At 42.3% G+C, this 144,179-nt stretch overlaps 1 protein-coding gene across 1 annotated transcript; it reads right to left on the minus strand.

Moving 5' to 3' along the window:
• Positions 1-50,892: 50,892 nt before the first annotated feature.
• Positions 50,893-108,478, minus strand: LRIG2 (leucine rich repeats and immunoglobulin like domains 2). Its single transcript, XM_049765667.1, has 18 exons — positions 108,271-108,478; positions 90,670-90,735; positions 87,450-87,524; positions 87,154-87,288; positions 85,750-85,893; positions 85,519-85,662; positions 84,694-84,837; positions 84,095-84,238; positions 81,255-81,335; positions 80,342-80,413; positions 80,140-80,208; positions 71,507-71,670; positions 67,081-67,401; positions 64,812-65,093; positions 57,745-58,194; positions 56,076-56,225; positions 53,325-53,615; positions 50,893-51,155 (listed from the first exon to the last, which is right to left on the minus strand). The coding sequence occupies exons 1-18, from the start codon at positions 108,471-108,473 to the stop codon at positions 50,929-50,931; spliced, it is 3,162 nt and encodes a 1,053-aa protein (XP_049621624.1). The 5' UTR covers positions 108,474-108,478; the 3' UTR covers positions 50,893-50,928.
• Positions 108,479-144,179: the final 35,701 nt, after the last annotated feature.

Consider the following 144,179-nt stretch of genomic DNA (forward strand, 5'->3'; position numbering starts at 1 on the left):
GGCAAAACAAAACATATAAAAGTGGATTTATGGGAATGTAAGAAATTAACCTGGGGCCGGAGATATAACATGGAGGTAAGGCATTTGCCTTTCATGCAGAAGGTCATTGGTTTGAATCCTGGCGTCCCATATGGTCCCCTGAGCATGCTAGGAGCGATTTCTGAGTGTGGAGCCAGGAGTAACCCCTGAGCACTGCCAGGTGTGACCCAAAAAACAAACAAAAAAAATTAACCTTCATTCAATGGTTGTAGAAATGTTATATGGTTCAATTCCTATGGAAAGTAATACAATACTTTCTCAAATAATTAAGGCTTAATTTCAAATATGACTCAGAAGTTCTTGCTCCAGAGCTCCAGGGCTTCCCCGGGCCACACGCCTGGGCAAGCCGGTGAGTTGGGTCCCTTGGTGGAGCTTGAAGGTACCCTAGGCCTTCCCCCACCATCCATGCGGCTCCTTAGGGAGGGTCCGGGTGGGGCTCTGAGCTTCTGGTCTCCCAGCTTCTTGAAGGATCTCTCCTTCCTGGGAGCCGGGAGTCTAGCAGGAGGAGGTTTGGCAGGCCCCCGCCATGCCGGAGGCCTGCATGGCCAGGCCTAGGGGGGGTGCGGGACTTGGGTAACCCCAGCACCCCTCTGCCGCCTTGCTCCAGAGCTCCAGGGCTTCCCCGGGCCACACGCCTGGGCAAGCCGGTGAGTTGGGTCCCTTGGTGGAGCTTGAAGGTACCCTAGGCCTTCCCCCACCATCCATGCGGCTCCTTAGGGAGGGTCCGGGTGGGGCTCTGAGCTTCTGGTCTCCCAGCTTCTTGAAGGATCTCTCCTTCCTGGGAGCCGGGAGTCTAGCAGGAGGAGGTTTGGCAGGCCCCCGCCATGCCGGAGGCCTGCTTGGCCAGGCCTAGGGGGGGTGCGGGACTTGGGTAACCCCAGCACCCCTCTGCCGCCTTGCTCCAGAGCTCCAGGGCTTCCCCGGGCCACACGCCTGGGCAAGCCGGTGAGTTGGGTCCCTTGGTGGAGCTTGAAGGTACCCTAGGCCTTCCCCCACCATCCATGCGGCTCCTTAGGGAGGGTCCGGGTGGGGCTCTGAACTTCTGGTCTCCCAGCTTCTTGAAGGATCTCTCCTTCCTGGGAGCCGGGAGTCTAGCAGGAGGAGGTTTGGCAGGCCCCCGCCATGCCGGAGGCCTGCTTGGCCAGGCCTAGGGGGGGTGCGGGACTTGGGTAACCCCAGCACCCCTCTGCCACCTTGCTCCAGAGCTCCAGGGCTTCCCCGGGCCACACGCCTGGGCAAGCCGGTGAGTTGGGTCCCTTGGTGGAGCTTGAAGGTACCCTAGGCCTTCCCCCACCATCCATGCGGCTCCTTAGGGAGGGTCCGGGTGGGGCTCTGAACTTCTGTTCTCCCAGCTTCTTGAAGGATCTCTCCTTCCTGGGAGCCAGGAGTCTAGCAGGAGGAGGTTTGGCTGGCACTGGTAATCTCTGTCCAGTCTATATTTTCAAAATCGCGCGGGGGCTATTGCCCCCGCGCGCACAAGAAACATTAATAGTACTCTCACAAGAAACATTAATAGTACTCTCACAAGAAACATTAATAGTACTCTCACAAGAAACATTAATAGTACTCTCACAAGAAACTGTAATAGTACTCTCACAAGAAACTTTAATAGTACTCACTATCATTGAATTATGTTTTTATGTATGCAGAATGTCTATTTTTTACTCTGCCCTTTTGCATACCCCTTCATAAGTTCATATTTCTCTTTAACTTCTTTAACTCCTATCATCATTACTCCTTTTATACCCTTTCTAACTTAAGTACTGTTGAGTCCTAAGTCACAGACCAAAGTGGTGCCCTAGAGTTAACACCCACCCAACTATTTTAAAAGGCATAAAAAGGACACATATTTTCAACATTTTATGGGTGTTTTCTTTGACGGCTATAACTTTTGCTAAATACTTTCTTATACAGTGATGATTCCCCCCCCCCCCATGTTTTTTATCTTCTCTTTGTGAACTGCTCAATATGGAATTTGGTGTGAAAGAATCCCTCAGTTTAATACTTATGTTTGAACCAAGTCATGGGTCTTGTTGGAAATGTTCTAATGCCCCCATATATCTGATAGCACCACGTGGCTTTATATCTTGTTTGCGTAGGCACACTAACATGGAAAAATACTATACATACCAATAAGTTCTTATCTAATAAAAATCTTGTAGTGCAATGAGACCTTACACCCTGAACATTGACATAAAGACCTGGCACAGGCCTCAGAAGAATGGACATTCTCCATTCACCCCTTGATCTACAGAAGACATTTACAAAACATCCAAGGTTGTATATAACATCACCTGGTGGCATTCCTGTACCAGGAAAGACCCTACAGCTGCTCTGACATCTACTCAAAAGAAACACCCCTTAACACTGAGAAGACAACAAGAACAAAGACCTGCTTACTGGACAGGGCTTGCTGTATTGCCCCTTAATTGTGAGGTTTGTCTATAACATCACCTGGAAGCAATCCTCTACCACGGAAGACCCTACCACTGCTCAGACATCGTCCTGCTCAAAAGAGACTTCCCTTAACACTGAGAAGACTTAACAACAACAACCTGCTTACAGGAAAGGGCTCCCTGCATTGCCCTTTCATGGTGAGGTGAAACGAGAAGGCACTCCACATCATGACTTCAATGTAGGACATGCAGATTCCAGAATCTTTAATACAGAAACATGAGACCAACAACAGAGACTGTGTGAAAAGTGTGTTGGCACTACAGACAATGTCTTGGATCGAACGATAACTTTCCTGAGGCCTAGAGCTGGTCTTATGCCAGGAAACTTCAGAGGTAGGATCTCTTTGTATTTAGGCCAAGGTTATTCCTTTCCATGCCTCTCATATTTTGGTGGGCCTATGCAAACAACAATTGCCACTCTAACACCGTTTTTACTGTGCTCCTTTGACTCTAATCCTTAAAACGCACCCACTTAAAATTTGAGGTTAACTTAAGCTAATATGCATGTACATGGAAATGTAAAAAATACTATGCCTCTAATGTTTAAGGAGTTACGTAAGTTGGATGGCTTTAGATTGCCTTGTGTGCTGTTAAGAAATATTATAATGTGCTACAATCTGGAGACTTGAGGGACAAAGTAATTGCACATGGATTCTGTTTCATTTATCTTAACTTTCTTTGGTGAAAGTTCAAAGTTAAGATATCAGCAAGGGGACTTCTTCTGATAATTATGTTATGGGTGATTGTACTTCCACTGTAACTTTACCTTATCCTCTTTCTTTGCATCTTTTGTTCTCATAATTCAAAATAAAAAAATTATAAAAAAAAAAAAGAGTAATCCCTGAACACAATCAAGAATAACCCCCAAACAAAAAAATAACTCCCTCCAAAAGGATATATGCAACTAGAGTACTATCGCCAAGATAGGAAACAACCCAAATGTTCAGCTATGAATAAATAAATCAAGAATTTGTGGTATTTGGGGGCCAGAGTGGTAGAGCTGACCCAAATTAGAGACCTGGCATCCTATATGTTCCCCTGGGCTTGCCAGGAGTAATTTCTAAGTGTGGATAAGTGTGGAGCCAGGAGTAACCCCTGAGAACTGTCGACTGTGCCCCCAAAGAGAAGTTGTGGTGTGTGTGTGTGTGTATACATAAAATATATGGAGAATACTGTACAGCTGTTAACAAAGATAAAATCAAGAAATTTGCTACATATTTTTGGTAGCAAAATGTATACATTGATGAAACTAGAGGGTATCAGACTGAGTGAAGTTAGTCAGAAAGATCTCTCCCATATGAAGGAGCAACAAATGACCAAAGGCAACAGAATTGAAAAGCTAGTCTACAAAATAGAGTTTGGAGAGAGGAATGGGATAGGAGGGACCATTGGGACCTTGGTGGAGGGAGAAGTGGGGTATACAGGTAGTAGGTGTGCTGGAATATGATGTATGCCTGAAACATTAATGTTATTGTACACCACAGTACTTCAATACAGATTTTTAAAAATAAATTTAAAGAATTTCAGAAGGAAGGGAAGAGATGGCAGTTGCATGAAAGGGCAAGTTAGCATGTAAGGTGAGTTCCATAAATCAATGAACATGTGTTGTCAACATATCTATTTCTTATGTCATATTTTGATTTGGGGCTCGGGGAGCACACCCAGCTGTAATCAGGGCTTACTCCTGACTCTGTGCTTTGGGTTCTTCTTGGCAGCATCATACTTGGTGCCTGGAATCAAAACTGTGTCTGTCTGTCCCTATGTCTATTTCTCTTACTGAGTATTTCTTTTGTCTGAGTATTATGGAAGCAATGAAGACAGTGTCTGTGGGCAGAGATGAAAGAACCTTCACAAGGAGTGTTTGAGTTTAGAACTGAGGCTGTACTGAGTTGGGGGGGTGGTAGGGGTTTCTTGCAGACTGAGTAGAACATCCCTGAGAGCCAGGAATAGTGGCAGAAGAGATGAAAGAAAAACAGCTATTTTGATGTAAAAGGTTTCCTTCCAGGGCCATTATATATCTCAAATGTGATATCACTCTGACCCTTTCCTATTTATGCAGAGGCCTTTAGGTGGATTCCAGCAGCTCCCAAGCAGCTTACAGAATGCAAAATTTCTGTCATTGAATTAAACTAGCTAGCCCGGACAGGGCATCTGAGGGCAGGCTTTGAAAAGGGAGGAAAGACTCCCAAAAGGCGCAGAAACTCAAATAGCCTCCTTCATTCCAAGCATGGAGGTCAGTAATAAAAAAGACATTTATCACCAATTAATCCGCAACCTGAATACAAAGGTCAGATGAGGGATAAAAGTAATCCTTGACTATACAGCACGCATGCTTCCATTTTACAATCCTGGCCAAAAAAAAAAAAAAAAACAAGGGACAAATCCCATTTACAAGGACAGCAAAAGCTTAGACTCCTCTCTAACCCAAGTTCTCTCCATGCATCATAAATATTCCCATAATCATAAATATTCCTGATGAGAAATAAGAAGGCTCTTAATTGGCTCCAACTCATTTCATGGTGGAAAAAGCTTGGGGGGGGAGGGGAGAGAATTGCACTAAATAAGAAGAAGACAAGCTGAGGAATGTCCTAGAAGGAAATTAAAATAGAATCTTCTAGCAAAATGCTCCTCCAGCTATGAGCTCACTAAAGAGCCTTTATAAAAAAAATCTTCTAAATACAAATGGCCAAAAGACACATGAAAAAAATGCTCCACATCACTAATCATCAGGGAGATGCTAATCAAAACAACTATGAGGTACCACCTCACACCACAGAGATTGGCACACATCACAAAGAATGAGAACAAACAGTGTTGGTGGGGATGTGGAGAGAAAGGAACTCTGATCCACTGCTGGTGGGAATGCAATCTAGTTCAACCTTTATAGAAAGCGATATGGAGATTCCTCCAAAAACTGGAAATCAAGCTCCCATACGATCCAGCTATACCACTCCTAGGAATATACCCTAGGAACACAAAAATACAATACAAAAATCCCTTCCTTACACCTATATTCATTGCAGCACTATTTACCATAGCAAGACTCTGGAAACAACCAAGGTACCCTTCAACAGACGAATGGCTAAAGAAACTATGGTACATATACACAATGGAATATTATGCAGCTGTCAGGAGAGATGAAGTCATGAAATTTTCCTATACATGGATGTACATGGAAGCTATTATGCTTAGTGAAATAAGTCAGAGAGAGAGAGAAAAATGCAGAATGATCTCACTCATCTATGGGTTTTAAGAAAAATGAAAGACATTCTTGCAATAATAATTTTCAGCACAAAAGAGAGAAGGGCTGGAAGTTACAGCTCACCTCATGAAGCTCATCACAAACAGGGATGAGTTTTGTTAGAGAAATAACTACATTTTGAACTATCCTAATAATGAGAATGTATGAAGGAAATAGAAAGCCTGTCTAGAGTACAGGCGGGGGTTGGGTGGGGAGCAGGGAGACTTGGGACATTGGTGATGGGAATGTTGCACTGGTGATGGGTGGTGTTCTTTACATGACTGAAACCCAAAGAACACAATCATGTATGTAATCAAGGTGTTTAAATAAAAAATATATTTAAAAAAATCATCTTCTCTCACTGACCCAGGACCTTTCTCTGTCAGAGTTGAAGTTTCTTCTGGTTGAGTGGAGGAGGTATCTAATGTCGATGAGCTATCACAGCAAAGAGAAGAGGGACAAGCAACATTTATTTTAAATTAAATACTGGGGAGATAGTGCAGGAAGAAAACAGTGTCATAGTCATTCAATGGAAAACTATTTGCCCATAAAAGTGTTGGGTCAACCAATTACACAAGATCATGCCGATAAACTAATCAACTTTGGGTTCGTTTCCAGAACATTATGCTCCAGGAAAAGAGCGGTTATACAAGGCATAAACTATGTGATTCTATTTATCCAATGTTTGACAATAGCCATCTAGGGTGGGAAAAAGTTCAGCAAATTGATGGCCTCTTTAGGAGATGTGGAAAGAAGAATGAACTAGGAAGGAATATATATGAAGGTACTTCCTGAGATGATGGAAACATATAATATATATCTTATGGGTGGTTGATTACACAGGTGTTGGCATTCGTCAGTGCTCCAAAAATGTCTACTTAAGACCCATGCATTTCCTTGTGTCTAAATTGTATATCACACAAAAAACTAAACAAATATTGAACTCTAGCTAATGATATGCCTGCAGAGTATTTTAGTGGAAAAGTGTACTGCTGTCTGCAATTTCCTTGGAAATACATCAGTAAAATAAAGCAGATTCATGGGTGGATAGAGGGATCGAAATGTGAAACGGCAATTTGAGTGAAATGTTAATGGTAGAATCTGGGTAGTTGGTAGACAGCTGTTCACTGTAAAATTCTACTTTGCTGTGTGTTTGAAATTATTCATAAGAAAATGGAAGAAATAGTGATGTAGTCAGGGATGAGGAAATACCATAATGCTACAATTATTGGGTTCCCATGTGGGTTGAATGCTTTATGCACTTCCCCAATTCTCCTGTTCTCCTGATTTTACAAATCAGAAGTTTACTATTCTGAGGAACACCACTTTCAAGAAGAGATGCTTTGTTGTCATATTATGCTTGCCCTCCTGCTAGGAACACTAGGAGACCCTGGCAGTGGCATGTTCCTGGGCTGGTATTGTAGGTAACAAATGCTTTCTCCCACAGCTGCTTCCTCTCAGTCTCATGTTCAATGCTAGCTTCTGATTAACCTCAAATAAAAGAGGAGTTCTCCATCACCAGTCAACTCCAGAAATATTTATTGAATATTCATCAACCTTGTGTAAGGGTATTCAAAGAAATGACTTTAGAGTCTTAACCTTCCTGAAGTTCCTAGAGTGTTTTACCTAGCTTGGAGAAATGCTCTTGGCACCCATCAGATATGTGACCTTAAGCAAGTTACCTTAGCTCTCAGACTTAGATCTATGAAATAAAGGCCTGAGTATGTGTCAGGTTCCCAGACAGTCTCATGTTTCTGTAACTTTTGAGAACAATTGTCTTAAGGATCAACAGAGGATCCAAAGAATGATGAGGAAAAAAATTCCTCCTGCAAAGGAGAGGTTGTCTCAGGAGATGGTCAGTCCAAGGAGTCCCCCCCCCCAAATAAATGTGTATGTGGTGTGTGAAGAGGCATGTTCTCACTGGAGGAACAACGTGAGTATGTTTTTTGATAGGTAGGTGGGTAGAGGACAGTCAGGAGGGAGTTTGACTTCGAGGGAGGATAGTGTCCAGCAGCAGAAATGACATTAAAACGTATTTAACTTCTGAGAAACAGGATTTCATCAGAAAAATTAATCAGGAGAGGGGATGATGCGAGGCACTTGAGAAAGATTCAACTAGATATTGGCAGTAGTAGAAGAAGACAGTAACACAAAGACTCACCAATGGCAGCATAATTGTAAAGTTGATATGTTAGATTCTAGGAAACCCTTTATCTGTGAGCTTGAAGTCTACTCTTGAGAGCACTGGAAATGGGAGAAAAAAAGTAGGTGACTGAACACCTCTTCTTTTTTGCTTTTTTTTTTTTTTTTTTTTTTTAGTGTTTGGGCACACCAGTGATGCTCAAGGGTTACTCCTGGCTCTGCACTTAGAAATCACTCCTGGCTTGGAAGACCATATGGGATGCCAGGGATCGAACCAGGTCCATCCTGGGTCAGCCACTTGCAAGGCAAACATCCTACCTACCGCTGCGCTATCACTATTCTCTTCTACTCCTGATTTAACTGCCATTGTGTGGTTTTTGTTCTTTAATACAAAGGAGTTCCAGGTCCAATTTATTTGAAACTAAAATCCAAGAGACCTTAATTGAAGAACAAAAATCAACTCCAAAGGAAAAAGTCACCAGTTACATGTATCAAGGGTAAATATTTACTAATAAAAGATTTTCTGGGGGTATTTTCCACCCTGTGTCCTCTCTTGAACATATATTCTTCTCATTTTCTCCCCTTATATCTCTTTCTTGCTCTCTAATTTTCTTTTTCTCTTGTTTTGTTTGCTTGTTTGTTAGTTTGTTTTGAGGCTACCCCAGCAATGGCCAGGGGTTATTCCTGGCTCTGCATTCCAGGGTATATAATTTGTCAGAGAGCAAATTCAGGTTGACCATGTGCAAGAAAAGCACCCTACCCACTGTACTATCTCTTCCGCCCCTCTTTCTCTAAATTTCTTTCAATAAAAACTATTTTTGCCAGGTCAGAGCAATAGCACAGTGGGTAAGGCATTTGCCTTGCATGTGGCCTAGCCAGGTTCTATTACCAGCATCCCACCTGGTCTCCTGAGCCTTCCTGGAGTGATTTCTGAGCACAGAGTCAGGAGTAATCTCCAAGCATAGTTGAGTGTGGCCTAAAAACAAACAAAAATGACTGTTTTGCTTTAAAATGTTTTGTGGGCCTCTATCTCACCCATCTGATTGCCAATACACCATATTTTAACTTGTGAAGTGCTAACCTAACAAAGGCAAAGACTCTTAGGAAGAGGACAGAGTTGGAGGGCAATGTGCTGATAACCAGAAATTTACTGATATGCTTTTATTTCAGGGCCAAGAATCTGGCTCAAGTGGCAAATCACATACCTTCTGCCTTCTGTGTACAAGGCCCTGGCTTTAAGCCCTGAAGAAGTGTGCTTTCTCTCACAGCTCTCCAGTTCAGCACCTAGGTGTGGGCCCCACAGCAATCAAATAAACAAAACTGGGATGCAGGGAGTGACTTTTCCACTTGGAGAAAACAGTGTTCTCTCTTGAGCACCTATTGCTCTCTTTCTCACCCCTTATATTTAACAAAATAAAACTACTTTTTTCATGCACAGTTCTCTATACCAGCACCAGGAATCAAACTCCCCCTGCGGGAGGCCCTAATATCACTCTGGCACCAACGTGACCCAGGGTAGATTCATATGACACCCCGACGAAGAGGAAACAGCAACAACTTGATCTAAAGGCAGGTTGCCCTACTTCGTCACCTAACAGTGAAATGAAAAAAAAAAAAAAAAAAAAAAAGACTTCCATCCTAAGGATTTGTGCAAAAACCAAGACCACTAATTACAGAAGACTGACTACAACAACCGCGACTGAGCAGAACTTTACTTGGGACCATAAAGGAAGACTCTATCTTAGGTTTCTTTCTAGGATCTGTGCAAAAACCAAGATCTCTAATTATAGAGGACTGACTTTGACAACCATGACTGAGCAGAACGTTTCCTGGCACCATAAAGAAAGACCTTGGGGTTTGACAACTAGCATGTCTGGAGCCTGTAGTTGGTCTCATGAGAGTATGCTTCAAGGGTAGAGACACCCTGTATCTCTTAGGACAAGAGGATTTCTTTTCTAATTTTCCCAATGTTTACTACTCCTATGCAAAAGAAAAAAAAAAACCAACTTTCCATATCTGCTGCCCTGTTTTTTTTCCTTCTTTCTTTTTCATTTATTATTCTTTTAATTTTATTTATATTTATCTCTTTTTTTCCTACAGACCATAGTGCATGAATCATCTTGTTCTGCCTAATATTTCTATGTCTTCCTACAAATTGAAAGAAAAAAAAAAGTGGATGGGATCCAGGGGCCAAAATGTCTCAGGAATGCTGAGTGGAAATAAAAATTGGTCAGACCTAAATACCCAAAACAAAGTAAACAACAATAGAATCAAGAGCCCCAAACTCTAACAAGCTCTACACAAAAGGGACCTGTTACACTAGCAGTCCAGGGGGTTAAGGTTGGAGGTATGAGATGCATGCTGGGAACAGTGGTGGAGGGAAGTCAACACTGGTCATGGGAATGATACTAATTCACTGTCACTATATACCTTAAATACAACTGTGAAAGACTTGTTATTAACATTGGTCTCAATAAAAAATAATTAAAAACAAAGGTTGGGGGAAGAGGGAGATGGAGGGCATTGATGGTGGGAATGTTGTACTGGAGAAGAGAGGGTGTTCTTTTTGTGACTGACATCTAACTACGAACATGTTTGTAATTATGGTGCTTAAATAAAGATATTATTATTTAAAAAACTGTTTTGTTCATTAAAAAAAAAGAAAAAGAAGTAGGGTCAGAGAGATAGTACAGCAGGAAAGGTACTTCTTGCCTTGCATGGAGCCAACTGGGGCAGTGATCTCTGACATGGTCTACAGTCCCCCAAGCATTGCCAGGAATAAGCTCTGAGCACCACAAAGCTTCACACACACCCCCAGAAGGGAGAAACTGAAATGTTCCTACTTCATACAACAAGCATAAGCACCTAGTAGAACTTTTAGTGCTAAAGTGCAGTCAGGTTCTCATTTCCCTCAGCAAGTTCCAGGCCTCACCTCCTTCCTCACCTTCTGGAGCTGTCTCAGTCTCTTTCCCCCATACTCCACTTATTTGCTTCCCTAAACAGATATCCAAGCTCTTTGTGCTCTGCAAGACTATATATTTGGCCAATAAACATCAGGAGCCTAGCACTAAAAATAAGGTTCTGAATTCTTGCAGATTTAGACTTATATGACTTTTTGGTGGATCACAGAAACCAATAAAGGGTTAGTTTTCTTGAATGGTCTCTCCTTTCTGATACCCGTAAGGCCTAATCTTGGGCCCCTCCCTGGTGTTCTCAGACCCTCTGATCCATAGGAAAGGGTTTCTCTTTCATGATTTTTTTTCAGTTTCTTTGTACTTTGAACTGAGTACTGATGTCTTATACATCTCCTTATCTAATACTGCCTAACAAAGCCTGTGCCCCCCAAACTAATGATGGGAAAGAATAATCACTGACTAAGCCTCATAATTTTTGTGTTTCCATAATTTGAGAAGAAACTGGCTGGCCAATTATGGCTCAAAATCTCTTACATAAGTAAGACACTCAACCATCCAGAAGGCCAAAGCAGGTAGATCCATCTTAGGGGTGTCTCACCTCAAAGTCACACACACACACACACACACACACACACACACACACACACACACACACACACACACTGTACTTGGCTCTTGCTGGAGGCTGCAGCTCCCAGAGTCCCTTTCCACATCAGTGCATGACTATTCTCTCAACCTGGCAAGTGGCCTTCCCCAGGGCAAAAAAAATCCAAGAGGTCAAGCAGATGCTGCAGTGACATTCATGGCCTGACCTTGACTGGCAGACACTCTTCCTTCTCCTTTCTGGAACTGTCACACAGGGCAAACTCTGATTTGGCATAAAAGAAGACAAACAAAGAGGCAAGGACCCAAATCCTTCGCTGGTGACTGGCCACCACATTAGAAGAAAAGAGGTAAACAAGACTCAAGTGAATAGTTAAGGGCACAAAAAAGTAGGAAGAACTTTGTTTGTGTGTTTGTTTTGGGGGCCCCACTTGGTGATGCTCAAGGGTTACTCCTGGCTTTGCACTCAAGAATCACTCCTGGCAATGCTCAGGTCTGCTGAGGATCAACCCCAGGTTGGCAGTGTGCAAGGAAAGTGACCTACCCTCTATGCTATCTCTCTGACCCCCAAGAAATCTTACCTAACTGTAAAACTAAGAGGATTAGAAAAGGAAAGGTGGGCTGGAGAGATAAAACAGTGATAGGGTGTTTGCCTTGCACACAGCCAATCCAGGACGGATGGTGTTTCTAATTCCCGGCATCCCATATGATCCCCTGAGTCTACCAGGAGCTATTTCTGAGTGCAGAGCCAGGAGTAAGCCCTAAGCACTGCCGTGTGTGACCCAAAAACCAGTTAATTTTAAAATTAAAAGTTAAAAAAAAAAAAAGAAAAGCAAAGGTCACCCTGAATGCAGACTCACAGTTGAGTGAGCAAGAAAGAGCCAGACACTAATATCTTATAATAATAACAGATTTTTGGGGCCGGAGAGATAGCATGGAGGTAGGGCTTTTGTCTTGCATGCAGAAGGACGGTGGTTCGAATCCCAGCATCCCATGTGGTCCCCCAAGACTGCCAGGAGTGATTTCTGAGCATAGAGCCAGGAGTAACCCCTGAGCGCTGCCAGGTATGACCCAAAAACCAATAAAAATAATAATAATAATAATAACAATAACAATAATAACAACCAATTTTCTTTTGTTTTGTTTCTTCATTTTTGGGCCATACCCAGCAGTACTCAGAACTTCCCCCTACCTCTGTGCTCAGAGATCATTACTGGTGGGACTCAAGGGACTATATGAAGTGCCAGGTATCAAATTCAGGTTGGTTGCATGTGTCCTGCCATGTTTTTCTGTCTCTCCAGCCTCAGAATAACAGTTTATTTGTTTGTTTTTGAGAAACCTTCGCCACTGACTGCACCTGAAGTCAAGTCCATATTCATTTACCTTGCCTTGCACAGTATGTCCTGTACTATTCAGCTCACTGAACTTCATTCAAGCCTCCAACTCACTGGCTCTGTCCTCTCTCACAGGGCCTCTGCCCTTCCTGATCTCTAGAATATTCTTCTGTACAGGAAGGAGAATTTCTACAGTCAGTTCATTGCCTTTTTGTGGCCCATTGGCCCATTAAGAATGTTTGTGGTATGAGAACAGAGATGTTAAGTCTTTTTTACTGCTCACATCCAGCCCTGTCAGTGCTTCACAGTAAGAGATTAATAAATATTGGAATGATGTACTTGCTCATTGACTAGGTTGGTTTTGTTGTTTTGGGGTCACACCCGGTGATGTTCAGGGCTTACTCTTGGATCAACTCTCAGGAATCACTCCTCACCATGCTTGGAAGGCCTTATGGGATGCCAGGGATTAAACTCAGGTTGGCCATGTGTAAGGCAAATGCCCTTACCCACTGTGATATCTCTCTGGCACCGTAGGTTTTGTTGTTGTTGTTGTTTTTAATTTTATTTTTAATCAGTCACCATAAAATTGCAAAGTCACTCATAATTGGGTTTCAAGTATACAATATTTCAACACCAATCCCTTCATCAGTGTTCAATCCCTCCTTCAGTACCCCCAACAACCCCATTTACCTCTCACCAGTCTACTTCCACAAGACGTGCTTTTTTTCTTTTTTTGTGGTGGGACACACCTGATGACACTCAGGGGCTACTCCTGGCTTTGTGCTCAGAAATTGCTCCTGGCTTGGGGGGCCATATGAGACACCGGGGTACTGAACCTCATTTTAACCCCTCTTCCCAAGTGGCATGTTTTCTACTATATTCCCATTCTCATGTTCTTTGTTTCCATTGTCTTCAGACATTCACTATTCCACCAGTATGTTTCTGCATATGGGAGAGAACATTCTGTGTCAGTCTCTACCTCTGACTTCACTCGGGGGTCCTTCCATGATACTTTTTGTTTGTTCATTTTGTTTTTTTGGGGGTCACACTCAGTGGGGCTCAGGGATTACTCCTGGCTCTGTGCTCAGAAATCACTCCTGGCAGGTTCACAGAACCATATGGGATGCCAAGATTCGAACCACCTTCTGTTCTGGTTTGGCTGTGTGCAAGGCAAACGTCCTACCATGTGCTATCTCTCTGGCCCCCCATTCCATGGTATTTTTATCATACAAAATCTTCCTTCCAGAATAGTGTTACCCTAAGCTCCATCCTGATAACTTGTCTCTTGAATCACAGACTGTTTTCTGAGCTCTCAGCTTGGATCCCTTGACTCTGCCCAAATCTCATTCAGCTGGTCCATACCAGGCAGACTGTGCCACTTCCTTTTGCCCCCACTTCCACCTACCTTTGCTTTGCTTTCCCTCTCTCCTCTCTGCTGCTCTCCCATTTGCAACTTGCCTGAGATGAACTATGGCCAACAGTTGCTCACGAATGGCCCAGCTTTGTTGATTTTCAGGGGAAACCACCCAACAGACAGATGCCCCCCAGCATATTTATTTGGAAAATATGTTTTTTAATTTGAAAGCAAATGCATGCGGCTCCTCTGCAGGTCATTTTACCTGCTGGGACGAGTGATTAGTGAGACCTTCTCTCTCTGGGAGGTGGTGCCAGCTAATGGACTCATGTTCCCCCTGTTGTGTTTATCTTTGGTTAATTAAAATTTTGCCAAGTCTTCCTCATTGCCCTGATACACAGCAAGCCTGAGCCTTTTGGCTCATGGCACTGATCTGGTTGGCAGGCTGGGAGGAGCGGTCATCCTATTAAATATTAATCAGCCCTGTGTGCTTCCATCCCTCTGCTGCTCCCGCTGGGGTGTCACAAATTGTTATCCGTGCACAGTGCCTATGGCCCCAGTTGCTGGCAGGACCGAGTCAGCATCAGATGCAATTTTTCAGCACTGTTATTTGACAATAAATCTGAGCTGCATTCTGAGAGCATGCTCTTAAAACTGGAATAAATTACATGCACATCTCCCTTGAAAGTAGCTGTTATCCAGGAGGCGCCTTATAAATATGTACAGGCCAATTTTCCATCATTTGTTTTAAAGTTGTGGGTCAGGTACAGAATAGCAAATAAAAAAAGGAGGGGGGCCTGGTGACAGAGTTCAGTGGCTTCACATACCTGCTTTGCAAATTTAAGGTCATGAGTTCAAGCTTGGATGCCCCATTCAAGCTGGACACCATCCTGGTAGCTCTCTTTATGCTGTACCACCAGTGAGTTTTAGTTATACTACAACAAAGAGGTAGAAATGTGGGGGATCCCTGTGAAGAAAAGATATATGAACACCACAGCCAGAACATGTGACCTCTGGCAAGCACATATGTGAGTCACAGAGCCACCCCCAGTGAGCACTAAAATGTGACACACCCCACTAGGATTTTAGGCTACTTTCAGTCATCACAATGCTGCCAACCACAGTGGGAGGATCAAACATTTGTGTTCCATGTTTCATATAATAGTTTTGAGAATCTGCTTCTGCCACAGCTGCAGGAGGAGATTAAGGATTAACTTGACACTCAAGGCCCTGTGGCAGCATAATAGAAAATATGGAAGTGACTTCTACAAGTTGACCTTCCCTCTACCCTCTTCCTTCATCCCAGTTAGTTGTATCTTAACTCTAAAAGTATCTCAGCATAGACATTTATTGACAAGCTATGATGCTAGGGAGAGTATATTGTTGTGGGTTGAACTATACCCACAAAAAGGTTGAACAAAAATCCTAATCCTTGGGGCCTGGGAAAATGATCTGAGTTGTAAATGGGTCTTTAGTCAAGATGAAATTATGCTGAGTTTATGGGTGTGGTGTACCCCAAGACCCGCCCATATCTGGGAGGGGTCTTGGGAACCGGATAGTAGGTGTAACTTTACCTGCAAGCCCCTCCCATTCCTGGGAGGGGTTTGGAAAAAGGTAGATAAGGCTGGGACCAAGGGAATTCGGCCCTTTTGGCTCTTTGGCCTTTTTGCCGTTTCTCTCTTGGCCCGGCTTGGCTTCCTGGCTTTTGGATCTTTGGGCCGCATGGAGCCCAAAGGGAAGATGGCTAACAGGAGATAAGATGCAGGGCTAGCAAAATATAGCTGAATGCTTAAAAGGTTGACATAGGCCACACACCTGTGGTGGCTAGGGCATGAATAAAGATAATTCTTTTTGAAGCCTGCCTGTGAGTGAGTCTTGATTACGCTGACTACCTGGGCCTGGAATCCGCCAGCTGGATGGGGATGAAGCCACGTGGTTGGGGCCTAAGCACAAAGGCCTCCATCCACCGCCATCCAGCCCCATTGTTAATTATTTTATGCAACAAATGGCGCTCCGAACTTTGACCTGAATCCTGGACCCAAGAAAACAGTGATCATGGTAAAATTTCTGCTTTTCAGTTTCATTTTGGCTCTTTTCGGGTGCACTGAGCCCAAAACCCTGGGCCACGTGCAACAATGTTCAAATATGGCCGTAACCCCTTCTAGGAAAAGAAGGGCAAATAAAACAAGAGAGGTGGAAGCTTTCATCACCTCCAGCCCAGGCCCAGGCCCAGAACTGAAACTTTGTTACAAGAAACAAAAACCTCGGCCTGTAGAAAAACTAATTAAAAGTCTAAATTGGAAACGGAGGAGAAAAAAGACTGTATTTAAAGTGGACTGATTTTCTGAAAATGACCTTTGGCTTGAATTTGGATTTCGACTTTGGAAATTTCGAACTGAACTTTTAGTTTAAATCACTTGGAACTCTGAACATCCAAAGTGCTCCCAGAGGGGAAAAAAGGCAGCGGTGAAGCCCCTGCGGCAAAAAGCTCCAAGCGGCAAGCTCCAAGCAGCTCGGCTCGGCTGGAATCTCGGCTGGGATCGGCTTGGCTGGGCTCAGCTTTGCCCGGAAAAGCGAAAAACCTGGAATCCTCGCTCCAGATCACAAACCGGCAGCGGAGCCTGGAACTACGGAAGAAAGCCACGTGGTAAGATCAGCGTGGGACAAACCAACATCTGAACTTTAAAAGTTTACAAAAGCCACGTGGTGAGATCAGCGTGGGACAAATTAATCTAAACTATGGTTTTAGGTGTAGAAAATTAGTGGGTAGTAATATTTTACTCATAGTTGGTGATGGAATAAGTTTTAATTAGTTAGTGGTTAAAAAATAAAAATATAAGGGAGGTAATACAGATTAGCCCATTTTAACATCTAATTTCTAACCACCTGCATCTTTGTCTTAGTCATTTTCTTTATGATTTAAAGGTGTTTTGTTGTCTTTCAAAGTTAATATTTTCAATTGCAAAATGTTTTACTGTGTATTTTAATGTACTTAGCCTGTTTTTAAAATGTATGTTATGCATGTATGCTGAAGTACTTGTGTATAAAAAAGTTATAGGAACAAATAGTTCCCCCAATATAGTTTAAAAGTATAGGAACATGAAAGTTCCAAAATAGTGCTTGGTAAAAAGGCATTAATAGAATTTTAGGTTACAGGTGTAAAGTATATTTTGCAAATGATATGTTTTTGAAAAGGGCTGGTATATTAATTTTCACTTTATTACGTTGGCGCATGAAAATATTTAAAAAAGGGGGAAATGTGGTGTACCCCAAGACCCGCCCATATCTGGGAGGGGTCTTGGGAACCGGATAGTAGGTGTAACTTTACCTGCAAGCCCCTCCCATTCCTGGGAGGGGTTTGGAAAAAGGTAGATAAGGCTGGGACCAAGGGAATTCGGCCCTTTTGGCTCTTTGGCCTTTTTGCCGTTTCTCTCTTGGCCCGGCTTGGCTTCCTGGCTTTTGGATCTTTGGGCCGCATGGAGCCCAAAGGGAAGATGGCTAACAGGAGATAAGATGCAGGGCTAGCAAAATATAGCTGAATGCTTAAAAGGTTGACATAGGCCACACACCTGTGGTGGCTAGGGCATGAATAAAGATAATTCTTTTTGAAGCCTGCCTGTGAGTGAGTCTTGATTACGCTGACTACCTGGGCCTGGAATCCGCCAGCTGGATGGGGATGAAGCCACGTGGTTGGGGCCTAAGCACAAAGGCCTCCATCCACCGCCATCCAGCCCCATTGTTAATTATTTTATGCAACAATGGGACCGAGCAATAGCACAGCAGTAGAGCATTTGCCTTGCATGCGGTTGAACCAGGACGAACCTGGGTTCGATCCTCGAAGTCCCATGTGATCCCCCAAGCCAGAAGCAATTTCTGAATACATAGACAGGAGTAACCCCTGAGTGCCAGTAAATGTGGCCCCAAAACCAAAAAAACAAAACAAAATAAAAAAGAAATTATGCTGAATTTAGTAGACATGCCCTAAGACTAACATCTTCCTAAGAAGAAGCACTAAAATCTTAGTCCTATATTGAATTCCTCCCTGACTGGGGGAGTTTCCTTCCCTTTCACTTCTACTTTCCAGTAAACCTTCCTTTTCAAAAAAAAAAAAAAAAAAGTGGGGGAAGGAAAGGAAAGGAGGTGCTAAAGACATAAAGGAACACCATAGGATTAGAGGCAGAGACTGAAATTGTGTGTCTGTCTGCTAAGGAATGTCAACAATAGCTGGAAATACCGGGAACTGGGACACCATGGAAAAGATCCTTTCTTCAGGCATCTCAAAGTCTAGCCCTGCCACCATCTTGCATCTTGGCATCCAGTCTTCAGAATGGAAAGAAGCTATTTCTTCTGTTAAAATGCCACCCCAGTTGGGGCTTCTTGCTGCAGCAGCCTTAAGAAACACACTCTGCTTTCCACCACACTGCTGACTGCCTTCATAGGCACTCCTTATTGATCATGCTTGGTTTCCCCAGCTCCTTTTCTTCCTGGGATGTCAAACCCAACTTACTAAAAGACTTGGTAAGTAGGAAGTCAAGCAAAGAAGAAAAGCACATTGCCTCTAAAACTTTGCAGAGATTGTTCAGAAACATCTCAGTTCACAAGCTTGTTTAAGCAGAGGGCAGCGAACATAATAAGCTAGCTCTGTAGTAATGAGGATGTTGCTTTGCCTCAGGGGTCATCTGCATAAATTCATATCTCCCAGCATCCCAGATACAGAGAGAATATAAATTTTACTAGCTGTGTTTTTACTGACCCCAACACATACTTCAAACATTGAATTTTGTTTTTGGCTTTCTGAGACACACTTAGCAGTGCTCAGAGGTTACTCCTGGCTCTGGGCTCAGAAATTCCTCCAGGCAGGCTTGGGGGACCATATGGAATGCCCGGGATAGAACCCAGATCAGCTGCATGCAAGGCAAACACCCTACCCACTGTGTTATCACTCTGGTCCCCAAAATGAAAATTTTATGTTCACATTCTTTTGTTTTGTTTTGGGGCCACCCCCGGTGATACTCAGGGGTTACTCCTGGCTATGTGCTCAGAAATCACTCCTGAGTTGGGGGGACCATATGGGACACCGGGGGATCGAACCATGGTCCGTCCTATGTTAGCGCTTGCAAGACAAACTCCCTACTGCTGTGCCACCGCTCTGGACCTAAGCTCATTTCTGTACTGGTCCTGAAACCTGGAATCCACACACAGGCCTGACTCTTTGATGCAATGGCTTCCTCCTATAGGAATCAGGAATATTTGAAGTGGCCTGCAGAAAGCTAATCTTTGAGGTTCAAATACCAAATAGAGTCTGTGTTTATGTCCTCCTGGGAGCTGGTACGGTCTGTCTAAAAGAAAGTGGGATCTTATGGCTGAAGTTCCATTCAAACTGAGAGCAGGTGATTTTTTTGCCTCTCAGAAATGCTTCCACATCTGAAAATGAAAGCAAACATTAAGATCTCCAGGGAAGCTCTAGGACTAACGTAAGAGAATCAAGGTAAAACATCAGACACATCTGGCATCCTCTTCTTTCTCTCCGGAACCGGAGCTTACAGTTGCTTGCTGCTTCTTTAAGCACACAGAGGAAGGAAAAAGCAAAGTCCCCAAATCTACATGCTGTTTAAAGATCTGCTTTGACCTAATTCGACTTCAAAGCACTTCCTTTCTTCTTCCTAACCCCCAAACCCTACCCCGGCTGCCAAGGAGAGAGAAGACCAGAGGACTAAGACCAAGCAGGAACCTGGAATCTGAAAGCCATAGAGGAAACAGATGTTTGTTTGTTCATTTGTCATTGTGTTTGTATTTTCATCCTGTTTGGCTATGAAAAGCCAGCAGGGAGACAGGGAAGAGGAAGAAATAGCAGTTCTGAGATGAAAGATATTATGTTAAGAGGAAAATAACAGAATAGGATTAGAACCCAGGTCTCCTCCCTGATTTCCTTGCCTCTGGCAGTGTGGAGAATTGAATTTAAATCTGGGCACTCAGAAATGTCTCACAAATATCCCTGCCCCTTGAGTGATTTTTCTGTGTGATTTTGACTACTTCGGTTAATACATGTTAGACTACAAGTCACTCTCTGGCTTCTGGAAATTCAGGGATTGGCTGGCTCTAGATTCAATTTATGGCTCTTCTTTTCTCTCTGCTCCTCCCTTTGTTTTTTCCCTCCTCTCGATTTTGGCTTCATTTTCAGGCTGGTTTCCCTTCTGCCAAAATGATTTATTGCTCTCCACACGCCACATCAACATATCACAAGGTCCAGAGGAAAAGAGGGTTTCTCTTCTGAATGAGGAAGATTCTTTCAGAGAAGTCTCAACAAAGAAGCCCCTTGTGGCCCATTTTCTTAAACTGGAATCAATCATGTGGTGGCCATCTGTCGGACGGCTTTCTCTGGCTCTTTTGAACACTCATCCTTTGTGGGGACAAATCTGAGCTAATAAGTCCCACCTCCCCAAGGTCAGAGGCAGGTTTGGCTTTCACAACAGAACTATGGGGATTCTACTCAATATTTCTGCAAGTAGACAAACACTGTCACCATGTCTGCACCTAGCCAGTTCCATAGACTCACTCTGTTCTCTAAAGAGATGTAAACCAAGGTGGGAAAAATTATGGGTACACTGGGGCCACACAGCTGAAAGTTGGCAATCTCAGAAGTAAGATCCAACCCAAGTATCCCCCTGCCAAAGCCATAGCTGTTGGACCAATTACCTACAATCACAATTTTACCAAAAACCTTGGCTCACCACTCCTCTACAGTTCTCTGCAAAGACATCAATCTGGCCCAAACTCCAGGTATGCTGGTATTTGAGCTGATATGACCAAGATTTTTTTTGGAGTGAGTGTGGGTACCCTCCCCCTTGCCTTCTTATACTTCTGGAAGAACTGATAACCAAAAACACACCCCAGAAAATCCTTAGTCTCAGAAATAGTGCTTGGAATTCCTGTACTGCACAGTCACAAATAAAATACCATTTTTGTTTAATGCTTTCATTCCCATGAGAACACACTAATTTAGATAGCAATGTGTACCTGAAGCCACTTAATGTTCAGAAACAAATGAAATAATGGAATGTCAACTAACAATAAGAGCTCACCCAACCTTACAACGACTTAATGACCTCATTGCAAGATATAATTTTCACAGAATTTCTTATTGCTGTGTTCACATTTTCTTTCCTTTCTTTTCTTTTTTCTATTTTAATAATTTCACTCCCATTTACCTAGACACAAATGTATTATGATCAGCTACATAAACAATGTGATACATGCTCTTTGAATTAAGTTTAAAGATTATATCAAATTAAATTTTAAAAATATTACTGCAGGGAAGAGCCAGAGAGATAGCACTGGGGTTATAATGCCTGCCTTGCCTGCAGCTAACCCCAGTTTAATCCCCACCTCTATGTGGTCTCCCCCAGCAATGATGAACTAACAAAAACACAGAGCCAGGAAGACATCCCAACATTTGATGGCCTGTTCCCCACCAAATAAAATTAAATAACAAGAAAAGTAAAATAAATTCTGTAGGTAGACTTCCCCTATTTGCAGGACTTCCAAAGAGAAAAACTAGTGATACAAGAAGAAAATAGCATGGAGGTAGGGTGTTTGCCTTGCATGCAGAAGGATGGTGGTTTGAATCCTGGCATCCCATATGGTCACCTGAGTCTGCCAGGAGTGACTTCTGAGCATAGAGCCAGGAGTAACCCCTGAGTGCTACCGGGTGTGACCCAAAAACAAACAAACAAACAAACAAACAAACAAAAAAAGAAACAAAAGAAGAAGAAGTAGGAGGAGGAGGAGGAAGAGGAGAAAGAAGAAGAAGAAGAAGAAGAAGAAGAAGAAGAAGAAGAAGAAGAAGAAGAAGAAGAAGAAGAAGAAGAAGAAGAAGAAGAAGAAGAAGAAGAAATAGGAGGGCTAGTGAGCTAGGATAGGGTGCTATTTGCCTTGTCTGCAGCTATAAACCTTGAACCAGGTTCAAATCCCCAGCACCACATATGATTCCCTGAGCACTACTAGTGGCCACTCCTGAACACAGAGCCAGGAATAGTCTCTGAGCACTTTGTAATGTGGCTAAATAAAAATAGCAGTGACTAACACCAGCCTGCTTATTAGACTTACTTTACCAAATCTCAGAGGGTTATGAGCCACCATCATGATTCTTATTCTATTAAGAATTATTCTATTAATAATATCTTACTATTCTGCCAGCTTAATGGTTATCTACTTTCAATTTTTTTAACTCTAGCATTGTCATAAACAAAAATAGTCATGAATTCATGAATGTGCTGTTCATTGCAAATATCAAATATTGAATGTATTCAAGATGCGGTAAAGCCAGTGAGAAAATGAAATTGGAGACTGTCATTCTTCCATGCACAGTCCTATTTCCTTCTCATGGAATCTCCAAAGCTCATCTGCAAAGCAGCTCACTGTGCAGAGAACAAGGTCCTTTGTCAACCAATAAGAACGTTTTATCATTGCTTCTCAGGCCTCAGTCTTGCCTGTGGCCCACCTCCACTGGTTTGTTTTTTGCTTTTGGGTCACATCAAGTAGTGTTTAGAGTTTATTCCCAGCTTTGTGATAATTAGACCTCCTTCATTTCTTACTTAAAGATGTTTTTGGTGTGGGTGATTAAGTGAATTCCATTACAACAAATCGACTCTCCCCCTTGGCCACCAGCACTCAGGGAAATGCTTGGCCTAGATCAAATTAGTCCTAATCTTGGGACAGGTGTTCTAGGTCCTTTCCCTCACAGAAAAGAGTTTCAGGAGGAGGTAAAATGGTGAAGCGAGATAGTTTTTATTGAAACTTAATTAGAAAGATGTGAGGACGGGGCCAGAGAGATAGCACAGTGGTAGGGCATTTGCCTTGCATGCAGCTGACCTGGGAGGGACCCAGTTCAATTCCAGCATCCCATATGGTCCCCCAGCCTGCCAGGGGAGATTTCTGAGTGCAAAGCCAGGAGTAACCCCTGAGTGCCACCGGGTGTGCCTCAAAAACCAATCAATCAATAAAGTTTTTTAAAAATTAAATAAATAGAAAGATGTAAGGAGAAAGGGACAGAAGTAGATTTTTGAGAGAGAACATGGTTTTTCCCAGAGTGGAAATAAGCAAGCAAAGAAACTGAGAGATCAGCAAGGGAGGTACATACATATTCAAGGGAGAACATAGGTTTTTTTTTCACGTGACACAGAATTTTTACTTCTAAACAAGTATTAATACACCATATATGGAGAGATAGCACAGCAGTGTTTGCCTTGCAAGCAGCCGATCCAGGATCAAAGGTGGTTGGTTCAAATCCCGGTGTCCCATATGGTTCCCCGTGCCTGCCAGGAGCTATTTCTGAGCAGACAGCCAGGAGTAACCCCTGAGCATTGCCAGGTGTGGCCCAAAAACCAAAAACCAAAAAAAAATACACCATATAATAAGATGTAACGAGTTCTTAAATTCTACCATTTAAGAATTTTACTGAAGAAATACTACAAGCAGGCCAGATGATGCTACTAGAATTTATTGCACTAACCCTTAGCTGGGGAGGGCTGGTTTAAGTCTGGCTGCTGCTTAGTACAGGTAACAACAAAGAACTATTTACTATTTTTTCATTGATAAAGCCCCTGACCATCAAGAAAGCTTTAGGGGAAAAATGTAATCCCTTTCTTAAAAAATTTTTTACTATATCTAAGAAATTCAGTACTAAGACATATATTAATATGTTGCTATTGGGGCCGAGAGATAGTACAGTGATAGGGTGTTTGCCTTAGATGCAGAAGGACGGTGGTTCAAATCCCTGCATCCCATATGGTCACCCAAGCCTGCCAGGAGCGGTTTCTGAATGTAGAGCCAGGAGTAACCCCTGAGTGCTGCCAGGAGTGACCCCAATATATATATAGCATATATATGTTGCTTGAGCTAAAAGGCACAGCAAAGGAAAGTATATTAAATTTCTAAGAAAAATGAGGTAAAAAGATGAAATCTTTGAAAAGCTAAAAGTTTATACAAAGATGAGGTTTGCTATTCTTTCAGAAGAGTGAAGGGACCTACCACCATGTAAATAATTTAATGCCTTTTCACACAGATAGAACTCCAGCTCTACTACAGCATCGTGTCCTGTGAACGCATGCGACAGACACGGAACAGGCCTGGTTTTCTTCTCTGCCTAGTCACCGATGCAACAGTTTTTATGGATCTGTGACTGGATGTCACGCATGAAGGTCAAGAGGTTATCCTTGAACAGGAAGAGTCCCTGTTCTGCTGGAAATAGGTCTGCAGGATGATCATCTTCTCCTGGGTTTCCTTCTCCATTTTGGTGCTGCAGCTGCCATGGGATCGCAAAGCTGCAGCAGCCTAGGCCTTGAAGTCCTTCTCCCTCTTCAGGTGGTACTGTTTGATTTCTGGCAGAAATCTGACATCTTCTCGAAGGCCCTCTTCTTCAGCCTTCAGCAGTTGCTGGATGCCCAGCGACTGGCTGGCCATGGCACACGGGTTTTAAGACAAGCCCAAAAGTTTTTCAGAAAGAGGTGTTAAACAATTTTTCCAAATAGGCTTTCCTGAAGTTTCGAAGTAAATTAATAAATGCAATAATAAATTATTTTAATCTTAATTTTTATCTCAATTATGTTTTAATTATTTCAATAAATTAATAGATTTCATAAGTTAATAAAATAATTCATCCGGATGTGGTCACAGGCAAGCCTTGCATTGTTGATGAACTTCTTCCTAATCTCATCCCTGGCACTGTTGATGATGTCTTCCTAATCTCAGATTCTCTCATAGGTGCTTCTTCTCTAAGGAGCCCTTCTGGTGGGGCCCCAGTTTCTCTTCAAAGTGCTTAGGATCTGTATCTCAAAGAGATTCATGTGGTCTTCATGCCTTTGTCCTGCACTTCAGGGCTTGGGAACTTTCTCTTCAGTTTTATTATTCTCCAGGAGCCGGAGAAATAGCACAACAGTAGGGCATTTGCCTTGCAGGAGAAACCTGGTTTGATTCCTGGCATCCCATAAGATCCCCCAGCCTGCTAGGGGCAATTTCTGAGTGCAGAGGCAGGAGAAACTGGGTGTGGCCCAAAAATCAATCAATAACGTTTAAAAATTATTTTAAAAAAGTTTTATTATTCTCCAAATGAACATCTCCAGGGTCGCCCTACCTATTTGCCTTCACTAGTTGGGAAGCAGAAGAGTATGAAACCAAAAGAGTCTGAGCAACTAACTATGTGCCTCAGAGGTGGGCAGCAAACTGCCGTATACCCATAGAATGATGCAGGCTATGGGTACCTTGAAGTTCCTCCAGGTTTGAATACCCAAAGGCAGGTTGTGGCATTTCATAATTTCAACACTTCCCTCCCATTCTGCAGTGTTTGTCCTTAGAATCATGGAAGAGGGCTGGATAAAGCTTGCAGCAAAATCAGTAAAAGCTACTGACTGAGCTGTAAGGACTGCTTTGCCAGCTTGTTCTGACCTATGAGAAGATGCCAGATGCCATTTCTCTCTATCCCCTTGCTTTAGCTTAGGGGGGTTATTGGAATCCTATTGTCCTGGCTGGACCAGATAGTAGCTTCCATATAGCTAAACCACTGCCTAGTCATCTCTCCTTTTTGTTTGTTTGTTTTGCTTTTTGGGCCACACCTGGTAACGCTCAGGGGTTACTCCTGGCTATGCACTCAGAAATCACTCCTAGCTTGGGGGACCATATGGGACGCCAGAGGATCGAACCGTGGTCAGTCCTAGGTTAGCGTGTGCAAGGCAAACGCCCTACCTCTTGTGTCACTGCTCCGGCCCTGCCATCTCTCCTTTGTTCAGTATTCTCTTTGGACTATTCTCCTATGCCCAACTCTGATCTCACCTTGGCTTCAGGCCACAGTCCTCCCCACCTCCCCATCCAGATCAGTGCCTACACCTGTCATTCGAGGCCTTTCAGAATCTCAACCTACTGCTGTTTTGCTTTTCTGGCTTATTACATTCCATTTGCATAACCTCTCATACCAACACTCTCCTGGGGCTAAAACTATCTTGATTTTTTTCTATTGAGGGAGCAGTCATTTACAGAAGTGTAAATGTTTGGTTTAGGGTTACAATACTACACACTCCCCATCCAAAGTCCAGTCTTCCTCCTCCACTGTTGGACTTTTTTTTTTATCTCTTTCCTATAAAGGATTCCTTAACCAGGAATGCTATGAGTGCCTTCTCTGCCAAGGGCCTGGGTTTTATAAAAAAAAAAAATCCATAGAATAGCTCCTAAGTGATTTGAGGAACTCTGTTGAAGAAATGCTGCTCTTCTGCATCTGCTCTTCTAAAGCTTGACTGCTCTGCAACAGCATCAAATCTCTCCAAAATGACTGGTTTTGGGGCCGGAGTGGTGGTGCTAAGTGGTAAGGCCATGCTAGCCTAGGACAGACCGCAGTTTGACCCCCCCAGCATCCCATATGGTCCCCCAAGCCAGGAGCAATTTCTGAGTGCATAGCCAGAGGTAACCCCAGAGCATCACCGGTGTGGCCCCCAAACCAAAAACAAACAAACAAAAACACCAAAAACCAAAAATGACTGGTTCTGAACACAGCCCAAGTTCTAAAGAGACATGGAACCAGGGCTCTACTCAATCTCCACCTTTTCTTCTTGTCCTTCCTTCTGAAACTAGTACCACCTCTTTCCCAGTTCAACTGCTCAAGGTTGGTCAGGATTTACTTCAAAGAGATTTGGAGAAAGGTGGTGGAATAGAACATGAAGACAGCTCAGGGACCTGGGGCATACATCTTGTATGCACAGAAGAAATCTGAGTTCAATTCCTGGCACCACTCCTTGAGCATTGCTTCGGAGGTTATAAAAAAAGGGGGGGGGCAGAGAGATAGTATAGCAGTTAGAGTCCTTGCCTTGCATGCAGTGGACCGGGGTTCAATCCCTAGCATCTCATATGGTTTCCCCTAACAGAGCCAGCTATAATTACTGAAGGCATAGCCAGGAGTAAACCTTGAGCACCTCAGTATGTATGCCCTAACCCCCACCCCAAGAAAAGAGAAAAGAAAAAAGAAAAAAATAGGGAATCATGGGACATTTCACCATCTTTGTTCTCTATCTTCCAAAGAAAGTTTCTATTCATTTGCAATGATAAATATTGAGCTTTCCTAAACCACTCCCCTCTTCTGCCTCTGGAAAAACACAAAGTGGGGGGATAAGGGGTCATGGGAAGGGGCTAATCACACCACTTGCTCTTTAAGACTCGGATGTGATGGAGATTCAGAACTACCTCAACATAGTTTCCCAGGTGGGTATTAGCCATTCATCAGAGATGGCACGTCAGCTGGGATGGTCCTATTTACCATCAGTTGACCTCGTTGATTAAATAACTCATGTGTGTACTAGAAAAGCTCTGTGGAGTTTCCATTTCAACTCCCTTCTGGAACCTTAAATAAGAGACAGGTCTAGTTACATGATATCTACCCCAAGCCTTTCAGGCTGGAGGATCTGGGTTTATGGGTGAGGCTCTTTTAGGGGTCTGATTTGGCAGAAGAATTAGAGTAAGCTAGTCAAGGTCAGAAAAGGTTTTTTTGTTTTGTTTTGTTTTTTGGGGGGTTACAGCTACCATCACTCAGGGGTTACCTCTGGTTCTGCACTCAAAAATTGCTCCTGGCATGCTCGGGGGACCATATGAGATGCTGGGAATCGAACCAGGGTCTGTCCTGTGTTGGCTGCATAAAAAAGCAAATGCCCTATTGCTGTGCTATCTCTCCAGCCACCAAGATCAGGAAAGTTTTTGCTCAGAACTCTCTTGGGTGAGCTTTGTCCACTTCCATCCCTATTTGTCACCAACGCTTACAGAAGAGTTTGGTGAGCTGGCTCTGCTCTGGCCACAAGAACAACACATGAGAGGCTACCAAAGAAATGCCGAACAGCCTGTAGAAAAGACTCTTCTCTGGGGCAAGTGGTAACTGGAGAGGACTTGAGGGCCCCAGACTGCAGCAGCAAAAGTTTCAGCTTGGCCTGAGTGATGGAACCCCGGGCTGTGGAAAGTCTGGTATCACTCGTCAGATAGTGAGTGGCTTGCTCCAATTTCTTCTTCTCTCCTCTTCCCCCTCCTGCTTCTCAAGCTGATCATATTTCCTTGGCGATTTTCATGCTTAGTCAGTAGGACTTAAAGGATGAGTGTGAATTCCGGAGGGGCCTTGTCTACATGTGCACACCTCGGTGCTGTTGTTATCCACTCTCTAGTCCCTGCTGGCCTGCACTGTGGCCATCCATCAGCCACTACAGAGCCCTCAGAGTGTGGTGAGTGTGGAAAGAGCATTCTTACAGAGCATAAAGCTCCTGAGCCTCATGAGGGAACTAAATCAAGGAGGCAACACTCCTCTGATGAGGAGGAGCATATGCTTCAAGTCCCTTCTCTGCTTTAAATCTCAAAAAATCCTGAGGGGTGGGGCCGGAGCTCTGGCGCAAGCAGTAGGGCATTTGTCTTGCACACACTAACCTAGGGCAGACGCTGTTTGATCCCCTGATATCCCATGCCAGGAGTGATTTCTGAGCGCAGAGCCAGGAGTAACCCCTGAGTATCACCAAGTGTGGCCCAAAAACAACAACAACAAAAAAAAAATCCGGGGGGTGGGGGGGCAATAACATAGCAGGTAGGGCATTTGTCTTGCAAATCAAACCTGGGTTTGATCCCCAGCATCCCATGTGGTTCCCCCAGACCTACCTGGAGTAAGTTCTTTGTGCAAAGCTGGAACTAACACCTGAGCACTGCTGGATGTGGCCCCAAAATAAACAAAAATGCAATAAGGGCTGGAGAGATAGTACAGAGGGTAAGGTGCTCACTTTCCATGTGGCCAACTCCTGTTCAATCTCTGGCACCATATTATTGTTTTCCCAGCTGGGGGATCCCTGAACACAGAGCGAAGAATAATAAGCCCAGAGTACAGTCAGGTGTGGATCCAAAGGAAGCAAATAAAAATATCTGTGACTGAAAAAAAAAAAAAGTAAACAGGCAACTAGAAACAAAAACTCCAGGGAAGTCTATGGAAACTTCAGGAGTCATAGGGTAAACATGGAGAGAGGAACAGAATTACAGAATTCTTCTAAATACCAAAAAAATTCCATGAGCAAAAAAATCATCATCAACACTCAAAATATGAAACCAGGTCAGGGAGACAGTACAGACATTAAAACTCTTGCCTTACATCCAATTAACTCCAAGTGGAAGCCAATATAGTCTTTCAAACACTGCCAGGAATCACTCCTAAGCATATAGTCAGTATTTCCCCTTAAGTGACCCTGGGTTAGTCACCCCCAAAAAAATATTTTAAAAGATTTGTGCCAGCCAGGGGTATGGGAAGGGAGTTGTCTAAAGTTTGAGCCTTTGTAGTCTCTTAGTCTTCTTGCAGAGAAAATAAACGAAGTGCACATTTGGGGATAAGAGTGGATTGGGTGGGTAATTTTTGAATGGAGCTTTAAAACCCAAGACCTTGTTTGAGTGAAATGATGGGTTGGATAGATGGAAACTTGTTAGGGGTGCCACCCCCATACTTAGGAGAAAAACCCCAGGACACCCCCACTTCCCTTATCCAGATCTTCTAATCAAATCCTCAGAGCAGCCCAGCCTCCAGGCCAGGACCAGCAGACAGTTTCCATGTTCTTGAGCAGCTGACATGGAATCAGCTCTGTTGCACTCCCTTTAGGAAGCTAAGGATATTTGGACTGGAAACCTTTAGTGTCTAGTTCCAGGAGCCTGAAGACCTGGCTTCAAGATGATAATACAGTGCCACCTGGATTAGATGTTTGCATCTGCAAATGCTCAGTAAATCATGTTTGAGCCCCTCTTGCAAGCCAAGTGCTATGTGTTAAGGTGAGAAATCACTGAATTGAATCCAATAGCTACTATTCACCCTCACCCCTTCCAATGAACTCTGTTGAAAACTGAAGGACCCAGAAAAGATACCCTCAAAAGGGATCTTAGGACACAGAGTTCTGCATAAGTCCCTGGAGAGTTTGGGAATGTTCCTCCTCCCTGGGTGGGAGGGGAAAGTGCTTCAAAAATATAGAACTTGGAGTGAGAATGAGGTCTAGGGATGGACAGCAGGGTTCTACCTAGCAGCTGGGCGCACCAACAGAAGCCCAAGTGGGTAGTTGGCCAAGCTAAGCACCTGTCCTGGAACCACCTGGACTCAAGGGACTCCAGACCCTGGATGCTCCCTCCTCGGACATATCCAGCCCAAACTTTGCTGCCCTGGACAAGGGCAAGATGAATAATAGGGTGCGTGTAGACCTGTCTTGGGTAGCTTACAACCGTGGCTTTTGCAGATCTGAACCTCCCTCGACCTTTACTGGATCCTAACCCACATGATGATAAAGGCAGGTTCTTTCCTCTACCATGCTGCACTAGAAGCTGGATTGCTACAGTTGCTCTTACATAATGAAATCCCTAAGCTATGGTGGCCCCAGGTGACGCCTGGCAGGGCCATTCTTGGTGCTGAAGTGCCACCTAGAGGCCAGTTCTCATGCAGGTTTGCACAGAACACTTAAAAAAAAAAATATATATATATATATACCTTAATTACAAACATGATTGTAGTCGGGTTTCAGTCATAAAAAGAACACCCTCCCTTCACCAGAGCAACATTCCCATCACCAATGCCCCCCAAATCCCTCTTCCCCCACCCCTGCCTGTATTCGAGACAGGCATTCTACTTTTCTCATTCATTCACATTCTCTAACTGCACTCACCATTCTTTATGGTGAGCTTCATATCTTAAGCCGGTCCTTCCAGCCCTCCTCTCTATTGTCTCTGGGCTTTATTACAATCATGTCTTTTATTTTTCTTAAAACCCATAGATAAATGAGTCTATTCACAATGAACTAGGACAATAGAAGGGAGCCTTCAGAGAATTCGTTAGTTTTCCTCCTCACCAGCCACTCTATTATTTGCTAATGAGATCACTGAGGAACTGCAATGTCCCCCCTCTTCTCACTGGGTTTTGCCCAGATTTGGGAACCTGTGTGAAAGAATGACATTTTCTCACTTCAACTATAATCTAGATCCCCAAAGGCAAGACAACCCTCCAGTTTGTTCTACAGCTCAGAGCCCAACTCTTCTCTCTGTCTAACCCAGCATGGCCTGGTTCTCTTGAGGAGGAGATTTGCCAGTGGCTAATTTGCCTTTGGGAGAGACTTTGTGGCTTCTGAAGTCTAAAACCCCTGCACTGAGCATATGAACATGAATGTGAACACATCTTCATTGCAGGCTGTTGGTTAAGATGTAGTTGAATGAGTACAGAGGCATTGAAGATAAGTCAAGAGAAGAGAGAGAGAGAGAGAGAGAGAGAGAGAGAGAGAGAGAGAGAGAGAGAGAGAGAGAGAGAGAGAGAAGTACAATGGATAGGATGGTCTGCTGTGCACACAACGGCCCAAGTTTCAACCCCTGAAAATATGGGGAACCATATTGTCCCCCAAATACCACTAGGGGTAATTTTGTGTGTGGAACCAGTATTGGAACCTGATCATGCTGAGTGGGCCTCCAAACAAACAAAAACCCAGAAACAACAAGAGTTCAAAATCAGGTGTCTGCCTTGCAAGTGCTAGCCAAGGAAGGACCGCGGTCCCATATGGTCCCTCCAACACCAGGGGCAATTTCTGACTGCTTAGCCAGGAGTAACCCCTGAGCATCAAATGGGTGTGGCCGGAAAAACAAACAAAAAAAGAGTTCAAAATCAACACAGATTACTTTTACCAGAAGGCAATCTAAACCAGATGATAACAGAGTATGAAGAAAAGAAGTCAGGTTCCAATGGTCTGGGACAGGGAGAGTGGCTAGTGGGCCACAGCAGTGGTGCTCAGGGCATAGTCCTGGTTCTGTGCTTAAAGATCCCTCCTGAAGTCATATGGGGTGCCTGAGAGTGAACCCCAGACAGCTGCAAGAAAGGAAGCACCTTTTGAAAAAAAAATCTTATTTCAGAATTTTCTTTTCTTTTAAACCTTATTGATTGATTTGATATATCATTATATATTATAATATCCCAGGGATGCATGTATAAAGTAATATAAACAAGTAATCAACAGAATAATATGATATCAATAAAAGAAAAATAAAAAGCATATGATCATATCAATAGATGCAGAGAAAGCATTTGAAAAGATCCAGTATCCATTCATGATAAAAGAAAAAATACTCTCAACAAGATGAGAATTAAAGGAACTTTCCTCAATATAAAGTCATTTACTATAAGCCCACAGCAAACATTATACTCAGTAGGGGAAAGTTCAAAGCCTTTTCTCCAAGGTCTGGCACAAGCCAAGGTTGTCTACTTTCACTATTTCTACTTAATATAGTATTGGAAGTATTTGTAATAGTAATTAGATAAGAGAAAAACATATCCAGGGCATCCATATAAGAAAGAAAGAAGTCAGACTCTCACTATTTGCAAATAACTTAATACTATATTTAGAAAATCCTAGAGACTATAAAAAAAAAAGCTTATAGAAACAATAGATTTATATAGTAAAGTGGCAGGCTACAAAATAAAAATGCAAAAATCTATGGCTTTTTTATATACAAATAATGAAAGAGAAAACATTAAAAAGCAGTCCCCAACAGAATTACACCCAATCTACAACAAGCTATACAAGAGGGGACCAGTTACACTAGCAGTTTGGGGTGGGGGGCAAAGGAGGGACATATGGGATGCATGCTGGGAACAGGGGTGGAGGGAGTTCAACACTGGTGGTGGGAATGCCCCGAATTCACTGTGATTATGTACCTTAAATATTACTGTGAAAGATTTGTAATTCACTTTGGTCACAATAAAAAGTATATATATACACACACATATATATAGCAGTCCTGTTCAAAATTGTGCTTCAGAAAGTCACACATCTTGGTGCCAGAACAATAGCTTCAGAGGGCCTACCCGAGATGGACCCTGGTTCAATCCCCAACATCCCATATAGTCCCCCGAGCCTGCCAGGAGTAATTTCTGAGTGCAGAACCAAGAGTAATGCCTGAGAGCCACTGGGTGTGCCCCCCCCCCGCCCGCCAGAAAAAGAAAAGAAAATCACTTATTTTGAAATCAACTTAACTGAAGCATAGACAAAGAAAACTACAAAACACTGCATCAAGCAATAAGAGAAGACACAGGAAATGGAAATGCATACCTTGCTCATGGATTGGGAAGGTTAACATCATTAAAAGCATTGTACAGATTTAATGCAATCCCTAAGGATACCCATGATATATTTCAAAGAAATAGATCAAACACTTCTGAATTTTTTTTTCTTTTTTTTTTGTCTTCTTAAATAATATTTTGGGGGACCACATCAGGCGGTGTTCAGGGGTTACTCCCACCTGTATGCTCAGAAATCGCTCCTGGCAGGCTCAGGGGACCATATGGGATTCCGGGATTCGAACCACCGTCCCTCTGCACGCAAGGCCAACGCCCTACTTCCATGCTATCTCAGGCTCCGCTGAATTTCATATGGAACAATAAACCTCCAAGAATAACTAAAGCAATCCTTGGCAAAGAAAATGATAGAAGATATCACTTTTCCCAACTTCAAACTGTACTATAAAATAGCAGTCATTAAGTGGGCTGGAGTGGTGGCGCAAGTGGTAGGACATTTGCCTTGCATGCGCTAACCTAGGATGGACCACAGTTTGATCTCCCAGCATCCCATATGGTCCTCCAAGCCAGGAGCAATTTCTGAGCACATAACCAGGAGTAACCACCAAGTCTCACCGGGTATGGCCCAAAAACCAAAAATAATAAAAAAAAAATAGTAGTCATTAAAACAGCATGATATTTGCAATAAAGACAGATGGATCAATGGAATAGATTTGAATACACTGAGACAAATCCTCAGATATATAATCAACTCATTTTTGATAAAGGAGCAAGAAATACAAAGTAAAGCAAGGAAAGACTTCAAGGGGTTATGAAAAACTGGTCAGCTACAAGCAAAAAAAAAGAACTCATAACTCTTTAACACTGGGCACAAAAGTAAAATTGAAATGAATCAAATATTAGATCTGAAACTATAGTGTACATAGAGAAAAACTTAAGAAGAATATTCCATGACAATGAAGCTAAAGGTATCTTCAAGGGTGAAAATATTACTGACCAAAAAGTGAAAGCAAAGATAAGCATATGGGATTACAATGAAGCTTCAGCACCTCTAAAATAGTGACTAGAATACAAAGACTGTCCATGTTTCAGGAGAAACTATTTACCTGATACCCATCTGTAAGGGGTTTATATCTAAGATATATAAAATAGAACTTAATAAGAAAAAATATCAGCTAACTCCATCAAAAATGGGAAGATGAACAGAAAGTTCCTCAGAGAAGAAATACAGTTGGCCCAAAGGCACATGAAAAAAAATATTCCACATCATTAATCATCAGGGAAATGCAAATCAAAACAACAATGAGATATCATCTCACACCACAGAGACGGTAGACACCTAAAAGAAAATGAACAGCCAGAAAGGGACTCTCATTTACTGCTGGTGGGAATGTCCACTGGTCCAGCCATTTTGGAAAACAATATGGACATTCCTGAAAAAACTAGAAATTGAGCTTCCATATGACCCAGCAATTTTAGTCCTGAGAACATACCCTAGGGATCCAAAAACATAGTGTAGAAAAGGCATCTGTATTCCTATGTTCGTTGCAGTATTTTTCACAATAGCCAGAATCTGGACAAGAACTGGGTTCTGAAAAGAGGTAAAGTGATATTGTAGTAACGATATTGCAAGCCACAGTGTCTAAAAGGGGGAATAAAAGAATAATGGGGAGGGGATAGATGCCATATACAGGCAGGGGGAGGGCAGGAAAGAAACTGGGGACATTGGTAGCAGGAAATGTGCACTGTTGAACGTTGGATGACTGAAATTCAATCATGAACAACTGTAACTATATCTCATGGTATCTTAATTAAAATTTTATTTAAAATAAATAAATAAAAGCTCCAGCCGTTCATGAGGACAAAGCCCTGTAGCACTGACTGGCTAATGGTCTGGCAGAAGAAGAGCCTCATGGGTCATGAGGTCGGCCATGCCCCAAAGAAATAAACACACACAAAGATGCATGCGTTGGTGTCTCCCCAATAGATAGCCTTCACTTTGGTGCTTACTTAATCTTAATCTAAGATCTTGAGGTAAGTGCCACTCTCCTGACTGGAGAAGGAAAGAGATTAGAGAAATTTTTTTCTTCTAGAAATCCTTTCCTGTAGGAGACAGCATTGGAACTTGAGTGCTTTGGCTCATTTTTCCAGTACTATTAGTTCCCTTGGCATAAAACTAGCATCTTAGAAGTGGTTCAGTGCTTCACTGATGGTCGTAAGAATTGGTCCACAACGACAAAGATACAGCTAGTATTTTGTGGGGGATTAGGAATAAATTTCTCATGTAGGAATAAAGGTTAAAGAACAGTGAGTCACAAGACCAACTTTCTGGGAGACTGGTGGAAGAGATAAGGCAGGGATTAAGGCCTTTGCCTTGTATGCTGCCTCCTCTGGTTTCTTCCCTGGATACCATGTGGTCCGTCCCCCCCAGCTCTACTGAGAGTGACTTCCCAAGCACAGAGCTGGGAGTAGTTCCTAGCAAGTTCCCCATCTCTCACTCTTTCCCCCCCACACACAAAAAACAAACAAACAAACAAAAAAACACTCTGGGAGATTTAAAACTTCTGAAACAGATTTCTTTATTTCTTTTCTTCTCTAGTCCCTCCATTGAAGTCAGGCTCTTCCTTTGTCCCCTATGAAATTGCACACAAAAATTGGGTCCATGCAATAGAGCAACAAGTAGGGCACTTGCCTTGCACGTAGTTGACCCAGTTTCAATTCCTAGCAACCCATATGGTCCCCACAAACACTCCTTGGAGTGATTCCTGAGTGCAGGGCCAGGAGTAACACCTGAGCACAACTAGCTATGCCCCCTCCATAAATAAGAGAGAAAGAATCACACACAAACATTTGCTATTATTTTCCCTCAGCTAAAGTAGTTTCTTTTTGTATTAATATTAATATCCTTATTTAAGCATTGTGATTGCAAACATGTTTGTTGTTGGGTCTCAATCATAAAAAAGAACACTCCCCTTCATTAGTGCAACCTTCCCACCACCAATGCCCCATCTCCCTCTTCCCCCACCCCCTGCCTGTATTCGAGACAGGCGTTCTACTTCTCTCACTCACTACCATTGTCATGATAGTTGTTAGTATAGTTATTTCTCTAACCACACTCACTATTCTTTGTGGTAAGCTTCATATTGTCGGCTGGTCCTTCCAGCCTCATCTCTACTGTCTCTGGGTATTACTATAATTTTTCTTAAATCCCATAGATGAGTGAAACTATTGTTTCTCTCTCTTTCTCTCTCTCTCTCTCTGACTTATTTCACTCAGCATAATAGTGTCCATGTCCATTGATGTATAGGAAAATTTCATGACTTGATTTTTCCTGACAGCTGCATAGTATTTCCATTGTGTATATGTACCACTGTTTCTTTAGCCACTCATCTGTTGTTGGGCATCTGGGTTGTTTCCAGATCCTTGCCATTATAAATATGCTGCAATAAATATAGGTGTGCAGAGGGCATTTTTGTATTGTTTTTGTATTCCTAGGGTAGATCCCTAGGAATGGTATAGCTGAATCATATGGGAGCTCAATTTCCAGTTTTTTGAGGAATCTCCATATTGTTTTCCATAAAGGCTGGATTGGACGACATTCCCTAAAGTGGGTTTCCTTCTCAGACAGGTGAGAATCCCTAAACCATTGAATAAAACAGAAACACAACGGGGGGGCGGAGGGGAGGCTAAAGTGGTGGCACTAGAGGTAAGGCGTCTGTCTGCCTTGCAAGCGCTAGCCTAGGACATACCGAGGTTCAATTCCCCAGTGTCCCATCTGGCGCCCCCCCCCCCCCCCAAGCCAGGAGCAGTTTCTGAGCTCATAGTCAGGAGTAACCCTTGAGCGTCACCTGTTGTGGCTGGGGAAAAAACCAAAACCAAAACCAAAACAAAAAACAAAAACACAGCAGGGTGGGAGGTCAGGAGGACTCTTGGGTGGAAAAGCAAAAAACAAAAAAACAAAAAACAAAAAACAAAAACAAAAAAACACTATGTCAGGCTGGAAGAAAACTTTAAGAGAATCTAGTTTTGATAGTGCATGATCCATTTCAGGGCTGAGACCACAAAAGACAGCAATAAAGTGGGTTCCAAAATAACATGGGCCAGTCAGTCTCAGTCCAACGGACTTCTAGTTCTACTTAATTATAATTTTGGGAGATTTGATCTTATTTCTACATAAATTCCAGTTAAGAACCCAAAACTCCTGGTTTGGCCCTGAAAATGCCTCTTTGGGGAAATTGTTGACATTCTGCTTGTGGAAGTGGGGCGGAGGAAAGAAGGGCAGAAAGAACAACATTTCATTCTGAGTACCCTGACCTAATAGCTGCCCAATGGAGGAAGTGCTTGCTAGACTATGCTTAGTACTTCAGGCAATAATGTACACAGGAAGTTGGTTTATTTCCATCTTAAGAGTGTGAAAGAGGGGCTGGAGCGGTGGCGAAGGTGGTGGGGCTTTGCCTTACACGTGATAACCTAGAACAGACCAGGGTTCAATCTCCAGGAGTCCCATATGGTCCCCCAAGCCAGGAGCGATTTCTGAGGGCATAACCAGGAGTAATCCCTGATCGTCACCAGGTGTGGCCCAAAAACAAAACAAAACAAACAAACAAAAAAACTGTGAAAGAGGGACAACAAAGTTGAAGGGACTAACTTCAGCTCTGACAGCTCCTAGAGGCAAGTAGAAACAGATTCCATCTTCCATGTCTTTAGTTTTTCTTTCAATTTTCTATATTTTTTAAATATGTTGTTTTTTGGTCTTCCTAAAAATGTATTATTACCAGTTATGTCAACTATGTAATGCATTTTCTTTAAATAAATTTAAAAAAAAAGAAAAAGACACATATACACACACGAAACGGATTCCAAATCTGTTCATTATTATAATAAAGTCACTTCTCTACACCAGTATTTTCCAACCAGGAGTTAAATGGCCTCTTTGGCCCCCAAGATATTTCAAGGGAGCCAAAGGTAAAAACCAAGTGTGTGTTGAAGGTTTGGGTATGTGTGTGGCATGTGACTAGGGAGCCAATGTGAGGCCTGAGTTGGAAGAGGGGGACTGCAGGTAAAAACAACTTTGAAAAAGAACCAGGTCAGAGAAAGGTTGAGATACGGGCTATACACGACTGACTTGCTAAAATCATGAGACAGAGAAACACAGAGGAAAGTTTTGCTGAACTTGGAGCAGGAAAGAGCAGCCTCCCACCACCACCGCCTCAGCCAAAAAGGGAATTTCCACTGTTCCTGGAAGATTGGGAACTGAAATGATTAAATCCTTGCTTCTTCTGCCCAACTCCTTACTGGGGGACAGGGGAAGAGAAGAAAGTGCAGAAAATATACAGAAAATATTCAGAAGCTGGGGTTTCATGGGACAGAAAAGAAAGCAAAACAGGTCTGTTTCCTAAACCACAGTATTATAATAGCCATATCCTCCTCTGGAGCTGTATCAAAGAAATTCTTTTGTTGTTGTTTTTTGGGCCACACCCGGTGATGCTCAGGGGTTACTCCTGGTTCTGCGCTCAGAAATTGCTCTTGGCTTGGGGGACCATATGGGATGCCGGGGATTGAACCCAGGTCTGCCCTACCCCTGCCCTATCATTCCAGCCCCATCTACTGAAGAAAATTCTATGGCATTCTTTCTTTTTTTTTTTTTAAGATTTATCAAATTAATTTATTGATTAATGGTTCTGTGGCATTCTTAACATCTTCTACTAACCTCAGTAACTAACCATTTCACTGGTGACTCTTTCATCAACTAAAACTTAGAGGCAAGAAAGGACTTCTGGGGGAAATGAGTCAGTTATTCCTGAAAAGTGGTTTTCTCCTCACAGAGCCCTTCTCCTGAGGTGAGGAAAGAAATGAGCACAGCCAGCTCTTCTAAATTCAGCTGCCCAGGAAAGAAAACTGTAGAATCTGAGGAAGTTCCTTTCAGACAATTATGGTTTTTTTTTTGTTTGTTTGTTTGTTTTTTGTGGTTTTTGGGTCACACCCAGCAGTGCTCAGGGCTTATTCCTGGCTCCATGCTCAGAAATTGCTCCTGGCAGGCACGGGGGACCATATGGGACACCGGGATTCGAACTGATGACCTCCTGCATGAAAGGCAAACACCTTACCTCCATGCTATCTCTCCGGGCCCTGAGACAATTAAGTTTTAAAGTATCTTACTTTGGGATACAGGGGTGTGTGAAGATGGGCCACACCTGGTAGTGCTCAGGGGTTACTCCTGGCTCTGAACTCAGGGATCACTCCTGGTAGTGCTTGAAAATCAGGTGTTAAACAAGGGATCAAACTGGGGTAGGCTGCATGCAAGGCAGTCAGTCACCCTACCTGCTGTGCTATCTCTTCAGCCCTTCAAATGTATTCTTTTTATTTTGGTTTTTGGGTCACACCTGGCAGCGCTCAGGGGTCACTCCTGGCTCCACGCTCAGAAATCACTCCTGGCAGGCTCAGGGGACCATATGGGACATCGGGATTCGAACCACCGTCCTTCTGCATGCAAGGCAAATGCCTTACCTCCATGCTATCTCTCCGGCCCTCAAATGTATTCTTAACATCCCTGGGCAGTCCAGGGTTTCTAGTTACTGGCCCCTTCAAAAGAGAATACATATGCGACTGACAGGTCTAGAAAAATCATGAATGATGGTGCTAATGAGAAAGCAGGTTCAGGAAACCAAACACTTGTCAATGTGATGCATCACTTTCCCTCCTCTTCCCCCATCTTTTGTGACTTAGTGCTTCTCTGAAAGTTCTCAGGATAACACACACACACACACACACACACACACACACACACACACAAACTTGCATCTTCTCTTTTAAGTGTATGATTCCCAGAAGCCCCTGCATGCCAGAGCTAGAGGCCGGAGTGATGGCATAGCGGTAAGGCAGTTGCCTTGCATGCAGCTGACACAGGACAAACAGTGGTTCCATTCCCCGGCATCCCATATGGTCCCTCATATGGAGTGATTTCTGAGCACATAGCCTGGAGTAACTCCTCAGTGTCTCCAGGTGTGGCCCAAATATCCAAAATAAATAAATAAATAAAAGGCCTGAGCTAGGAAGCAGTGACTCTCAGGGACCACTCCTGGCTCTATGCTCAGAAATTACTCCTGGCAGACTTGGGGGACCATATGGGATGCCAGGATTTGAACCACCGTCCTTCTGCATACAAGGCAAATGCCCTACCTCCATGCTATCTTTCCGGCCCCTGGATTTTTTGTTTTAGTTTGGCCATACCCAGTAGTGCTCAGGACTTATTCCAGGTTCTGTGCTCAGGGATTACAGCTAACATTGCTCTGGAAAATCTTATGAAGTTCCATGGATCAAAGCCATATCAGCCTCATGGAAGACAAGTACTTTACTCGTACTATCTCGTTGGCCCCTCCATTCACCACCATTCCACACTTGCATTTGTCTATACCTGCTGTATCTGGCATGAAACATATACCTGTGCACTTACTCTGGTGCTTACAAACAATCAATAATTCATTCCAGCCTCCATCAATGCTGACCTTAATCCTGTGCCTTTTGTTTTCCAGACAGAGAAATTCACGTTGGCTTTTTAAAATAAAATCGATTCTTTACTTGAATCAGTGTGGGATTCAGTAACAAAGCTGTTCATGATTGAATTTCAGTGACAGAATGTAGAAGACCCAGGGGCTGGAAAGATAGCATGGAGGTAAGGCGTTTGCCTTACATGCAGAAGGATGGTGGTTCGAATCCTAGCATCCCATATGGTCCCTTGAGCCTGCCAGAAGCGAGCCAGGAGGAACCCCTGAGCTCTAAGAGATGTGACCCAAAAATTAAAAAAAAAAAAAAAAAAGAATGTAGAAGACCCATCAGCACATTTCTTGCCATCAATGTCCCTGTTTTTTTTCCTATCTTCTCTCCTGCCTGCCTCTACTGACAACAATTTTGTCTCTCTCTCTTTCTTCTTTTTTTCTATCATTTGCATTATTATTACTCAAGGGGTATCATGCATATCACTTACCTCCTTTCACAAGCCAAATGCCTGAGAATAGATAAGTGGGTAAAGAAAGTGGGACATCTTCACAATGGAATACTAAGTAGCTATTAGGAAAAAAATGAAATAATAAAATTTGCTTATACATGGATAGATATGGAAAGTATTGTGCTGAGCAAAATGAGTCAGAGGGAAAGGAATAAAGAATGATTGCATTAATTTGTGGGATATTAAAAAAACCCCACAAGATAATATGGTAATAATTTCCAAAGACAATAGAGACGAGGGCCAGGAGGACCAGTCCATGGTAGGAAGCTTTCCACAAATAGCAGGGACGTGCATTTAGGGTAGAGAAAGGACTGCTCTGACAATGACAGTTGGAAATGATCACATTGATCTTAATAGAGTATTTGTAAGGGACACAAAATTAAACAACTTGATCTGGCATCTAACTGCATAGCAGGCAGTCTGGCCATATATGAGATTTTTCCTTAGTGACTTAAAAACTTGGCTTCTCCTTGGGAGAGAGTAAAACCCAAAAAGCATTTACTTGTAAATGTTTCAAATTCCTTGCTTCTCCTTCCCAGATGCACCCAATCTCTAATCATTTTCTCAGTGAACTCGTCAGTTTGCAAACCTTATTTGTGTTTATTTTGGTATTTTGGCAGCTGGCAATGCTCAGGGGTTATTCCTGCCTCTGCACTCAGGAGTCACCCCTGGTAGGCTCAGGGGACCAAATGGGGCATAGGGATGGAACTCTATTCAGCCTGTATTCTCACTCTGTCCCTAGTTCACAAACTTAAGTGCTATTGCTGCCATGTTTAAATTGATTGACTTTTATGCTTGAATTGATTGAATTTTAGTGCTATGGCTGCTATGTTTGAAATACCGGGTGTCTGCAATAGATGCAGCTGTAAGGCTGTAAGCTGGTTTCTGTAAGCATGCTCTCTGGTTTCATGGAAGGAAGCATAGTATCATTAACCCAGGGACTTTCTCAGTGGTGCTTTTCAGTACTTTGTTTTACTTTTTCTTAGGAAGTGGGTGTGAGGGGTAGTCGGGCCATACCCAACAATGCTTTGGGCTTACTCTTGGCTCTACACTCAGGAATCATTCCTTGTGGGATCAAGAGACCATACCCAGTGCCAAGTATCAAATCTGGGTCAGAAATATATCAGGCAAGTGCCTTACCTATTATCTTCCCCCCCACCCTCAGGGGTTACTCCTGGCTATGCGCTCAGAAATTGCTCCTGGCTTGGGGAACCCTATGGGACACAGGGGGATCGAACTGTGGTCTGTCCTAGGTCAGTGCATGCAAGGAAACGCCTTACCGTTTGTGCCACCACTCCGGCCCCCTATTATCTCTTTGGCCCAAAGAAAGCAGACTTGGAAGCTCTGATCTCAGACAACTCATGTTGTCCATTGTACAAGCAAGTTCTACCAAACTGGCTGAGTTACCAGAATGGTTTTTGTTTCCTTAGGCAGCCACAAAATACCCAAGATGGGGTGACTTACAGAATTTTGTTCCAGTTCTGGAGGCTACAAGTTTAAGATCAATGCGTTGGCAGGCTTGGTTTCTCTCATGAGGACTCTTTTCTTGGCTGTTGTATTGGCGTGTCCTCACATGCTCTTGATTTTTCAGCATGGATGTCTGGTGTCGTAAATTTACTGGCCAGTAGTTGGATTGGGGCCCACCCTTAAGACCTCCTTGAAGTTCACTGTCTTGTTACAGACATTGTCTCCAAATACAGTCCTGCAGAGATTTTGTGTGCTTATTTGCCCTATTTGTGTACTACTGTCCTCACACTCCTCCCCAACATACCTGAGGAGGGCAGTGTTGTCCACTTTAAGTAATATCAGGTTAGAGTTTCAACACAGAAATTTGGAACATAGGGGCCAGAATAATAGCAAGCAAGGCCTTTCTGGCCTTGCACGTTCCGACCCAGGTTCAATCCCTGGTATTTCATATGGTCCTCTGAATCCACCAGGAATAATTCTTGAGTGCAGAGCCAGGAGTATGCCCTGAGCACAGAAGGGTATGTTCCAAAAACAGACAAAAAATTGGAACATAAAATTCCAGCCTAGGGGCCAGAGATAGCACAGCGGTAGGGTGTTTGCCTTGCATGCAGCTAATCCAGGACTGATGGTGGTTCGAATCCCTGCATTTCATATGGTCTCCCGAGTCTGCCAGGAGCAATTTCTGAGTGCAGAGCCAGGAGTAGCCCCTGAGCACTGCCATGTGTGCCCCCCCCAAAAAAAATCCAGCCCATTATAAAGACTAAAATGACAAAGTAGGAACTGGGTAAATTCATTTTTCCTTTTAGACTAGGGAATAATATTATGCAAAATCAGGATATAATTTTTATTCCTGGCTCTTGGAAAACAATGTACCTACTAAAAAAACCCAGTAAGTAAAATTCTAAACCAGCAATACTGAAAGGAGATTGAGAAACTAACTGCAAAACCAAAGCAGTTGGATTGAAGGACACCCTCAGAAGTAGTAAAAGCAATTTCCATTAAATAAGCAAGCAGTCAGCAGCATTATTCCAAAAGTACTCTGCGCATCCATGTTGATCTGCAAATTATTAACTACTTTATGACAGGATAGAAATCAAGAGTAAGCTTTTGAAATCTTTTATAGCTTTTTTGAGAGAGTAATTTCATATCCGTTAAATAACTCAGGAGGTAAAGTGATAGTACAGCAGGTAGGGTCTTGCATGCAGGCCACAGGGGTCTGATCCCTAAAATTCCAGTGTCCGTTAAGAGCTTTTTCGTTTTTGTTAAACCCAGTGATGCTTAGGAGTTTCTCCTGGCTATGCCCTCAAGAATTAATTCTGAGTCCAGAGAGATAGCACAGCGGCAGGGCATTTGCCTTGCATGTGGCCGACCCAGGACAATCCTGGATTTGATTCCCAGTATCCCATATGGTCCCCTGAGCCTGCCAATAGTGATTTCTAAGTGCAGAGCCAGGAGTAACCCCTCAGCATGCTGGGTATGGCCCCCCCAAAAAAACAAAAAAAGAGCTTTTACTCAAATGTTTGAGGCTATAGACAGAAAAGGGCCTGTCAGAATTGAAGAGGAAAATTCTTAGACAATCTGGATTCAAAATACTGCCTCAATTAGCTAAAAGTTTTTAGACATTTCGCAAGTAATGGCTTTATCAAATCCATTTTTCCTTCAACTCCTATCTGGGATGGGAATAGCACAGTGGGTAGGGCGTTTGCCTTGCATGCTGCAGGTTCCATCTGACATCCGATAAAGTCTCCTGATCATCACCATGAATGATCCTTGAGTGTAGAACCAGGAGTAACCCTGAACACCACCAGGTGTGACACCCCCCCCCAAAAAAAGTTCTCATCTGCCCAATCTACTATTTTGGAGGAGGGAAGAACACTCCTGGCAGTGCTGGGGGGATTATGTGGTGCCTAACTGGGTTAATCACATGCAAAGCTAGTGCCTTAATCCCTTTCTTCATGTTGAATGTTGCAAGGTTTAAAGTAGTTCTATAAAATGTGCTTCAGAAAGCTAGCACAAGTGTTAAGGCACCTGCCTTGCATGCAGCTGACCCCAGTTCAAATCCTCAGCATCACTCAAGGTGGCAGCGCCCAAGGGAGAAATTAAGCCCAGGTGGGGAACCTAGAGTGGTTAAACCTATGCCAGAAGCATTTTAAAAGGCTGCAGGAGGCAGACCTGGAGGCTTTCTATACCCAGTAGCCATGTTGGTAGTGCCCAAGTGAGAAACTTAAGTAGTGGCTGAAAACCAAGAGCAGCTGAACCTGTGTCAGAGGGAAAAATGCTGCAAGACCTGGAAGCTTTTGGACCCAGAATTCATGTAATATGTTTTCCAGGCTAGTAATCCTTTTCATTAACTAAGTAATGTATACTTTGCTTCATTTGGAAAAAATAAAATACTCAACATCACATATGGCTCCACAAGCATCACCAGAGGTAAAAACCTGGGCAGAGTCAGAAATAGGCCCCGAGAATTGCCAGATATGGTCCCAACAATCCCCCTCCCCCAGGAAAAAAACAATCAAAAGTGCAAATTGTTTCCTGAGCCCAGCATTCAAAGAGTCGCATCTCCAAGAACTGGTGCCTAAAATGATGCAAAAGTGGACCAACATTTCCCAAAGATTTTGTATATCAAAAATCCACCCAATAGGGGCCAGAGCAATAGCACAGCGGTAGGCCATTTGCCTTGCACGCGGCTGACCCAGGACGAACCTGGGTTTGATCCTCGGCGTCCCATATGGTCCCCCAAGCCAGAAGCAATTTCTGAGCACATAGCCAGGAGTAATCCCTGAGCATCACTGGGTGTGGTCCCAAACCAAAATAAATAAATAATAAATAAATAAATAAATAAATCCACTCAGTTGCAAATTCTTCCCTGTGTGCCCAAAGCATTAGTTTCCTAATGAACTTATTTTGGTGCCAGATTTCAAACAACAAGCCTTAAGACATGTAAAGCCTCCGTTTCTACTACAGTCCAATGTAATGAGTGTATTCAATTCCATCCTTCCCAGATAGTGGTGGGGCCTGCTGGGATCAGCAAAGGCTCCAGGCAGCTCTATGGACACACCAGATGCTCAAGAAAAGAAATTTCTTCCTCCTTTGGAGACCTGCAAAGGCCAGTACTTTAGAACACACTTTACTCAGGTATTTTAGGAAAGACCAGAAACTCATCACCGATTTTAGCTTTATTGAAGACATTTTACAGTAGACTCAACAAGTCAATAAACACATGCTCTTATCAAATATACATTCTCATGTGTGATAAAATATAAATAGTTAGGAAAGGGGCCCGGAGAGATAGCACAGCGGTGTTTGCCTTGCAAGCAGCCGATCCAGGACCAAAGGTGGTTGGTTCGAATCCCGGTGTCCCATATGGTCCCCCGTGCCTGCCAGGAGCTATTTCTGAGCAGACAGCCAGGAGTAACCCCTGAGCACCGCTGGGTGTGGCCCAAAAACCAAAAAAAAAAAAAAAAAAAATAGTTAGGAAAGGGCCACGATGGAGAAAGCCAGGGCTTGGAACTATCAAGTTATACTTAGTACCAGGGCTGCACAGACTGACATCTGACACAGGTGGGGAAAGGAGCAGAGGGGAGACTCTTTCTTTGGCGATCAAGAGACAAACTGCAACCAAGAGAAATCCAAGTGATGACCAAATGTCAAGGCAGTTACAGGAAATAAAGATCAAATTAGTCCTAATACCTAAAAATAGGCTCAAATCAAATTGTTTCCTTCCTTTTAACACTACTGCTCAAAAAATTCTACAAATACAACCTGAGCAAGCTAAATAAAACTGTATCTTAGCAGCTTCCTTAAAATGTGCACACATTCTCTCTCTCTCTCTCTCTCTCTCTCTCTCTCTCTCTCTCTCTCTCTCTCTCTCTCTCACACTAGTCACAAAATCTTCAGATGATCTTTGGTTGTTTTATTAAGAGAAGTTCATACTGTATCTTTAAATTCAGAACTATTAGTTGTCAACAAATGAGGCCACTTCCAAAAAATGGATGTAGATTGAGGTTGTTCTCCAAATGTAAAAAACTGCACACTGCAAAGAGGAAGAGGAAAAGCTTCTGCCAATGGCACTGAGAAAGAGACCGTGTAATAGAAAAATTAAACATTACTTGCAGGTTGCCAAAAATCATAGCAACCTTCTAGAGTCCAACTGTTACACAATTACATAACTCTGCGATCCACATCAAGAAGCAAAATAAAAAATGAAGGTTGTAGCGTGAAATGGTAGCAACTTCACCTCTGAGGCTCTATTACCCTTCTGGAATGTCTCTGGACATTAGACAAAGAGAAAAGGGTCACAACACACTTGGGTAAAATACAGGGTCCGAAGCAAAAGTACTATAGAGAGAACGTTTGCTTACACATATGGATTCGATTTCATATGGTCCCTCGAACAAACCTTGAGTGCAGAGCCAGGAGTAACACCTGAGCATAAACAAAAGCAAACAAAAGAAGGCAAAATTGCAGTCCCAGTCCAGAGAAAGTACCACGGATAAAACAAAAATAAATTTTTATTATGGAACATTTATACTAACAATTATAGATATTCCCTAGGACACTAGTCAAGTCCTATTTGTCAAATTTAAGTACATAAATCTTTAGTTTAAAAAGCAGGGTTAAGGTGCTTGCCTTGCATGTAGTAGGCCCTCATTCAATCCCCAGTACCACATATGGTCTACCAAACATGGGCATGGTGTCACTGCTGAGCACAGAGCCAGGAAAAGTTCTCAGCATTGCCAGGTATGGAACAAATGTTTCCCACACAAATAGATTCTTCAGGTTCTCCACTTACGAATACAGAAAGATTCAAAAGGACAAAGTTTTAAGATTGTCAGATTACTTCTGGAAGAGTGATAGTAAATATGAGACCTTAAAATCACTTTGTCCATCCCAGTAATTATTCCCAATGCCATTACACTGGTACTTAGCTTCTGCAAATACTTCCCTATGGCCCATATTAACAACCCTGCAAAATATTCTTAGGGCGTTAGCTTATCTAGAATTATTTAAAAAAAAAAAAAAACTATCTTCTGCACCACTCCTATCTTTACCAACAGTGTTCTTTGGTGTTTTGGGGGGCCACACCCAGCAATGCTCACTGCTCAGATTACTTCTGGCACTTCCCTTAGGGATTATTCCTGGCAGAGAGCAACACCCTTTTGCTGGGGATGGAACCCAGATGAATACGTGCAAGGCAAAGCAAATGCCCTCTCTGCTAAACTAGCACTCCAAGCCCTGCCAAGTATTTTTTTAATAATAGGGTCCACAGGCTGCTGCCAGGCACAGGTGTAGAAAGGCTGAAAAACATTTGGTCTGCCTCTCTGGTTATAAATGCAAGTCTATGAACCCACACGCTGGCCTGCAAGTGTATAAATGTTGAAGAATGCATCTCTACTACAATAAAGAATAAATCTAATTCTCAATAGAACAACTCTTAAGACAGTAGGAAAGCAATAATTTATAGCATGAAAGTTACCTTCCCAAAAATATCTAAGTGGAGAACATACATATTGAAGTTTCCCATTGAAAGCAAGTAGACTCTGGGCTGGATGTCTGTGGCCCCTACTTTGCAGAGAAAGCACTTTGAAGTTACCAAGGGAAAGCAAATAGTGTCATGTCAACCCTAAAGGACTTAAAGAAAAGGCTATTTCTTCTTCTAAGTAGATTTGAGTCAACCTAGGAGAGATACAATAAAATTAAAGAGAATTTACCATATATACAGTAAATATATATATTAACCTCACTTTGCAACAGGCCCACCTTTGGTGGGAATATAAAGTCGTGAGAAGCTTCATGGATTTCTTCCCCTAAGATTAAAGTTGGTCCCCCTTCCTTGACCAGATTTGAGTGCATTTAAACAAACTCCTGACATCTTAAGCATTTGGGCTGACTTAAAGGAGAACTTGGCCAGTTGTAAGACCAAATTCTTCCTGCAAGATGAGTAAATTTTACATTTTACATTTTCCAAAGCCTATTTTCCTGTCTCATCTCATGCGTCAGCTATTGCTCCCTGGAATTTTAGTACCATAATAGCTAGCCTTTTCTACTTGTCTATCAAAATTTGACTGATAGCCCTATGATTAGGGGAGTAGCTGTGAATACCTCAAAAAGGTAAATAACATACTAGTTATGAATTAGCTGTGGCACACATCTCAATGGACTAAAACACTGATATATGGCGACAACATCCAGACAAGCTGTTCTAGAGACTGAAGCAGTGGTCTCTGAATCATCAAGATTTGTTTCTGTTTAGGAGCAAAATATATTTTCTCTTCTGAGCATTTCTTACAGTATCACCCAAGTACAGAGAAAATCAATCTGTTTCAGATTAGAGAGAACAGTATCACTGGTTCTATGCTTAAAAAATTTCATTATGCAAGAAGCTTTTTGTTTAATCAGAGTAGCAAAGTCATCCTTGGTTCTAGCAGAGATCAGATTCATAGTATGTTTCTAGGAACAGCTGGAAGCCTTGTTTTGTAAGTGTGAAAATTCAGCCGAGAAGAAAAGGGAGTTGCCATTTGATTATAAAATGAATACATAGCAGAGTCAGGAATCTAACTAAATCCCTTAAGTCTAAGTCGTTGCCATACAAACAAATTACAGTACCACCAAGTAAGAAGAGGGGAAATGAATGGACAGGATGGAGTGGGCATGACATTTAAGAAATTCAAAGTAAAAATTAACAAAGGCTGAGAATTTAAAAAGGGAAAAGAGAAGGGCCAGGGAAATAGCTCAGCTGCAGAAAACAGCTAATGTCATGCTGCTTACAACTGGGGAAAAAAAAAGTACTGAAAACTTTGATAGTCAACTAATTCTGGTAAATAGGCTAAGAATTTCTGTGTTTAGAAGAAACCTTAAAATGCACAATGACCCAGAAGATGATTTTAAGAGATTGAAATTATTACAAGTAAGAAGACTTAGACTGAGAGGAAAGAATTTGACGAACTATTCAAAAAAACCTACAGAAAAGAACTGAAGTCCATTTCATTCCATTAGGGGAATGAAATTCTTCTAGTTTCATTAAGTCTTGTTTACACAAAGCTTTTCTGCAACCAGAAAGTCAAGAAAATTTTTTGGCTTAATACATAATCGCCTATACATTTACAAAGGATCACTGCAAAGCTTCAGAGTGTATGAATTTTCTTACGCTACTCCCCAAAGCACTCTTCCCTTAAGAATCAGTGTGCATTGGCATAAGAAATGTTATTAAAAATACACATACACAGAAGAGAAAGAAGCGACCTTTGGTTTCCTTGCCAACCAAACACTTGGCTGCAAAGGATCCAAAACAAGCTCTATGCATATAGCGATGACAAGACGGCTGGTCTTTCAAAAGAGCCTTTTTATTCTAGAAATGTAATCACCTGGCACTTGTCAACAGATGGCAAATGACCAGACATAAGAAGGTATGAGGAAAGTGGTTAATGACACCATGACTGCGTTTGTGGGTGCAATCACATAGGTACCCTGACACTATACATAAACTTCTGAACAAATACGCTTTCCAAACTTGAAACGGTTTTTGGATCTCATTCAACACGAGTTATACAAATTCTGTCTGTGGTATGGGAAGTTGCTACCAATATTTCACTCAATATCAGTTATCATCTTGGCATATAAAAATATTTACATTACAACCAACACATATGATCAATGAATACAAAATTCATTTATAAATGTACATGTATTTACAATATAATCCCTGGACAACAGAAATCATTTAAAAATATATTTACAAGAATACAAACCCCCTTGACCGAGTGACAGTTTGGCCAAGCCTGGGATCCATGCCAAAGACCTTGAATATCAAAGCCCCAGTCTCATTTGTCTGCTTAGAACCACTGCACAATCCCAGGTAGATCCAGTTTGCAAAGTTATTCTGGTTTCTTGAAATGCAAAGGAGAACTGATGCTTCTTGGGATTCTTCTGGAGAGATGAAGGTAGAGAGACAACCCAGTAATTCAGCAAGTTCTACAGCGAGGGACTCTTCCCCGAGGACGCAGGAGGCAGCCCTGTCTCAGGGAACACACAGGAAGCACCCCTGCCAGGTTGCTTCCTTAGTGCCAGCACTGCCTGTTTATAGATGTCCCTATTCCTCCAGCTGCGACCTTTCTTCCTCAGGCCCAAGCCCAAATGCCTGAGCCATGGTGGTGTGGTCAGATGTAACAGTAGACAAAGAGTAAAGCAAATGCTGACTTTGGAACTGCTTCTGAACTCTGAGGTAGTAAATGCAAAATGAATTCAGTTGAGTCTTTGGTTTTTGTTTTTTTTTCCTCCTGGAGAGAGTTTCAGGTACCCTCGCTTCCATCTTGCACATTCCTAGTCCTGCTAAAATCAAAAGCATGGTCCTGAAATGTGGGGCAGGGCCTGGGGGAAGCCGAACAGTCTGGGCCATTCTCTGCTGCACCCTCACTTCGATGCAGCATGGGGGACTCGAGGCCTGGTTTGGGTGCAAAGGGAGAGGACGGGAGGCCCAGGTCTTGGTTTATGTTCCACAGAGGTCGTGGCAAGGTTTCTGAAGACAAAAGACAATCATTACCAGTGGCAACTAGCAGTTCAGCAACTTCCTAAAATCTAACTTGCTTCTACTCAAATTTGCAAAACAAAATATTTTGACTAAAGATACAGGAATCAAGTAGCTACTCATTTATCTTCTTGGCAACTAAAAGAAAGATTAAAAGTGAACTATGGTCTCACTAGCCCTTCTACTCAACAAACTTAACTAGTTATTTCCCAAAATCATACAACATGTCATCTACTTTCACCTGTAGTTAGTGGTTCAGCTTCTGCAGATACTTAACAATAAGACCCTCTGAATATGGCAGACTTAAACTTAATAATATCCACACTAAAATGAAAATTGCATGATAAAGAAGTGAAAGAAACACTGATTCAGCAGAGCCATTGTTTTTTTTTAATTGGATCGTTGTTGTTGTTGTTTGGCTTTTGGGCCACACCAAGTAGTGCTCAGGAGTTACTCCTGGCTCCGCTCTCAGGAATCACTCCTGGTGGTGCTCAGGGGACCATAGGGGATACTGAAGATCAAACTCGGGTCAGCTGTGTACAAAGCAATTGCCTTACCCACTGTACTATCACTCCAACCCACCATTTCTTTAACAATCAAAATGTCTTATTTTAAAAAAAAGAAGTATAGGTGTAAATATATGGGTTGTTTAAAAATAAACAACCATTCCCCAGTTTCTGGCATACTAATAATTCTATCAACAAAATATCCGAAAGCAGCTATCTTCTTAGATTATCTATACTCTAATTTCAAATTCAAGTACATCCTGCCCTTTATTTAATGCAGTGGTAAGCAGTTTCCTGAAAAATCATAAACTAAAGGTTCATTTACTTCGATGGCAATGCATCTATCTTATTAGAGAGACAAACATTCTGTAAACAAATAAAAAACAACAGACGTACAGGAGGAAAGGCGTTGTCTTACATGTGGCTAAACACTCCTTTGCTGGCTTCCCCATTTATGCTCTAGATTAAAAATTAAGCTATCTCCAAGGTTAGAGAAGAAATGCCCTACATTTGTTTTTTTGTTTTTTTTTTTTTTTTGGTTTCTGGTCCACACCTGGTGACACTCAGAGATTACTCCTGGCTATGCACTTAGAAATCGCTCCTGGCTTGGGGGACCATATGGGACATCGGGGATTGAACTGTGGTCCATCCTAGGTTAGCACGTGCAAGGAAAACACCCTACTGCTTGTGCCACACTCCGGCCCCTGGCATACATTTTTTATTTGACTTGAACTGTGCTATCTAACACTTCAATAGCATAGGAAAACAGATTTAGTGATGGTACAAGTCACCAGTGAAATAGCCCAAGGGCTGGATCCAGGCTTTACCTGAACCCCCAGTTCCATCATCTATATGATCACCTGAGCACAATGTTAGTAGAACTTAAGTTCTACTCTTTGTGGTCCCCTCCCCTCCATACCCCCCCCAAAAAAAAAGACTAATTCAGTATATTTTTTTCTAACCTGTATCCTCTTCAGAAATCCCTGAAGTCAGCCTTAAGTTAGAATGACAGAACCCATCTTACAAGTCCCTATCAGATCATTTACTATTAACCTCATCCTGGGAAGCACCAACCATCTCCACTATAATCAATCCTTCAGTCATCACTCACTCGCTCAGTAGTGGCCTTTACAGCAGAGAAAGATTCAACTTGTTACCAAATGCCTCATCTATCCAATATAAGCTGTGATGCTTTTCCTGTGTTCTGAGGAACAGAGAACAGAGCGGCTTTTCCATGCCGGGGAGTCTTCAGCACTTATTAATAGAATGCCAATCAACTCAAACCCAGTCTCAATGAAAACTACAAATGGTTATTTCCAAGTTACATTCAAAATGTAGTGTCAAAAAAAAATCAAAAAATAAAAATTAGCACCTATACAAGAAGTTTCTCAAGTTTTTAGTCAGTTCCCTGAGCAAAATTTTAAGACATAAATTTAGACATAAAAGCTGTTTTGATCCTACCAATAAATATTTTTATAACTATAATCTCAAAATCTGCCTTCAGTTGCCACCAAGGCTATTACTAATGAATTATTCCATATACCACTTGTTTGCTTCCTGCCCAATGGACGAGAAGTCTACACAGCAGGAGAAAAAAAAATCAGGTGAAAGTGAAGACAAAACAAAATGAACACAAAATGCCTATGGCCTTTACCGTTGCTCATGTGTGTGGCAGTGAGTTTCTTCTCGTGTATCCTCTCGTGGCTAGAAGGAAAGGCTGGCGTCTCTCTCTCTGCTGAGGATACCAGGCTCTCCAGGACAGCAGCATCCTGGGGTAGATGTGCCAAATATGGCTCCTTGGGCATCTGGACCATCAGGCCTGACAATGTCTGATCCAGAACATCTTCCTCGGCAACATAGGTGTACGGACAGTATTCTCGGGTGCGGGAATAGATGTTGGCATTATCATAACAATCTGAGCAGATAACTCGGGTACCAGTGCCACCTAAGAAAACATGGGAAAGAACCCAAACATTCTTCAGTTATGGAACCAGTTTTGCCAACCATCAGTTTTCTCTCACGTTTGGCATCATTATCAGAACATCTGACATTTATTCAGCAACTCACATAACCAAGATGCACTGTCAAGGTCTTTCTGCAAACTGTCTACTGCCATTTTCACAATGACTTTATGAGGCAACCATTCCAATGTATTTTATGGAAGGGCAAACTAACACAGGAAACAGTTCATTGCCCCCCTCAAAAAATCACCAGAGTAGGCAGCTGTAATTTGAAGTCAGGCATATTCTCAGCTCCCCTATCAAACCATCTTTTCCCAGCTTGGGAAGATCACATTCAAATCAAGGAAGCCAAGAAAGGGCTGGCACCATGCTACAAGATGCATGCCAACTTAAGGAAATCAGAGAATAAAAAATTATGGTCACTTCATGTCACAAAAGCTTGTATTATTTTTGGAGCCAGGAGCTAACACTATAAAAATTGCTAGAAATACGTAAGGTAAAATCTGGCAGGCACAGGGGCCATACGGGATGCTGGAATTCGAACCACCATTCATCCTGGATCAGCTACGTGCAAGGCAAACCCCCTACCTCTGTGCTATCTCTCCGGGCCCCTATTTCCAAAAAAAAATTTATTTCCAAATATTTTTATAAGTTGAAGCTTTTGGCAATTCTTCTACAAGTCTGAAATTAAGGGGGCCAAAGTGATGGCGCAAGCTGTAAGGTATCTGCCTTGCTCGTGCTAGAATCATAAAATTCTATGATTCTAAATACATATAAATGAACTCAACTCTATTAAAATGCTAACCATACACAATCAAGAAACTTCTTAGAGGGGCCGGAATGGTGGCACAACTGGTAAGGCATCTGTCTTGTGTGGGCTAGCCTAGGACGGACCACGGTTTGATCCCCTGGCGTCCCATATGGTCCCCCAAGCCAGGAGCAATTTCTTTTTTTGTTTTTGGGTCACACCCAGCAGCGCTTAGGGGTTACTTCTGGCTCTACGAAGACTTGGGGACAATATGGGATGCTGAGGTTCAAACCACTATCCTTTTGCATAGAAGGCAAACATCCTACCTCCATGCTATCTCTCTGGCCCCGCCAGGAATGATTTCTTTTTTTTTTTTTTTGGTTTTTTAGCCACACCCGTTTGGTGCTCAGGGGTTACTCCTGGCTAAGCGCTCAGAAATTTCCCCTGGCTTGGGGGGACCATATGGGACGCTGGGGGATCGAACCGCGGTCCTTCCTTGGCTAGCGTTTGCAAGGCAGACACCTTACCTCTAGCACTACCTCACTGGCCCCCAGGAGTGATTTCTGAGCTCATAGCCAGGAGTAACACCCCCTGAGCATCACTGAGTGTGGCCCCAAAAACCAAAACCGAAAACAAAAAAAAAGTCTGAAATTAAAAAACAAAAGTCCTCTCCCTGCCAGAAAAAAAAAAATTTTTAAATATACTTCTTCATATGGAAACCCATAATAAAACCCAATTTTGCAATTAGAGCAGTTCTGTTGACACCCAGTCTGAAAAAATATTTTTCAGACTAATGGACTAGCCTTTCATTTATATGGTACAGAACTACCATTTGTTAAAAGGACCTGTGACAATCTTGAAATAAGTAATTTATAAAATACTGTATGTTTTTTTTTTTTAAGCGAAGTAATTCAACCTCAGACCATAACAATTTGTCCACGGCCAGAGCTAGAAAAAAAGAACAAGGAAGCAAATCCAATTTTTCCTTCCCTAAGCAGACACCATCCACTAGAGGAAGGGGGTGGGAGAGTGGGAGGGAAAAAAGTGCTTAGAAGTGGGAGGAGGACCTTTGAGTAGAAAATATTTTTGTCTCTCTGAAGTTCTCCAATCTATGCTGAGAATGATTATACTTTATACTGCCAGCAAAGACATCATCTCTCCTGGATCAGGCTATGTTCATGGATGAAAATAAACCCCAAGAAGTATCTCAAAATATTTGATCTTCTTCCTATAGTAGGCTGTGCTCTGGGTACCTATGCTGTATGCTTTCTTCCCTGTTTTAAATATGATGTTTCTCCCTCCTGACAGTAGTTCCTTCTCTGGTAAAGACACCGGCCAAATTTCATCCTTTGGGACATGAAATCCAAGAGTTCACTGAGAATCTTTTTTTTTTTTTTTTTTGGTTTTTTGGGCCACACCCGGTAACGCTCAGGGGTTACTCCTGGCTATGCGCTCAGAAGTCGCTCCTGGCTTCTTGGGGGACCATATGGGACGCCGGGGGATCGAACCGCGGTCCGTCTCCTAGGCTAGTGCAGGTAAGGCAGGCACCTTACCTCCAGCGCCACCGCCCAGCCCCTCACTGAGAATCTTACTTTAAAATCCAGCTTCAGATTAAAGGGGAAACGTGGGCACTGAAAAATGCCCTCAATGGTGAAGGTTAAAATGAGAGGCAGAGACAACAAAGAGTACTCCGTACCTTCGCCACCTTTGTGGAAGTATCCGCTGGCAGGAGGCATGAGCTGCTGGTGGCTGCCTGCTTCTGAGCTGCTGTAACCCTCCTGGGGTTCAGACAGGGTCCCCTGGGAAGACAAGTAACTGGGAATGTCTGGAGGCAGGTTGAGGTCCTCTGTGCGAGAGAGAAAATACCTGTGGCTTAGATGAAGTCAGCAACTTCAATCAACACTCTTACAAGACAGTTTTGCTCATGTTTTCTGCTTCTATACTACTGACTAGGGCCATGATGTATATGTACCTACGACCTCAATGGCTCTTAGAATGTCCCCTAAAACAATTCACCAATTTTTTTTATAAAGTTTTCACTTTCAAGTAATTCCAAAAGATCCAAAAGCTTAAGTCCAAAATCTTATCCACACTTTGATAATCTAACTGGCAAACCCAGCCTCTTTTTTTTTTGTTTGTTTGTTTTTGGGTCACACCCGGCAGAGCTCAGGGGTTAACCCCTGGCTCTGTGCTCAGAAATCGCTCCTGGCAGGCTCAGGGGACCATATGGGATGCCGGGATTCGAACCACCATCCTTCTGCATGCAAGGCAAATACCCTACCTCCATGCTATCTCTCCAGCCCCTAGACTAGCCTCTCTTGAGGATTTCAGGGTGGGGTGTGAAAAATTGATCTCAGTCCTGAGGGCGCCTCTTTCCTTATGACATTGGAAATAAGCCTGGGGAACTGAAGAAAAAAAAGTGCATTCAATAATGTTTACTTCGGCTTTTCTTTGGGGGTGTGGGGGTCAAACCTGATTCTACACTCAGGAATCACTCCTGATGGGGCTACAAGGCATCTTATGCAGTATCAGGATTCAATGGCAGGTAACCCGCAAGGTAATCAAGCAGGTATGGCTTACCCACTGCATTCTCTCTCCATCACCAATAATGTGTTGTATATAAGAGCTAAGTTTTAAGGCAGTACCTATAAATTCTTAAAATGGTTAATCAGAGGTTCAAAGAAGTCAGGCACTTTAAGGGCTGGAGTAATAGCATGGAGATAAGGTATTTGCCTTGCATATAGAAGGATGGTGGTTCGAATCCCGGCCTCCCATATGATCCCCCAAGCCTGCCAGGAGTGATTTCTGAGTGTAAAGCCAGGAAGAACCCCTGAGCGCTGCCTGGGTTGACCCAAAAACAAAACAAAAACAAACAAAAAAAAGTCAGACATTTTAATAGAACTGTTCCATCATATATTAGAGGAAGTAGCAAAACTTCTTTGGGGTGGAGAGGCTTTTTGGCATTTTAGGAGACAACTGGCAGTGCTCAGGCTTATTTCTGGTTCTGTGCTCAGGGGTCACTATGGCATGGAGAGCATGGAGGTAGGGCATTTGCTTTGCATGCAGAAGGACAGTGGTTCGAATCCCAGCATCCCATATGGTCCCCCGAGCCTGCCAGGAGTGATTTCTGAGCACAGAGCCAGGAGTAACCTCTGAGCACTGCCAGGTGTCCCCTCCCACCAGCAAAAAAAAAAGAAAAGAAAAGAAAAGAAAAAAACAACTATGGCAATGCCCGGTGAATCATATGGGTTGCCTGAATCAAACCCCATTTGGCTACATGCCCTATTTGCCATACTATCTCTCTAGCCCCACTTCTTTATCCTGTATTACAGCCCATAAGGGGTCCAGCAGCAGGCACCGCTCACCTGTATTTGTGATGCTGTAGTCTTCATTCTTCCTTCTCATATGGTAAATCACAATGACCCAGATCAGAGAGGTGCCCACGACACAACAGACCACCACAATGATGACAATGCCAACAGTGGTCCAACCATCGTCTTCATGGCCCAGGCTGCTCGGGGAGGAGTCACAGTTGGGGGAGGACATGACATTCAGATAAATGTGCCCCCGTTCTGTTCCCAGGGTATTGGACATGATGCAAGTGTACTTCCCGGCATCTTCCAGCCCTGCATCCACGATGATGAGCAGCTGGTTGGCTGCAGCAAAGAAGTGACGTTCAGTCACCAGCAAGGGCCCATCATCTTTAGTCCAGTTGAGGCGCGGAGTAGGACTCCCCCCGGCTATGCACTGTAACACTGCAGTTTCACCTCGGGCCACCGTCTTGTCCTCCAAGGGTCTAATGAATGAGGGTGTTTCTACAAGAAAGAGGAATTTTTTTTAAAATCCTATCAAGCAATTACAGTCCTTATATCCAAATGAATTAAACATGGTGACAGGGCAATATTCCCTCTGACACAGTAATATTAAGTGGGGATTATATAACTACATAATATCAGTACTTAAAGAATCCAAATCTGCCCAAAACTTTAATGTGTCCGCCATTATGTCAAATTAACTGAAGTTTAAAAAGAGTCACAAAAATAAACTCATTTTTCTGATTGTAAGAAAACATCAAAACCAAGTAGCTTCTATTTTTTTTGTTTGTTTGTTGTTTGGTTTGGTTTTGGGGGGCCACATCCAGCAGCACTCAGGGGTTACTCCTGGCTCTGCACTCAGAAATTGCTCCTGGTTGGGGCCAGAGAGATAGCACAGCAGTAGGGCATTTGCCTGGCATGCAGCCAACCCGGGAGGGACCCAGTTCGATTCCCAGCATCCCATGTGGTCCTCAGCCTGCAAGAGACGATATCTGAGCAGAGCCAGAGTAACCCCTGAACACCAATGGGTGTGGCTCAACAACCAACCAACCAACCAATAAATAAATAAAGTTTAAAAAAACATAAAGAAGCTCTCCTTCCTGGGAGCTGGGAGTCTAGCAGGAGGAGGCTTGGCAGGCCCACGCCATGCCGGAGGCCTGCTTGGCCAGGCCTGGGGGGGGTGCGGGATTTGTGTAACCCCAGCACCCCTCTGCCGCCTTGCTCCAGATCTCCAGGGCTTCCCCAGGCCACACCCCTGGGCAAGCCGGTGAGTTGGGTCCCTTGGTGGAGTTTGAAGGTACCCTAGGCCTTCCCCCACTATCCATGCGGCTCCTTAGGGAGGGTCTGGGTGGGGCTCTGAACTTCTGTTCTCCCAGCTTCTTGAAGGATCTCTCCTTCCTGGGAGCCGGGAGTCTAGCAGGAGGAGGCTTGGCAGGCCCACGCCATGCCGGAGGCCTGCTTGGCCAGGCCTAGGGGGGGGGGTGCGGGATTTGGGTAACCCCAGCACCCCTCTGCCGCCTTGCTCCAGATCTCCAGGGCTTCCCCAGGCCACACCCCTGGGCAAGCCGGTGAGTTGGGTCCCTTGGTGGAGTTTGAAGGTACCCTAGGCCTTCCCCCACTATCCATGCGGCTCCTTAGGGAGGGTCTGGGTGGGGCTCTGAACTTCTGTTCTCCCAGCTTCTTGAAGGATCTCTCCTTCCTGGGAGCCGGGAGTCTAGCAGGAGGAGGCTTGGCAGGCCCACGCCATGCCGGAGGCCTGCTTGGCCAGGCCTAGGGGGGGGTACGGGATTTGGGTAACCCCAGCACCCCTCTGCCGCCTTGCTCCAGATCTCCAGGGCTTCCCCAGGCCACACCCCTGGGCAAGCCGGTGAGTTGGGTCCCTTGGTGGAGTTTGAAGGTACCCTAGGCCTTCCCCCACTATCCATGCGGCTCCTTAGGGAGGGTCTGGGTGGGGCTCTGAACTTCTGTTCTCCCAGCTTCTTGAAGGATCTCTCCTTCCTGGGAGCCGGGAGTCTAGCAGGAGGAGGCTTGGCTGGCACTGGTAATCTCTGTCCAGTCTACATTTTCAAAATCGCACGGGGGCTATCGCCCCCGCGCGCACAAGAAACATTAATAGTACTCTCACAAGAAACATTAATAGTACTCACTATCATTGAATTATGTTTTTATGTATGCAGAATGTCCATTTTGTACTCTGCCCTTTTGCATACCCCTTCATAAGTTCATATTTCTCTTTAACTTCTTTAACTCCTATCATCATTACTCCTTTTTTACCCTTTCTAACTTAAGTACTGTTGAGTCCTAATTCACAGACCAAAGTGGTGCCCTAGAGTTAACACCCACCCAACTATTTTAAAAGGCATAAAAAGGACACATATCTTTTCAACATTTTATGGGTATTTTCTTTGACGGCTATAACTTTTGCTAAATACTTTCTTATACAGTGATGATCCCCCCCCCCATGTTTTTTATCTTCTCTTTATGAACTGCTCAATATGGAATTTGGTGTGAAAGAATCCCTCAGTTTAATACTTATGTTTGAACCAAGTCATGGGTCTTGTTGGAAATGTTCTTATGCCCCCATATATCTGATAGCACCACGTGGCTTTATATCTTGTTTGCGTAGGCACACTAACATAGGAAAATACTATACATACCAATAAGTTCTTATCTAATAGAAATGGGAACTCACAAATCTTGTAGTGCAATGAGACCTTACACCCTGAACATTGACATAAAGACCTGGCACAGGCCTCAGAAGAATGGGCATTCTCCATTTACCCCTTGATCTACAGAAGACATTTACAAAACATCCAAGGTTGTATATAACATCACCTGGAGGCATTCCTGTACCAGGGATGACCCTACAGCTGCTCTGACATCGATCTACTCAAAAGAGACATCCCTTAACACTGAGAAGACAACAAGAACAATGACCTGTTTACTGGACAGGGCTTGCTGTATTGCCCCTTTATGGTGAGGTTTGTCTATAACATCACCTGGAAGCAATCCTCTACCACGGAAGACCCTACCACTGCTCAGACATCGTCCTGCTCAAAAGAGACTTCCCTTAACACTGAGAAGACTTAACAACAACAACCTGCTTACAGGACAGGGCTTCCTGCATTCCCCTTTCATGGTGAGGTGAAACGAAAAGGCACTCACATCATGACTTCAATGTAGGACATGCAGATTCCAGAATCTTTAATACAGAAACATGAGACCAACAACAGAGACTGTGTGATAAGTGTGTTGGCGCTACGGACAATGTCTTGGAGCGAACGATAACTTTCCTGAGGCCTAGAGCTGGTCTTATGCCAGGAAACTTCAGGGGTAGGATCTCTTTGTATTTAGGCCAAGGCTATTCCTTTCCATGCCTCTCATATTTTGGTGGGCCTATGCAAACAACAATTGCCACTCTAACACCGTTTTTACTGTGCTCCTTTGACTCTAATCCTTAAAACACACCCACTTAAAATTTGAGGTTAACGTAAGCTAATATGCATGTACATGGAAATGTAAAAAATACTATGCCTCTAATGTTTAAGGAGTTACGTAAGTTTGATGGCTTTAGATTGCCTTGTGTGCTGTTAAGAAATATTATAATGTGCTACAATCTGGGGACTTGAGGGAAAAAGTAATTGCACATGGATTCTGTTTTATCTTAACTTTCTTTGGTGAAAATTCAAAGTTAAGATATCAGCAAGGGGACTTCTTCTGATAATTATGTTATGGGTGATTGTCCTTCCACTGTAACTTTACCTTATCCTCTTTCTTTGCATCTTTTGTTCTCATAATTCATAATAAAAAATTATAAAATAATAATAAAAAAAATAAAATAAAAATAAAAAACCAAAATTGAAGAGTTGGAGTAGAAGAATATCACTCCCAAAAGATTAAGATTACAAGTTTTTTGTGACCCAAAGGACACATTTTAGAAACCGTGGTCACATTAGCCATGTCTCTCCTTTGCAGTTGGAACCTCTTATCTTATGTACGCACACATATACAAGTGCTCAAACATCTACTAAGTATATAAATATTTTAGAAATATGATACTTCTAATGGTAATACAAAGAAAACATACCTTAACTGTGAACTGATATTCATTCCACAACTCCAAATAATATGCTGAAATAAATAATATTAAAACCAAAAAAAAAAAAAAAAAAAAAAAAAACATAAAGAAATCGCTCCTGGCAGGCTCTGGGGACCTTATGGGATGCTGGGGATTGAACCTGCATCTGTTGTAGATCAGCTGCGTGCAAGGCAAACACCCTACCATTGTGCTACCACTCCAGCCTCCAAGCTTCTATTTTAGAAGCCAACTATCTAGAACTATCTTGCATGCATGAAACCCAAATCTGATCCTCAGCACCACATACTGTCCCCTGAGCCCACCAGTAGGGCTCCCTGAGTACAGCAGAGCCAGGAGTAAGGCCTGAGCACTACCAGGTGTGGCCCAAAACAAATAAACAAAACCTTTACTGACCAGTGCAGTGCTTTCTAAATCAATATACCACCCTGGGGAGTGCTGGAATGGCCATAGGGCAGGCAGGAGCATTTGTGGGTACACGGGAGGCACTTTTCCCTGCTTTAAGAAAGCAGGATTCCAGGAAGGTCCTGAGTGGTTACCTCTCTGAAAAGGGAGCAGTATGATAAATAAATGTGGGCACCTCTACTCTAGGGGGGGATAAAGAACTAAAAAGTAGAATTTGCTTTGGATTTAAATTATAAATTTTTTTTTTCATAAATAAAGGCTAGTCAGGGGAAATCTTAAGGGGAAAGATATATTACTAGAATACCTGACTAAGATGAGCATACTTGAAGGAAAATAGGAAATCTAACCAGATAACAGGTTTAAAAAAACGTTATTAAAATTCTTTTTAAATGTGTTAGAAGGAAGAAACACTTAAGAGTTCATTGTATGTAGATAGCCAAAAGGCACATGAAAAAACGATTCACATAATTAATCATCAGGGAGACGCAAATCAAAACAACGAGATATCATCTCACACCACAGAAACTGGCACACATCACAAAGAACAAGAACAACTAGTGCTGGCACAGATGTAGGAAGAAAGGTGGAAATACGGACTTGTCTAGCCTTTTATAAAACAAAACAAAACAAAAAAACAACCATAGATATTCCTCAAAATAAAACCCTAGAAATTGTGGGGCCAGAGCAATAGCGCAGTGGTAAGGCATTTGCCTTGCATGTGGCTGATCCCCAGGATGGGCCTCGGTTTGATCCGCAGCATCCCATATGGTTCCTCAAGCCAGGGGCGATTTCTGAGCGCATAGCCAGGATTAACCCCTGAGTGTCACTGAGTGTGGACCAAAAAATAAATAAATAAATAAATAAATAAATAAATAAATAAATAAATAAATAAATAAATAAATAAATAAAAATTTAAAAAAGCCAACCCTGGAAATTGAGCTTCCATATATGATCTAGCAATACCAATTTTAGGAATATACCCTAGGAGCCAAAAACACAATGCTGAAAAGGCATCTGCACTCCTAAGTTCAAAACAGCCAGAATCTGTTAACAACCAAAATGCCTAAAAACAGGTGAGTGGGGGCCGGCGAGGTGGCGCTAGAGGTAAGGTGTCTGCCTTGCAAGCGCTAGCCAAGGAAAGATCACGACCGAGGTTCGATCCCCCAGCGTCCCATATGGTCCCCCAAGCCAGGGGCAATTTCTGAGCTCTTGGCCAGAATAACCTCTGAGCATCAAACAGGTGTGGCCTGAAAAACCAAAAAAAAAAAAAAAAAAAAAAAAAAACAGGTGAGTGAATAAAGAAAACTGTGGTACATCTAGACAATAGAATACTATGCAGCTGTTAGGAAAAATGAAGCCATGAAATTTACTTATACACGGAAAGTATTATGTCAAGCGAAATCAGTCAGAGTGAGAGAAATATAGAATAATTATACTCATTTGTGGAAATATTAAAAAAGACAGTATGGTAGTATCCAGATACAATAGAAATAAGGGCCAGGAGGTAGGCCAATCCTTGGTAGGAAGCTTGCTTGCCACAATAGCAGGAGAGTGCAGTTAGGACAAAGAAGGGACCACTATGACTATGACAGTTGGAAATGATCACTCTGGACAAGAACTGGATGCTGAAAGGGGATAAAGTGATATGTAGGATACCCCCATTCAGAACAAATATTGCAAACCAGTGTCTAAAAAGAAAGAATAAAAAAGGAGAGAGAGAGAGAGAGAGAGAGAGAGAGAGAGAGAGAAGAAAAATGTCTGCCCCAGAGACAGGAGACAGATAGGAAAAAAGGCAGGGGGGGAGGGAAACTGGGGACATTGGTGGTAGGAAATGTGAACTGGTGAAGGGTGTTGTACATTTTATGACTGAAATGCAAGGGCCGGAGAGATAGCATGAAGGTAAGGCATTTGCCTTGCATGCAGAAGGTCAGTGGTTTGAATCCCGGCATCCTATATGGTCCCCTGAGCCTGCCAGGAGCGATTTCTGAGCATAGAGCCAGGAGTAATCCCTGAGCACTGCCGGGTGTGACCCAAAAATAAAATAAAATAAAATAAATAAATAAATAAAATAAAAACCTTGTAACTGAGATATTTAAAGTAATTGAAAAACGAGTTCTCTGTATAACTGTAAAACAGCTGAATAGTAGACTGAATAATAAGAAAAACAAAAGTGATATAGAGATCTTAAAGAGGAAGAGAGATGAAGGAGAAAGGAATTTAAATTCTCAACTCCTGGGAAATGACTTCTAGTTCTGCCTTCAGCAGCACATTCTAGTCATCTGGTCCATTAATAAATATCCTAGGCTGGTATTCAATCACTGGCACTCTGAGCACTGCCAGGAGTAACTCCAGAGCAGCATGACCCCAAAAGAAAAAGAAAAATGAGAACAAATGGGGCCGGAGAGATAGCATGGAGGTAAGGCATTTGCCTTGTATGCAGAAGAACGATGGTTCAAATCCTGGCATCCCATATGGTCCCCGAAGCCTGCCAGGAGTGATTTCTGAGCGTAGAGTCAGGAGTTACCCCTGAGCACCACCGCCAGGTGTGACCCCCCCACCAAAAAAAAAAAAAAGAGAAGAAACCACATATGGCCCATGCCGCAGAGAACATACATACCTAATACCGTTAGGGAGGCATTGGCCGAGAGGCCTCCTGCTATATTTTGTGCCATGCAGCTATAGATGCCCATGTCCTCTATTTTCACGTTTGCGATGAAGAAGACATCGTCCTCAGGCATGACGTGCATTCGTCTTTCTCGAGCAGCAGGGAAGTCAGTACCGCCATCTTTCTGCCAGGAAATCTGGGGTACAGGGTGCCCCTCTGCCGCACATTCCAGTCTGGCCATAGCACCAGTACGAATAGTAAGATCCATGGGCGTTTTCAGAAAAGATGGCATCTCTGTGACAAGGAAGATCACCAAAATAAATTGGGTGCATAATCTATCTCCTCTCTCTGCCTCTCTTTCCCCCTTCAGCCTCCTCTCTCTGTTCCTCTTCCCACTCCCCCCAAACTGCTCTTCTAATTTCATTTGTCAGAGAAGCCTGAATCTCTGGATTAATAATGCATACTTCAGAGGCCATCTTTCTCCCAGATTTGGTGCAGTGATGATTAAATCCTAGAGGATACCAGATGACCCAGATAGGAAAACAAAGCAGGAAGTCACAGATCTTCCTGAACTCTGTGATGAGAGAACCAGAAACTTATAACTCCCTGACTTTAGAGTTTCGAGTTTTAAACTCCCTCAACTAACATCTACCAAGCTCTCGACTCAATTACATGATAAAAAAAAAAAAAAAAAAAAAAAAAAAAAGCCTTCCAGGGCCAGCGAGGTGGCACTAGAGGTAAGGTGTCTGCCTTGCAAGCGCTAGCCAAGGAAGGACCGCAGTTTGATCCCCCAGCGTCCCATATGGTCCCCACAAGCCAGGGGCAATTTCTGAGCACTTAGCCAGGAGTAACCCCTGAGCATCAAATGAGTGTGGCCCAAAAAACAAACAAACAAAAAAGTCTTCCTAGAAAAAAAATGAAAAGGCAAAATGGAAGTACATCTTTTAGTTGTATAAAGCCTAAGTGTTTTAATTATTAATATGATAGGCAACAGATTCATCTAGCTGTTCTAGAAAAGTGTTTTACAGCTACAGTGAAGAGTATTTATTTCGGGGCTGGAGAGATAGCATGGAGGTAAGACATTTGCTTTGCATGCAGAAGGAAGGTGGTTCGAGTCTCGGCATCCCATATGGTCCCCTGAGCATGCCAGGAGTGATTTCTGAGCTTAGAGCCAGGAGTAACCCCTGAGCACTGCCCGGTGTGACCCAAAACCAAAAAAAAAATGTATTTATTTCAAAGTTAATTGTATAAGCATTTTTGTTTTGTGAGTATGACAATGATTATCACAGAATTTAAAAAATCCAAAATACTAATTATTAGGTATTAAAAGATTCTGCTTTTAGTGTCAGGAATAAATTTCTGCCAATGCCAATGTCAGGAGTAAATTTCAGTTTTCAGAAAAGACATGGTTCCAGAATAAAAATAGAGAATTGAATTTTTTTCCCCCAAAAAGCCTAACTAATAAAAACAGTCTCTCTCCCTGAACCAGAGAATTCACCTCTTACCCAAACCTAGGGAGAGTAAGGTAAAGTAAATGGCAATAGACTCAGTGCATATATACTTGATGCAAAATCACAAGAAAAATACAGGGGCCAGAGATAGTTTAGCAGATTTGCCTTGAATGCTGCTAACCCAAGTTCAATACCCAGTATCCCATATGGTTCCCCAAGCCTGCCAGGAGAAATCCCTGAGAGTAGAGCCCCAGGAGTAAGTCCTGAGCAGTGCAGGGTGTGCCCCCAAACAAAAAGACAAAAAGACAACCCCGCCACACACCACAGTCAAATGTCTGATTTGTCTAATTTCCTTAGGCCAAACAATCCAACAACTGAACACAATTAAACACAGAAAATCCTAACTATAACTTGGGACATTGGTGATGGGAATGTTGCACTGGTGAAGGGTCTTTTTTATATATAAAATGCTAAACAATAATTAAAAAAAATTTTAATCTCTTTGATAATGGAGTAAAGGTAATAAATCTTTTAAAGCATAGAGAAATATTCAAAATATGACACAAATATAATGTTGGTTATGTTATAGTTATTGATATCAGTAAGACAACATAGCAAGAGATAAGATAGAGTAATAACAAGAATATGGCAGTTTACTAAGTGTAAAATGACCTCAATGGCATATGCTAAATTGAAATTTACTAATTGTTTTTAAAATGTTCATAATGAAATTGTATATTCATGAAATTATTTCATTAAATACATTTAATTTAGTGAAGAAAAAAAAAAAGAAAATCCTAACTATAAAATATTATCAGGGAATCTCTTACCATTCACAGTCAGTTTGGCTTTCTGAGAATAATTAGAACCAAAGTGATTCGTGATGATGCACTGATATTTCCCTTCGTCCGTGAAATTCACACTGAAAAGATGTAAGACGCTGGAATATTCCAGAGCTTCTCCTGCTTTCTGCTGGTACCGAACAAAATTCTCAATGTAGGCGTCATACATGATCTCACTGTCTTTCCGCCACACAGCAGACATGGGTGAGTCGCTACTGCTCACGGCAGTGCAGGTCAAAGTCACATTCATGCCTCTCAGAGCGACCGTGGTTTCAGGATGTCTGCTTATCTGGGGCTTGAGAAAATCATCTACAGAGAGGAAACAGGGCAGGAATCAAGTCATTTCTTTCTTTGTGCACGGCAGACTACAGGATCATGTGTTGGGACCAGAGAGGCAGCTCAAAGGACTGGAATGTAAACTCATGAGGGAGGCCTGTCAAGGATTGATCCCCAAAATCCAAGCAATGCCCCAAGTGGCTCCACATTCAAATACGGTCTCAAAACCAACGAAATAAAACAAGTGAAATTATATATTGTTTAAATAATGGCAATTTGCATTGGTTTAGCTAGAACCCAATTCTATTGTGTGAGCTAAGGAAAATCGAGTCCAGAAGTGTCAGCTGACTTGCTCGCAGACCAGAGTCAGCAGCACAGCCTGTCTCAGAACCCAAACTTCTAGATTTTGGTCAAGCATCCTCTCCATTATGCCTTACTGTCATTTCTTTTTTTGGTTTTTGGGCCACACCCAGTGACGCTCAGGGGTTACTCCTGTCTCTGCGCTCAGAAATCGCTCCTGGCTTGGGGGACCATATGGGTTGTCGGGGGATAAAACTGCGGTCCACCAGAGGTCAGCTGCGTGCAAGGCAAACACTCTACTGCTGCGCCACCACTCCAGCCCCCTTACTGTCACTTCTATGCTACACCTAGAGGTGCCTAGGGAACTATGGCAGTGCTGAAAATTGATCCCAGGCCTCCAAGACTACAACCGTTTGAGCTATCTCCCCTGCTTCCTATAATGTACTTTTTCTTTGCACAGGGAGGGGATGTTTCTGGACCATATCCAGCCATGCTCAAGGATTACTTCTGGCTTTGTGCTCAGGAATTATTTTTTCTAGAGCTAGGTGACCAATCATATGGCATCAAGCCCAGTTTGGCCACATGCAAAACAAGTATCTACCCAATGTACTATCTATCACTCCAATCCCTATAATTTACTCTTAACTATGACCAATTACTGTTTCTTTTATTTGTTTGTTTTTTAAATAGTGGACATTTATTTATTTGATTTTGGGTCACATCCCAGTGTGCTCCAGGGATTACTCCTGGAGGTCTTCGGGGGACCATATGGGATGCTGGGGATGGAACCTGGGTAGACCATGTGCAAGACAAATGCCCTACGCACTATATTATCACTCCGGCCCCCAAAACCCTATTTCAATACCAACTCTAACCCTATGATCCTGTGTGCATTACTACAACTATTATTCTCTCGTGTACTTATTTTTATAATAACTATTAAAAAGCAAACTATTTGAAATATTGCATAACTTCACCTACAACAGTGAAAAATTATAAACATTTCAAATTTCCAAATAAATACTGGCCAAGATTAGATAACTACAGATTCTTTTAGAAGAGATAGTGGCCTGATTGAGAAATAAAAAAGATAAATTCATTCTATTTATTTCCTTTTTCTCTCACTTTGATTTCTAGGTTATTCCATGGAGGCAATTCTCAGGAACTTCTCTCAGCTCTGGGGAGACAACCTGGTGTTGTGGATCCAACTTAAACTTCAGGGGCCAAAGTGATGGCACAGCGGTAGGGTGTTTGCCTTGCAACTGTTCAAAACAAGCATCTACCCAACGTAATGTACTATCACTCCAATCCCTATAATTTACTCTTTTATATATATATATATATATATATATATATATATATATATAATTATATATATATATATATATATATAATTTACTCGGTTTGATCCCCAGCGTTCCATATGGTCCCCCAAGCCAGGAGTGATTTCTGAGCGCATAGCCAGAAGTAACCCCTGAGCGTCACTGGGTGTGGACCCCAAAAATCCAACAACAACAACAACAACAACAAATCCTTAAACTTCCTCTGTGCAAAGTCTATGCTTAGCCACATGAGCTACCTCTCCGGACATGACTTCTTACCATTATTTCCTACTGGATAACATTTCACTGTGCCATAGAGATAAAAAAAAAAAAAAGGAGGGTAACATGTGTAACATATTTACATTTAATGATAAAGTAAAGAAGTAATTTGTGGCAGTTTAAGCAGAATTTAATCATTACCAATTGTTTTCTTTTTTAAAGTCCAAGGAACAAAAAAAGAAATGTTGTGGGTCTGAATTGCAAATGTTGTTAGCATCTTTAAGCATACTGAAAAGTAAGATCTGAGACTGTAGAGGGACTCAAAGATAGACACCAGCTGCAGGCAAAGCAGCAACAATGCTCTGAAAGTTGCACTGTGTGAAGCACTTTACTTTACTCCAGTTATTTTATTCAGAGGATATAAAAAAAAATTTTCCAGTTGAGACAATAAAAATACCTGAAATTGGGGCCGGAGAGATAGCATGGAGGTAGGGCGTTTGCCTTTCATGCAGAAGGATGGTGGTTTGAATCCCGGCATCCCATATGGTCCCCCCATGCCTGCCAGGGGCGATTTCTGAGCACAGAGCCAGGAGTAACCCCTGAGCTCTGCCGGGTGTGACCCAAAAACCACCCCCTCCAAAAAAAAAAAAAACCAAAACAAACAAAAAACCTTGAAATTATTAGTAAATGTTAGAATCAAGGCAACTAACTTCTCGACAACTATCCCCTTCCCCACCAAAAGAGTCACCAAATTTGAGTCTTAAGAAACTATATCAATGGCTGAGGAAATGTAAAGGACATTAAAGCATTTGCCTTGAATGTGGTCAGCCCCATTTGAATCTCCAACATCAGAAGTCCCTAAATATCACCAGGTGTTCCCTGAGCACAGAAATAGGAAAAGCCCTAAGCACATGTGGAAATGGCCCTCAAAAATAGAAAGAAAAAAGGAGGGCCCGGAGAGATAGCACAGCGGTGTTTGCCTTGCAAGCAGCTGATCCAGGACCAAAGGTGGTTGGTTCGAATCCCGGTGTCCCATATGGTCCCCCGTGCCTGCCAGGAGCTATTTCTGAGCAGACAGCCAGGAGTAATCCCTGAGCACTGCCGGGTGTGACCCAAAAACCAAAAAAAAAAAAAAAAAGGAAAAAAATTACATCAAATACATATACCTCTTAAAATTGGTATGTTCATTCATTTATTCATCCATGGTTTATAACAACATAAACTACTGCTATCTTTTTGGGAAAATACCTACTTGTTATACTTCTTAGTATTTACTAGTATTCTTTTTTTTCTTTCTTTGGTTTTTGGGCCATACTGGCATCGTTCAGGCTTTACACCTTGGTCTGCACTCAGAAATTACTTCTGGCAGGCTCAGGAGACCAAATGGGAAGCCAGGGATCAAACCCGGGTCAGCCACATGCAAGGAAAACGCCTTACCCATGGCCCCCTGGTATTCTTTTCTTAAAAATCCTACATTTGGGGCCAGAGAGATACCACAGTGGTAGGGTGTTTGCCTTGCATGCAGCTGACAAGGGAAGGATTCAGGTTTGATTCCTGAGGGCAGAGCCAGGAGTAACCCCTTAGTGCGACTGGGTGTGATCCAAATCCCCACCCTCCAAAAATCCTACATTGTAATGAATTTATGTTAAACAAGTCTCACTTTTTGATCCAGGAGTCTTATGTATCAATAAATTCTAAGGTTAACAAACTTACTTTATGATGGTGCAGTAACTTTGCGCATCAAAACCATAAATGTTTTTTACACTATTATAACCATGTGACCTAAACTACAATTCAAAAAAAATTTTAGTGAACAGATAATACAACATGTAAAAAATTTGCCCTGCATGTGGCAAATCTAGGTTCTATTCCCAGCACCCAAAATGGTCTCCATCCCAGGTTCGCCACTAGTGACTCTTGAGTGCAGAATCAAGAATAACCTCTGAGCATCACCAGGTATGGCCTCAAAACAAAAAAATATATATTTTTAGAACTTAAAAGAGCATGGCCTATAATATAATATATTACCATTACAATGATGATTCAATACCACAAAAGAAAAAACTGGAATTAAACCAAAGATAAAATTTAAGCTTTGATTATTAGAGTACTAAAATGTTGGGAGTGTGATGCAATAATGTCTATGCCTAGGGCATACGGCAAGAAAAAAAGTAATTGAAAAATATTACAGAAATACAGAGAGAAACAGAAACTGCTAAGCGAGTAGGAAAGCACTCTGGCTAATTCTGTGAAGATAGCACATAGCACTATACAAAACATTAAAGAGAAATACAAACCACAGACAAAATCCTTCAGGTCCACATTGAGGATACTCTGCCCAGCAAGCCACTCGGGGTGTGCACAGCTAACATTCACAGAGTGTTGTAGATGACTATCAACTAGCCACTGAAGCAGCCACTTCAGATGACAGTCACAGAGCAAACTGCTTGTGTTCAGGATCCTACAGAAACAGAGAGAACAAAAGGACCCTTTACAATGCAGGCAGTTTCTTCAGCATCAGTAGTTCACACTACATACCTGCCTCTTTTTTTCCTTTTTCTTTTGGGGTGAGGGTTTGAGGGTGATGCTCAAGGGTACTCCTGGCTATGTGCTCAGAAATTGCCCCTGGCTTGGGGGGACTATATGGGACACTCAGGGATGGAACCGCGGTCCATCCTAAACTAGCGTGTGCAAGGCAGATACCTTGCCACTTGCGCCACCGCTCTGGCCCCTGTCTATTTTTTTCTTAGCAAAATATATTTAACATAAATTTAGTCATGGAAAAAAATTAAAAACAGTCAGCCTCAATTTTTCAAATACATTAGTATCCAAAAAGATATTTTAGAACAAAGGGACCAGAGCAAAGGCCCTACTTCCAATGAGAAGGGAGGGACTGCACAAGTAAACTGTAACAAAACACAATGCATGATCCTTGATTAGAGTAAAAAATGTCTATAAAGAACTGCTTTTGACACGGGGGAAATTTAAGTATGAACTACACATTAGAGATTATTATTTTGGGGACATTGGTGATGGGAATGTTGCACTGGTGAAGGGGGCTGTTCTTTACATGACTGAAACCCAACCACAATCATGTTTGTAATTAAGGTGTTTAAATAAAGTTATTAATTAAAAAAGATACTATTATTTTATCAAGGTTGATTTCACTAGGAGCTGTAATAGTGTTATTGTATACAAAAATGTCCTTGTTCTTAGGATACACATAATAAGAATTTTTTTTTTGGGGGGGGGAAAGTGTGGTGATTTTCACATCTTCCCAATGAAATAATAGTGGGTAGAGTACAGGGGGAGAAGAGGAAAAGGGGAGAAATGAAAAGGAAAGAAAGAACAAATCAACAAGTTTCCCAAAGCTAAAAATTGGTAGATCTAAGTAAAGGATATATGGACGATCATTTTAACTTCGTTCAAAATGCTGAGATTTAGGGGGCTGGAGAGTTAGTATAGCAGTTAAGGCACTTGTCTTGTACATAGCCAGCATGCTCAGTCCCCAGCATCCTATAAGGTCTCCAAAGCACTGCCAGGACTAATTCCTGAGTGCAGAGCCAGAAGAAATCCCTGAGCATTTCCAGGTGTGCCCCACCCAAAAATATTTCTGAAATTTAAATTTTTCCTCAAAAAAAGTATACAGAAATTAAATGATTCTATATATTGAAACATAGGTATCTTTGTTGACACAAGCATATAACTACTTTGAAATTATTTCAATATTGAAAATATTATAGTTCTGTAGTGTTATACAACTTTAAGAAATCACTGAAGGGGCCGGGCAGTGGCGCTAAAGGTAAGGTGCCTGCCTTGCCTGCGCTAGCCTTGGACGGACCGCGGTTCGATCTCCCGGTGTCCCATATGGTCCCCCAAGCCAGGAGCAACTTCTGAGCACATAGCCAGGAGTAACCCCTGAGCATTACCGGGTGTGGCCCAAAAACAAAAAAAAAAAAAAAAAAAATCACTGAAAAGGGCCGGAGAGATGGCATGAAGGTAAGGTGTTTGCCTTGCATGCAGAAGGTCGGTGGTTCACATCCCGGCACCCCATATCATATGGTCCCCCAAGTCTGCCAGGAGCAATTTCTGAGCATAGAGCCAGGAGTAACCCCTGAGTGCTGCTGGGTGTGACCCAAAAACCAAAAAAAAAAAAAAAAGAAAAGAAATCACTGAAAAATTAAGTATGTTCTATAATAAACTCATCAAACATATCTGGAGGGACCAGGAATCATTGTTTCATTTTAATGTGGACTCTTGTTCCTTGCACTTTGAAACCGAGAGAACAAGTGATTTTGAGAACAGTAGAACCTGCTTTGTGGTTATCAACAGAATTCTCATCTACCTGTAAAGTTTAGTATTGATAATGAAAGTTTATGATATGTATCTTTGATTTTATAATTAATTTATGACATGTTCTAGAGAGGTGATTTTGCTTGTGGGTACAAAGCTGTAGAAGATGCTTATCCTGCCTGAACTTAAGATGAATTTCCTGTTCCACCCAAGCTAAGAACTGCTGATTTTACTAAACTTCCTGTAGCCAACCTGATGAGATATCAAGATGTGCATAGACCCCTCCTAATGTCCTTGCTATATTCAACTTCCTCGATGTAACCATGGCGTTACATCTTATATGTCCACACTCTCCTTGCTGTACTGTAGGCCCAATGTCGTTGCTGTACATGAAGCCATGTTTAAGTGCACCTCCACAATAATACATAAACCTGAGCATGAGTCAGAAGGATGAGCTTGCAGAAATGCCCTATGAAAATATTTATCTATTTGTGAGACAAATCCTCCTTGCTAATGTTAGCAGACACATTCTAGATTCAGTCTACTGGTGAATAACCACCTTATTTTCCTGTCCTAGATTTTCTTGGGTGTGCTTGGTTAAACAATTACAATATTATAAAGTAGGGGCCAGAGATATAGCATGGAGGTAAGGTGTTTGCCTTGCATGCAGGACCATGGTTCAAATCCCGGCCATCCCATATGGTCCCCCGAGCCTGCCAGGAGCAATTTTTGAATACATAGCCAGGAGAAACCCCTGAGCGTTGCCAGGAGTGTGACCCAAAAAAAACAAAACAAACAAACAAACAATAGTATAAAGTATTTATAATATTTCAAACAGTATTTATGGGTGTCTTAAGTTCTATTTTTTATCATGAGTAATTTTAATTAGGCAATAAAATTAGTAAAGTGTTGCCTTTAGCATTGAAAAACTTGTATTTGGGGCCAGGCGGTGGCGCAAGAGGTAAGGTGCCTGCGCTAGCCTTGGACGGACCGCAGTTCAATCCCCCGGTGTCCCACCATATGGTCCCCCAAGCCAGGAGCAACTTCTGAGCGCATAGCCAGGAGTAACCCCTGAGCGTTACTGGGTGTGGCCCAAAAACCAAAAAAAAAAAAAAAAACTTATATTTATTCACAGAGAAATATTTGCCAGACACTGTCCTTGGAGGATAGACATTAACCTCACTAAGCTCATATATTAAGAGCCAAGTAAGAATAAATAAATGCAAGGTAAATATTGGAAAGTAAATACTATGAAAAAAAATCAAGCTAGCTAAGCAGTTAAAAAAAAGATGGTGGTTAATCCAATTAGAGAAAAAATGTCAGGAAAAGTACTTCCAAAAATATGGCATTTGGGACAAAGATCTGAAAGGAGTGAGTGAGCAAATAACATATAACAGGTACAAATGTCCTAAACAATGGGAATGGGAGCAGAGGCCCTCCTGTGGAAATGCATAGGTCATAAGCCCACTAGAGCCTAGAGCAATGAGTGAGAGGACAGTGACACAGATGGACTGAGAGAGCTGGGCAGAGAGATAGGATCACACTGAAGCTTTAGAAATAAAGGGAAAAGAACTCGAGGTTTCTTTTACAAGAGGTAACAGGAAGACACTGGAAGGTTAAGAATGAAGGAGTAATGTGGGAGAAATGTTCCTATTTATCTCAGGTAAGATGTTAAATGTCTCCAAACTCTGTACTCATTTATGAAAATTGGTGCAGAGAATATCTACCTCAAAAGAAAGCTAAAAAAAAAAAACCACTGAGCAGTGGTGCAGGGAGTAAGGCATCTGCCTTGTGTGCGCTAGCCTAGGACGGACCCTGGTTTGATCCCGCGGTGTCCCATATGGTCTCCCAAGCCAGGAGGGATTTCTGAGTGCATAGCCAGGAGTAACCCCTGAAGGTCACTGGGTGTGGCCCAAAAACTAAAAACAAAACAAAACACTGAGCAGTGTTTATACCTGGCCACAAATATAATATAATTTATATTAGTTTTTTTTTTCTCCTAACTCTTTGGAATCGTTCCTAGAATCTCCTAGAGCTCCATATTCTCCCAACAGTCATTATATAAATATAGAGTGGCTATCTTGGAGAAGTAGGGATCCATCCTGAGATTTTCTTCCCATCCCTGCTTAACTATATTTTCTCGTTTTTCTATCGTGATTTATAATTACAGTGCAAAAATTCTTTTAATTATGTGCCAATGTCTGATCCAGGGATATGGCTTAGCAGCAGTGAACATAGCAATCTTTCATATTTGAGGCCCTGAGTTCAATCATTCTATCATCCCATAATCAAGAACAATCCAGAACTACAACTAAACCTGAGACCCAGGACTAAAAATAGCAACTTCAGCACATACACCCCCCTTAATGCAAAGCACTGTAAAGGATTTAAAACTGTTTTAAGAACATCTGACTCAGCTTTTATGTTTTTGTTTTTTGGGTTGATGCTCAGGGGTTATGACTGGTGGTGCTTAGGGGCCATATGGGATGCCAAGGATGAAACCGGGGACAGAAGCATGCAAAGAAAGCAGCTACCCACTGGCCTATCACTCCAACACTAAATCTAACTTAGATTTTAAGTAAATAAAAACAACCATAATATTTCAGTAAAATGGAGCCGGAGAGATAGCATGGAGTTAGGGCATTTGCCTTGCATGCAGAAGGATGGTAGTTCGAATTCCAACATCCCATATGGTCCCCTGAGCCTGCCAGGAGCGATTTCTGAGCACAGAGCCAGGAGTAACCCCTGAGCGCTGCTGGGTGTGACCCCAGAACAAAACAAAACAAAACAAAACAAAAATTCCAGTAAAAACACCATATAAGCTTTGCTGCATTTGCAGTCTGGTAAAGCAACCAAATGGTTCTGAAAACAGTATTACAGTTACTTACTTTCATCTATACTAAATTACATCTTAAATGTGAATCTTCATAATAAGAATGAATATTTCTCCAAGTGGCCCTGAGATTATCACAGCCAAAAAAAAAAAAAAAAAAAAAAAAAAGCAAGCCAGGGAGAGAGCATAAAGGTCTAGGCTGGCAGGCAGAGGCCCTGAACCAGATTTCTGCACACACACCACTGAGTGTGACAATGACCATGAGGCCAAAAATGGCCCCTAGACTATTTTTCTTGTGTACCAGACTCTGTGTTGAACATTTCCAATTTAGAAACTCCTCAAAGAAACTCCTCAGAGCTCATCAGGCCCTACTCTAATCTTAAGTGCCTTTGCTATCTCCCTTTCATGTCAGTCTTGGCTACTTTCAAACATTTACAGACACTTCACTTCCCTCAAGGCCTTTTCACTCTCTCTTCCCAGCTCAGACAATATCTGAAGGCCAGTGCCGTCTTATGGGACAAGTTCCAACCTGGCTTAAATGCTGTTCTCTTCAGAAAAGCCTCTTCTACTATTTCATCTGATCTAAACCAGCAGTCCTATCATTCTCTTTGCCTTTGACCCAATTTTATTTTTCTTCAGAAATCCGCATACCTGATGAGATATTCTGCATCTACTGGTTTGTCCTCTATGCTATGCTAAGAATAAAACTTTTATGCTTTCAGCATCTAAAAAAGTGTCTTATAGGTCTCAGAAGGCTCAATGGCTTAAAGCATTTACAAACGATGAAAATGTTGCACGCTCAAATCTTGATGTCGCCTCATGCACTTAAATGATCAAGACAGTCCCAATATTAGTGATGCCCCTCGAGAAGCACTTGCCTAGCACCTCAGAGACTGCAGCAATCCGTAACAGGTCCCCCACTGGAAGTCCTGGCAGCAAAGGTCCAGAAAATGGCTCAGGATCTATAGTAAGTGCCCTGAAAGCACCCGAGGCAAACATGAGTTTGTGAGCTTAGTACCTGGCTTCTGGCCTCCCACCATGTTGAAGGAGATACTGATTGCCTTGATCTGGGGTTCCCAGCAAGTGGGAACAGTGTATTTGAGGAAATATAACCATTTCCTGAATAAATACAGTCATTTGTGTAGTCGTCAAATAACCCTGAGGTAGGGTTTATAATCTGTGGAAAGCCAAGTTTTAGGATGAACAATCTACGTGTGTGCCACAATACATAAGAACAAGGATTTGAACACAGTCAGTTGAAACTCAACATACATCCTACAAACTAACCATGTCAAAAAATGAGTTTTTAATTTACCAATCTGTTATAGATTAAGGATTTCATAAATTTCAAAAGTGGTTCTATAACCTCAAATATTTCTAAAAGTTTCTGGGCTGGAGCAATAGCATAACAGGTAGGGCCTTTTGCCTTACATGTGGTCGACCCGGGTTTGATTCCTGGCATTCCATGTGGTCTCCGAAGCCTGTCCATGTCCAGGGTGATTTCTGAGCGGAGAGCCAGGAGTAACGCCTGAACACCGTGGAGTATGGCCCAGAAACAAACAAAAAAAAGTTTCTAAAGCCTAATCTAACATTTTGTCTCACCATGTAATAACTAGTTCTGATACGTAGCTTTCAGGCAAAGCAAGATATACTACTGAGTCCACAGCTGAATATTCAAATTGTCAGAATTTAAATTAATACCAAAGTTCAGGAGCTAGGCTGACTATACAGGAGTAGAGGTGCATGTCTTCCTTACATGAGCAAGTCATGTCCAAAACTGGTGGTGGGATATATGCACTGGTGAAGGTACAGATGTTGAATACTGCATGACTGAAACTTAATCATGAACTTTGTAAATGTGTATCTCATGGTAATTCAACTTAAAGACTTATTTATTTATTGGTTTTTGGGCCACATCCAGCAGCTCTCAGGGGTTACTCCTGGCTCTGGGCTCACACATCGTCCCTGGCAGGGAAAGGGGATTATATCGAATGCCAGGATTTGAACCACCGTCCTTCTGCATGCAGGGCAAACGCCCTACCTCCATGCCATCTCTCTGGCCCCTAAAATTTTAATTTTTTTTTTTTTTTTTTGGTTTTTGGGCCACACCCGGCGGTGCTCAGGGGTTACTCCTGGCTGTCTGTTCAGAAATAGCTCCTGGCAGGTACAGGGGACCATATGGGACATCGGGATTCGAACCAACCACCTTTGGTCCTGGATCGGCTGCTTGCAAGGCAAACGCCACTGTGCTATCTCTCTGGGCCCTAAAAATTTAATTTTTAAAAATAAAACAACAACAACAAAAATACCCCCAAGTTCAAGTCCCAGCACTCTGGGTATAGTCCCAGAAGTCCCCGAACACTGCTGGGACACTGAACCATCTCAGCCAGTGACAGTCTATTAAAAAGAGTGGCCCTGAGTCCTGCTTGAGGTGTTCTCCCTCTCTATCCCCACAAATACCAATGCTCACTTACTCAACTCCTCTCCATGGAAAACTTCTAAATACGTGAGCAGCCTGAGGAAACAATTCAACAGTTTGGGACACCTGCCCTGTCAGCACAGGGCCTGGGGTTTAATCTCTGTCACCTCATGTGACAGCTCTGCTGTCAGTAACCCCCAGAATTACAAGCCATTTCCAGGAGCACTACAGCCAGCTGAGTATGAACACAACTAAAGGAATGTGACCTCCAGTGATTCAAGAATCAACATAGTGGCCACTAAGTATGTCCCTGGCAAGCAACTGGGTGAGCGCTGCAGCAATTCCTGGCATGTGCTACCAGTGGAGGCACAATGGAAAAGTGTGAGACTGAACAGCACCACAAAGAGAAGCAGAGCCCTGAGGAAGCATGAATAGTATGCAGCAAACTAGTGTGTAGTTCCATAGCAAGACAGCTGAGCCCTAAGAAGTGCAGTCAAATGTGCAAGAATAAACATGTATGTGAGTGTGAGCCCCAGTCAAAGTAACAACTAAGAGAAGGAGGAAAATAAATACCTCAAATAAATAATGACATAAATAATGAAAGGGTATACAATCTATTATAACTTTCATAATTTGACTATTTCTTTTTGTTTTTGGGGTCACACCCAGCAGTGCTCAGGGGTTACTCCTGGCCCCATGCTCAGAAATCATTCCTGGCAGGCTCAGGGACCATATGGGTGCCAGGATTCTAACCACCATCCTTCTGCATTCAAGGCAAACAGCCTACCTCCATGCTATCTCTCCGGCCCCATAATTTGACTATTTCAATGCTTGTGCCATAGGTCAGACACCCTTCTCTAACCAGCACTGGGGCCTCGACAGAAATTACATAAGAACTCCAAGGGCAAGGTTTAGAAACATATTACATATTTCTAACAGATCAAACAGCTACGCAGCATCCCATATAGTCCTCCAAGCATTGCCATGAATGATTCCTGAGTCCTGAACATATAGCCAGGAGTAAATCTTGAGCACAGCTGGATGTGGCCCCCAAACAAACAATTAACAAACAGACTTAGGGTAAAATAAACAAATAACCCAAACCACAACCAGCAAAACAGAAGGTAATGGACTCGAGTTGCTCGGATTTCTCAACTAAATTCAACAGCAGTCCAAAAAAAAGGGAAAGTACTGGTGCCCTGTGCTCTGGGTTTTTCCTATGTTGGGTAATTTTTAAATTGCACCCAGCAACTAAAATCACAAAGTACTGACACTTTCTTATTCCCTGCATGCACGGTGTGTTCTGGGGAAACATTTGGATCCCATTCATCCTACTTGCAGCATAAGCAGGGAGAAGAGTCTGACTAGTGACTTGAGTGACTTACAGTTCTTTCAATCGAGTCTGTGAAAAAGCATTTTCTTGGATGGACATTATAGCGTTGTTGTTCAAATCTCTGAAATGAAGAAAAATGACATTGCCAGTTACCAGTTCTCTAAGTTACATAAACACTTTCAATGGTCATAAAAAACCTCTGCTAATAGCAAAGATTATTTATATACTGAGCAAAATGGATGCAAAACACTTACAGATGCTCAAGGGATTCAAGGCCGATGAATGCTTTCTTTGTAATTGACTTAATCTGATTTCCTTGTAAAATTCTGAAAGACAAACAGACCTTTCTAATCAGTCTCCATTAAAATTAAACTTAAGACGTTTACCTATGTAAGAGGTGAAAATTAACTTAACGTGCATTTTTATGGAAGTATGGAAGCAGAACAGAGGTTTCTATTAAAATGTTGGCACTCAACAGGGTCCAGTCAACCACCACTCTCTGATATACTAGTCTCCATGTGTTAAAAACTCTATTATCTTCATAATTTCTTCCTTGCTAGCCAAAAAAAAAAAAAAAAAAAAAAAAAAAAGGATTCAGTCTACAAGATTCTGACAAGTAAAAAGCCTTAGAGAAATTCTCATGGGAGAAGACAGAAACTCAAGAGAAACCTGTTTTGCTAGAGAAATGCCTATAAAACTCACAAGATTAGGGGGCCGGAGAGATAGCATGAAGATAAGGCATTTGCCTTGCATGCAGAAGGATGGTGGTTCGAATCCCGGCATCCCATATGGTCCCCCAAGCCTGCCAGGAGCGACTTCTGAGCATAGAGCCAGGAGAAACCTCTGAGCGCTGTCGGGTGTGACCCAAAACCAAAAACCAAAAACCAAAAAAAAAAAAAAAAAAAAATTAACCAACCCAACTCACAAGATTAAACCGATTACTGATCCAATCTGTTTATGACCAGGCATGACTTAAGTAACATACACAAAACAAAACCACACACACACCCTATAAATTAAAAAATAAAACTGATAACAATGCTTCTTCCTCTAATAAAGACAGAGGCCTAGATTTTCCAGTCTTTGTCAAACAGATATAATTCAGTCCCACTTACAACTGACTTATAAAAATAGATTTATAGATATACAGATATTATAAACACATACAATTTAGTGAGACTTGTGAGTCCAGCAAAGGCTTCACTAGCATCTTCGATAGCCCATGAAATTTCATTGTTTCTTAAGTTTCTATAAAAATATCCAGAAAAGAGAGGTTTGGTTAGTCAAATTGCTATTACACAGCTGGCATCGTTTGGCATGGCCATGCCAAGATACATATACTAATCCTGAACCTTGCTTTACTTTCTCTTGTCATCCCTTAATCTTTATTGCAAAGGCCAAATTATTTATAATTGCAACCTAACTCTTCTTTCAAAGAACTGTGATAGACGTGTAAGAATTGAACCTTATAAACTAATAATTAATCTGGCTTGATAAATACATTAAGCAACTGCCTAGAAGTATTAATTTTCCTCTATTAATAACCCCTACTTATGTTAGCATATTAAAATTACAATGGGGGCCCTATTATAAAGAAGGCAGATGGATTTCAGATGTCGGAGATAAGGCTCAGAAATCTGATTTCAGACTAATGGGATTTCTGGGTGATCCAAGCCTTCCCCTGGGCCCTTAAATGTAAAAGGGCTGACAAAGAATACCATCAACACAGAGTTTCACAGCTCTGCTATGACTGAACATGTCCCCTGAAAGGCAAGAATGATCTACCTAGGCCTCAGAGTGCTTGCTGTTTCCTTTCAAAGGCAAAGTATAGATCTTTAAAAATCCTTTGATCCAGTCTCAAAGGAAATGCAACTGTACCGCATCATGAACTGATGGAAAAATATTGGTGGGAGAAATTCAATCCCTTCTGCATCCTTAAGGCATCTCATAAACCTTTGTGTGCTATAAAACAGATGTAAAGTTGGGTGATTAACAGTTAAGGACGGAGAAATCATTTTTCTTCTGGCCTGATTCTCTTTACATGAAGCAAAAAGCTAAGAAAGCCCACTTTATTTCACTGGACACTAAACATTTCAACAATGGCCTCAACTTTTCAGGCCACTGCCCCACCTCTACAGTCCAGTATACACTGAAATCACTCGAGAAAATGAGGAAGAAGTGGCTTACTCTGGCAAGAGCGTCAGGCTAAAGAGGCGGAATTTCTCAGGTCAGATCTTAATTCTACCTTCACTATCTCTGTGACATCAAGTGACCATTTACTTCTGCAATAACTTTCTGGTCTTAACTATGAAAATAACCGTAACCTGCTACCTAAAACCTATTTGTTATCCCTTGCTGACAAATATTCCTTTACCAAAAGGCTGCAGCTGAAAACTGATGGAAATTAGAAATGCTCACTAGGCTCTTTTACTTGTGATATTTCTAAAAAGTGGAGGAGGGGATCAATCACTTCTGGTTTTCCAAGACTAAATCTAAAGATGACCTCATTACAACACTATTTTAAACCACCATCACTACTTTTACATAAGCCTTCACTGAATTTCCAAGCGTATTTCCTCACTGACCACTATGTCCCAGGTCCCAAAGCTTTTCTCTGAGACCATACATCAACTCTGAGAAGCATTACCAGTTTCTAAGTTCTACTAACACTATATTCTTTTCCTCTTATTCTGTACCGCTTGAAATTACTATATCCATTAAAATAACTCCTCACCCAATAAAATCATGCTCCATGATTATTAGGTAAAGACACTTCATTTACAGGAGCACAGGGTCTTAAGAGTTTTAATTACCTTTATAAGCATCTAATTTAAAGTTCCAACGTCCCTGAACAAAGAAAGGAGGAAAAGTCTCCAGAGAAAGGATAAGTGTTTTCTTCCATCTAATGGTGAAGCATCAAACTGACTGGAACTATTTGATGGGTTTTTTTCTGCCACTGGTGGTACTTGGTGGTACCCTTGGGACTGGGAGGAAGGAAGGGCAATTTGGTCACTTCCAATGGTAGCCAAAAGATTATGAGATGTCAGAATAGAACTGAGGTGGACCACATGAATGACAAGAGCCTTAACCCTTAAGCCAAACTATGAGACTTTATTTATTTATTTACTTATTTGGTTTTTGAGCCACACCCAGCATAGCTCAGAGCTTACTTCTGGCAGTGCTCATGAAACCATTATGGGTTGTGGGGATAGAAGCCAAATTTGTCATATACAAGACCAAGTGCCTTACCCACTTGTTCTATCTCTTTGCCCCCCTGAACTATATGTGACTTCAAACAAAGAACTTTAATCTCTCTGAACCTAAGCCTTCTAATGTGGAAAGAGTAATAAAAACTTTAATATCTCAAACCCTCAGGGAACTATAATGAAGTTTTATTGTTTGGGGGTTTGGGAGTCACACCGAAATAATGTTCCGGGACTACTTCTGGCTTTATACTTGGATGTTGCTCCCAGAAGTACCTGGGAACCATGTGGTGCCAGGTACTGAACCCAGATTCTTGGCTAGCAAAGCATACACTCAACTGTTGAGCTATCTCTTTGGCCCCAGACACTCAGTTTTGTCTAAAATTATACAACAAATTATTAATATGTCTCCTGCCTGAGCTGTTGCCATTATACATCCTCCTCATCCTTCTGAATGAGAGGAGCTGTCCTTTCTGATACACCTGAAGGTTAGAGAAATAAGAAGATATGCTTGTGTGTGTGGGTTAAGGTGTATGGTGCCAGGGAGAAACCTAGATCTCATACATACAAGGCATGTACTCTATCACAAGCCATTTCCCCAAAATGTTTATTTGTGAAACTCAATCATGCTAAACCCCCAGAAATTGGTGCAATGAGAGATGCTTTGTTGTTATATTGGTTAATTCAGAATTAAACTACAAATTGCACAGGCTAGAGAGAAGACCAGGGGGAAGAGGTGGGGATAAACATGAAAAAACATAAAATAGTACATAAATAAGTTAATAATAATTAGAATGTACTTACAGTGTCTGAAGATTGGAAAGAAACCTAAACACACCATCAGCAATATGAGTGATTCTGTTATCCCCTAAATTCAACCTTTCCAGTAAACTCAGACCCACAAAAGCAGATTCATCTAGGCGAGTCAACTGGTTATATGACAAGTCACTAAAAACAAAAGAAAATGAGAAATTCATTTAGATTAACTTCATTTGTGTGTGTGTGGGGGGGGTGGGGTCTGTTTCATTTTGTCACTGTCCCTGGTGGAACATTCTGGCATCTCTCTTGGCAGTGTTCAGGGGACTATATAGTACTAGGGATCAAGCCCAGAACTCCTGCATGCAAGGCAAGGGCTCAGTACATCAGTACATTAAGCTAACTCCTCAGCCTAACTTTCATTCTTATTCTAGTTGCATGATACTTGGAGCATCCAACAAACTTCTAAAGAGGAATGTTAGGGCTTGTTGCTAAGATCAAATCAGGATCTGCCACATGCAAGTCAAGCACAATAACCCCTGAACCTCTCAGGTCCCAATGTTACTGCTCTTTTACTGGCCCTGGGAATAATTTATCTTAAAGCACTTGAATCTTTCAGCTTTCACTGAAACACAGGCCACACTTACAGTTCTGATAGTCTTTGGCAGAACTCCCACGCATCAGGGCTGATTCTTTCAACAGCATTCTGGCTCACGTAGAGTTGCTGTAACATTCGCAAACCATACAGCCATCCCTTGTTCACTTCTGTAAGGTTATTATGTTCCAATTCCCTGAGAATTAGAAAAAGGGGAAAACATGTTCCAAAACAAGGCACTGCAATGAAGCGATTCCAAAAATCCTCATTAAGTCTTGCTCAAAGAAGCATCCATCTTTGCTTAACCCAAGTAAACCAACAAACTGTTCAATAAATATTTATATGACTTAAAATGTAGTGCTCTAAAGTAGTTAAGATTGTTCAAAATGTGAGATCAAAGCAAATGACACCAGATCTGCTATAACTCTTCTATATGAATTCCGATACTTATCATCAGCTGAAACATTAAGGAAATATGAACTTTTTAGATAAAAGGCTTAAAAAAAAGTACGACAAAAATAACATTTCATAAAACATAAAAACAGAGAACAGAAAAAGAACTCGAGTTCCTTTGAATAATTAAAACAATTTTCTTAGTTGTTTTGGCAATAAAGTGTCCTAATCACTCTCTTTTCCTACCAATTCTTATTTTAAAAAACTTCATTGATTGATTGATTGACTGGTTTTTGGGCCACATCCAGTGGTGCCCAGGGGTTACTCCTAGCTCTGCGCTCAGAAAATGACCCGGGCAGGCTCTGGGGACCACATGGGCTGGGGATCCAACTGAGTCTCGGCCACATGCAAAGCAAACGCCCTACTACTATACTATCTCTCCAGCCCCATCCTACCAATTTCTATTGTAGTTCCTTATACTTACAATTCTTCCATGTTGTCCAAGCCAAAGAACGCACCATCCTTAAGCTTGCTAATTCCATTCCGCTGCATTTTCAAAGATCTTAAGGAGTCCAGACCTTGGAATGTCAGTCCTTCCACAACTTTAATCCTGTTTCTTTTCAGTTCCCTTTAAAAAAAAGTTTGATGTTCAGTAATGTCTGTTGATTTGCTCTAATTCAATCGAAAAGGTCACATTTTCAAGTTAGTCACTCACAAGAACTGAAGGTGAGGCAGCTTGAAGATCTTGGGTGGAATCAAGCTAATTCTGTTCCGGTTTAACTTGACCACTAATAAGGAACTTGATAAATTATCAAAGCAACCAGCCTCCAGGATGGCTATCCGATTATTACTCAAATTTCTAAAAAAGAAAAAAAATTTTTTAATTTAATAAGACAGAATATTCTATCATTATAAAGTTATAAGTCCCCATTTTACCTCTTGGAATATTATATATAAATATATTTACATGAAATATATATGTATATATAATATATATTTAAATGTATATAATATATATAAAGTGTTACAAATCATTTAACTGCTGCTCCTTCAAATACAAACTAAGGGTCGGGGCAAGATGGTAAAACAGGAAAGGCACTTGCATCTGATCCTAGGTATCACATATGGGCCCCCAACAAAACAAAGATAATACCTACTTTATTTGACTCATGACACTATGTATGAATGTATTTTTGTAAACCGTACAATACTGGTATATATGTTAATTATCATAATCATAGTTAGGGTAAGGTGCTATTTACTTTAACAAATGACTTTACTTATATTTACTTATAGTTGTTTATTAATTTATTTATTTTTGGTTTTTGGGTCACACCCAGCAGCGCTCAGGGGTTCCTCCTGGCTCTACGCTCAGAAATCGCTCCTGGCAGGCTGGGGGACCATATGGGAGGCTGGGATTCGAACCACCGTCCTTCTGTATGCAAGGCAAACACGTTACCTCCATGCTATCTCTCCAGCCCCAACAAATAACTTACATTTACTGTCTATAAAACTATTAATAAGAGGTCAGAGCATTGTATAGTGAATAAGGAGGCACTTGCCTTGCACACAGCCAACCTAGGTTCAATCTTAGCATCCCATACCATCCCCTAAGCCCACCAGAAATGATCCCTAAGTATAGAGCCAGAAGCAAGCCATGACCACTTCTGGGTCTGGCCCCAAACCCAAAACACAAATAATAAAACCTGTTAATATTTCTGTAATACAGCTAAATAAATATTAAGAACTGCTCTGAATACTCCCCAATATTTTCTGACAACAGTGTACTTTTCGAGGAGAAAAAAGTAAAACATCTCCCTCCTGCCCCCCAACCCCCAAATCTAAAAGGCTGATTCTGTTTCACACATATATCAAAACCAGGATAATGGGTAGGGCTCTTGCTTTGCATGCAGCTGATTCCAACTTGATCCTGGGCATCCCATATGATTTCCAGAATCCTGCTAGAAGTAACCCTGAACATAGAACCAAAACTAAGCCCTAAGCAATGCTGGGCATAACCAAAGACAAAAACAAACAAACAAAAAAAAACCAATAACATGGATCACTGAATAAAAATCATGTGTTAAAGTAAATTTGGTTTAAACTCTATTTTACTTACAGGTATTTAAGTTGCATTCGAGGGAATGAAGATGTCTTGATTTCTGATATTATATTTGAGCTGAGGTCCAAACTCTCAAGAGCAGTGTAAAACTGGAATGACTCTGCATTTATTTCTGGAATTATATTATGAACTCTACAAAACAAAGATTATACTGAAGCACAAATGCTTCATCCCAGGCCACAAGTATATTAGATCATTAGAATCAACAATAAATAAGGCTACACAAGCCAAAATACAATACAAAAATATGTACCGTCATAATTTAAGTGATCATAAAATCGTTATTTACTTACAATGAAAGTTGAGTAATGTTAGAGGCTGCTTCTCCAAAATATGGAATTTCTGTCAGTTCATTATAATTCATTTTTCTAGATGGGAGGAAAACAAATTTTAAGTTTAATGAAGGAAATATTATTCCTGAGTTCTGACTTCAGCTTAATGCATATTTGTCAGATGCCAAATTTGAAAATAGCCTATAATTTGGAATGAGTTTGACAAAGATATTTTAATTACAAATTATTTTTCAAAGCTTGGATTATTTTTTATCATTAGATATACTATTAAATAATTTTCATATCTATTTATTTCGGTTTGGTGGCCATATCTGGCTACACACAGAGCTTGGTTTTGGCTCTCTATGCTCAGGAATACACTCTTGGAAGTGTTCAGGAGACCAAAGGGTCAGCCATGTGTAAAACCTGTACTCTCTCTCCAATCCACATTGAATTTTTTGTTGCTTTTGGGCCACACTCAGCAGTGCTCAGGGTTTACTCCTGGCTCTATGCTCAAGAATTACTCCTGGCTGGCTCAGGGGAACCATATAGGATGCCAGGGATTGAAACTAGGTCGGCCGTGTGCCAGGCAAATAAATGCCCTACCCGCTGTACTATCGCTCCAACCCCACATTAGATATTTTTAATCCCAAAATCCTTGGAATAATTTTGTTTATGAGATCTAATTTAAGTTCTCCTTAAACAAAGAACAATCAGCCATCCAGGTCTTTATACATTGTGTATAAATCATATAATATCATATATAAGGTGCTGAAAGTTATGAAGGGTTGCTTCAGACAACCTATAAAATTAATTTGCCATTCGGAGAGTTAACCTATAGCTAACTTTACAGCTCTTGAATTTTTTTTATTTTGTTTTGGGCCACAACTGGTGGTGTTCAGGGGTTACTCCTGGCTCTGCGCTCAGAAATCTTTCCTGGCAGGCTCTGGAGACAATCTAGGATGCTGGGGGTTGAACCGGATCTGTCCTGGGTCAGACGTGTACAAGGCAAACACCCTACTGCTGTGCTATTGCTCTGGCCCTTTTACAGCTCTTTAAATTAAGTTGTCTCTAATTGTTTCAGTAAATACACTAACATAATCATGTTTCAACAGCCTGTCTTTTAATCATGAGACAACTTCAACACTATTAAATACAGAATAGTGGGTTCCAACATCGTATAGCAGGTAGGGCATTTGCCTTGCACACAGTTCACCCGGATTCAGCTCCCAGCATCCCACAGGTTCCCCACTTCCCACCAGGAGTAATTCCTAAGGGTAGAGCCAGGAGTAACCTCTGAGGTGTAGCCCAGAAGCCAAAAACTAAAAATAAAATAGTATAAAAGATCTCTCTGGCAGAAAAATGTCCCCACCATCACTATTAAGCTCAAAAAATAAAAATAAAAACCAATGATGGTCACCAACTCTTCTAAGAGTTAACAGTTCTGGGGCCTTCTTGGAATGGTTGAGGACATATTTCCCTTTATGCCTGAAACTAGAACAGCCTACTGCCAAACCCAACACCCTCCCATAGAAAAGGTCCACAATTTAACTTTATCAAACTGCTTAGCCAATTTGTTCCAGATATGTAGATCCTGGACTGTGTAGCCACACGCAGCCATGCAACACCTCCAAATTTCATAGTGGTGTCAGTCCAATAATCAGAGCAAATCTGAAGGAAAAAAGTTACCCAGAAGACCACCAAGCTCAGTGAGTCTAAACAATAACACAAAACCCTCAACTGGCACCAACCACAGTCAGTAAATTCTCAGACAATGACTTTCATGACTGAGAGACAGATTATTACAAATTGACCTTTATTGATCTAAATTTTAATAGTCACATTTATTTTTGTATTATAATGAACTATTAAGTGTTTGAGCAGGATGGTGAGTGGAAAATGAGGGACACAGGAAAGGGGTCACATTGGTTTGGTAGTGGGATTGGTGTTTGAACATTCAAGGCCTGAAACAACTATTTTATAAACAAATTGATAAATCATGGTTATAATAAAAAATTATTTAAATAATAATAAATTATAAAATAGCAATCATAAGTAAAAGGCCTTCAAGACACCAACCCAAAGGACAAAGTCCAGTCCGTGAAGTTCCTGCGCTTCCACTGAACAGGCCTTTTGACTCAGGGCTCACTTTTAGCTATCAAACCTGCCAATAATTCAGAAACCAGATGTAGTCAATTTGGGGCAGGAAGAGAGAGTGAAGGGAAAAATAACAGCACAAAAAAAGTTATGTGTCAGAAAGAAATCGAACAGGAAAAAAAAGCTGAGGGTTGTAGCTAGAGTGTGTTTAGTATAAAGGCAAACAGGCCTAGACTATCTCAATAGTTGTGCATTTGGGGCCATCACAGATAATTAAAGAAGGAAAAGTTCATTTTTCATAGAAGCTTGGGACACAGATTACTTTATTTTACCACATATTCCCATGTTTTTTTTATAAAACTACGAAGAAGGGATCAAAGAAAGGCCAACTGGTTTCAGATGCAGTGGTGGGGAAACAAATAAGATCTAAATATCCAAGCCAAAGTCAATGATAATAGAATCAAGGGACCTAAACTTTAACAATCTCAACTTAAAGGGCCCTGTTATAATGGCAGGCCAGTAGGCAAAGGGTGGTGGGACAGGATGCACTCTGGGTCCATTGGTGGAGGGAGGTTGATAGTGGTGGTGGGAAGGGCCCTGACTCATTGTGTAATTCAAATTCAACTATGAAGGTTTCTGTTAATCACAACTGTTTCAATAAAATAAAATTTAAAAAGACAGGAGGAAAAGTTCAGTTAAGTAGAAAGCTGAATTCTAGTTTCAACATTTCAGATGACACAAGGTTTATGCAACCTGGCTAAAAATTTGGCAAAAAATAAATACAATGAATCTGAAATGGGGCGAGATCTTAATTTTGGTCCAAGAAAGTAAAGCATTTCTATATAGTTTGCTAAAAAAGCACCACCCAATGTCACAAGTCCTGGAGTCTCTGACAGTTAACTATGAAAGGCAAGAGTTATGATCTTTAAACAATTAAAATAACTCAGGGCCAGAAAGAGTGATCCCTGAGCACAGAGTCAGGAATACCCCAGAGTATAGCCAGTTGTGCCCAAAAACAAAAAAAGAGGGTGAATTTAGATTTCTTCCTTCTATTTGTAATCATGTCTTAAAATATTAGACACTCCCTCATTCATACATCATTGAAATCACTTGGAGATTGTAAATTTAAATAAAAAGAACTTACACTTCTTGTAATGTCTGAGATTCCAGGCTGATGTTCCAATTAGACAACAGATTATGACTCAAATCCCTAAAAGAAAACAAAATATCATGCTTAGTGTAGTGTTAGAAAGTTGACTTTAAAAATAAAGAAACAGGGGGGCCGGGCGGTGGCGCTAAAGGTAAGGTGCCTGACTTGCCTGCGCTAGCCTTGGACGGACCGCGGTTCGATCCCCCGGTGTCCCATATGGTCCCCCAAGCCAGGAGCAACTTCTGAGCGCATAGCCAGAAGTAACCCCTGAGCGTTACTGGGTGTGGCCCAAAAACCAAAAACCAAAAAAAAGAAAAAAAATAAAGAAACAGGGCCCGGAGAGATAGCACAGCGGCATTTGCCTTGCAAGCAGCCGATCCAGGACCAAAGGTGGTTGGTTCGAATCCCGGTGTCCCATATGGTCCCCCGTGCCTGCCAGGAGCTATTTCTGAGCAGACAGCCAGGAGTGACCCCTGAGCATCGCCGGGTGTGGCCCAAAAACCAAAAAAAAAATAAAGAAATAAAAAAAATAAAGAAACAAGGGGCCGTGGCAATGACGCAAGATCTGCCTTGCCCGTGCTATCCTAGGACAGACCGCAGTTCAATCCCCTGGTATCCATATGGTCCCCCAAGCCAGAAGCGATTTCTGAGCACATACCCAGGAGTAACTAACTCCTGAGCATCACCAGGTGTGGCCCAAAAACAACCAAACAAAAATAAAATAAAATAAAATAAAATAAAGAAGCAAGCTAACCAAAAGACTCCACTAATCTAAAGTACTAAAAATCCTATCAATATTATTTTAATGTATATTCAAAAAGTGTTTTTAAAGAGTAATAATTTCATTAGATTTCAAAATAGCAATTCTGTAAGACTTCTTTCAATAATGTTCAATGGCTCGATCAACAAAATACAAAGGTTTTCAGCTGTTTCCCCAATTCTGTCTCCAGTCTTTCGATTCTCTCCAACAACAGAAATGAAACTATATCCAGTGCAGTCTTCCAGATAGTTTTATGCATATGCAAGTAAATTTTAGACATATTTTATGGATCATTTTATAGCAGGATTAGTCATCATTCGATTCAGTGATACATTTCATATGCTTTTAAAATAAATACACACTTTTACATATATTCAACGTACACTCTAACAATTACACTGTAAATACAAGTAAACTCAAAACACATTTCAAAAATCAAGAATACACATCTATATTAGAAATGGAGATGAGGGGCCCGGAGAGATAGCACAGTGGCATTTGCCTTGCAAGCAGCCAGCTGATTCAGGACCAAAGGTGGTTGGTTCGAATCCCGGTGTCCTATATGGTCTCCCGTGCCTGCCAGGAGCTATTTCTGAGCAGACAGCCAGGAGTAACCCCTGAGCATTGCCCAAAAAACAAAAAAAAAAAAAAAAAGAGAAAGAAAAATAAAAAAAAAAAAAAAAAGAAATGGAGATGAGGACATCCTTGACAGGAAAATAGCCTGCTTTCAAACTGCTGTCTGGCTCCAGGAGGAAACACATCTTACTGTGTTGATGAGGATAATAGGGCCAGCTTGACCCTTACCCAGTACAAGACATAAGTCTATGCATTTTATACCTTTGAACTACATATGTTTCACACAACTAATGAAATACTTTTAAAATTCTCTTTTCTAGCATAGAAACAGGCAGAGATAAGTAATCGTCGATCCAAAACCACATACGTAATGAAGCCACAAACTTGAAATTTCACCTCATTTCTAAGTTTATTGGCTATAGTATGCATTTCACTGAAACTAGCCAGGTATCTCAATATTTAAATATGCTAAAAATATTCATCTTGATGCTTCCTGACATTTTTACAAGGCTGAGGTAGAATTAATCAAGCCCATACAAGCTGTCTGACCAGGAGATATATGACACATAACCAAATGGCCAGCAATATGGAAATTCCACAGAAACACTGAGAATGGCTTTATTTTGCTGTACCTCCTGGGCAGAGACAGATGCATTGAGAATTTAAAGGAAATCTCAATCACAGCAGAGACATTTGTTCTAAACTAGATTTTTTTCTCTACCCATCTTTAAAACCTAACCACTTTTAAGTGTTCATTTTATAATATAACTAACACTAGGGTAATATATCAATTTTTCCTCAACAAGCGTATTATTATTTTTGTCTTGGGTGGCAACTCACCTCACAGATAAAGGGCTTTCATTTCCATCCTAACTGTGCTCAGAATGCTTCTCAAGACCATGATATTCTGGCAGTGAATTCAATTGTATTCATTTCCAGAGTTCACTTCATAAATGCCAATGATCACCAGATAACCACTCATTTTTGTTTGTTTGTTTGTTTGTTTGGGGGGCCACACCCTGCAGCGCTCAGGGGGTATTCCAGGCTCTGAGCTCAGAAATCAGAAATCTTTCCTGGCAGGCCAGGGGGACCATATGGGATTCTGGGAATCAAACTCAGGTGGGCCTCATGCAAGGCAAAGATCAGATTCATTGTGCTATATTATTGCTCCAGTCCCTTAATAACCACTCTTAAAAGTATATATTATTAAAGAAATCTCAAGCAATCAAATAAAACTCAATTTATCCAGGATCTAAACGGCTGTCTTTGGTATCAGAGAAAACTGTCCAGTGTCTCTACTGGAGCAAGTTTTTTTTTAAATGTATCTTTGAAGAATTTTTAGGCTTTTCAGTGGAACCCAAAGAATTGCTGGAGGACTATACCTCTCAAGGATAAGACTGTCTCAAGGATTTCAAACAAGTGAGAGCTGCACATACTAAAGCTCTCCAGACCTTCTGCAATAAATCTACATTGAGTAATACTTTTAAAGTAAAATAAAGATACCAAGAATGAAAGAAAATGCATCCTCAAAGGTGCACCACCATCAAACACAACTAGGGTCAGTCAAGCCATTTGCTAAATACCAGATTTGACACCAACACAACAAAGAATCACTACTGAACTGTGTCAACAGATTCAACATCCTCTTCTTTTTTTTTTTTTTAACATACATTTATTTATTTAGGTTTTGGGGCCACATGGAACACAGGTGCAACCCAGGTCGGCCATGTGCAAGGCAAGCACCCTACCACTGTGCCATCTCTCCAACCCCAATCCACTTCTTTTTTACTTTATTTTACTTTACTTTATTTTATTTTATTTTGGTTTTTGGATCACACCCAGCAGCACTCAGGGGTTAGTTACTCCTGGCTCTGCACTCAGAAAATCGCTGCTGGCAGATGCCAGGGACCATATGGGATGCCGAGAATCGAACCAAAGTCGGTCCAGGGTTGGACGCGTGCAAAGCAAATGGCTTTGTGCCCAACATCCACTTCAAATATAAAACAGTTATGATAAAAATGGAGTAGGAAGAGCAGATCTCAACCTTATTAAAGACCATAAAATCCAACCCCTGGCAATTCAGCATCTTTTCCCTGCCCATGTCCGTGAAAAATTGAAGATTGCTTTGGGGGGGGGGGGGAAGCCTATAATCAATCAGTATTTGGGGGCTACTCCTAGCTCTGTGATCAAGTGTCAATAATGACTATGCTCAGGGGACCATGTGATACAGGGGGTTGAATCTGGACCTCCTACATACAAAGCATGTACTCCCACCCATTAAGCTCTTTCTAGCCCAAACATTGTTCCTCTCAAACCAAGTATAAAATAAATTACAAGAGATTCACTGCTGGGGCCGGGCGGTGGCGCTGGAGGTAAGGTGCCTGCCTTACCTGCGCTAGCCTAAGGAGACGGACCGCGGTTCGATCCCCCGGCGTCCCATATGGTCCCCCAAGCCAGGAGCGACTTCTGAGCGCATAGCCAGGAGTAACCCCTGAGCGTCACCGGGTGTGGCCCAAAAACCAAAAAAAAAAAAAAAAAAAAAAAAAGAGAGATTCACTGCTACTACTATGATCCGGTTTTGTTTTTATGTTTGTTTGGCTTTTTAGTTTTTTTTGAGCCATGTCCAACTATGCTCAGGGTTTAATCCTGGCAGGGTTCACCCTATGGAGTAGCAGGGATTAAACCCTGGTTGGCCATTTGCATGGCCTTACCTACTACACTGTCTCTAATCCAATTATTAAAAATAATGACACGGTGGGAACAGAGAGATAGCATGGAGGTAAGGCATTTGCCTTTCATGCAGAAGGTCACTGGTTCGAATCCTGGCATCCCATATGGTCCCCTGAGCCTGCCAGGAATGATTTCTGAACATGGAGCCAGGAGTAACCCCTGAGCACTGCCAGGTGTGACCCAAAAACAAAACAAAACAAAAATGACACTGTTAAAAGAAGCAGAACAGGGGCTGGAGAGATAGCATGGAGGTAGGGTGTATGCCTTGCATGCAGAAGGACGATGTTTCAAATCCCGGCATCCCATATGGTCCCCCGACTCTGCCAGAAGCGATTTCTGAGCATAGAGCCAGGAGTAACCTCTGAGCGATGCTGGGTGTGAACCAAAAACCAAAAAAAAAAAAAAAAAAAAGGAAGAAGCAGAACACCAAAGAAGAAACAAGGACACCAAAAAATGCAATGTGAGACCCAGAGAAAGAGGGCAAGACCTGGGGCACCTACCCTGTATGAAAATGATCACTAAATCTGCAATGTCCCACATGCACAAAGCCCACAAAACTCACAAAGAGTTTTTGCTCTCTGGCCTAGAAGCACTTAGCTCTGTGAGCCCAGATGCCTGGCAGCTACAGTGCAGGGAAGCACTATGGCTGAATCATGCAATAATGCTGGTAAGCATGTATGTGTCCGCTGCAGCCACTCACAGGGAGCACAGCCACGATGCATGTGCCTGAACGAAGTGGGAGCCCTAGTGAGCCCACTCAGGCACCTTAATCAAAGGACTGCACTCTGGTGAACACGCTGCAGCCTGGTTTGGAGCACTACAACCTGAGGTGTGGTCCCTGGCGAGCACCACAGCTAAAAACAATCAAGCACTGCATCTAGGCAAATGCCATGGACACTCTTCATTCATTACAGAGACTACAGCAACTAGAGTGAGGGATGCACTTATGGTTTGCATGTGTGAGGCTTGAGATTTGATCCTGCATACAACTAAAAAAGACACAAAGGAGTGATTATAAAACGTTATTTTTAAAGATGAGACTGAAAAGACAGTACATAGTTTAGTTAGACTGATCCCCAGAGATAGTACAGGGAGAGGGTAGACTGATTCCTGATCCCCAGGAAATGTTCCTTAAGCAGCACCTGGTATAGCTAAATCCCTCACCCCCCTCACAATAAATGGACAGTTGTCTGATGCTCAGGGCTGGAAGAATTAACGTGGCTAAAATGTCTATGCAAGCCAATGCTATAATATCAGTACAAAACCCATCAAATTTCCAATGTCATTATTCAAGAAAATGGGACAAGCATCATTAAAATTTATATTGGAATCAACAAAGATTATAAGTAGCAAAAGTAATCCCAAGAAACAGTATGAAAATTTCCAACATATCACAGACCAACCACAGGCTCAAACAATTCCACTTCTATATATCTACATATCTATTTGGAGAATATAAAAACTCTAATGTGAAAAAGTGTATGCATTCCTAAGTTCACTGAAGCTCTACTTCTATTTTTTTGTTTTTGTTTTTGTTCTTGTTTTTTGGGTCACACCCAGAAGCGCTCAGGGGTTTCTCCTGGTTCTACGCTCAGAAACTGCTCCTGGCAGGCTCGGGGGACCATATGATATGGGATGCCAGGATTCGAACCACCGTCCTTCTGCATGCAAGGCAAACGCCCTACCTCCATGCTATCTCTCCGGCCCCTGAAGCTCTACTTCTAATACACAAAATCCAGAAACAACCCAAATACCCAATGGCAGATGAATGGATAATGGAACACTATAAGCTATAAAAAAAGATGAAACCTTGCTATTTGCAACAACATGGAATGGACTAGAAGAAATTATGGAAGTATAACAAGCCAAGAGAAATACAAACACTTGGTGACTTGGCTCATGTGTGGGATAAAAACAAATCAAGGAACAGATAAAGGCAAAACAAATTATTGTGTTCTTTGGTTTTGGGGCCACGCCCTGGCTCTGCACTTGAAGATCACTCCTGGCAGGCACGGGAGACCATTTGGCATGCCAGGTTTGAACACTACTCAGCCAATCCACTTTACTATCTCTCCAGCCCCCTAAATTCTTGGATTCTAACAGCAGAGCTACAGTTATCAGAGTGAGGAAGGGCTGGCAAGGTAGAGAGGGTCCAACAGTTTGTAGAGAAGGCATATCGGTCTTTTAGGAAGGGTGTAGTGTGGAAACATTTGAAGATATATGAAACTATACTCCTGAAAATATACACATTATAAGTAAGTGTTACCTAATTTTTTAAAAGGGAGCAGGTATCAGTCTAGCATTAAATGAACTGACCTGATCACCAGGTATTATTCATACAGTAAGTATTTAAATGCTATATTAAGTGCTGGGGTCACAAATACTGGCAACTTGGACACTTTTTTATTTTTGTACTTTGAAATCAACATTGATTGCACATAGTACTCCAAAACTATACACTTAAATTTAAAATCAACTCCAATAGTTTCCTTCCCTAGAAATGTAAATTCACAGTAAATGAGCTCTTTCATACTTAAATTTCAATCTGAAATTTATTCATACCAAATGTGTATATGTGAGTAGAGATACATGCTTAGTCTCCATAAGCATGCCTTTTCCATTTCTTTTTTCAGATTGAAGACAACTTAAATTAAGAATCTGAATAGTGGGGTGAAAGGGATATAGCACAGAGGGTAGGGCATTTTGCCTTGCAAGCAGCTGACCTGGGTTCGATCCCTGGCCACCCTTATGGTCCCCCAAGCCTGCCAGTAGTGATTTCTGAGTGTATAATCAGGAATAACCGCTGAGCAGGGCTGGAAAGATAGCACTTGCTTAGCAGAGGCCAACCTAGATTCATCCAGTATGCTTTCCCACCACTGCCAAGATTAATGACTGAGTGCAGAGCCAGGAGTAAGCCCTGAGCACCATTAGGTGTGGCACCAAAACAAAAACATTGACTACTCTTTTAAAGTCTCTTATTATTCCTCTCAGACAATCATTAATTATACTTGGTTTGCATAAATTATTCTTTAATAATCTTTACTTAAGCTCCATGATCACAAAAATGATTGTGGCTGGATTTCAGTCATAAAAAGAGCATGCCCCTTCACCAGTGCAACCTTCCCATCACCAATGCCCTCCACCTCCCTCCTCCCAAATTATTGTTTTAATGAGGATTTTTCATGCAAAACTCTAAAGATGAAAAACCGTTTTTGAAAGATGTTTCCCCCCCTTGAAATATTTCTAAAGTATACTTAAGAACTTAATGAGAAACTTGATGAATATAACCTAGAATCTAGTTTATTAACATTCAATAACCTTCACTTTTTAACACTATTTTAATATCTAAAATTATATGGATATGATGCTTAGAGATTAAGTCTCAGAAAAGGCCTAATTTTAATGCTGTGAACTCAATTCCCACTCAAGCTAGTCTACAGGGAGAGAGAGCTGTAATATATGATAAATTATTAAAGTTCTTGATATCATGAGGAGCCAGAGGTGCCATTAATGTGGTCTTTAGAACCATCAGGGTGTAAATAATTTATAGGTCGTACACATAAATGGCACTGCAACAGTTTGAGGAAGAGAATCAAGTTTTGCAAGCTAATAGCAAAGTACAACACTTATGGAGATGTAGACTTTTTATTTTGCCCAGTCTCATTTGAACATTTTAGCCACAGGCCTCTTTTTTGAAAATCTGCACCAAAAGGCCAACTGTGACCCTAATAAGAGCAACAAAACTGCTGAGAAATGAATTATGACAATGTTTCACTTATTTATCCAGCATTGTGTGCACTGGAACCCCTGGTGAAAATTATCTAAAGTAATTTAGTTAGAACTATTGCGATTAGTTACAGTACTATGATTTATCATGCTGTTGGATTTTGAGTATTCCTGGAATATAATAAACATGAGGATTCTAAAGCCATTCTTAACTTTTAAATGCCTGTGTCTTTTTAGGTTGTTTCTCCTTTACCACTAATAGCTTAAAATTCAACGTCATCCCCTATGATAGAGAGAAGCACAGTAAAGGAGCAATAAATGGTCAAAAGCATTGAAAATGGAGATTTTGACTCCAGAACTGAGCTTATCTGGGGCTGAGGGCAGTTTGAAAGGTGCAGCTTGGGAGACTGGTGGAGCGAAGTGGGTATCTGAGTGATAGTGAAGGGATGAACTTGTGCATGCATGAAAAGTGATAACAGTATTGTAAATACTGAAATCTCAATAAAAAAAATGGTAAAAAAAAATATTTACCTCCTTTTTTGAACCATCAGCCTTTCTGTAAGAATTTATAATTTATTCATCCTAATTCACTACTTCTAATCAATTATTGCCAGATAGAAGTCAGTAGTGCTAGGACTGTCAGAAGCACAAGTGAGAAAACTGAGTGACTCCTTTCTAAAAAGATATATTTTATTTATTTATTTTTGTTGTTTGGGTTTTGTTTTGTTTTGGTTTTGGTTTTGGTTTTGTGGATCACACCCAGCAGCGCTCAGGGGTTACTCCTACGGTCAGAAATCACTCCTGGCAGGCTCGGGGGACCATATGGGATGCCAGGATTCGAGCCACCGTCCTACATGCAAGGCAAATATGCCCTACCTCCATGCTATCTCTCTGGCCCTTATTTTATTTTTTAAATGATTTTTTTGGGGGGTTGAGGCCACATCCAGTGATGCTCAGGGGTGATTTCTTTTTTTTAAGTTTTAATTATTTCTTTATTAAGCACAATGTTACAAACATGTTCGTAATTGGGTTTCAACCATTAAATGCACACACACACCCCTTCACCAGTGCAACTTTCCTGCCACCATTGTTCCCCTCCCCATTTCTTACCTTCCCCCACCCCCTGCCTGTCTTCAAGACAGGCATTATATTTCTGAAAAGATTTTGTGAAGCATTTTTTCTATTTAGTTGAATTTGAGATGCTAGATTGTATTTCTGATTGCATTTCTGAAAGGATTTTGTGAAGCATTTTTTTCTATTTAGTTGAATTTGAGATGCTAGATACTGATAAATACGTTTAGCATAAATATTTTACTATAGTATAGAGCATAAAGCTATTAACTTTAATTTACACAACTTATTTTTATTATGCTTTACATTATTTTGCATAAGCACAGGAGCTAGGGAGATGTACATATTCATTCCAAGAATAATAGTGTATTTATCTTTCCCTGGAATCTGATTTGAAAATACTGTTTCATTGTGAAATTTGATAAGAAAATAGGACATACAAATTATAGTTGCATTTGCCTTACACACAGTTGACCCAGCCAGAAAAATCAAAAGCAGCCCCTGAACACCACTGGGCATGGCAAAACACACACACACACACACACACACACACACACACACACACACACCTTGAATCTGCATGTTTATTCACATAAGAAAAGATCTACCAAGGAGAGTAAGAATGCAATTACAAAGTTAAAAAGCAAGTTAAATGTTTTCAGAATGGAACTGGTTAAATAACTTAAGAAAGTCTCCCATAATGGAAATCTCTGTAGTCAGTGAAAAGAACATATTTATACATAATACAAAGCATGAGAGAGAGAGAGAAACAGAGACAGACAGACAGACGGACGGACGGACGGACAGGCAGGCAGGCAGGCAGGCAGACAGAATGAGAATGTGTCTGTTTTTTTTAAAAAAGGAGGGAACTGGAGTGATAGCACAGCGGGGAAGGCATAGTTTGCCTTGCATGCAGCCAACCCAGATTCAATCCCTGTCATTCATGTGTCCCCAGAGTATGCCAGGAGTAAACCCTGAGCATCGCTGTGGCCCCGAAAAAGAAGGTCAAAGATAGTAGAGAGGTTAAGGCACTTTTGCCTTGTATCCTAACAACCAGTAGTCCTCAAACTTTTTAAACGAGGGGCCAGTTCACTGTCCCTCAGACCATTGGAGGGCCAGACGATAGTAAAAACAATAACATGAACAGATTCCTATGCACATGACATAGATCTTATTTTGAAGTGAAGGAACAAAAATGGGAACAAATACAATATGTGGCCCGCAAGCCATAGTTGGAGGACTATTGCTAGTAACAACCCTAGTTCAATTATCTGGCACCACATATTCTTCTGCCAACCACTGCCAGATGAGACACCTCAGCAAGAGGCAGGAATAAACCCTGAGCACTTGCTGGTGTGCTCCAAACTCCTCCCCCAAATAAAAGAACAACTACAAAAATAAATTAACAAAAACAAGCTAAATTATCAATCTCTTTAGCCCAGATTGTAACTGAGAAATAAGTCATTTTCTAAAAGATTAGGAGTCTTCCTACAAAATTCCCCAGGATAGAAGGAGAAAGCGATAGATAATACAGCTGGCCGGGTGCAATCTTTTTATCCCTGACATTCTATGCAAAACAGACAAAGCAGAATCCCCTTGGAGGAGAGATTTAGGCAAGTAGAGATAATCTCATAGTGGCTTTTCTCCCCATACTTGAAATAAAACAACAGTTCATAAGAACAAAGGCTATCAGATATGTATACAACAAATATATAGGAAGTTGTAACACTCACCATCACCATTAATGACATATTCATTTCTGTATTGTACATACATACATTTCTGTATCAGACGATATTTTATTATAATTATTAAACTGTTAGAAACTGAGAACTGATCTTCAGTAGAAAGCAAAGGTGAGATGAGTGGGATTAGATTGGGGGGTTGATACAGGGAAATGTGGGCTGAAGTGGAGTCTCCTGTGGAGGGTGTGTTGTGGGAATGCCATCAACAGTACTGATTGTGCTGGAGAGATAGTACAGCAAGGAAGACATTTGCCTTGCACAAGACCGAGCCAAATTCAATCCTCCATCTCCCCACATGGTCCCCCCCAAGCATACCAGAACTGATGCTGAACCCCAGGCTCAGAGCCAGGAGTAAACCCAGAGCATCACTGGATGTAGCCCCCAAAATAAAAGTATTGTAAAACACAGTACGAAAAATAAACCTGAAAATACATGATAATTATTACGAACTATCACTAAGCTGTTGTAAAGGTTTTTTAAAAGTTAAAGGATATCAAAGTCAATGGTTTAATCACATTATTGGCAAGAAGGACGATCTACTCAAAGCCAAGTATTACTTGGATTACTTATTACTAATGTAATCCATCATTTCTCAATACCCACATAGTTTAACTTGGCACCGAGTCATTAATATCTCCGCAAATAAGCACACTTATGCTTATGATTGGCTAGGCATTTCCTGCTGCAACCTGCCAAGATTATGCTTATACAAGCAAGGCATGAGATAAGCAAGACAAGTCAAAGTGACTTTGAATTAGGTATATTAAATACAAACGTGGAAGAGAAATACAAATGTAGGCATTCACTTACAAATTTATTCATAACGCACTTCACTAATGTTGGTACTTTTATGGCTAAACTTTAACATTGCTAATCACCATGAGCTTTTTTAGGCAACTACACTGGTTACAAATAACCTAATGGCAGCCAAGGTCGTGAGGCCCTGAGTTGGATCCTGAGACTACCTGCCTCACATGCAGCAACAGCAGGCATTGCCCTCCTGGAATCCAGAGCACTGCAGACTGTGGACCCTAAAATTGAAGGGGGGGAAAAATCCACACAAATCTAAAAGAAAAAAAAAAAAGAGCAAATTTGGGGCCAAGAGATAAGGAGCTAAAACACTAACAGCAGACCACCAGGTATGGCCCAAAAACAAAAAATAAGATACAACAAACAGATTTAGGGGGCACAGCGGTAGGGCATTTGCCTTGCATGTGGCTGACACACTGGTAGGGCACCTGTCTTGCACGCAGACGATACATGGGAGATTTGCCCTGTATACAGACAATTCTCAGGTCCTAGCAGGGTATCCTATAATTGTGACTCGGTGCAATCAGTTCAGACTTCTCAGGGGAAGAGCTGAGTCCTATAAGGCTACTCTCCCCATTCCTTTCTTTTTTTTTTTTTTTTTTTTTTGTTAGTTTTTGGGCCACACCCAGCGTTGCTCAGGGGTTACTCCTGGCTGTCTGTTCAGAAATAGCTCCTGGCAGGCACGGGGGACCATATGGGACACCGGGATTCGAACCAGCCACCTTTGGTCCTGGATCGGCTGCTTGCAAGGCAAACACCGCTGTGCTATCTCTCCGGGCCCCCCATTCCTTTCATATACCAATGACAAATAGCACGTCCCCATTACACACAAATTTTCTATTTCACAGCTACAAATCAGAGAATACTTTTATTTATTTATTTATTTATTTATTTATTTATTTATTTAGTTTTTAGCTTTTGGGTCAGACCCGGCAGAGCTCAGGAGTTACTTCTGGCTCTGAGCTCAGAAATTGCCCCGGTAGGCTAGGGGGACCATATGGGATGCCGGGAATTGAACCGGGGTCAGGCCTGCGTTGGCCACATGCAAGGCAAACGCCCTACCACTGTGCTATCTCTCCAGCCCCCAGAGAACTCAATAATATGCTGCAGGATTCAGTCACCTGCTGGAAGATCTACCAGCACTCAAGGGAAGGAGGACTCGGGTTTACTGTACAAGGTTTACTGTACCGTAAGTAGCATTAATGAACAATCAGAAGAAGACACTTGGGGTGTGGAAAGTTCCAGGACAGCATCTTCTCCCCATAGATCAGGTGTATCTCTTCAATCCACAAGTTCATCGAACCCCACACTTGAATTTTTTTTTTTTTTTGAGCAGTGCTCAGGGGTTCCTCCTGGCTCCATGCTCAGAAATCGCTCCTGGCAGGCTCGGGGGATCATATGGGATGCCAGGATTCGAACCACCATCCTTCTGCATGACAGGCAAACACCTTACCTCCATGCTATCTCTCCGACCCTAGACACTTAAATTTGTTATCCATTATTAACTTGAATCTTTAGCTCTTCCCCTGTCTAAGACAATGATTAGGGCTAAAGAACCAAGTCATGGTTTGGTTCTTCTGCTGGCTAACCCCAATCCTGAGGCTGGTTCTCCAAGAATTACCCCCATTAAATCAAGACACATCTATTACGGGCCAGAGCCATATTACAACAGGATGAGCACTTGCCTCACATGAGACCAACTCAGGTTTGATCTCAGGCATTCCTATAGTAAGTACCCTGAGCACCGACAGGAATGATTCCTGAGTAGAGCCAGGACTAGATTCTGAGCACAGCCAGGTGTGACCAAAACCAAACAAACAAAAACATATTACCCAGGATAGTTGAAGGAACTTGGGAGGCTTGAGTGAATGAGTGTCATATATTAGAAATATTAGAAAATAACAGAAAAACAGTTGTTCCCTGTGCTACCCACAAAGCAGTCTAGGATTCTGAAGCCTGCCTGACAATGGTATGTTGCTGAGAAAAAGAATGCCTCGTAGGCTGGTGGTGCTCAGAGGGAAGACTTCAGATCAAACTGAGGAACCCACAAATGAATAGCTGCCACATGCTCTACCACTGAGTTCCTTCCCCTGTGCTCTAACACATAGAAAACTGCAAAATAGTTTTAGGAGCCCTGTGACAAAAATAGGGAAGAGAGGGAAGCAGAAAAAAAATATCATTTCAGGGGCTGAAGAGACAGTACAGCATGTATTTACTTTGCACACGGCAGACCAGTACTTGATTCTCATAGGGTATCCTAGAGCAGTTACAGGAATGATTCCAGAGTACAGAGTAAGAAGTAACCTCTGAGTATCACTGGGTATGGTCCAAAAACAAAACGAAAAAATTATTTCATAAGCAGAATAAATTTTAAACAATCTTTTTTTAATGCCGGTCAATACTCTGCACATCTGAGTTTGAATCACTAATATAATTAATGTACTGCTATGCTTTAAATGTGTGAAAGTTTATTAGAAACCTCATGCAGACCTGGTACTTAAGGCAAGTGCTTAAGAAGTTATAGCTCTCAGTTTAAACAATAACAATGTGGGGCCAGAACAATGGTACAACGGGTATGGTGTTTACCTTATATACAACCAATCTAGATTCATTCCCCAGGAACCCATATGATCCCCTGATAACCTCCAGAAGTAATTCCTGAGTGCAGAGCCAATAGTAAGCCCTGAACACCATTAAGTGTACCCAAAAATCAAAAGTAAATAAAAAGGGTCAGAGAGATATAGCATGGAGGCAAGGCATTTGCCTTGCATATAGAAAGACGGTGGTTCAAATCCTGGCATCCCATATGGTCCCCCAAGCCTGCCAGGAGCGAGTTCTGAGTGTAGAGTCAGGAGGAACCCCTGAGCACAGCTGGGTGTGACCCAAAAAGCAAACAAACAAAAAAAGTAAATAAAAATAAACAGACAACCCTGGGGCCGAAGGGATGGCACAGCAGTAGGGCTTTTGCCTTGCTCACAAGTGATCCAGGACAGATAGTGGTTCGAATCCCGGAATCCCATATGGTCTCCCATGCCAGGAGTGATTTCTGAGCGTAAAGCCAGGAGTGGCCCCTGCACTGCTGGATGTGACCCAAAAACCAAACCAACAAACAAAAAATACCACACAACCCCCTTTTTATTTTTGCTTCAATTTTGGAGCCATACTTGGCAGTGTTCAGGGCTTATTCCTGGCTCTGTGCCAAGGGATCACTACTGGCTGAGCTTGGGCTCTGTCCCCCTAGTTTTGAATCTGAGAGTTTATCTGGATGAAAGGCTTCCATCAATTACAGATCTACAACAGAACTTTTTTCCAGTCATTCCCATCAACAGAAAATATTAATTTCATTAGATGATTTCAAAATCTTTGAGAAAGTAATTTGACTTTAAAGACTATGTCTAGATGAAACAAAATCAAACACAAAATAAGCCTTAAATCAAATTAACAAATTATAAATTACTCACAAATGAAGAATTTTTAAAAGCAGACCAAGTTTATTACAATCACAGCTAACTGAAGTTGTGTTGTTTTGAACCTATACCTGATTCATTCTGTATGTTGCAAGAATTTATTAGGAAATGAATGGGGGGGGGGCAGAGTGATAGCACAGCGGTAGCGAGATTGCCTTGTATGCTGCCAACATGCGACTGATCTGGTTCTCTGAGCCTGCCAGGAGCGATTTCTGAGTGCAGAGCCAGAAGTAATCCCTGAGCACTGCTGGGTGTTTAAAAGAAAATAAATAGGGCTGGAGAGGCAGCATGGAGGTAAGGCGTTTGCCTTGCATGCAAAAGGACGGTGGTTGGAATCCCGGCATCCCATATGGTCCCCCGAGCCTGCCAGGAGCAATTTTTGAGTGTAGAGCCAGGAGGAACCTCTGAGCATTGCTGGGTTTAACTCCCCAAAACAAACAAACAAACAAACAAATAAGGGGCCGGAACAGTGGTGAAAGCAGTAAGGCATCTACCCTGCCCGTGCTAGTCTAGGAAGGACCGAGGTTCAATCCCCAGCATCCCATATGGTCCCCCAAGCCAGGAGCAAAGATTTCTGCGTGCACAGCCAGGAATAACCCCTCAGTCTCACCGGTGTGGCTCAAAAAACAAAAACAAAAAAAAAAAAAAAGAAAGAAAAAGAATAAAGAAAATGGATATAGGGTCAGAGTGATAGCACAGCAAGTAGGGCATTTGCCTTGCTGGTGGCCAGTGAGTTTGATTCCCCAGGATCCCATATGGTCCCTTAAGTACAGCGCCAGGAGCAACCCGTGAATATCACTTTGTGTGACCCTCCCAACAAACAAAAAGACAAAAACAAAAACAAGACCTTCTTAGAGGAATCTGCTGAGTAGCAAGACAGAGTGGTAGATTTAGATTAGATTATGGCACACAGCCATATGTATGCTTAATTTTATTTGCACCAACAGAACAAGCATAAGGTCCAAGTGCCAGTCAGAAAACAACAAAATATTGTGGACCTTGTCTATTACTGCTACTACTGCTGGAATTTCCCAATAAAAAATCTGAAGTGACATTCTTTCCTATTTATGGTTTTTAGTTTGCAAAGACACAAATGCTTTAACCTTTGAAGCAAAGGTGGGACCTCTACCCTTAATTCCCATGAAAATAAAAACAGCCCCTTAGGTGTTCATTTCATCTCCAAAAATTAAGGTTTCTTTTGTCACACACACACAAACACACACACACACACACACACACCCCTCTTTGTGGGATGGCTGTTAATTAATAAATAAATATGACAACACACACACCCCTTTGTGAGATGGCTGTTAATTAATAAATATGACAACACACACACACACACACACCTTTGTGGGATGGCTGTTAATAAATATGACATTACTAACCTTTGAGGCAAAGGTGGGATTTCTACCCTTAATTTCCATAAAAATAAAAACAGCTCCTTAGGTGTACAGCACATCTCCAACCATTAATTAAGGTTCCTTTTGTGACACACACGCCCCTTTATGGGATGGCTGTTAATTAATGAATATGACATTAGTATTAGATGTCTGTCAATTAATCAATGATCAGTTAGGGGCAGAGAAGGAACTGTAAGTTAGTGGTTAAGAAGCCCAGTAATTGCAGTACTTAATACCTACAGTTGCTTTTGATGCCAACGGTCTGACTCAGACTAACTGAGCTCTCAGGTGCTTAGTCTGCAACACACACAGCGTGAGCATGAGCAGCGAGCCATGAAGTCTCCAGAAAGCTGCACCCAACACACTGTCCTTGCTTCTCAATTTAAACAAATAAATAAAAAGGATTGATTCCTATTTTCTTTGTCACAAGGAAACCCACTGAAAACTAGTCGAGCGTCGCATGATTTGGCCAAAAGAATAAACTACATATAAAACAGACTTTCCTACTTGGGGGAGTAAGATCCGATCTCCTAATTACAGGATGAAGTCTTCAACCTAATTAAGTGCTAAAAACCCTTAGCCAGAAAATGAGCCGAAATGCAAACTAGGGTTGGGACAAGGACAAGGGGGAATCTTGTATCTCTGGTGATCCAAATATTTAATATATATTTAATATGTACATATTAATATCAATAAATTAATATTAATAAAGCAATATAATAGTTAATATTTGTATTAAAATATCTATAGGGGCCGGAGAGATAGCACAGCAGCAGGGCGTTTGCCTTGCACACATCCGATCCAGGACAGACTGTGGTTCGAATCCTGGCCTCCCATATGGTCCCCACCCCAACCCCTGTGCCTGCCAAGGAGCAAGATTTCTGAGCTCAGGAGGAACCCCTGAGCGCTGCCGGGTGTGACCCCAAAACCCAAAATAAATAAATAAATAAGTAAATATCACCAGCCTGGTTGCAATCCTCAACCACCACCGTTCACTTGAAGCATCTCTCCAAAGTTGACTCAAGGAAGAGTCGGAACCAGCGAACCCCAACACTCCTTTTGCTGCAAAAACACCCCACCTCAGAACCCCCCCAAAATCTGCAAACACAAATCTCTGCAATGCAACCTTCACCCAGATTGGACCTAGGTCTCCCCCTACCCCCAATGCAGGCCCAGGAAGATCCAAAGCACCGCAGAAGCATCTTCTTGCCAAAGTGAGCCTCATGCAGGGTCCAGATCCCCCCAGAAGCCCCAGATTCCCCCAGATCCCCATTTTGGGGGGCATCACCCCCAAGTGGTTCACTCACAAGCTGGTGATGTTGGAGGGCAGGGGGCTCAATAAAGTCCCCCAGCCAGGCCTGGCCAGCTTCCTACGGCTGCAGTCCAATAAGGGGAGGCGGCAGGAGCAGGGCGATGGGCACAGGCCTGCCCTGGAGACTGGGAGCTGCAGGAATTGCATGAAGATGGCTTGAGCTGTCAAGAGCATCCGCCATTGGGATCCGGCTGCCATTTTGTCCCCCCAGGCCGGCCCCGGAACTGGCTAAAAAAAGGCTCCAGCGGGAAAAGAAACGCCCCAAGAGACTTTAAGAGGCAGGGCCAAGCCCCCAAAACCACAGCGGCCCCCAAAAAATGTCTGTAGGCCTCAAGGGGGCGGAACCCGCCACAGCTCAGAGAAGCAGCTCCAGCTCTGATAGACGACGCTTCCCCTACCCGGCGCGCCCCGCGGCTTACGTCATCACGCACGGGAACCGACCAATCAGGCTGCCGGACGGGGCACGTATGGGGCGGGACTCCACGGAAGGGGCGGGACCAGACAGGGACGCCGCCAGTTTCTTTAAGGTGGTTCTGAGAGATCCGTCGCTCTCTCACACCTAAGCTTTGGTTCTTCCTTCCCGGAGGCTTTGTGGTTCCTTAAGAGGGAGCTGGGATCTTAGAGCGCCTGGCGGCCCTGTGTTAATTTCATCTACTCCTATGTTAATCTGCCCCTGTTAATTTCATCTACCCCATGTTAATTTTATCTATCCCCCCTTATGTTAATTTCATCTACCCTATGTTAATTTCATGTACTCTCATGTCAATTTCATCCACCCTTATGTTAATTTCATCTACCCCCCATGTTAATTTCCTCTACTCCCCATGTTAGTTTCATCTACCCCATGTTAATTTTATCTCCCCCCCCGTTATTTTCATCTCCTCCCATGTTAATTTCATCTACTGCTTATGTTAATTTCATCTCCCCTATGTTAATTTCATCTACTCCCCATGTTAATTTCATTTACCCCTGTTAATTTCATCTACCCCCATGTTAATTTTATCTACCCCCTCCATGTTAATTTGATCTACCCCATGTCAATTTGATCTACCCCATGTTAATTTTATCTATCCCCATGTTAATTTTATCCACCCCTGTGTTGATCTCACCTACCCCATGCTAATTTCATCTACCCCATGTTAATTTCATCTACCCCATATTAATTTCATCTACCCCCGCCCATGTTAATTTCATCTACTCTAGGCCTTAAGGAAGGGGAATGCATGGCACTGGGTTTTGCCTTTCAGGTGGCAGACAGTTAAACTTAAGCAGTGTTTTTTCAAGCTTTTTTGTGCAAAGGCATTCTTTTTTTCATGAAAAAACATCACGAGACACACTACCATTAGAAAATGTTTAAGGGCAGGGAAGGTGGCGCTAGAGGTAAGGTGTCTGCCTTGCAAGCGCTAGCGTAGGATGGACCGCGGTTTGATCCCCCTGCGTCCCATCATATGGTGCCCCCAAGCCAGGGGCCATTTCTGAGCGCATAGCCAGGAGTAACCCCTGAGCGTCAAACGGGTGTGGCCCAAAAACCGAAAAAAAAAAAAAAAAGTTAAAAAAAAATGAAAATGTTGGGGCCGGAGAGATAGCGTTTGCCTTTCATGCAGAAGGTCATCGGTTCGAATCCCGGTGTCCCATATGGTCCCCCGTGCCTGCCAGGAGCAATTTCTGAGCATGGAGCCAGGAGTAACCCCTGAGCACTGCCGGGTGTGACCCAAAAACCACAAAAAAAGAAAAAGAAAATGTTAAAAAAAATGCCCATATGTACCTAAAATATGACTATGAAGATTTGTAATACACTTTGGTCACAATAAAAATGATTACTACTACTACAATGATAATAATAATAATAATAATAATAATAATAATAATAATAAAGAGGGGCCGGAGAGATAGCATGGAGGGTAAGGCGTTTGCCTTACATGCAGAAGGACGGCGGTTCGAATCCCGGTCACAATAAAAATGATTACTACTACTACTACAATAATAATAATAATAATAATAATAATAATAATAATAATAAAGAGGGGCCGGAGAGATAGCATGGAGGGTAAGGCGTTTGCCTTACATGTAGAAGGACGGCGGTTCGAATCCCGGCATCCCATATGGTCCCCCGAGCCTGCCAGGAGCAATTTCTGAGCGTAGAGCCAGAAGCAACCCCTGAGCACCGCCGGGTGTGACCCAAAAATAAAATAAAAAAATAAAAAAGTACTATGTGTAAATGAATCATTGCTTTTGTCCTCAAAATAGGGTTGGGGATGCCACCTGCTGGGTGGGTCTCTGTTACAGACAGGCTTTAGGTCTTGTCTGCCCCTGCTGCTCATTGACAGCTGGTGCTAGTTCTGCGAGTTGGGTGGCATTTCCCACCGTTGAAACAGGAGGGTTTTCTTTATCAGGGGATGCATTTGTCACTTTTGGGGGGCCAAGGCCTTTTGTAAACCCCCTCCGACCCCGTTTTTGCTCTCGCTGAAAGTTCATTGTTAGCTGGATCTTACCTGTAGGGAATGTCTCAAATTAATTAATATCCTTTGGCTCTCTCTGTCTTGAAAAAATACTGGCTCAAATGCACTCTCAGGTTCAGAGGAAACTTGGGGGGACCCACCAGGACTATACTGACTACCCAATGGCCTTTAGTAATGTATTCTGAAGCAAGAAACTATGGGGAAACCTACTTGAGACTATTGAATCTGGCTCTCTTATTCTCATTCCACTGTTTATTATTCTCAAAAGCATAGAATAATAATTTGTAATAATATAATAAATTACACATAGTACTTCCTTTTTTGTTGTTTGTTTTTGTTTTTGGGTCACACCCGGCAGCGCTCAGGGGTTCCTCCTGGCTGTAGGCTCAGAAATCGCTCCTGGCAGGCTCAGTGGACCATATGGGATGCCTGGATTCGAACCACTGACCTTCTGCTTGCAGGGCAAATGCCTTCCCTCCATGCTATGTCTTTAGCCCCACACATACCACTTCTTACTCTTTTTTTTTTTTAAATATCACCATCCTGTTTGATGGGTCCATTGATTAAAATGAAGAACACATCGACTGTCATTGAGAAAACAAGCCCAGCAAGGTTAAATCATGTTATTGGGAGGCAGATGTGGGTGGATTCTGGGTTTTCTGATTTATCGATTAAAATCCAGAGCAGAAAAGTTAGGGGGATAGCTCAAATGATAGAACACATGCATGGCATGTGCCAGGCCTACGTTGAGTCCGGATTTCCCATGCCTTTCACCACCCCAGGGTGTGGCAGCCCCACCAGGGGAGAGAGGTCCAATAAAGACTAATGGGAACTGAGATAGTTCTAGCAGGGGGTCCTCAAACTTTTTAAACAGGGGGCCAGTTCACTGTCCCTCAGACAGTGGAGGATCTGACTATAGTAAAAACAAAACTTTGAACGAATTCTTATGCACACTGCATATATCTAATTTTGCAATTAAGAAACAAAACAGATACAAATACAATATGTGGCCCGCGGGCCATAGTTTGAGGACCACTGTTAGGGAGTAAGGTGTTTGCATGTTGCCTGCATTGCATATGGTCGGCCATCGACACCAGGGGTCACTCCTGAGCAATAAGCCAGGAATAGCCATTAAGCAGTTCTCAAAAAGAGACAGTGTCACAGATACAGAGACCCAGATAGAAAGATACAGAGAAAGAGAGAGACAGAAAGACAAGATGGGGGAAGAGAAAGAGAGAGGGGGGAGGAGAGAGAAAGAAACAGAGAGAGAAAGAGAGAGAGAGAGAGAGAAGAGAGAGATATCATGGGGCCAGAGAGATAGTGCAGCAAGAAGGGAGTTGAGAGAGAGAGACAGAGACAGACAGAGAGAGAGAGAAAAAGAGAGATCCTGGGGCCAGAGAGATAGTGCAGCAAGAAGGGAGGTGAGAGAGAGAGACAGAGAGAGAGAGAGAGACAGAGAGAGAGAGAGAGAGAGAGAGAGAGAGAGAGAGAGAGAGAGAGAGAGAGAGAGAGAGAGAGAGAGAGAGAGATCATGGGGCCAGAGAGATAGTGCAGCAAGAAGAGAGTTTTTCTTGCACACAACCAATTCCCGACATCTTGTATATTTGGTTCCCTGAGCCTGCCAGGAGCAATTTCTGAGCTCAATGCCAGGAGTAACCCCTGAGCATAGCCAGATGTGGCCTAAAAAAAAAAAAAATATATATATATATATATATTTAAAACAAGTAAAAATTAAGTATTGATCATGGCTTTAACCCCCCCCTTTTTTGTAATTTTGGGGCCACACCCGGCAGTGCTCAGGTTCTGTATTCAGGAATTACTCCTAGCAGACTTTGGGAATCCACATGGGATCTCCAAATTTGCCACGTGCAAGGTGCTTATACTAGCTGCTGTATTATTGCTCCTGCCTCCATTTCCCCTCTTTTCTCTTTTTTCCCGTTTTTAATATTAACATGTTTCTTGCGATCAATAAATATGGCGAAGAGATCAAAGAAAAATGATTTTTCTTGAAAACAAAGGAAATTCTGGCTGGCGCTGCCACTGCATGGTTGACTGCATGCTTTGCCTACGTGAGGCTGAGTTCAATCTCTGACTCCGCCTAAGTATATAAAATACTTCCCTTTTTTTTTTTTTAAAGGAAAGGAATGCTGACTCACGCTGCAACATGCCTGAGCCCTGAAGACACTATATAGTTCACCAAAGGACAAAAGAAGCATCTAGAGTCATTCAGTTCTAAGTTCAGAAAATGAAATAAATAGTGGGGCCCGGAGAGATAGCACAGCGGTGTTTGCCTTGCAAGCAGCCAATCCTGGACCTAAGGTGATTGGTTCGAATCCCGGTGTCCCACATGGTCCCCGGTGCTTGCCAGGAGCTATTTCTGAGCAGACAGCCAGGAGTAACCCCTGAGCACCGCCGGGTGTGTCCCAAAAACCAAAAAAAGAAAATGAAATAGTGGTTGCCAGGCCTCTAGGGGAAGAAGGAGGGAATGGAGTGAACATAAAGGACTTTGAGGTTGGGGAGAAAATTCAGGGATAAAGTACATGCCTTGCAAGCAACCCATCTGTCTTCCATTATCACCCCCTTTTAATCCCTGCCATTACCTACAGACCCTAAGCACCACTAGGAGTGAACTCTATGCACAGAGCCAGGAATGGTTCCTGAGTACCAGTGAGTGTAATCCCGCCCCCCAAAAACCTACAAAATATATGAGGATTTCAGTTTAGATAATCAAGAAAAGTTTTAGAGATGGAGAGTAATGGTGTTTTCACAATAATGTGAATGTATTTCATGCTATTGTGTACCTAGAAGTAGTTGCAATGGATAATAAACGTGGTATGGCTCATATTTTGCAGCAGTTATTTTTTGTTTTGTTTTTGTTTTTGTTTTAGGGTCACACCCGGCAGCGCTCAGAGGTTCCTCCTGGCTCTACACTCAGAAATCGCTCCAGGCAGGCGTGGGGGACCATATGGGATGCCGGGATTCGAACCACTATCCTTCTGCATGCAAGGCAAATGCCCTACCTTCATGCTATCTCTCCGGCCCCCAATTTTGCAGCAGTTTTTTGAAGGGGCACACTTAACTGTGTTCTGGACTTATTCCAGGCTCTGTGCTCAGCAATCACTTCTCACAGTGCTCAGGGGACCTTATATATAGTGCCAGGGATTCCAATCAGGGTTGGCCAGATGCAAGGGTAGTAGCCTACCTTCCAATTTCTCCAATCCTTTGCCACACATGTCTATAGACATCTAAAAAGCAGGAATATGAAGCTCAAGACTTTCTCTTTAGTCTTCTGCTATTCTATCTCCAATCATCAGCAAATCAAAAACATCTTTTTTTTTTTTTTTTTTTTTTGGTTTTTGGGCCACACCCGGTAACGCTCAGGGGTTACTCCTGGCTATGTGCTCAGAAGTTGCTCCTGGCTTGGGGGACCATATGGGACACCGGGGGATCGAACCGCGGTCCGTCCAAGGCTAGCGCAGGCACCTTACCTTTAGCGCCACCGCTCGGCCCTCAAAAACATCTTAATTTGAGCCTTTCCCTCCATTTTCGTTACTGTCTACCACTCCACACCACAATTATCTCCTACTGATGCACTTGGACACCCTCTTTCTTTTTTTGTTTTTTTGGGCCCCACCTGGTAACTCAGGGGTTACTTCTGGCTATGCACTCAGAAATCGCTCCTGGCTTGGGGGATCATATGGGACGCCGGGGGATCGAACTGTGGTCCATCTTAGGTCAGCTATATGCAAGGAAAACACCCTACCGCTGTGCTACCACTCCCATCCCTGGGTAGCCTCTCAATTGAGCTCCTTTTCCCAGTCTGTTTCCCTCAAAATTATCCACACAGCCAACTGTAGGAATGAACTTTCACAGGCAAATCCAACGGCCGGTATCCACTCTAGCAGACACCGTTTACATTTACATATTACATATCATATACCTTTTCATACACTGAAATAGCATCGTCTTCCTTCTTCAACACATGTATACTATAGGTCACATATGTAATATGAGACATACATAAATACATGCTATAACTGTTTAAGTATAAAACATAATATTAGGGGCCAAAGTGATGGCACAAGGAGTAGGGCATTTGCTTTGCAGGAGGCTGATCTGGGTTGGATCATTAGTATCCCATATGGTCCCTCAAGCCTGCCAGAGAGATTTCTGAGGGCTGCCGAGTGTGGCCCCAAAACAAAACAAAACAAAATGCATAATATTAGAAATACATTATAAAGACTCTTTGCCAGGAGGCTGGGAGATGTGTCAGTGACTAATGTGCCATCCTCACAAGCTAAGGTGAGACCATGAGGCAATGGGGTTGCTGCTGGGGCGACTGCCTTCTCACAACTTGATCCCTACAGCATGACTGTTTCACCACCAGCAATTTTCTGTTATACTGCAGTCAGAAGCCTGCAAGTATCAAAGCAAAGAAACTGCAACTAAAAATACTAGTGTGTGGAGCCAGAGCTGTGGTGCAATGGTAGGGCATTGCTTTGCATGTGGCTGACCCAGGACGGACCATGATTTGATCCCCTGGCATCCCATATGGTCCCCTAAGCCAGGAGCAATTTCTGAGCACAGAACCAGGAGTAACCTCTGAGCATCATCGGGTGTGTCCCCCCCCCAAAAAAAAATTCATTATACATTTGGATCAAGATAAGGATGATCCCCGGTTGGAGAGATAGCACAGTGGGTAGGGTATTTGCCTTCCACCCAGGTTGAATCCCCAGAACCCCGCATGGTCCCTGCCATAGTGATTCCTGCCAGGAGTAATTCCTGAGCAAAGAGCCAGGAGCAATCCCTAAGCACCACTGGATATGGCCCCAAAACAAAACAAAATGTTAAGGATGATCCAAGATAAGGATGCAAGCAGGAGAGATGGAGAATGATATGCCTTGCCCTGGTCCAAATCCCCAGTAGTGTTTATGGTCCTAAGTCCAGCTAGGAATGATCCCTAGCATATAACCAAAAGCCATAAAAGCCAAAAGCAGTCTGCTGTGCTTCCCACCCAAAAATAAATAAATAAATAAATAAATAAATAAATAAATAAATAAATAAATAAATAAATGAATGAATAAAAGATAAGGTTGCTTGTGATTATTCTATTCCACATTGTTCTTGAGGTCTTCATCAGAGTAAGACACTTTACCCAGATTATGAATGGCAAAACAAGGATTTTACTTTTGCTGTTGTTGTTTTGTTTTGTTTTTGCCACACCAGCATTGCTCAGGGGTTACTCCTAGCTTTACACTAAGAATTATTCCTGATAGGTTTGGAGGACCATAAGGAATACCAGGAATTGAACTCTGGTGAGTCATGTACAAGGCAAGTGTCCTACCCATTTTACTATCGCTCCAGTCTCAGTACAAGGACTTAGAAAAAAGAAACAAAATGTTCCTTATTCTTAAAGGATATGACTGAAGGAAAAATAAAAAAGTAAAAAATCTCAACTAGTTGATACTTGTGGAATTGGTAAAAGTTATAACAATGCTGTGACTATTAGATCAGCATACTAAAATCAACAATATTCTAATAAATCAGAGGCAATAAAATGAACTTTTGTTTTGGAGTCACACCCAGTCATGCTCAGGACTATTCCTGACTCTATACTCAGGGAGCACTCCAGGAAAAGGCTTGGGGGACCATACAAATTGCCAGGGATTACACCTGGTTGGTCGTGTTAAAGGCAAGCACCTTGCCCACTCACTGTACAATCTCTCCAGTCCCCCAAATAGTTATTTTAAATTACTTTTTTTTTTGTTTTGTGGGTCACACCTGGAAGTGCTCAGGGGTTACTCTTGGCTCTATGCTCAGAAATCGCTCCTGGCAGGCTCGGGAGACCATATGAGACGCCAGGATTCGAACCAATGACCTTCTGATGAAAGGCAAATGCCCTACCTTATGCTATCTCTCTGGCCCCCCAAGTTAGTTTTTAGGAAAAATTCCAGGAAGAAATTTAAATGCACATTTTATTGCAAGGGAAAAATAATAACCAAGAGTCTTGGAAGAGGGGGACAGCAAGAAGGTAGAAGAACTTGCTGGACCAGATGCCAAAATACATTTCAAAACTACAGTAATTAAGAAATACATCATTGCCACAGGGAAAGTTAAATAAGCTTTTAGTATCTATCAGGGACTCCATCTGATATTTGTTTATGATGGAACTTCATCCATTCAAAAAAAGAATTTTGCAATAAATGGAGATTAAGATGATTAGATATTCATATGGGGGAAAGAACAACTGTATCCTTTCTCACACTTTATATACAAATCAATTTAAACCTAAATATGAAAGACAAATCAATAAAACTTTTAGAGAAAAATATCTTCTTTTTATTTATTTTTGTTTGCTTTTTAGGCCACACCTGGCTGCACTCAGAGGTTACTCCTGGCTCTGCATTCAGGAATCAATGTTGGCAGGCTCAGGTGACCATATGGGAAGCCAAGGATCAAACCCGGGTCTGCCAGGTACAAGGCAAACACCCTCCTTGCTGTGCTATCACTGTGGCCAGAGAAAATGATCTTTTTCATGTTGGTAAGCAAATGGAAAACTGGGAGGCAAAAACATTAGAAGACAAAATAATAAATTTGAATATCTTCAAATAAACTTTCATTCACAAAAGAAAACAGAAGATTGTGCTTGCAACATATATAGGAAACGGTTAACCTAAATTAAAAAAAATTCCTACAAATAAATTAGATAAAGTAAAAAAAAAAAAATGAGGGACCAGAGGGATAGTACAGCAGGTAAAAAGATTTCCTTGCACACAGTTGACACAATCTCAGTCTCCAGCATTCTCTGTGGTCCCCAAGCACCTCAAATAGTAATTCCTGAGTGCGGAGTCAAGAGTAACTTCTGAGCATTGCCAGAGGTAGCAGGAAAAAAAACACAAAAATGAAAAATGGGCATAAGATTTTAATATGGAGCTAAAGAGATAGTACAGGGGTTAAGGCATTTTTTGCCTTCCACGTGGTCATCCTAGGTTTGATCCCAGCACAACATATGATCCCTTAAGCCCTGTCAAAAAGGATTCCTTAGTTAGAGCCTGGAGTTTAACCCTGAATACTACAAGATACAAAACAAAACTAAATAAAGCAAAGATTTTAATATAGACTTCAAATGAAAAAAAAAATTACAAATAGCAAAAGACCTACAAAATATCATCAAATCAAATCTTACAATGGAATGTAGGGGCCTGAGCAGTGGTGCAGTGCATAAGGCGTCTGCCTTGCACGCACTAGCCTAGGACAGACTGTGGTTCAGTCCCCCGGCGTCCCATATGGTCCCCCAAGCCAGGAGAGATTTCTGAGTGCATAGCCAGGAGTAACCCTGAGCGTCACCAGGTGTGGCCCAAAAACTGAAAAAAAAATGCAAAGAAATGGAATTTAAAAGTCACAATAAGGGACCAAAGTGATAGTATAGAAGATGAAGTGTTTGCTTTGCCCAAGTGCTTGTTTGTGGCCCAACCTGAGTTCAATCTTCAATATATTCAATATTCAATCTTCAATCCCATATAGTCCCCTGAGCAGGAGAAATTCCTGAGACCACAGCAGGAGAAGTAACCCCTGAGCTTCAATGGGGGTGACCCCCCCCAAAAAAACTCAATAAAATACCACTACCTAGCAGATTAACAAACATATTGGGAAGCTAGAGAGATTGTACAGTGGACAGGGTAGTGGATAGGATAGTACAGTAAAAAGATGCCTTGCATCTAACTGTATTTGTTCCCCAGTACCACTAGAGTCCCCGAGACTCACCAGGAATGATCCCTAAGTACAGAGCCAGTCATAAGCCCTGAGCACTACCAGGTGTAATCCAAAATAACAAACCAAAAAAGAAAAAGGGTAGGACAGGAGAGTAGCATAGAGGTAGGGCCTTGCATGCAGAAGAACGTTGGTTTGAATCCCGGCATCCCATATGGTCCCCCGAGCCTGCCAGAAGCGAGTTCTGAGCATAGAGTCAAGAGTAACCCCTGAGCGCTGCTGGGTGTGACCCAAAAACAAAAAAGGGGGGGTGCCAAAAAGGCTGTGTGGAGCAATAGTAGCATAGCAGGTAGGGCATTTGCCTTGCACACAGCTGACCGGGGTTTGATCCCTGGCATCCCTTATGGTCCCTCAAGCCCACCAGGAGTGACCCCTGAGCACTGCTGGGTATGACCCAAAGAGAAAAGAAAAGAAAAAATTGATATCTGGTATTGTTAAGAGGGCTGAGGAGAGTAAGGAAATAAAATAACCCAGAAGGTTGGTACATATGGATATTTTGTTGGTGGTGATAGTGATGGTTGGTTGGTTTGGTTTGATTTGGTTTTTGGGTCACACCAGTGGTACTCGGGGCTTACTTTTGGCTTTGTGCTCAAAAATCACTCTGTAATTTCTCAGGGTCACCATATGTCCTAAGGATTAAACAAAATACAAGGTAAACATCTTACATAGCTCTATCCCTGATAGAGTCTTGCATGTGTAAGACTCCAGGTTTGGTTCTTGAACTACTTGCCCACTGGGAATCTAGTACCACTGGGTGACAAAGTATACCTTAGTATTACTAAGCCCGAGCAATAATCATTGAACCCAAAGTTACCATTGATAACCCAAAGTTATCATTGGGTGAAATATTGCCAGAGTGATCTGGGGTACAGGAAGTTAATTCTAAGAAGGCCATTCAAAAATAATTTGTGATCCAACAATAGTACTTTTGCCTTACATGTAACCAACCCAGGTTTGTTTTCCAATACCCCTTCTGGTCCCCTAAATCTATCAGGAATAACTCATGCAGAGCCAGGAATAAGTCCTGAAGACAGTTATAGTCCAAAATCAAATTTTAAACCCCCCCCCCCCAATTTTTGACCTATCTAGCAGTATTGGGAGGTGTCTGATGAAATAGTTAGTTGAAGTGAAAATCTGCATAGCCAGTTTGGAAAACAGCATAGCATAGTCTACTAAAGCTAAAGATAGGCATGACAGCATGGCCCAGCAATTCCATTTATAGAAACACACCTTAAAAACACACACACACCTAGCTTGCTTCTAGACATCTGGATACAAGTACCAAGAAGTTGATAGCAACAATATTAAAACCGCCCAAAGTTGGACATAGCCCAGCCGAGTGTCCAAATTCAAATTACAAGTCTATAAACTGTATTTCACCACATAATTATCATAGGTATGTGAAATCATAGGTTGAGCGTTCCACAATCCCCAGCGAGGGAGAGGGCCAGCCACTCCTTGGGATGGCAAGATGGTAGCTTCCCCTCCAGGCCTCCCAGACAGTCTTTATTGGAAAAACAAAGCTCACCCCCAAAAGCAGGGACTGGGCCAAGTGAAAAGTGGCTGATACCAACAAAGGTATTTTGATGATGCTCTTGAAACAAATTGTGCTGGTATTACGTTAAAATTAGTTATAGGTGGGGCCAGAGAGATAACATGGAGGTAAAGCGTTTGCCTTTCATGCAGGTCAGTGGTTCGAATCCTGGCATCCCATATGGTCCCCTGAGCCTGCCAGGAGCAATTTCTGAGCATAGATACTGGAGTAACCCCTGAGGGCTGCCAGGTGTGACCCAAAAAACAAAAAACAAAAAAAATTAGTTATAGGGGCCAGAAAGATAGGTCAGCTGGTAGGGTAGTTGTCTTTCACAACTAGACTGAGTTGGATCCCTGGCATCCCATATGGTCCTCAAACACCATTAGGATGTTTGATTGAAAATCTAGGAGTCTTTCTGCGGCCTTAGGGTCCGGAGATCCCGGCTCGCCGAGGACATCGGCTTATCCTCCCCTGAAGATTCCCCCACACCCCAGTAAAATAAAATGCTTTGATGTGAAAAAAAAAAAAAAAAAAAAAAAAAAAAAAAAAAGAAAATCTAGGAGTTACCTCTAAACATTGCTGGATGTAGTCCAAACCAAAATTCATTTATGATACACAATAGGACAGGTATTTTTGTTTTTGTTGTTTGGGGGGGGGCACATCCAGGGACGCTCATGGGTTACTCCTGGTTATGTGCTCAGAAATTGCTTAGGGGACCATAAGGAATGCCAGGGGATTGAACTGTAATCCGTCTTAAATTAGTGTATGCAAGGCAAACGCCCTACTTCTTGCACCATTGCCCTGGCCCCAGTGGGACAGTGGGGTATTTTTGGGGGGGGGGTCACACCCATTGACACTCAGGAATTACTCCTGGCTATGCACTCAGAAATTGCTTCTGGCTTGGAAGACCATGTGGGACGTCGGGGAATCTAGCCGAGGTCCATCCTAGGTTAGCGCGTGCAAGGCAAACGCCCTATCTTTTGCACCACTGCTCCAGCCCCAGTGGGACAGTTTTCATGATGAAATTGATGAGACCGATTTTCAGATTAAAAAGACAGGGTGTGATGATTATGTAGTGAAATATGGTACGAGTGGTGGAAAGAGAATGTAACTCTGTGGTATAACATGTGCCTCACATGTGAAAGTATCACAACATCCCCAATGAACATGACAACTAGAATGTACATGAGCCTTGCAGCTAATAAGTGTGACCCCCAGTGGGCACATAAGCAAGCAGCACAACTAAAGGAGAATGATTCTCAACATGCTCTGTAATCATGTGTTTGAGCACCACACCCCAGTATGTGACCCCTAGTCAGCACTCAACTATTCCAGTGTGTGTATGTCCCAGCCATCACAATAATACAACAATAACAATAACAAAGAAAGAGCGAGAAAAGGATGAGAGGGAAGCAAAGAGAAGGGAGAGAAGAGGATAAAAAAGGAAGGAGAGGGGTAAAAGAAGGGAAGAGAGAGATGGAAAAAGGGAGGGAATAAAAGGGAAGAGCAGAGGAGGAGAGGGAGATAGATTGCTAGATTAACAAAGGAAGATTCTTTTTGTTTGTTTGTTTGTTTGTTTGTTTTGTTTTTTGGGCCACACCCGGCGATGCTCAGGGGTTATTCCTGGCTGTGCTTAGAAATCTCTCCTGGCAGTCTGGGAGATCACATGGGATGCTGGGATTCGAACATCGGTCCTGGGTTGCTTTCAAGGTAAACATCCTACCTCTATGTTATCTCTCCAGCCCAGAATGAAGATAGATAGACAGACATACAGATCCACAGATAGTTCAACAGATAGTAGATAGACAGATATGTAGATAGACAAATAGACAGATAGATTAAATAGATAGAAAGAGATAAATGATGGGGTAGGAGCAGTGGCGCAAGCGGTTAAGCATCTGCTTTGCCTAGCCTAACTTAGGACGAATCGCAGTTCAATCCCCCGATGTCCCAGATGGTCCCCCAAGCCAGGAGCCATTTCAGAGCACATAGCAAGGACTAAACCCAGAGCGTCATTGGGTGTGGCCCAAAGACCAAAAAATAAATAAATAGAGATGAATGAATAGATAGATAAAACGAGAGAGATAGACAGGGGGAGATAATAGACAGACAGATAGACAGATTAAATGAATGAATGAATAGGTAAATAGAGATAAAAATAAGAGCAAAAAAATTAATATATATGTAGTTTGTTTTGGGGCCACATCCATCAGTGCTCAAAGGATAGTGGGGAATCATATGTGATACTGAGAATCCAACCCAGGTCAACTTCCTGCAAGGCAAGTGCCCTACCCATTGTTCTATTGCTCTGGCCTCTAAATTTATATTTTATGCTGATTGACTTTTTTGTAGTGCTAGAGATCAAATCCAGGTTTCATACATGTGAGACAGGCACTTTATTATGTGATTTAATATGATGAGCCATATTCATCACCCTTGTCCTGGCTTTTACTACATATATATTAATTTTTTTTTGCTTTTACTTCATCTGGGATGCCGAGATTTGAACCACCATTTGTTCGAATCAGCTGCGTGCGAGGCAAATGCCCTACTGCTGTGCTATCTCTTTGGCCCCAAAAATCAATTTTTATAAAATAAAATAGCTGGAGCAGAGTATAGAGGTTAAGATATTTGCCTTTGGGCCCGGAGAGATAGCACAGCGGCGTTTGCCTTGCAAACAGCCGATCCAGGACCAAAGGTGGTTGGTTCGAATCCCGGTGTCCCATATGGTCCCCCGTGCCTGCCAGGAGCTATTTCTGAGCAGACAGCCAGGAGTAACCCCAGAGCAACGCCGGGTGTGGCCCAAAAAACAAAAAAAAAAAAACAAAAAAAAAAAAAACAAAAAAAAAAAAAAAAAAAAAGATATTTGCCTTTGGGGCCGGCGAGGTGGCGCTAGAGGTAAGGTGTCTGCCTTGCAAGCGCTAGCCAAGGAAAGATCGCGACCGCGGTTCGATCCCCCGGCGTCCCATATGGTCCCCCCAAGCCAGGGGCAATTTCTGAGCGCTTAGCCAGGAGTAACCCCTGAGCATCAAACAGGTGTGGCCCGAAAAACAAAAACAAAAACAAAACAAAAAGAAAAGATATTTACCTTCAACCCCCTGCAACTACACCAGGAACTAAGCTCTGTTGGGAGATATACTTGTGCCAGTGTTAATATGACAACGAGGACAGCGAGGAAAGGACTATTTGACCTAAGACCAGGAGGTCTTATCACATCACCTAACACTAAGTGGAAATCAGAAGATGTATCGTCCTTTGAACTATGAAAAATAAGAGTGCTAACTACAGAAAACTGACTTTGACAATCGTGACTGGGCAGAACGTACCTTGAGACCATTAAGGAAAACCCTACCCTAGGCTATAGCCCAGGTCTCCTACAAAAATCAAGATTTCTTCGTGCAGAGGCCCAATTCTGACAACAGAGACTGAGTAGAACCTTTGGAACCATAATTTCCTAGACTTCGGCTTAGGGAACGAGCAAAAAACATGGAGCACATGATACAAAAAACTGAACACACCAACAATGTTGGAACAGTACCTCTAGAACCTTAAAAACTCTATCCTAGGCCTTGTCCTAGGACCTGCGCAAATACCAAGATTGCTTGCTACAGTGGCCTTATTTTCTCATCCACAACCGAGAGGAAAGGTTCCTGACACCACACACACACACACACACACAAAAAAAGCTGGGATATGGCAATGAGAAGGTATGGAGCCAGTGGTTGTTGTTCCCATGACAATATGCTTCAAGAGTGGAGAAACCCTGAATCTCTTAGGCCACGGGAATTTTCTTCCTTCCCCAATACTGTGCCTAAACAAACAAAAAAAAAAATTGGTGGGGTAACACCAAGCCCTGCCACTGCACCACTTTTTCTGGTTTTGTTTTGCTTTATTTTATTTTGTTTTGTTTCTTTTTTGTTTTGTTTTGTTTTTTTTTTGTTTTTGGGCCACACCCGGTAACGCTCAGGGGTTACTCCTGGCTATGCGCTCAGAAGTCGCTCCTGGCTTGGGGGACCATATGGGACACCGGGGGATCGAACCGCGGTCCGTTCAAGGCTAGCGCAGGCAAGGCAGGCACCTTACCTTTAGCGCCACCGCCCGGCCCCTGTTTTGTTTGTTTTTTCATATTATCTCACTTCTCTTTTTTCTTCCACTTTTTTCTTTCTTTTTCACTTTTGTGGATATTATTCGGTGATTTTTTTCTTTCTATTTTAGTAGTTGATACCAAGTTTTTCTTTCTCTTTTCCTTAACCTTTTTATCTCCAACAGAATAGCATAACTTGAATCATTCAGCCTCATAAATTGAGGGGGGAAAAATGATACCAGGACCAGTCATATGAACATGTAGTGTAAATAAAAAATGGCCGGCAAACAGAATAGATACCCAACCTATAACAAGCTGTAAGGTGGAGACCAGTTACACTAGGATTCTGGGGGGTAAAGGAGGAATATGTGGGAGACAAGCTGGGAACAGGAGTGGAGGGAGAACAACATTGGTGGTGGGAAAGCCCTTCATTCATTGTCACTATGTACTGTAAATAATTCTGTGTAATGAACTTCAGTCACAATAAAATTAAAAAAAAAGATATTTGCCTTCCATGTGGCTGTAACTGCAAATCTGGTTTGAATTTCTCAAACCACATGTGATCCTCCAAACACCTCTAGGAGTGCCCCCCAAGTATAGAGCCACGAGTGGACACTGAGCACCACTGAGTATGCCCCCCAATAAAATAAAATACGTGTGTGTGTGTGTGTGTGAGAGAGAGAGAGAGAGAGAGAGAGAGAGAGAGAGAGAGAGAGAGAGAGAGAGAGAGAGAGAGAGAGCACAGACTCTATTGTATTGAGATGGGAAGATAAAACTTTTTGTATAGTTACTGTGAAATTACAGCTATTCATGATTGGATTTCAGGCATATAATGTTTTAACAATCCCTTCTCCAGTGCCCACTTTCCTCTACCAATGCTTTCTCATCTCCTTTTGTTCCCACCAGTCTACTTCTACAAGAAGCATTTTTTTTGGGGGGTCACACTCAGCGGTGCTCAGGGGTTACTCCTGGCTGTCTGCTCAGAAATAGCTCCTGGCAGGCACGGGGGACCATATGGGACACTGGGATTCGAACCAACCACCTTAGGTCCTGGATCGGCTGCTTGCAAGGCAAACGCTGCTGTGCTATCTCTCTAGCCCCGAAGCATTTCTTTTTAATATAAATTACTGCACTGTAGTTTTTTTGTTCTGCATGTGTATTTTTGGGAAGAAGAACAAAACTCCCAGGCCTTTTGATTCTGCTAGCAAACATTTCTGTTTTAATTTAATATCATCATCTTTTTCTCTTTTTTTTTTTTCTTCTTCAAATTATCCTCAAAGATACAACAATGTTTTTTGTTTTTTGATTTTTTCTTTTTTGGTTTTTGGTTTTTGGGTCACACCCAGCAGCGCTCAGGGATTACTCCTGGCTCTATGCTCAGAAATCACTCCTGACAGGCTCAGGGAACCATATGGGATGTCGGGATTCAAACCACCATCCTTCTGCGTCTAAGGAAAATACTCTATCTCTCTGGCTCCACAACTATGGTTCTTAAAGTTCAGTATCCAAGTATCTCAATCACCTAAAGAGTTTAACACACCAGTTCTAAGACTGACCCCAGAATTTCGGAGCCAATAAATCTGGGGTAATGCAAAAATTTTCACAAGAAAGGGCAATGAGATAGAACGGCACTTATCTTGCACAAGTTTGATCCCTGACATTCCAATATGGTTCTTTGAGCACTACCAGGAGTGACCCCTACATGCAAAGTCAGGAAAAAGCCTCGAATATAACCTGGTGTGGCCCAATGATTAAAAACAATAAAGAGGAACCAGAGCAATGGCACAAGCAGTAAGGCATCTGCCTTGCTTGCACTAACCTAGGACGGGCCGCGGTTCGATCCCTGGCATCCCATATGGTCCTGAAAGCCAGGAGCAATTTCTGAGCACATAGCCAGGAGTAACCCCGAAGAGTCACTGGGTGTGGCCCCAAAACAAAACAAAACAAAGCAAAACACAAAACAACAAAGAAGAATTTGCTTTAGAGGATGGTTTGGGAAGGTGCACATGGGACCATCTGTGGCGCTGGAAACTAGAACACAGTGGTGGCAACAGCAACTACACACAAGACGAGAACCTCACCTCCTGTATTGCCTCTCTGGCTTTGTCCAAGACCCTGGTGTCACTATATGTTCCGGGCACAATCCTGTCTACTCTGCTATTTGCTCCTGGCAACTGTGCTGTCAGTGATCGCCAGCACTGCAAGCCATTTCTAACTAACTGTTCACAGGTGTGTGTGAAAACTACAAAAGGGTGCAACCCTCAGCAAGAACACAACAAAAACGAGTGGGAGCATCCATACAGATAGTATGACCCCTGGGCTGGAGAGATAGCACAGAGGTAGGGCATTTGCCTTCCTGACCCGAGAGGAACCCGGTTCGATTCCCGGCATCCCATATGGTCCCCCAAGCCTGCCAGGGGCGATTTCTGAGCACAGAGCCAGGAGTAACCCCTGAGCACTGCTGAGTATGACCCCCCAAGACCCCCATAAAGTATGACCCCTGACTAATATGGGTGTCAGCACTGCAGTGAGTGACCCCAGAGCACTTTATAATCACGGATTGCTTATGTGTCTCAGAAAAAGGAATGTGAGCCCTGTTTTGAGCTTGTGGGCAAACACAAGGCATACAAACCTCAGAGAGAACCATGGCTGTGAGTGAACAATACAAACTGTGGTTCTGGGTAAACTCCACAACTAAATGCATAAGCCCCACACGTGTGTGTGTGTGTGTGTGTGTGTGTGTGTGTGTGTGTGCTGGTCATCAGCAAGAAAATAAAAATAGGGGCCAGGCGTCCCATATGGTCCCCCAAGCCAGAAGCGATTCCTGAGTGCAGAGCCAGAAGTAATCCCTGAAAGTCACTGGGTGTGGCCCAAAACGAAAGAAAGGAAGAAAGAAAGAAAAGGAAGGAAGGAAGGAAGGAAGGAAGGAAGGAAGGAAGGAAGGAAGGAAGGAAGGAAGGAAGGAAGGAAGGAAGGAAGGAAGGAAGGAAGGAAGGAGAGAAAGAAGGAAGGAAAGAGGAAAGGAAGAAAGGAAAAGAGAAGAAAGAAAAGAAAGAAGAAAAGAAAGAAAAGAAGAAAGAGAAAGAAAAGAAAGGAAAGAAAAAGAAAGAAAGAAAGAAAGAAAGAAAGAAAAGAAAGAAAAAGAAAGAAAGAAAGAAGAAAAAAAAAGAAAGAAAGAAAGAGAAAAGAAAGAAAGAAAGAAAGAAAGAAAAGAGAAAGAAGAAAGAAAGAAAGAAAGAAAGAAAGAAAGAAAGAAAGAAAGAGAAAGAAAAAGAAAGAAAGAAAAGAAAGAAAGAAAGAGAAAGAAAGAAAGAAAGAAAGAAAGAAAGAAGAAAAGAAAGAAAGAAAGAAAGAAGGAAAGAAAAAGAAAGAAAAAGAAAGAAAGAAAGAAAGAAAGAAAGAAAGAAAGAAAAAAAGAAAGAAAGAAAGAAAGAAAGAGAAAGAAAGAAAGGAAGGAAGGAAGAAAGAAAGAAAGGAAGGAAGGAAGGAAGGAAGGAAGGAAGGAAGGAAGGAAGGAAGAAGAAAGGAAGGAAGGAAGAAGGAAGGAAGGAAGGAAGGAAGGAAGGAAGGAAGGAAGGAAGGAAGGAAGGAAGGACGGAAGGAAGGAAGGAAGGAAGGAAGGAAGGAAGGAAGAAATAATTTGCCATCTTTTTTTGTTTGTTTGTTTGGGAGTCACATCAGCCATGTTCATCACTCCTAAGGACCATGCTCAGAGGACCATACCATTTGCCTGGAATCAACACCAGGTTGACTATATTCAAGGAAAGTACCCTACCCACTGTACTATCATTCCAGCCCCTGATCATGTGCCTTTCTATCCAGTTCCCAGGTGATAGAAAAGCTGGTCTGTGAATGAATCATGGATAGTACCTTGGCGATTAGTCTTTGAGACTAACATTGAAGCCATTGTGCAGGCACATGCATTTGGGGGCGGGGGCATTAGGAGACAAAGGAGTGAAAGACAATCTAGGGAGCTCATAATTCTAGGTGGTGAATAGGAGTGCTGACAGTACAGTAGGTAAGAGCCAGGTGTCAGCAGAGTGAGCTTGACACATTCCCCCTTTCCCCCAAATATACGCCTGAACAAGTCTGTGTGATGTCAGTGGTTGGGGAAATATCTGGGCTGACTTCCCAGCAAACCTTGCCCTTATGAACACGCACTTGCACCTCGGCCCTCCTCCGTACAAATTCCAGTTTGACATTTCAATCTTGTTATGTGTGTGTAGAGGAGGGTATGCAGAAAAGGGGTGCTCTACCATTTTTTGCCCCACAACTACTTATTATTATTATTCATTATTATTATTGTTTGTTTGATTTTGGGCCACAACTTTTGGTGCACAGGGGTTACTCCTGGCTCTGTGCTCAGAAATAGCTCCTGGCCGGCTCAGGGGACCGTATGGGATGCCGGGGATTGAACCCAGGTTTATCCCAGATCATCTGCTTGCAAGGCAAATGCCCTACCACTATGCTGTCATTCCAGCCCTAGCAGTGTCATTGCCACACCTAGCAGTGCTCAGAAATAACTCCTGGCTCTGTATTCAGGAATCACTCTTAGTGGGTTTGGGATTTGTGCAAGGCAAGCAAGCGCTCTACCTGACTTAAGATCATGCAGACATTCCCTCAGCTGCTTGAGCCTTGGTGTTAACTTGGTTGCTCAAACTTTCTCCTTCCCACATGCAGAAGGAATCCTACTCACCTGTGGTGTGTGAATTAGTTCCTGGGAACCTTAAAAGCAGGCAATGCTCATGAATCATGAATCATGAATCAGAGACGGTCCTGAATTTCTGAGCCCTCCAAATTCACACCATCAGATTTTCAGGCTGTAATGTAGCCAGAGTCAAAAGCCCAGGGAACTCATGTAGGAATTCGTGTAATCCCCTAAAGTGAAGATGAAGGCCAGTGGACTGAAGAAGGCTGGGGTCACAGACTTGTCATTCAATATCTCCAGGCCAGAATCTTTCAGTCCTAGTGCTCTGTCAAACAGCCACTAACTCTGGGGAATGAATTTCCCATGGCTTAAACTGCTTGTGGCTCTCTGTGGATCCCAGGCTGTTCCTGATGTTCCCAGCCACCTTATTTTTTAGTTTGTTTGTTTTTTGGGGCCACACCCAGTGGTGCTCAGGAGTTACTCCTGCCTCTGCACTCAGAAATCGCTCCTGGCTTGGGGGACCATATGGGACACTGGGGGATCGAACTGTGGTCCATCCTAGGTCAACCATGAGCAAAGCAAATGCCTTACCGCTGCGCCACCTCTCCAGCCCTATCCACCTCATTTTCTAAGCGTAATATACATCCCTAAGAGACTGGGCTCCTGGGGCCAGCTGAAATGATGGCAACAGCCTATTGATTAAATTAAGGAGCTAAAAAAAATTAATGAGCTGCTGGCAGCCAAGAGAGGAAGAGACTGAGCCCAGACATACCTCTAGCACAGGAATTTGGGACTCAGCATCAGACTGGTCTAAATAGCACACTCTCAGTCTGGAGATTTGGAGGAAAGGATTCCAAAACTCAGTGTTTAAATAGGAAACCTCCTTCTTATGCAGCAGCAAATTGGAACTACGGTCCCATTTTCCAGATGCCTGTGGACTACTATATAAGCAATATCTCAAGGGGTTTTGTTGTTGTTGTTTGTTTGTCTTTGGGTCACACCGGCAGCACTCAGGGGTTACTCCTGGCCCTATGCTCAGAAATCACCCCCAGCAGGCTCAGGGGACCATATGGGATGCCAGGATTCGAACCACCATCCTTCTACATGCAAGGCAAACATCCTACCTCCATGCTATCTCTCCAGCCCCAATATCTCAAGTTTTTAAGAGTTGCATAAGATGAGCTGTGGTGCATTTTGTCAATGAGAAAACGGTGGCCCAAAAAGGTTGTCCCAAGTCATACTTGTAGTAAATACTGGAGGCCAAATTCTATTTATTGAGGGAGGGGCCCACACTCAATAATGCTTAGGACATTTTTCTGGTACTGCACTCAGATAATTTCTGATGGTGCTGGAGAGACACCATTTGTGTTGCTCAGATGAAACCAGGGTGAGTCCTGCACAGTGCCTTAATCCCTATAGTAACTCTCCAGTCCCCAGAGGCCAAATTCATTTTTTTAATAATTATTTTATTTAAGCACCATGGTTATAAAATTGTTCCTGGCTCAGTTTCAGTCCATAGGATATACACCCCTATCACCAGTGCACCTTTTCCAGCCACCAATGTCCCCACCCAGTTCCCACTCACCCACCCTACCTCCCCCACCTTCAGTGGCCAAATTCTTTTTTTTTTTTTTTTTTGGTTTTTGGGTCACATCCGGCAGGGCTCAGGGGTTCCTCCTGGCTCTACACTCAGAAATCACTCCTGGCAGGCTCGGGAGACCATATGGGATGCTGGGATTCAAACCACCGTCCTTCTGCATGAAAGGCAAACGCCCTACCTCCATGCTATCTCTCCGGCCCTGGCCAAATTCTTAACCACTGCCTTTAAGGGATATTAGACTCAAAGAACAAACAGCACTTCTGAGCTTTCAGAGAGAGTACTAAATTTCTTAGAGATCATAGCATGCCAGTCCCCTCAGCTAGGAAGGTTAATTTTCCCTGCTTCACAGATGAGGAGACAGGATCAGAGCAGTCCAACGATTTACTTAAGGCCACTAGGTAACTTGCAACTAGGCAGGGATTTTTCTCCCTGGCTGCTTGAGTCCTGACCTTTGTTCCTGGCCTCTCTGATTTAATCTGATTTTGACAGAACTCCTGTAGGATCATGCATACAAGGGGGAGAGCTGCAAGAAATGCCAGAAGTCTTGTTTATTTTAGAGGCAGTTCCAGTCTAAACTGGAGATCAGAATTGCCATGGGGACAGTTTATGGAGCAAGAATCTACTTATCTAAGACCCTGGGATTGGAAGCTTACAACTTTTTTCCTTCTGGTTACCTAAATCAGCTTTTCTCTCTCTCTCTCTCTCTCAGGAAGTTATTAATGGCACAAAACTTTCCTAGAGTTTTAAGATTTCCATTGCTTCTCCTTTTTCATTGACACCAACGGGTGATCTTCCCAGGCAACTCTGTTCTTGTTTGTCCTCCTGCACTGGTTCCAGTTCCAGCTGACCAGCCACAGGGAACCTGCTGTTTAAGCAGCTGGTAATGGACTAAAAAACAGCACGAGGAGAGCTTGGCCAGCAGGGGTCAGTGCCCCGGGGACTGTGGCCTCCAGAAAAAAGCAGCCAGGGACTCAGGACACAGAACACAGCTGAGGTGAGCAGATCCCGCCTGCCTCAGCTCTGAGCTGCTTGCTTTTGTTTGTTCCACAAAAGTGGCAAAATGCTTGTAGGCCATTTCAAACTTATAAATGATGCAGAATAGAAAAAAGGGTAAATTACTTCGAGTCCTAGGCATTCCCATCCACCAGCATTAGCAACTGACAACCTGTTACTTTCCTTTTTATTAGATAGACCTTTTTCTCTGCTAAATCTTGGAGTGAACTAACTTTAAAAAAGATTGGTTTGGGGCCGGAAAAATAACATAGAGGTAGGGTGTTTGCTTTGCATGCAGAAAGACAGTGGTTCGAATCCCAGCATCCCATATGGTCCCCTTAGCCTGCCAGGAGCAATTTCTGAGCATAGAGCCAGGAGGAACCCCTGAGTGCTGCCAAAAACAAAAACAAAAACAAACAAAAAAAATGATTGTGTTTTTTTTTTTTGCCACACCCAGTTGTGCTCAGCTTGGCACTATGCTTAGAGATCACTCCTGGTAGGGATCAAAACTCAGGAGTTCTGAAGATCAAATCCAGGTCAATGGCATGCAAGGTGAGGACCTGGCTTGCTGTACTATTGCTTCTGACCCCTTCCAGCCTACATTAAAATATTTTTTTATCCACCAGGTATGTGGCTTAGAAGTGCCTGCCTTCAATTGGTCAGAATAGAATATCTAGGAGGCTGGAGCAGTGGCACAAGCAGAAGGGCATTTGCCTTGCACATGCTAACCTAGAAGGGACCGCAGTTCAATCCCAGGCATCGCATATGGTCCCCAAGCCAGGAGCGATTTCTGAGCACATAGCCAGGAGTAGCCCCTGAGTGTCACCGGGAGTGGCCCAAATCCCCCAAAAGAATAGAATATCTAGTGACAGCCCCCCATGTATATGGTCAATTAATCTTTGACAAAAAAGCCAAGAGCTTGAAATGGAATAAAGACAGTCTTTTCAATAAATGGTGTTGGAATAATTGAATATCCACTTGTAAGAACTTTAAGATTGATTCATATCTCACACCTTACACAGAAGTCAATTCAAAGTAAATCTTAAAGATCTTGAGATCAAATCTGAATCCATAAAGTTCACTGAGAAAAACATACGCAGACCACTCCAAGACTTAGACCTCAAAGAAGTCTTTGATGATAGGATACCAGTGGCAAGGCCTATATAGCATCAAATTTTAATAAATGGGACTACATCAAATCAAAAATTTTTCTGTATGGCAAAAGAAACACATGCTAAAATTAGAAGATAGCTAACTGAATGGGAGAAAATTTTTGCACTCAAATATATCAGATAAAGGGTTGATACCTAGGATGTACAAAATAATCACAAAGATTTACCCCACAAAACCTAAAAACCCCATTAAAAAAATGGGAAGAGAAAATAAATGAACAGACACTTCTCTGAGGAAAGCCAGATAGCCACACATGACAAAATGCTCACCACCACTTATCATTAGGGAAATCCAAATGAAGACAACACCAGTGAGGATAACACTTATAAAAAACATTGGGAACAACCATCTGTTGGCTAGTATGTGGTGAGAAAGGAACTCTCCTTCACTGTTGGTGGGAATGCTTCTTGGTCCAATCCCTATGGAAAACAGTATGGAGGGTTCTCAGTAAACTCAAACTTGAGCTGCCAAATGGCCCAGGAAATCCTCAAAAGAGGCATCTATCTCCAGGACAAAAAAACATCACCCAAAAGATGTACGTACACCACTATTCATTGCAGCACTCAGTACAATAGCTAAGGCTTGGAATCTACCTAGATGTCCAACAACAAATGAATGGATCATGAAGATGTGTTACATGTATATAAAAGAATATTATATATAGCTGTAAGAAATGATTAAATCATGCAATTTGCCACAACATGGATGGAACTGGAAGATACTATGTTAAATAAAGTAAGCCAGAAGAAGAAGGATAAAGACAGAATGATAGCATTTATATATGGTATTTAGAATAACTGCATGAAGAAATGCAATGGTCCAAATGGGAGTTGTCTCAAACACCCTTGTCCCACAGTATAGTGAGGAGAAGAAGATAAACTAAGCGGAGGAGGAGAAACACAAATATAAAAGGATGGCAGAGGCCAAGTAGTCTCAGCTCTATTGGTGGAGATTAAAGAAAAAGGGGGGCAGCTGGAGAGAGCACAGCGGTAGGGCATTTGCCTATATGCAGCCAATCCAGGATAGATGGAGTTTTGAATCTCGTTATCCCAAATAGTCCCACGTGCCTGCCAGGGGAGATTTCTGAGTGCAGACCTTAGAGTAACCCCTGCGTGCAGCTGGGTGTAACCCCAAAACCAAATAATAATAATAATAATAATAATTTAAAAAATAATACAAAATAAAATTAAGGGGCCAGAGTGATAGCACAGCAGTAGGTGTTTGCCTTGCATGTGGCTGACCCAGGATGGACATGGATTCAATCCCCGGCATCCCATATAGTCTCCAAAAGCCAGGAGCTATTTCTGAGTGCATAGCCAGGTGTAACCCCTGAGCATTACCAGGTGTGGCCCAAAAAACAAGTATAAATAAGTAAAGGGGGGACAGAACTATATTTCTAAGCCAAAGTCAATAGCAATAGAATCAAGAGACCTAGACTCTAACAATTCAAACTGTAAATGGGCCTGTTATACTGGGCAGGCAAACGGTGGTAGTATGGGAAGATGGTGAAGGGAGATCAACAATGGTGGTGGGATTAGCTCTGATTCATTGTAGAGCTGAAGGTCTTTGTAAATCATAATGGTTTCAATAGAAAAAAATGAAAAATAAGTGCATGCCTTGCACACAGGATGCATGGGTTTGGTTCCCAGTACAAAGAGAGAGAAAGAGAAAGAAAAAAGAATGGGGTGGTGTGGGGCAGAGAGATAGTACATCAGGGAAGGAGCTTGCTTTGCATGTAGTCAACCTGGATTCAGCACCACATATGATCCTGACCTCACAGCCCAGCCCTGAATACTTTTGTGGGAGAAAGAGTGAGGAGAGGAAGAAAGAAGAGAAAAAAGAAAAGAAAGGAAGGAAGGAAGAATAAAAGAGAAATAATGAAGGAATAAATGAAAGAAATAATGAGTGAATGAATGAATGAAAGAGAAAGAAAAGAGAAGGAAAAGAGAAAGAGGGAAAGAAAAATAAGAAAAGAAGGAAAATTATTTATAAATAAGCAATGGGGCCCGAGTGATAGCATAGCAGTAGGGTGTTTGCCTTGCATGCAGATGACCCCGGATGAATCTGGGTTTGATCCCCGACATCCCATATGTCCCCTGAATCTGCCAGAATAGATTTCTGAGCACTGCTAGGAATGCCCCCCCCCCACAAAAAGCAAGGATGGGGCAGAACAATAGTAGAGTGGGTTGGGCATATGCCTTACACGTGACCAACCTGGGTTTGATCCTCAGCATGCCATATGGTTCCCTGAGTCCACCAGCACCAGTACACAAACAGATAAAAATAAAACAAAATAAAAATAAAGAGCAATAGGCACTGGAACCATAATGACAAAAGATGAGGCTCTTCCTTGCATGTAGCCAACCTGTGTTCAATCCTCATAATCCTGTCTGAGCACTGCCCCCCAACACACACACACACACACACACACACACACACACACACACGCACACGCATACACACACAGCAACTAAATTATGTTCTCTGAGTTTCACTTTGTGAAAGAGATCATTATATTCTTTCCCTCAAAAGAACACAAGTAGAGGAGAGAAAAGCAGGTTTCTTGGCTGTCAATTGACCCTTTATATTTGCTGGTCATACTCTGTTCTTTTCAGAAAGTCGACTCTTACCCAGGGTAACCCCTTCAGACAAAATGGCCTTTTGCATCTTCTCTACTGCTTCTGCAATTCAGCAGGGGTCCTCAAACTTTTTAAACAGGGGGCCAGTTCACTGTCCTTCAGACTGTTGGAGGGCCAGATTATAGTAAAAACAAAAATTATGAACAAATTTCTATGCACACTGCATATATCTTATTTAGAAGTGAAGAAACAAAATGGGAATAAATACAATATGTGGCCCGCGGGCTGTAGTTTGAGGACCATTGGGTATGCATGTGATCAAAGTGGTTGTAATCCATGACTCCACTACTAAGGAGAACTGGGGGAAAGGCCATCTTTCCTCTGTGTGTGTGTGTGTGTGTGTGTGAGAGAGAGAGAGAGAGAGAGAGAGAGAGAGAGAGAGGAGAGAGAGAGAGAGAGAGGAGAGAGAGAGAGAGAGAGAGAGAGAGAGAGAGAGAGAGAGAGAGAGAGAGAGAGAGAGAGAGAGAGAGCAGGTAACCCCAGAGCAGTTTTGGGCCATGTTGGGACCTGAAAGGGTATCAATGTTAGTGAGAAAAGAAGTCTCAAACACATCATAACTAGCTTCCCCTAATATTTTAGCCTCATGAACTGCAAATTTCCGTATTCAATTTTTTTCCTGTTAGTTATCACGAGAACATCCTCATAGATCAACTCTGCTTATGTAGGTAATAATAGGACATATGGAGTGACCAGAGAGATAGCATAGAGGTAGGGCATTTGCCTTGCATGCAGAAGGATGGTAGTTCGAATCCCTGCATCCCATACGGTCCCCTGAGCCTGCCAGGAGAGATTTCTGAGCGTAGAGCCAGGAATAACCCCTGAGTGTCACCGGGTGTGACCCAAAAACCAAAAACAAACAAACAAACAAAAAACAATAATAGGACACATGGAGTCTGGATTTCATAAGAAAGTGAGTTTTGTCAAGATCTTCATCCTGCATCTAAAATGAATAGCCCATAGTTGACTTTTCTGAGTGAAATGAAATATATAACAAACAAGCAAAGCAGTCATGCCTCTTCTTTCAAAATTATAATCATTTTGTGTTCAGAGTCTCTTCAAACTTGTGGCAAAAGGCCAAGGTTCTGGGGACTGGAGTGATATACAACAGAGATGTGACTTGCCTTGCAAGTGGCCCGCCCAGCTTCAATCTCAAGCACTCCAAATGGCTTCCTGACCACTGCCAGGAGTGATTTCTGAATGTAAAGCTAGACAAAGGCTGTGAGCACAGCTAGGTGCAACCAAAAATAAAACAAGCAAAAATATCTAAGGTTGGGGCCAGAGAAATAGCAGAGCGGTAGGGCATTTGCTTTGCAAGCAGCCGATCCAGGATGGACTGTGGTTAGAAACCCAGCATCCTATATGGTTCCCCATGCCTGCTGGGAACGACTTCTGAGTGCAGAGCCAGGAGTAAACCCTGAGTGCTGCTGGGTGTGACCCCAAAACAAACAACAACAAAAATGTCTAATATTCTACTATTCAGTTGTCATGTGGCGCAGCAGCAGTATCTTCAGCCCATGTTCCTTTGTTCATGTACTTTCTTTTTTGGATGGGGGGAGGCTGGGTTACACCTGGCAGCAGTGCTCAGGGGTTATTCCTGGCTCTGCACTCAGAAATCATTCCTGGCAGGCTTAAGGGAACATATGAGATGTGGGGAATTTAACCAGAGTCCGTCCAAGGCTGGCCACTTGCAAGGCAGACGCCCTACCGCTGTGCTATCGCCCCAGTCCTTTGTGTACTTTCTGACCCTTTGCTAATGTACTTTCCATGGCGCCTCAGCAGCAATCTGGGTCTCCCCGAAACTGGCTTCTTTATAACCCCCAACTATACTATCCTCCTCTCTTCAATCTACAGCTGATTACCTGAACAATGAAGAGATTTGGGATACCCAAATTTTCTGCAGCTGTACAGGACCTCCTTGGGGTAAATTTAAGAAGGTAGCAATTTGTGTGGGGAAAAGCCAGGATCTCCCCACCAAAAACCAAGTCATTGTCACAACTTTGAACCAAATAGACACAAGCTTAAAAACCCACACTGGGGGCCGGAGAGATAGCATGGAGGTAAGGTGTTTGCCTTTCATGCAGAAGGTCATCGGTTCAAATCCCGGCGTCCCATATGGTCCCCCATGCCTGCCAGGAGCAATTTCTGAGCATGGAGCTAGGATTAACCCCTGAGCACTGCTGAGTGTGACCCAAAAACCACAAAAAAAAAAAAAAAAAAAACCACTCTGGGGGCCGAAGAGATAGCATGGATGTAAGGCATTTGCCTTGCATGCAGAAAGACGGTGGCTTGAATTCTGGCATCCCATATGGTCCCCCAAGCCTGCCAGGTGCAATTTCTGAGCATAGAGCCAGGAGTAACCCCTGAGCACTGCCGGGTGTGATGCAAAAACAATAACAACAACAACATCAACAACAACAACAACAAAAAAAACACTCTGGTGGGGCTGGAGTAATACTGAGCACTGCCGGGTGTGGCCCCAAAACAAACAAACAAAAACAAACAAAAAGACTTATAGGGACTATGCATAGCTCCTTTGTATATTTGTTAAGTGTATTTTTAATATGTATATTCTTTTTTTATCTTTATTTAAACACCGTGATTACAAACATGATTATAGTTGTATGATTACAGTCATGTAAAGAGCACCCTCCTTCACCGGTGCAACATTCCCACCACCAATTTCCCAGATCTTATGTATATTCTTTATTGTATATTCCATTATGTAGTTATAGCTTTCCCCTTTTTTTTTAGATTTTCTAGTAGGAATTCTTAGAAGATAGTAAAAATAATACCCTTAGAGTTTTGTGCTTTTGATAGAATTGGCTTATAGGGAAGGTTTGATTTGTTATTATTTTCCATTTAGGCTCCAATAGTATTCTGTGGCACTGTTCTTTTTGCCTGAGTACATTAAAATTGGAACACATTAGATATTAAGAGGAGTTATAATCCATTAGGGATGAGAACCCAGAAGTTAGTTATTACAGGTGAACATTTGTCATAGTGATTTGACTTGGACTTTAGTCACTTGGGTATCAGCCGATCACCCCGTTACCATGTGTCTCATCTTTGGATCTGCCATAGCTTTCTGCACCTAAACCAGGAATCGACCTTCTACCAGGATTACCCATCTTGAGTGAACGTGACTGTCACCCAGAACAAAAACAACAGGAAAGAAATGATGGGAACCGGGGTCCCCGCCTCAGCAGGAATGACCTCATAGAGTTTTCCTATTTGTTTGAAGCAGGAGATGCTCATAGTCCACTCCCCTGGCTGTGAATGAGATGACTGGATGCTTCATGAGCAGTGCCCTGGCAACTCGGCCCCATCCTCAAAGCTTTTTGGAACTATGCTCAGGATGCCACCAATGTCACTGCCACCACTGCTTCTGGCCTCTGGCCTCTACCAGGATGAATTCTGGAACTGCCTTGGCACATTCTTGCCCCAGGGTGGGCTCTCATGTTATTTTGACTAAGGCTTGGAAATCTATAAAGACTTGCTTTGGGGGCCGGCGAGGTGGCGCTAGAGATAAGGTGTCTGCCTTGCAAGCGCTAGCCAAGGAAGGACCACGACTGCAGTTCGATCCCCCGGCGTCCCATATGGTCCCCCCAAGCCAGGGGCAATTTCTGAGCGCTTAGCCAGGAGTAACCCCTGAGCATCAAAGACTTGCTTTGAAGGCAGAAGAAGAAGAAGAAGAAGAAGAAGAAGAAGAAGAAGAAGAAGAAGAAGAAGAAGAAGAAGAAGAAGAAGAAGAAGAAGAAGAAGGAGAAGAAGGAGGAGAAGAAGAAGAAGGAGAAGGAGAAGAAGAAGGAGGAGGAGGAGGAGGAGGAGGAGGAGGAGGAGAAGTAGAAGAAGGAGGAGGAGGAGGAGAAGGAGGAGGAGGAGAAGAAGAATGTAGCACAAAAGTGTCTAGTAAATTATGAATTGATTACATAATTTGCTATAACAGTATCTGGCATGCAGTAAGTACTCCATAAATGATACACAATTTTGCTCCAATTCCTTCAGCTGTAGAATGTGGATTAAAAATAATACTCATAGGTCAGCACAATAGCACAGCAGGTAAGTTGCTGTCTTAAAGGAGGCCAATCTGAGTTCAATCCCTGGCACTCTATGTGGCCCCACACAGCCCATGAGGAGTGATCCCTGAGCAGAGAGCCAGGATATTAAGCCCTGGGCACCACTGGGTGTGGTCCAAAAACCAAATACATAAATAAAATAAATAAATAAATAAATAAATAATAACATTCACATCAGAAGTGACTGGTAGGACTGAATCAAGTAGAGCATGCAGGGGTCTCAAACTCGCGGCCCATGGGCCGTTTGCGGCCCTCCGTAACGACCTTCCATACATTTTGTGGCCCTGCCCTAGAGGAATCTATTTTTGTTTTGTTTTGTTTTAGTTGTTTGGGTCACACCCCCCAATGTTCAAGACTTACTACTGACTTTGCACTCAAGGATCACCCCGACTTTGCCTCCTGCGGCCCCCAGGTAAATTGAGTTTGAGACCCCTGAAAGGCTTCTGGTTAAGTGCTTTGCATGTGCTAACTATGATGATAATCTTGGCATTTCCATGGATGAATGTGAAGGACTTTGTTGAAGCTGAATAGTCACCAGATTTCTGAGCTTGCAGAGCTCTGTTTTAATCCCAGGAAGGCAGAAAGCTTTCTCTGCTCACATGATGCTAAGGACTTTGACTCCCAGGGAAGGAGAATGTGAGAAAACCTTTGAGAGTTTAGAGCTCTGTCTTTGCAGTTCTCTGTAACTAGGCCACTTCTCAACATAGCCTTTTTTGTTCTACATGAAACCATTTTTCAAATCTCCAGAGCCATTCAGATCTGGGATCAACATCATCTGATTTTTTTTTCTCTTGTGCTAATAGGTTAGTTTGTTTGCTTTCTTTTGTTTGTTTTGCTTTGTTTCGGGACCACATCTAGTGAAGCTTAAGGGTTATACCTGGCTCTTCACTCAGGCATTACTTCTTAGCTCAGGGAACTATATGGGATGCTGGGTATTGAACCCTGATTGGCCACATGCAAGGCAAGCGCCCTACCCACTGTGCTATCATTCTAGCCCCAATTGTTATTTTTAATAAGTATTTTATTTTATTTGTTAATAAAAATCTAAACATGAGGGTCTGGAGTGATAGTACAGAAGATAGGATGCTTGTTTTGCATGTGGCTGACCTGTGTTTATTTTCTGGAATCCCAGATGGTCTACTGAACACTACCAGGAATAATTCCTGAGTGCAGTCATGAGTACGCCCTTAGCACCACTGAATATAGTCCAATCCCCAAAATCCACATTAAAGATTAAATATAATAAAAATATTTAAACATAAAAAGATTAAATTATCATTCTTTGCCTAGTCCTAACTATAGAGGTAATTTATACTGCTTACAGTTTCCTATATTTCTTTTCTTGCATTTTATTTTTTGGGAGGTATAAGTTTGGGTCACATCCTTTTGATGCTCAGGAGTTATTCCTGGCTCTGCACTCCAGAATTGCTACTGGTGGTACTAGCGGGAGGAAGGGGACCATTAAAAAAGTTGGGGATCGGGGCCTGGAGAGATAGCACAGCGGCGTTTGCCTTGCAAGCAGCCGATCCAGGACCAAAGGTGGTTGGTTCGAATCCCGGTGTCCCATATGGTCCCCCGTGCCTGCCAGGAGCTATTTCTGAGCAGACAGCCAGGAGTAACCCCTGAGCACCACCGGGTGTGGCCCCCCCCAAAAAAAAACAAAAACAAAAAAGTTGGGGATCAAACCTGGGTAGGCCATGTGAAAGGCAAGTGCCCTACCTGCTGCTATACCATCACTCTGGCTCCTTTATACATTTTTAAACACAAAGTTATGCAAATATTTACAAATTAAAATCACTGAGTAGCTTGCAAACAGAATGCCTTCAAGAATACTTCAAGAATCCTTCCTGTATACTCCCAACTCAAATGTTAGCACACCCAGGAAAAACCCAGGGAATTAGCAATTATCTTGAGGATATTTGCCAGAAACTTTCAAACACTGACAAGAAAATCCCTGAGGGCTGAAAGTTTTGTCTTACTCTTAGGGACATATATATATATATATATATATATATATACATACATACATACATATATAATTCCTAAGCAACTCATTCTGCTTTGAAACTATTATAAATTATTATAAAGTCTTTCTCTATGAGTAGCAGATATTGGTCAACCCTTTTGATCCCTGGAGCTACATTTTCTATATAAGAGTAAAAAATATGTACAACTACAAAGCCAGGCTGTTTAACCATGTTGGGGCACACCTTAGAACATAATGATCTGTTTTTTTCTTCTGACAAGTAGCATGTGTAGCGGTTAAGTATATGTGTAGGAAGATCTTCCAGAATTGGGTTTGGATCTTAATTACATGAATTGAAGCCAGTGTTTTCCTTTTTGTTTTTTCTGGGCCACACTCAATAGTGTTCTGAGCGCACCTCTGGCTCTTCTCCCAGGAATCACTCCTAGTGAACTCAGGACCATTTGGGATGCCAGGTATGGAACCCAGATTTGCACTGTGAAAGGCAAGTGGCCAATGGGTTCTGGCCCTGCTTAATTCTTTTTCTTAAGTCCCTTTCTTCTTTATCCTACTGAGGATAGTAATATTATCATAGAAGATTGAAGCAGGAATTAAGTAAGATAATATACACTAAGGCTTCCTGTGTTGTGATGTATAACACCATTGTCTATTCCCTCAACTGTGCTCTGGACTTATGCCTGGCTCTGTACTCAGAGATAACTCCTGATAGGCTCAGGGAACCATATGGGTTTCAAAGATTAGTGCCAGGTCAGCTTCAAACAAGGCAAAAACATTACCCACTATACTATCTCTCTTACCCTGAAGTTTCATGGGGTTTATTTTTACTAGTGACATGAAAATTTATGAATACTACCACCGTCTCAAGGTTTTACATAGAATTTTCTGTATGGGGCCAGAGCAGTGGCACAAGGGGTAAGGCTTCTGTCTTGCCCGTGCTAGCCTAGGACAGACCACGGTTCGATCCCCAGGTGTCCCATATGATCCCCCAAGCCAGGGACAATTTCTGAGCTCATAGCCAAGAGTATCTCTTGAGTGTCACCGGGTGTGCCCCAAAAACCAAAAATAAAATTTTTCTCTTTATAATCATTCACTCACTGATTTATGCCTCTTCAATCCATTGCTAAATAAAATTGTAGAATGTAGGAAGACTCATTGATTTGAGGTAATATTTCAAAATAACAGGATCCCCTTGGGATTCTGACTCAGTAATCCAATTCATTATATAGTGTTCCCTTGCTTATTATCTACAACCCTCATAACAATATGTTCTTAAGTCCTTGATTAAAAACACCAAGCAATGGGGCCGGGCGGTGGCGCTGGAGGTAAGGTGCCTGCCTTACCTGCGCTAGCCTAGGAGACAGACCGCGGTTCGATCCCCCGGCATCCCATATGGTCCCCCAAGCCAGGAGCGACTTCTGAGCACATAGCCAGGAGTAACCCCTGAGCGTCACCGGGTGTGGCCCAAAAACAAAAACAAAAAAAACAAAAAAAAACAAACAAACAAAAAAAAAAAACACCAAGCATTACAGGCTTGAAGGCTTAATTTATTCACATTAATAAACAGCCCCTACAATCCTGCAAACCATGTTAGAATCTTGTTCCAGTTTTCTTCATTTCTATAACATCAGGGGCCAGAGAGATAGTACAGAGGGCAAGGCACTTGCCTTGTGCAAGGCCTAGCTGAGTTTAGTCCTCTGAACTAATATGGTAAAATATGATCCCCTGAACCCCACCAGGAGTGATTCCTGAGCCTAGGATTCGGAGTAAACCCTGAGTACTGATGAGTGTGGCTCTCCCAGCCAAAACCAATTTTTATATCAATGGAGTCTAGAAATGTCTTAATAAAATCAAGATATAATATAATTACAAAATTGCCCTAATTAGGGGCCGGAGCGGTGGCACAAGTGGTAGAATGTCTGCCTTGTATGCAATAACCTAGGACAGACCGCGGTTCAATCCCCAGGCGTCCCAGATGGTCCCCCAAGCCAGGAGCGATATCTGAGCACATAGCCAGGAGTAATCCCTGAGTGTCACCAGGTGTGGCCCAAAAAGCAAAAAAAAATTTTCCCTAATTATACATCTAATAAATTTTTTGTTTGTTTTTTGGGTCACACCTGGAAGCGCTCAGGGGTTACTCCTGGCTCTACACTCAGAAAGCACTCCTGGCAGGCTAGGGGATATCATATGGGATGCGGGATTCGAACCACTGTCCTGCATGCAAGGCAAAATCCCTACCTCCATGCTATTTATTTGGTTCCTATACATCTAATAACTTTATCTTAAAATATAGATATTTTGACATAAAGTATATGATTTTGTTTGTTTGGGGTTTACACCTAGCAATACTCAGGGATCATTCCTGTCAGGGGATTGAACTCAAATCAACTGAGGTCAATGCAAGTGACCTGCCTGCTGTCCCATCTTTCTGACACAACCCTATTAATTTTAAACTTGATCATTTAAAATTTGTTGATAGGATTAATGCATAATTTTTGACTATCTTAATTAATTGTATTAATAATGTTCATATTTAGTGAAACTCCAAGATATATTACCCTCAAATTAGTGACTTTGGGAAAAATACTTACCCTCCTTGCATCTTGGTATATTCTTTTCTTTTCTTTTTTTTGGTTTTGGGGCCACACTCAGTGATGCTCAGGGGTTACTCCTGGCTATACGATCAGAAATCATCGCTGGCTCTGGGGACCATGCGGGACACCAGTGGATTGAACTCCGGTCCATCCTAGGTTAGTGCGTGCAAGGCAGACACCCTACTGTTTGTGCCGCTGCTCCGGTCCATCAGTGTATTTTTTAAATAGAATAATAGTTCCAGCTGTAAAAAAAATATTATTAATATAATAAATAACTAAAGAATTGTGTATGTTAAATGCCTAGGACAATCTGTGGCACACAGCCAAGTTATATGTATTATTTTGTTGTTAAC

This window comes from Suncus etruscus, chromosome 19 (assembly GCF_024139225.1).
Source record: "Suncus etruscus isolate mSunEtr1 chromosome 19, mSunEtr1.pri.cur, whole genome shotgun sequence".
Lineage (NCBI taxonomy): Eukaryota > Metazoa > Chordata > Mammalia > Eulipotyphla > Soricidae > Suncus > Suncus etruscus.

Excerpts from the sequence above, each read along its gene's own strand:
- LRIG2 (XM_049765667.1), bottom strand. The coding sequence starts at position 108,473 with ATGGCAGCCGGATCCCAATGGCGGATGCTCTTGACAGCTCAAGCCATC. Across the intron at positions 87,289-87,449 it reads AACATTACTCAACTTTCATT|AGTTCATAATATAATTCCAG; the intron begins GTAAGTAAATAA and ends TTTGTTTTGTAG. Across the intron at positions 80,209-80,341 it reads CTTGAATCCCTTGAGCATCT|AGATTTGAACAACAACGCTA; the intron begins GTAAGTGTTTTG and ends TCTTCATTTCAG.